Source organism: Xenopus laevis, chromosome 1S (genome assembly GCF_017654675.1).
Source record: "Xenopus laevis strain J_2021 chromosome 1S, Xenopus_laevis_v10.1, whole genome shotgun sequence".
Lineage (NCBI taxonomy): Eukaryota > Metazoa > Chordata > Amphibia > Anura > Pipidae > Xenopus > Xenopus laevis.
The window spans coordinates 76,195,634-76,339,812 of NC_054372.1; the positions used below are offsets into that span (position 1 = coordinate 76,195,634).

Below are 144,179 nucleotides of genomic sequence, written 5' to 3' on the forward strand. Positions count from 1 at the left end.
GTAAATTTGCCCCCACATGTCAGTTCATATGAGTCATTAAATGTTATATAGGGTAATGTCACACAATATAACATCTGAGCAATGCTCTGTATTCTCTGCAGTCTGCAAAGTCTACTTATCTTTGTTTTTTAAACAAGGAAACAAGGGTCCCTTATAAAGGAGACAATGTGGCACACACAAAATTGTCTGACATGGTTAACCATTTAACAAGGAATATATAAAATATGACTACCAACTGGTGGTTATACACCTTTTGTGCATAACCAATATTTTTCCTCATTACCTAAGCAAGTACATGCCAACACCATATCACACTCGGTAAATGACTTTAACAGAACTCCCTATATGCAAAAGTGCTTTTCAGTTGTCAGTTGTCAGCAACTATATTGCTTATTATTGTTCCTGGTCATGATCACCCTGCAATTTTGGGTCCTGCACAGGTTGCCTCTCATACTCAAAAAATATGTAAAAATAAATTACAATAACACAATAGTGACACCTTCTGGGGAAGCAATTGAACACATATTTTTGTTTCTGTAAATAAGTAATAGAGATTCTCTGGAGAGCTCTCATCTTACTTGTTAAACATCATATTTATTGGTAAACAATGTTCCCTCTAAGGAGTGCACTTGTGTAACACGCACACAATTTTTGAGGCCAGCTCACATAACTAATTGTGTGGAATTTTGTGTGGAAACACAACATTTTGTATTTATTCTGACCATAGCGCACAATGTTTTTTTTTTGCACATACAAATTTAAAATCTGGCAAATATTTATTTTCTGCACATATTTATTTTCCGCACATAGTTGAGAAAAAATTAGTGGGAACGTTGTTGGTAAATATATCTTACCATGTAAACACATTTCTCCATTATATTCTACTATATCATCAGCTGATTTTGTATTCACTTTTGTTCTTTAAGTACTAAAAGATATTATTGAAACTTGTAGCAGAAATTAAAACAGTTTTAAGATTAACACATGTTAACTAAACCATTGCATAAAACTTTAGACATTATCTAAACTGATGCAATGAATTCTCTCTACTCAGACACCTGCTTCAGCATTGAACAGACAAAACAAACAGGTTTCACAAATGCTGAAAACCCACTGTGTTTTTTACCAGGGTTCCCATCTGTTAAGGAATTATTGTCTGTTAAAATGTTACTCAAGGTAGTGCTTCTACAGACTGGACTGCCCCCTTTCCCTTATAAAAGTTCTCTTTAGCATTTTCTTTTTTCTTATTGGTTTTCATGCCCTGATTTATTCATTGGTTTCACCTCTGTTCTCCTCCCCTTTGGTTCATGAGGAGGGGCGCATTTTGTTTTTTGCCTTGGGGGTCATGTCTTTTCAGAGAAACAATATCAGCTTCTGGCATCTGCTTCCAGATCCAATCAGCCATATTGTGATCACATCCTGACAGTGAATTGTTCTTGCTTTTGTTTGGCTTTGTGGCCAATTTCATGCCATGTATTGCTCCATGTTTTGTGCTTCATGAACCTGTCAGGGGTATACAACTGGCCTGACCAGAGTTGTAGTAAAAGGGTTGGGAACAGAACAACCAAGAAAATACTGAGCAGGCCACCCACAGCACATGGTCACATCACAAATGCGAACATGGAAGTGCTCTACCACAGACATTATCTCCATATAATTTAAAGGTCTCCCTGCTGGTAATTTTATTTAGCTTCAGGGGTGTATTAGAAAAAGTAATTAGCTTAATTCACTAATAAAGAATCCAGACAATTTGTCTGTGATTTTCACCATATTTAAAGGAATGAGACACTAGTGTAGTCATATTATATGCATGATTTGCACAGCATGTCTGAACAGGGGATAATATTAATGATGTTAATAAAAATAATTTCAAGTGCAAATTAAATAACTGCATTACAGTGTATATATGCCACGTCATCAATTTGTGGCATATATATATATATACAATATATATATATATATATATATATATATATATATATATATATACTGTATATATATATATATATATATATATATATATATATATATATATATATATATATATATATATATATATATATATATATAATATCAAAACAGGGGGGTTGTGGGAGCACTCTAAAGGCTTTAAAGTATATATATAAGTATAATAAATGCTATTGCATATGTACCCAAAACAGGGGTTATTTTGTTACAAAGTTATGATCATAAAATTGATAAGCCACCATACCACGTCAAGGTAAACCCCGAATGGCGGTCCCTAACTTGTTTTATATTTTATGTGCATTTAGCATTACCCTGTTTATATATATATATATATATATATATATATAATGTTTTTATAATTACATAAAAGGGAAAATGCAAATGTTTTGCTCCTTATATCAGGTATTTTTTTGCTTATATTTTAATTTACTCAAAATTATAATCAGACCACTAGATCACTTTACCTAACCTATTAAAAAATGTAAAAACCCAGTAGTAATTGTTTGTCCACCAATATGGCTTTATGCAACTTAGATGCCATTAAATACAAGATACAGGTATGGGATCCGTTATCTGGAAACCCATTATCCAGAAATGTAATAATGTAAATATTGGTTTTGTGAAAAAGTTTTCTTGACTCATATAGTTTACTGATATTCTTTGCAGTGGTTGTTTTATAGCTTTCTTAATTACATTACGTTCACTGCTACCATACATAAGAACTATAGCTATTTATGCTGAAGTTGTTTTGTTCACATTTAATATAGCTTTTGAGAACCTGTGAAAGTATACCTATAAGCCACTGCAAATATACTCCACACTTATATTTTGCACCTGTGTTAAGAACAAATGTATGTAATAAAGGAAGTTGTTATTTTCTAACCAAAATAATGTGCTATCTTTAAAGGGATACTGTCATGGGAAAAATTTTTTTTTTTTCAAAATGCAGTTAGTGCTGCACAGAAATCAGTTTCTCAAAAGAGCTAACAGATTTTTTTTTTTTATATTTAATTTTGAAATCTGACATTGGGCTAGACATATTATCAGTTTTCCCTGAGCCCCCAGTCAAGTAACTTGTGCTTTGATAAACTTCAGTCATTCTTTACTGCTGTACTGCAAGTTGGAGTGATATCACCCCCCCCCCCCAGCAGTTTAACAACAGAACAATGGGTAGGTGACCAGATAGCAGCTCCCTAACACAAGGGTGTGTATGAGCTCCAGGCTGTGAGTTTTTCCCAGGCCCATTTTGGGTCTGGGGCAGGGCCAGAATGGAAGGAAAAAGCAGCCCTGGCAAAAGTATCACAGCAGCCCATGTATTCACGAGCATGCAACACATGATATATATTTCCAACCTCAAGATTAACTAGAATTTTTTGTTTATTCATAGATATTTTATTCATAGATATTTTAAGTGTCCATTACCATATAATCCTCAGCAATATTATACACCCTATGTGCTGGAACTGGCCCTTGCAACAAATATCTCACCCTAGTTTCTATCACAACTATTCTATCAGATGGATTAGTGGCCCTATACTTATAGTATAGTCTAAATTTTCCTTTGTGTGTCCCCAGCTAGACCATGCACCCTTTAATTACCATGTGTGTCATAGGGCCAAAGTGTGGCATACTTGAAGAGACTAAGCTGCCTCATGCAACAGCTCATTTACATTTCTAAAGTGATTGGCTCATTTACATATTAAATACAGGTGAGCGATCCATTTACATTTTAAAGCAAGCGGCCCAACGGGCATTTGCCCGAACCCACATATTGCCAGTCCGGGCCTGGTCTGGGGGGAGCGTTTTTTCTGCAAACCTTGCAGATTGTGAGGATTTCTGTCAGGAGAATCCTTTTTCCACCTGTTCCTGCTTTCCCACCACAAATGAGGAAGAAGACAGCAGCCATTGCTGGCCAAGGAGTGAGGACCCGCTTGGGAACTAAGAAAAAGACTACGGCTCCCGGTTTGGCAGCAGCAGTTGAGAACATTCAAGTGCGCAAGGAGGTTGTGTCATGGCTAAGAGTGACAGCAAAGAAAGAGAAGGTACCTCTACATGCAGTGTTTGGAGTCTCCCAAGCAAGTGAATACCCTGGTTGACCAAGCTGAATTTGTTGCAGAGAGCTGCAGTTCTGCTGTGGGAAGTGGCAGTTCTGCTGCGGAGAGTTGCAGTTCAGAGGCAAGCCAGGAAGATGCTGTAAGGCATGCTGGGAGCCCAAAAGGAAGTGCTGCAGGCTGTGAGGAAGCCATGGAGAGTGCTGAGACTGCATGCTGTGTGGCTATGGAGGTGGCTGAGGAGGTGCTGAGAGAGAAGCCCAACCCAATGGCCCAGGTAGGAGCAATACACCTGTGTGATCATGGGGGAGAGGAGGCTGCTGGAAATGGTGCTGGGAAGCCAGAGACTGTGGGCTCAGCTGGGCCCAACAGCCAAATAGACATTAAAGTATTGGCAGAGAAAAGGGACATTTTGGAGGGGAGTGTTAGTAACATGGTGGCTGGACTGAGTGCTCTTAGGGCAGTGATCCCCAACCAGTAGCTCGTGAGCAACATGTTGCTCACCAACCCCTTGGATGTTGCTCCCTGTGTCCTTAAAGCAGGTGCTTATTTTTTAATTCCAGGCTTGGAATCAACTTTTGATTGCATAAAAACCAGGTGTACTGCTAAATAGAGCCTCTGGGATTCTGCCACTACACATAGGGGACACCTAATAGCCAATCACAGCCTTTATGTGGCCCCCCAGTAACTTTTTGCATGCCCGTGTTGCTCCCCAACTTTCTTTATTTTTGAATGTGGCTCACGGGAAAAAAAAGGTTGGGGACCCCTGTCTTAGGGAGTGAGAGATCTAAAGCCGTAAGGAAAATTGTTTTCATGTCTAATGAATTGGAGGACATTGAGCATAACATTACCAGGGTTCTGGGAGTCATACAGCCCTGGAAAGAGGTTTGCGATAATCAAGAGAGATTCCAGCAAATGAAGGAAAATGAACTGAAAAAGTTACTTAAAGATTCTTCTTTTTCTAAAGAGACAGATTCCTGGGAGTGGCAATTACGGTTGCCACCTGGCCGATATTTTACCAGCCTGGCCAGTAAAAATGATGGATGATCACAATGTTATTAATAGGAAAAAAGCATAAATATATAGGAAGGCCGGTATTTTTTTCCAGAAAAGGTGGCAACCCTAGTGGCAATGTGGGGCCTTTGTGTGTGCGGATTCTCAGGTCCCAGAGACCGTTTCAGTGCCTGACACTAGTGGCCATACTAATGCCAATATAAAGGCTGCACCCCTGACTAATGAAACTGTGACGCTGCAGTAAGAGAGAACGTAGCTGGTGAAAGCTGTGTTATAGAGGGTGCAGGGAATCCTTGGGTAAATAATAGAAGTGAAGGACACAAGGGAGGAGAGGTGTTTGGGATGGAAAAAAACTGTTTTGGCAAATGTCTCTGAGGTGGGTGAGAGTCAGGCCAGTAGGAGGAAGAATGCAGTGAAAATCCAAGAATCTCATCAAAGTGTCATTGGGCTTTACCCCTCCACATGTGTTTGATCTGAGCTTTAAACTGTCTCAGAGGCTGGATGAGTTCTGGCACAAATATGAAGGTAAGAGAGAAGCCTCAGAGTCACAGATGCTGAGTTTGAGCTGAGCTTTAAACTGTATAAGGGGCTGGATGAGTTCTAGCACAAATATGATGGTAAGAGAGAAGCCCCAGAGTCACAGACACTGGGTTTGATCTAAGCTTTAACCTTTTCACTGCCAGCCAATTTGGCCAAGTTGGAACTTCTATTGCCAGACAGTTTTTGAACATTTTTTGCTCTTTCACTTTAGGGGACTTTCCTGAGGGGGTCTTTTAGTTTACCCACGAAAACAAGATATTGTTGTTTTTTTTCAGGACAACCTAAGCTTTCAAAATATGCTAGAATTTAGTTGTCATTCCAGTCCTGTAAAAAGATATGGGCTTCTAAGTGTATAAAAAAAACAGTTTCACATGATACACATATATCAGAAGCATAATTTATTTTATGCATGAGAACATGGCAGATTTGGAAAGTTCTGTGTCTCCTGAACGAGCCAATACCAAATATATATATAGTTTTATGGAGATTTCTCCATCTCTGTGGAGAGCAAAAACTCCGAAGCAGTAAACTACCAAATTTCCAAAGCGCCGCTCCACAAAACTGCATACATCTGATTTTAAGGCCAAACATTCCACTAACAGTAGGTTTACCCTAAAAAACTACCCCTTATTGGAAAGAACAGATTCTAACGAGTTCAAAATGGGTAAATATATATTTGTACTCCAAACTACCAAGTTGCAATTCTTTCCTTAAGTTAGCAGTTTTTTTAAAAATGTGTTACATTTTTGAAAAATTACCTCAAAGTGTCCAGTCTACAGCATTGTATCTCCCACATATCATTATATACCAAGATACAACACCTCAAATATGAAAGCCCAGGGTCCGTTGAACAGTTTGATGCCCAATATGCATAGGAACACCTAAGTATGTGGCGTATAGGGGCCCCAGAACGAAGACACGCCATACGAGTTATCAGTTCTGGAATTCCAAATACTACAAAATCAGCATATTTACAGCATTTTTCAAGGGGCAAAAGTACAAAAATGTATGTGCACCACAGAAAACCAAATGTTTTTGGAAAGTACACATTCTGACGAATCTAAAATGGGTATGCACGTCTTTCTACTCAAAAGTACCAAGCTGCAAAGCTTTCCTACATTTCGCAATTTTTATGATATTACCGAAAATCACCTCAATATTGCAACTCTAAGGCATCATATCTCCCACATATCATTATATACCAAGATAAAACACCCCAAATATGAAAGCCCAGGGCGCTCTGGACAGTTTGATGCCCAATATGCATAGGTGCACCTAAATATGTGGCATATAGGTGCCCCAGAATGAAGACACACCATATGAGTTATCAGTTCTGGAATTCCAAATACTGCAAAATAAGCACATTTACAGCATTTTTCAAGGGGCAAAAGTACATAAATGTATGTTCACCCCAGAAAACCATATGTTTTTCGAAAGTACATTCTGACGAATCTAATATGGGTATGCATGTCTTTCTACTCCAAATTACCAAGCCGTAAAGCTTTCCTACATTTTGCAATTTTTATGACATTGCCGAAAATCAACTTGATATTGCAACTCTGAAGAATCGTATCTCCCACATACCATTATATACCAAGATAAAATACCCTAAATATTAAAGCCCGGGGTCCGCTGAACAGTTTGATGCCCAAAATGCATAGGTACACCTAAGTATGTGGCGTATAGGGGCCACAGAACAAAGACACCCCATATGAGTTATCAGTTCTGGAATTCCAAATACTGCAGAAGCAAAAAAAAGAAATCTGTCTGTTTGATTTCAAATTAAGCAGAGAAATCCCTGTCTAAGGCAGGATTTTTTTGTTCTCATTTGGTGTGTGAAGCTGTTAGCTACTTGGTGTGTGAATTTTGGGGAGTTTTGAGTTGATTTACTGTATTTAAAATCTATTTTTATTTTGACCCAGAAGGTGAGTGATTGCTAGCCCAGTTCCCCTCCATTCCTGTGGGCTACAAACTCACTGACAGATCCTCTACCCCTCCCCCGCTCCTGGGTGTCAGTTTCACTTGTTTTTTGTATTTAGTTTCAGCTGAAATGTATCACTATTTGCACAGATTGTGTGTGTGCTTTTATTATATATCTTTGTTTTGCAAGGAGAGAAAGCTAAAGGGAGAAGGATTTAAGAAAATAAAACATTTTCTAGTAGCAGTGCTCGCATTAACCCTCTCCTTGCTAAAGCTTCTCATTGTTGCATTTACTTTTGATGATTAATACAATTAAGCTTACTTTTTTGTGGATTGTTTTGTAAAATAATGGGAATAAAAAACAAAATTATAAAAAAATACCTCAGGCCCCTAAAGGAAAAAATAGCTGAAAAACCCAGCTGAAGCTCTGCTAGAGCCTGCCTCAATAGCTCAGTCCGTAGAGCGCACGGCTTTGGTTTATAACCTGGTCCAAAAGGTTGTGGGTTCAATTCCCACCTCTGCCAAAAAAACGCAGCTCTGGTCCATCGTGCTTTGTTCAGCAAAAGAGAAGGGGGGAGGAATGTCAATGCATCCCTTAGTGCTGCAGTTGTTCTTGCCAAAAACCAACTTAACCCTGTTATGAGCAATCCTAAGGGTGTGGGGGTGCCGGTGGTTGTAACACCTGTCGTGGTGGGAGCAGAGAGTAGCATTTCCTCTTCAAATGACAAGAAAAAGAAGAGGAAATTTAAATCCAACAGGCTGATACCTGAGGAATGGGTTTCAGAGGTCAATGATGGAGCACCCCATCCAAGGGCAAAAAGGGCAGCAAAACATCTGCTCCTCATGTGGTGATATTGTCTGGTCCAACTGTTGGATGCAATCAACTGGTGCCAGACCATGCACCTATAGACTCAGTTGGGGAAGAGGAGATAAATGATCTGGAGAAATTTGAACAGGGGATTATGGGTCTCCCCACAGAGTCAGGGGTGCTGCATCTGTCTCCAACAGAGGATCTTCCCCTGGAGTATAAAGGGACACCTAATGAAACCCCTGCAGAGTGGGCCATAAGTGTTCCTGAGGTGTTAAGCTTTGGGAACTACAACCAGCCTCAGTATTTAGTGCCTCAGGGTATTTCACTCCAAGAAATGGAGAATATTGGGACAACCCCTATACAGGATCCTGCAGACAATGATGTGAGGGAGGATAATGAGGCTAGAGTTATAAATATGGAGGATAGTCAGACAGACTCTGTAAGGTCTACTGTGCATGTTAAGATCTCTGCTCCATTCTCTTCCACTGATCCCAATGTTATTGACATTCAGGAGGCACAGGAGGCAGTGGAAAGGGCAGAGGTTGCCCATCAAGCTTCTAAAGCTCCTGTTGTTAAGGAGCCAATTCCATCTGCTACCCCTGAGCCAAACACCTCCAAAGGTGTTCCAAGTAAAATCCAAGTATTATCTGAGCCGTTGCAGGGTATCCAGATAGCAGGTGTTTCTGATCCTTCTCCTGCAACTTCTTGTGTAGAAATTCTCAAAGCTCCAGTGGAGTGGAGAGGGGGAATGAGAAGTGACATGATTTGACTTTGGTGATCAGTTCTGTGAGACAATACATCAAGGTCATAAAAGAGGCCAAAAACTATGGAACTGCAGAATATCTCCGTATTGTTAAGTTCCACAAAAAGTGTTTGTCTCAGCAGACCTCTGTGAGGGCTAAAGCATTTACTAACACACAATAATGGCTCTAAGTATAAGCACTCTTAATACAAATGGCTGTCGGGAGCCTTTTCGAATGTTTCAAGTACTCTCCTTTCTTCGCCAGGGAGGGTACTCTGTGAGTCTCCTTCAAGAGACCCATATCACTCAGGAGCTTGAAGCAACCTGGCATCTGGAATGGAAGGGCAGAGTCTTTTTTAATCACCTCACTTGGACGTCATGTGGGGTGGTGACCTTGTTCTCAGAATCCTTCCAGCCAGAGGTACTGAGCGTTAATTCTGTCATCCCAGGCCGTCTGTTACATCTCCGGGTCCGGGAGTCTAGTGGAACATACAATCTGATAAACTTGTATATCCCAACTACTGGACCAGAGAGAAAGCATTTTTTTGAAAGTTTATCAGCCTATATGGAGACAATTGACTCAGATGAAGCCGTGATTATACTGGGTGATTTCAATTACACCCTTGAGGCTCGGGACCGAAATGTTCCCCAGAAAAGGGATGCATCTGAGTCAGCTTTGCGGGAACTCATTGCCCTTTTCTCCTTGGTAGACATCTGGAGAGAACAACACCCAGAAACAGATGCTTTCACCTATGTTAGGGTGAGGGATGTCCGTGTGTCTCAGTCCCGGATTGATAGGCTTTATATATCAAGCCATATTATGTCACAAGTTCGGTCCAGTAATATTAGCTTGGCACCTTTCTCGGACCACAATTGTGCTTCTTTGATAGTGGCAGTTGCACCATCTCTGCCCAAAGCAGCCTATTGGCACTTTAACAACAGCTTATTAAAGGATGAAGGGTTTGCAAAGGCAGTCCGGGAAATGTGGATAGACTGGAAGGGTTATCAGGATGAATTTGCCACACTAAGTCAATGGTGGGATGTAGGCAAGGTTCACCTAAAGCTCTTGTGTCAAGAGTATACAAAATGTTTGAGCAGACAAAAAAACACAGAGATTGAGGCTCTGAATAGGGAGGTGCTTGATCTTGAGCAAAGGCTGTCAGGCTCTGAAGACCGAGCCATACAGTGTGAATATATAAAAAAGAAAGAGACTCTGCGTAACATGGAACATCAACAGGCTCGTGGTGCTTATGTGCGAAGCCGCATGCAGTTACTCTGTGATATGGATCGTGGCTCGCAATTCTTCTATGTTCTGGAGAAGAAGAAGGGGAACTGAAAACAAATAACATGCCTTCTTGCGGAGGATGGCACCCCCCTTGAAGATCCGGAGGCTATCAGGAACAGAGCCCGGGCCTTCTATCAGAACTTTTTTTCTCCGGTTCCCATCTCTCCAGATGCCTGCAGGGAGCTATGGAATGGGCTTCCAATGGTCAGCGAGGGGAGAAGAGAGAGGTTGGAAAAACCAATCACTCTGAATGAACTCTCTCAAGCACTCCACTTAATGCCCCATAATAAATCTCTGGGGCTGGATGGATTGACTGTAGAGTTCTTCCAGTTCTTCTGGGATACTCTGGGACATGATTTCCATAGGGTTCTAAATGAGGCCCTCAAGACTGGTGAGATGCCACTTTCTTGTCGTCGAGCAGTTTTATCACTGCTACCTAAGAAGGGGGATCTCCACCTTATTATGAATTGGCGACCGGTCTTATTGCACAGCACAGACTATAAAATTATAGCCAAAGCTATATCACTCAGGCTCAAGTCTGTGCTGGCAGAGGTGGTTCATCCTGACCAGTCCTATACAGTCCCCGGCCGGACAATTTTTGACAATGTCTTTCTAGTTCGGGATTTACTACATTTTGCCCAGAAGGCTGGTCTATCTCTCGCTTTTCTCTCTCTGGATCAAGAGAAGGCATTTGACAGAGTAGATCACCAATATCTTTTAGGCACTCTGCAGGCCTATAGCGTTGGCCCACAGTTTGTGAGCTATCTGAAAACACTGTTCGCCTCTGCAGAGTGTTTAGTTAAAATCAACTGGTCTCTGACTGCACCTCTGGCCTTCAAACGAGGAGTTTGACAAGGATGTCCTTTGTCGGGACAGCTGTATGCACTGGCCATTGAGCCTTTCCTGTGTCTACTAAGGAAGAGGCTTGCAGGACTGGTGCTCAGAGAACCTGACATGAGGGTAGTTCTTTCAGCATATGGTGATGATGTCATCCATGTGGCCCAGGACCTAGTTGATCTTGAGTGAGCACAAGAATGCCAAGAGGTTTACACTGCTGCCTCATCAGCTCGGATCAACTGGACCAAGAGCTCAGGCTTTCTGGAAGGTCCTCTACATGTAGATTCTTTGACTTCTGCTTTTCGCAATATCTTGTGGGAGACTAAAGTCATCAAATATTTAGGTGTCTGTCAGCTCAAGAGTGTCCTGTTCCACAGAATTTCATTGAGCTTGAGGAGCATGTTCTTACCCGCCTGGGAAAGTGGAAGGGTCTAGCTAAAATGCTTTCTATGAGGGGGAGGGCTTTGGTGAATAACCAACTGGTGGCCTCTCAACTCTGGTATAGGCTGACATGTCTTAGCCCAACCCAAGAATTCATTGCTAAAATTTCCTGAGAAGGTTGCTGGACTTTCTTTAGATGGGAAAGCACTGGGTCTCTATGGGTGTTTCAAGCCTACCCTTGAGAGAGGGAGGACAAGGAGTTGTATGCATACGCTCTCAAGTACATACTTTCCGTCTCCAGCAGATACAGAGATACTTGTATGCAGATCCTTCTCCACAGTGGTGTACCCTAGCATCCAGCTTTTATCATCAGGTACGCAACATGGGGTATGCCCGGCAATTGTTTGTCATCGAACCTGAAGGATTCTTAAGAAGTCTCTCACCATTGCCGGCTTACTACCTAGAGACTCTAAAGACCTGGAACATGGTAACTGTGCTAAGGCAAGGAGGCATTCAGGGGGAGGACATTCTAACTGAGCCTCTACTTTACAATCCATCTTTAAAGACTAAGATGTTGGAGTCCACCAGCATCCGCCACCGCCTTTGCAGGGCTCAGATAACCAGAGTTGGGGATCTCCTGGATTTCGAGAGGTCAGATTGGGTGGAAGCTCGGGCAGTTATGCCAAGCATGGGGTACCTTACCATTAGAGTTCCACATTGTCTGCTCCAGGAGATCAAGAATATCCTCTCTCCTGACTCTCACACATTTATTGATGGGGTTTTTGTGGTGGAGAAAAACATCCACCTTGGAACTCTCCACCTCCAGCCATAAAAATAGCACCCAAGACCCGTCAATCTCCTGACACACCTCCTTCCCCCAACTTGAGCCAGTTGGAGAATTTTACCTCGACTAGCTTTTATGACATGACAAGAAAGCTATTGTACTTCCTCATGCTCCACACTGTACACTTTCTTGCTCTTGTCTCCCGCTATGATACCATCTGGAGGCGGGTGTTTAATGAGGGAGACAAATCCCAGTGGCGAGCCCTTTATTCCAGCCTGGTGCCCAGACCCACTGGAGACTTGAGTTGGAGAGTGCTCCATGGTGCTTTGAGCACAGGAGAGTACTTGGTCCATTTTACAGACTCCACAGCTGCTTGCCCATTCTGTGGCAAAAGGGAGTCCGTGTTTCATGCTTATTTTTCGTGTGCTAGACTGCAAACTCTTTTGGCTCTTTTGAGGAAATTTGACCTGCAGTTCTGGTAACATTTTTCCCCTCATGTTTTTATTTTTGGACGCCCAGTATCCAGGGACAATCGAGATAAAGACCTTCTCTTCAACTTACGCCTAGCTTTAGCCAAACTAGCCATTCATAAGTCTAGAATGCAATTGTTTGAAGGTGGGAATCCTCTACCGGTAGAGGATTTGTTCCGGGTGCTGGTGCATTTCACGAATCTGAGCAGAGTACACCCAGGCAGTGTTTACTGGGTGGTTGAATAAATTTGCTGACCAGTGGGCAATAGATGGGTTGCTTTGTTCAGTATCCCCAGATTTGGTTTCTGTTAAGATAACTCTCACACTTCATATTTAAGTGCACTTTAATTTAAGTGACAGATCTATTATATTCATCATCAACATCTCCTCTGAGGTGTAATTAATTTTGGTGAGCAATCACTCACCTGTAATTTGAATAATATTCCAAATACTGCAAAATCAGCACATTTACAACATTTTTCAAGGGGCAAAAGTACAAAAATGTATGTTCACCCCTGAAAACCATATGTTTTTGGAAAGTACACATCCTGACGAATCTAATATGGGTATGCACATCTGTCAACTCCAAAGTACCAAGCCGCAAAGCTTTCCTACATTTCGCAATTTTTATGACATTTCCCGAAAAATCACCTCAATATTGCGACTCTGAAGCATCGTATCTCCCACATATCATTATATACCAAGATAAAATACCCAAAATATGAAAGCCCAGGGTCTGCTGAACAGTTTGATGCCCAATATGCATAGGTGTGAGGATCCGCTTCCGCGTTCCTTCTGGCGCAGGCGCGCTCATCGGGGAACCGATGCGCGCCGGCGCGCGGTGTTGGACGCCGGCGACGGACGCCGGCGACGGACGCCGACGCGAAGGCGTTGGCGCCGGTCGCCGACGCAAGGGCGTCAGCGATGGACGGCCAATGACGGACGCACTGACGTCAGCTGTGCGACGCCAGCGTGAGGACGCCAGTTTGGCGCCAAATAGCTCTATTTAAACCTATCTGCTTCTGTGACTCATTGCCTGGTTATTAGGTTATCTGACTGAACCCCTAGCATTTGAATTCTACTTGATCTTCTGTGTTTGACCCTAGCTTGTTTCCGGATTGTCTTATTGCCGCCTGCCCTGATCTTCTTGCCTGACTACGTTTACGATTCTTCGCTGCCTGCCCCTGACTTCGGCCTGCCTGACTTCGCTTCTGCCTGAACCCTCTGTACTTCGCCTTGGTTAGTCTCATTGGCTACTCGCCACATCACTACTCCCTGTCCACTCCAGGTGGGTTAGTGTTGTGCGAGGCGCTTGTTGGTTCGTATTCTGCAAGTTCCTGTTCCTTCCTCGTTGGATCAGACGGTAAGCCTGACAGTATAACCAGGCCATGGATCCAACCGAAGGGGCTTCTGCATTCGCTGTCCTGACGCAACAGCTGTCGTCTTTGACTCAAGCCGTTCGGAAGCTACAGAGTGGTTACTCTCAGCTACAGGAGCATATCCGAGCACATCCCCCGGCTGTAACGCCCTCCTCTGCTACTGCATCTCCTTCCTCTGTTCCAGCTGAAGTGCAAGTAATTACTTCCGAGATTTCGGAGCCGAAAGTCGCCTTCCCAGAAAAATTTGCTGGTGACCGGAAGTTATTCCGCAACTTTAGAAGTAGCTGCAAGCTGCTATTTACCCTTAAGCCTCACACCTATCCGAACGAACAGACACGGGTTGGGGTTGTCATTTCCTTCTTGACTGGCGAACCCCAGACTTGGGCCTTCCGTCTTTTGGATCGGCAAAGTCCTGTTTTGGCTACGGTGGACTCTTTCTTCGATGCCATGGCAGTGGTCTACGATGACCCACACAGAACTTCCACTGCTGAGGCCGCCCTGCATGCCTTGAGGCAAGGTACCCGTCCTGTTGAGGATTATACTCTGGAGTTCCGTCAGTGGGCAGAGGATACTGAATGGAACCCTGCAGCACTGAAGAACCATTACCATTTGGGTCTTTCAGCTGAGCTGAAGAATGAGTTGGCCTGTACAGGCATTCCTGACACCTTGGAGGAGCTTATCCATATCTCCATTCAGTTGGATCAAAGACTGAGAGAACGTAGGGAGGAGGAAAAGGCTGAAAAAGCTGGCCTTTTATCTCCTACTTGGCTCTTACCTTCTGCTCCACCTCCTATCCGTATGCCTCCTATGATGACATCTACGGTTCCTACAGCCTCTATCAGTACAGCCCCAGAACCGATGCAAATTGGAGCCATTAAGTCCGCATTAACTCCTGAAGTGCGCCTCAGACGTCGCAGGCTTAATCTTTGCCTATTCTGTGGTCAAGCGGGCCATCTTCTTCGGAATTGTCCGACCCGTCCCTTGGGTAAGGAGGCTTGTGAAAGAGACTTTAATGGTTGTAACCCTTCTGTGTCCTTACTGACAATTTCTCTATCCTTGCAGTGGGGAGACAAGGTGGTGGAACTTCAAGCAATACTTGATTCCGGGGCAAGTGGGTGCTTCTTGGACAGTAAAATTGCTCTTCAGTTCCAAATTCCTCTCCAATCCAAGAAGAACCCTATAGCACTTTGTGTGGCGGATGGTTCGCTGATTACTTCAGGTCCTGTGGTTCAAGAGACTGCTGCACTTTTTGTTGTGATTAATAAAATTCACGCTGAAGTAATGAACTTTGATGTGGTTACGTCTCCATTAGTCCCTATCATCTTGGGGTTACCCTGGTTACAGAGACATAACCCAGCTATCACTTGGGCCACTGGTGGTGTAACATTTTCTTCAAATTTTTGCCTTTCTAGATGTAAATTAGAGAATTCGTCTTCTTCAATTAAAGTATGTTCCCTTTCTTCTTCTTCTGAAATCCATGATCTACTTCCCCTGGCTTATTGGGAATTCGCTGATGTTTTCAACAAGAGAGGGGCCGATAGGCTACCTCCCCATCGTATTTATGATTGTCCCATTAATCTTCTTCCGGGAGCTCAAATTCCTTTCGGACGTATTTATCCTTTAACTGAGCCTGAACTCCTGGAATTACGCACATATTTGGATGAAAATCTAGCCAAGGGATTTATCCGACAGTCTTCTTCTCCCGCCGGGGCTGGGATTTTCTTCGTCGAAAAAAAAGATCATTCGTTGAGACCTTGTATCGATTATAGAGACTTAAATAAGATCACGGTCAAGAATCGTTACCCTCTTCCTCTCATTCCGGAGCTATTCCAACGATTTAAGGAGGCCAAGATTTTCTCTAAACTTGATCTTCGAGGAGCACACAACTTAGTTAGAATTCGGGAAGGGGATGAATGGAAGACAGCGTTCCGCACCCGTTATGGTCATTTTGAATATCTGGTCATGCCGTTTGGACTTTGCAATGCCCCTGCTACATTTCAGAATTTCGCCAACTATGTTTTTCGAGACTTTCTTGATATTTTTGTCATCATTTATCTGGATGATATTCTAATTTTTTCTAGTTCTTTGGAGGAGCACAGAATGCATGTGAAGAAAGTTCTTGCCCGCCTTCGTACGCACCAGCTCTATGCCAAAGTCGAGAAGTGCTTATTTGAACAGACGGTCTATCTGTGGACTTTTTGGGGTTCTTTATTTCTCCTTTAGGAATTCAAATGGATTCCAAGAAAATCTCTGCAATCATTGATTGGCCTATCCCTTCTTCTAAGAAAGCTGTCCAACGCTTCATTGGATTCGCAAATTTCTATAGAAAATTCATAAAGAATTTTTCTCAAATTATTTTACCAATAACTGAACTCACACGCTGTAATCAAAAATTCTTTTGGTCACCACAGGCTCAGATGGCTTTTGAGAAGTTGAAAAGACTCTTTACGTCGGCTCCAATTCTTCGTCATCCAGACTTGGCTCTTCCATTTACGATAGAGGTCGACGCTTCGGAAACTGCTGTGGGCGCTGTCTTATCACAGAGGTCTGGGGTTCAAGAAGAACTCTTGCTTTTTTTTCACGTAAATTGGCCAAAAGCGAATGTAACTATGACGTGGCGGATCGTGAATTACTCGCTATTAAATTGGCATTAGAAGAATGGGGGTATCTCCTCGAAGGGTCCAAACACCCAATTCTCATTTTCACTGATCATAGGAATTTGGAGTACCTGCGGTCCGCCAAGAGATTAAGACCTAGACAAGCAAGGTGGGCTCTTTTCTTCATGCGATTTAATTTTCACCTTACTTACCGGCCCGGGTCAAAGAATGTCAAGGCGGATGCCCTATCTCGCATGTTCTCTTCTGAGGACGAGATTTCTCTTCTCCTGAGACAATTCTAAATTCAAAAAACTTTCTTTTGTTACAATCTGTTCTTGTAAACCAAATTAAGGATGCGTCTAAAACTGTCTGTGAACCTTCTTTAGTGCCCAAGGAAGGGTTTCTTCTTCATGAAGGGAAAATTTTTGTTCCAGAACTAATGCGTTTGGAGGTTCTTAAAAATATTCATGACTCTAAACTGGCGGGTCATCCAGGTATAAAGAAAACTATTATTTCTGCTAAAAGACTGTTTTGGTGGCCTGGGATGACTAAAGACTGTTCGGAGTTTGTTTCCTCTTGTGAAGTCTGTACCAGATCCAAGGACTCTCATGTTCGACCTATTGGCCTCCTCCAACCTCTTCCAGTTCCTTCTCGTCCTTGGGGATCAGTGTCAATGGACTTTATTTCTGATTTGCCACCCTCCTGTGATTGCTCCACTATTGTTGTTTTTATTGACCGCCTGACCAAGATGGCTCATTTTAAATCTTTGCCTGGACTTCCTTCTGCCTCTGAGACGGCTGATTGTTTCATCAAGGAAGTAGTAAGACTCCATGGTCTTCCAGATGAGGTAGTATCTGATCGTGGCCCACAGTTTACGTCTCAGTTCTGGAAAGCTTTATGTGGTGCTCTTAAGATTTCTGTGTCGCTTTCATCGGCTTTTCATCCTCAATCCAATGGCCAGACGGAGCGAACTAATCAGACTCTTGAGCAGTATTTGAGATGTTACTCATCGTATCTCCAGGATGATTGGGTTAATCTCCTTCCTCTGGCGGAATTTGCCTATAATAATGCCCAGCATTCTTCTATCAATCAGTCCCCCTTCTTTGCAAATTATGGTCTACATCCTGTAACCTTCCCTTCTTCCATTGTTTCTGATATTCTTGTTCCTGCAGTCAAGGACCGGTTAACCTTTTTGGCTGATAATTTCCTGAAGCTTCAAAGGAACATGAGGATTTACGCGGACAAGAAACGAAGAAGTGATCCAGAGTTTAAGGTGGGGGACTGTGTTTGGTTGTCTACTGTTAACCTCAAGTTGTCCTGCCCCAGTAAGAAGTTGGGTCAACGTTTCCTGGGGCCTTTTCCTATTATTCGCCAGATTAATCCTGTGGCTTTCCAATTTAGACTCCCGGCTACCTGGCGTATTCATCCAGTATTTCATGCTGCTCTACTTAAACCAGCCTCCACATTTCACTTTCCTGGCCGTACAGCTCCTCCTTCACCTCCTGTTGTAGTGGATGGTCAAGAGGAGTTCGAGGTTGAGAAGATACTGGATTCCCGTGTTAGGGGCAAGCATCTCCTGGGAGAATTCCTGGGAACCTGTTTCTAACATTCATGCTGCCGAGCTGTTGAAGAATTTTCACGAGAGCTACCCTGATAAACCTTCTGTCAGTCGCGTCCTGAGGCCGCTCCTTGATGGGGGGCAATGTGAGGATCCGCTTCCGCGTTCCTTCCGGCGCAGGCACGCTCATCGGGGAACCGATGCGCGCCGGCGCGCGGTGTTGGACGCCGGCGACGGACGCCGACGCGAAGGCGTTGGCGACGGTCGCCGACGCAAGGGCGTCAGCGATGGACGCCAATGACGGACGCACTGACGTCAGCTGTGCGACGCCAGCGTGAGGACGCCAGTTTGGCGCCAAATAGCTCTATTTAAACCTATCTGCTTCTGTGACTCATTGCCTGGTTATTAGGTTATCTGACTGAACCCCTAGCATTTGAATTCTACTTGATCTTCTGTGTTTGACCCTAGCTTGTTTCCGGATTGTCTTATTGCCGCCTGCCCTGATCTTCTTGCCTGACTACGTTTACGATTCTTCGCTGCCTGCCCCTGACTTCGGCCTGCCTGACTTCGCTTCTGCCTGAACCCTCTGTACTTCGCCTTGGTTAGTCTCATTGGCTACTCACCACATCACTACTCCCTGTCCACTCCAGGTGGGTTGTGCGAGGCGCTTGTGGGTTCGTATTCTGCAAGTTCCTGCTCCTTCCTCGTTGGATCAGATGGTAAGCCTGACACATAGGTGCACCTAAGTATGTGGCGTATAGGGGCCCCAGAACGAAGACACCCCATACAAGTTCTCAGTTCTGGAATTCCAAATCTAGCATTTTTTAAGGGGCAAAAGTACAAAAATGTATGTTCACCCCAGAAAACCATATTTTTGGAAAGTACACATTCTGACGAATCTAATATGGCTATGCACGTCTTTCTACTCCAAAATACCAAGCTGCAAAGCTTTCCTACATTTGGCAATTTATGACATTTCTGAAAATCACCTGAATTTTGCAACTCTGAAGCATTGTATCTCCCACATATCATTATATACCAAGAAAAAGCACCCTAAATAGGAAAGCCCAGGGTCCGCTGAACAGTTTGATGCCCAATATGCATAGTTACACATAAATATATATTGCGTATAGGGGCCATAGAACGAAGACAGTTCTGGAATTCCAAATACTGCAGAAGCCACAAAAAAGAAAGCTCTCTGTTTGATTTCAAATTAAGCAGAGAAATCCCTGTTTAAGGCAGGATTTTTTGTTCTCATTTGGTGTGTGAAGGTGTTAGCTACTTGGTGTGTGAATTTTGGGAAGTTTTGAGTTGATTTACTTTATTTAAAATCGATTTTTATTTTGACCCAGAAGGTGAGTGATTGCTAGCCCAGTTCCCTTCACTTCCTGTGGGCTACAAACTCACTGACAGATCCCCTACCCCTCCCCCACACCTGGGTGTCAGTTTCACTTGTTTTTTTGTATTTAGTTTCAGCTGAAATTTATCACTATTTGCACAGATTGTGTGTGTGCTTTTACTTTTATCCTTGTTTTGTAAGGAGAGAAAGCTAAAGGGAGAAGGATTTAAGAAAATAAAACATTTCCTAGTAGCAGTGCAACTCCCAGGCACCTGCTCTCGTTAACCCTCTCCCTGCTAAAGCTTCTCATTGTTGCATTTACTTTTGCTGATTCATAGAATTAAGCTTACTTTTTTGTGGATTGTTTTGTAAAATAATGGGAGGGAATAAAAAACAAAATTATAAAAAAATACCTCAAGCTCCTAAAGGAAAAGGAGCTGAAAAACCTGGCTGTAGCTATGCTAAAAAGCACCAGTCACAGCCTCTGTCAAAAAGCTCCACTGCTTCTGTTTCTGCTGCTGCAGCCAATGTGACCCCTGCTAAAAGTTTTGCACAGGCAGTGGCTATTGGCAACAACCCAAGCCAAGTCACTGCTGGGGTAGAGCAGCTTACAAGGAAGCATGGGGTTAGATGTCTAATGACAGGAGCTCATGGCATAGAGGCTTACATAAAAGCTGCAGCTGAAGTGGTGGGCCCATCTGTAATAGTGGCAGCAAGTAAAATGTATGGGAAAGCCATAATATTTGCCCGTACACTAACTGCAGTGCATACTCTAGTGCAGAGAGGCATCACAGTAGGGGGTGGTTATATCCCTGTAGAACCCCTAGAAGGATTAGGCATAAAGATAGTCTTATCTAATGTGCCCCCCTTCCTGCAAGACCACTTATTGCTACCCCACCTGCAAGCCCTCGGTGAAATAAAGTCAACTATTTCTAAACTTCCCTTGGGTTGCAAGGAGAGCAGATTGAGACATATCCTCTCTTTTAAAAGGCAGGTGCAATTACTTTTGCCTCGGGGTCAAGATACTATTGAGGGGTCCTTTGGTGTTCCATTTGAGGGGGTGCTCTATAAAATTTTTTACTGCACTGAAGAAGTGAGGTGCTTCCTTTGCAAGAACCTGGGGCACACTCGCCAGAGTTGCCCCAAAGGGCATATTAAGACCACAGTCCCTGTTCCTGCCCCCAGTACCTCTAATGCAACACCATACCCTGCCACATCTATTGCTACAGGCTCCTCAAAGGAGAAATCCCCTTCAGTAAAGAACCTCAAGGGGGTTGTTACACAACCCACCTCTGAAACCTCCAAACCTCCTCCTTCTTCACTCAAGTTATCTAAGGCTACAGCCTGCATTTCAAGTTCAGCAAAAGAGAAGGGGGGGAGGAATGTCAATGCATCCCTTAGTGCTGCAGTTGTTCTTGCCAAAAACCAACGTAACCCTGTTATTAACACTCCTAAGGGTGTGGGGGTGCCGGTGGTTGTAACACCTGTCGTGGTGGGAGCAGAGAGTAGCATTTCCTCTTCAAATGACAAGAAAAAGAAGAGGAAATTTAAATCCAACAGGCTGATACCTGAGGAATGGGTTTCAGTGGTCAATGATGGAGCACCCCCATCCAAGGGCAAAAAGGGCAGCAAAACATCTGTTCCTCATGTGGTGATATTGTCTAGTCCAACTGTTGGATGCAATAAACTGGTGCCAGACCATGCACCTATAGACCCAGTTGGGGAAGAGGAGGGGATTATGGGTCTCCCCACAGAGTCAGGGGTGCTGCATCTGTCTCCAACAGGGGATCTTCCCCTGGAGTATAACGGGACAGCTAATGAAACCCCTGCAGAGTGGGCCGTAAGTGTCCCTGAGGTGCTGAGCTTTGGGAACTACAACCAGCCTCAGTGTTTAGTGCCTCAGGGTATTTCACTCCAAGAAATGGAGAACATTGGGACAACCCCCATACAGGATCCTGCAGACAATGCTGCGAGGGAGGATAATGAGGCTAGAGTTGTAAATATGGAGGATAGCCAGACAGACTCTGTAAGGTCTACTGTGCATGTTAAGATCTCTCCTCCTTTCTCTTCCACTGACCCCAATGTTATTGCCATTCAGGAGGCACAGGAGGCAGTGGAAAGGGCAGAGGTTGCCCATCGAGCCTCTAAAGCTCCTGTTGTTAAGGAGCCAATTCCATCTGCTACCCCTGAGCCAAACACCTCCAGTGGTGTTCCAAGCAAAATCCAAGTATTATCTGAGCCGTTGCTGGGTCTCCAGATAGCAGGTGCTTCTGATCCTTCTCCTGCGACTTCATGTGTAGATATTATCAAAGCTCCAGTGGAGAGGGGAAATTATCAATCCCTTAGCCAAGAAGAGTTCATGGATGAGGGGGACATCGAAGAGGAGGTTGACACAGTTGTGACAAATCCTTCTACCCCAATCATCCCAGCTGAGGATCTCAAGATGTTTCTTGAGAGCACCCTTGGTGTTAAATTGGAGAAGAAGCTACATATGGCTCTAGAGAAGTGGCATGATTTGACTTTGGTGATCAGTTCTGTGAGACAATACATCAAGGTCATAAAAGAGGCCAAAAACTATGGAACTGCAGAATATCTCCGTAGTGTTAAGTTCCACAAAAAGTGTTTGTCTCACCAGGCCTCTGTGAGGGCTAAAGCATTTACTAACACACAATAATGGCTCTAAGTATAAGCACTCTTAATACAAATGGCTGTCGGGAGCCTTTTAGAATGTTTCAGGTACTCTCCTTTCTACGCCAAGGAGGGTACTCTGTGAGTTTCCTTCAAGAGACCCATATCACTCAGGAGCTTGAAGCGACCTGGCATCTGGAATGGAAGGGTAGAATCTTTTTTAATCACCTCACATGGACGTCATGTGGGGTGGTGACCTTGTTCTCAGAATCCTTCCAGCCAGAGGTACTGAGTGTTAATTCTGTCATCCCAGGCCGTCTGTTACATCTCTGGGTCCGGGAGTCTAGTGGAACATACAATCTGATAAACTTGTATGCCCCAACTACTGGACCAGAGAGAAAGTATTTTTTTGAAAGTTTATCAGCCTATATGGAGACAATTGACTCAGATGAAGCCGTGATTATAGGGGGTGATTTCAATTACACCCTTGAGGCTCGGGACCGGAATGTTCCCCAGAAAAGGGATTCATCTGAGTCAGCTTTGCGGGAACTCATTGCCCATTTCTCCTTGGTAGACATCTGGAGAGAACAACACCCAGAAACCGATGCTTTCACCTATGTTAGGGTGAGGGATGGCCGTGTGTCTCAGTCCCGGATTGATAGGCTTTATATATCTAGCCATATTATGTCACGAGTTCGGTCCAGTAATATTAGCTTGGCACCTTTCTCGGACCACAATTGTGCTTCTTTGATAGTGGCAGTTGCACCATCTCTGCCCAAAGCAGCCTATTGGCACTTTAATAACAGCTTATTAAAGGATGAAGGGTTTGCAAAGGCAGTCCGGGAAATGTGGACAGACTGGAAGGGTTATCAGGATGAATTTGCCACACTGAGTCAATGGTGGGATGTAGGCAAGGTTCACCTAAAGCTCTTGTGTCAAGAGTATACAAAATGTTTGAGCAGACAGAAAAATGCAGAGATTGAGGCTCTGAATAGGGAGGTGCTTGATCTTGAGCAAAGGCTGTCAGGCTCTGAAGACCAAGCCATACAGTGTGAATATGTAGAAAAGAAAGAGACTCTGCGTAACATGGAACATCGACAGGCTCGTGGTGCTTTTGTACGAAGCCGCATGCAGTTACTCTGCGATATGGATCGTGGCTCACGATTCTTCTATGCTCTGGAGAAGAAGAAGGGGAATCGAAAACAAATAACATGCCTTCTTGCGGAGGATGGCACCCCCCTTGAAGATCCGGAGGCTATCCGGGACAGAGCCCGGTCCTTCTATCAGAACCTTTTTTCTCCTGATCCCATCTCTCCAGATGCCTGCAGGGAGCTATGGAATGGGCTTCCAGAGGTCAGCGAGCGGAGAAGAGAGAGGTTGGAAAAACCAATCACTCTGAATGAACTCTCTCAAGCACTCCACTTAATGCCCCATAATAAATCTCCAGGGCTAGATGGATTGACTGTAGAGTTCTTCCAGTTCTTCTGGGATACTCTGGGACATGATTTCCATAGGGTTCTAAATGAGGCCCTCAAGACCGGTGAGATGCCACTTTCGTGTCGTCGAGCAGTGTTATCACTGCTACCTAAGAAGGGGGATCTCCGCCTTATTAAGAATTGGAGACCGGTCTCATTGCTCAGCACAGACTATAAAATTGTAGCCAAAGCTATATCACTCAGGCTCAAGTCTGTGCTGGCAGAGGTGGTTCATCCTGACCAGTCCTATACAGTCCCCGGCCGGACAATTTTTGACAATGTCTTTCTGGTTCGGGATTTACTACATTTTGCCCGGAAGGCTGGTCTATCTCTCGCTTTTCTCTCCCTGGATCAAGAGAAGGCATTTGACAGAGTAGATCACCAATATCTTTTAGGCACTCTGCAAGCCTATAGCTTTGGCCCACAGTTTGTGAGCTATCTAAAAACACTGTACACCTCTGCAGAGTGTCTTGTTAAAATCAACTGGTCTCTGACTGCACCTCTGGCCTTCAAACGAGGAGTTCGACAAGGATGCCCTTTGTCGGGACAGCTGTATGCACTGGCCATTGAGCCTTTCCTGTGTCTACTAAGGAAGAGGCTTACAGGACTGGTGCTCAGGGAACCTGACATGAGGGTAGTTCTTTCAGCATATGCTGATGATGTCATCCTTGTGGCCCAGGACCTAGTTGATCTTGAGCGAGCACAAGAATGCCAAGAGGTTTACGCTGCTGCCTCATCAGCTCGGATCAACTGGACCAAGAGCTCAGGCCTTCTGGAAGGTCCTCTACATGTAGATTCTTTGCCTTCTGCTTTTCGCGACATCTCGTGGGAGACTAAAGTCATCAAATATTTAGGTGTCTATCTGTCAGCTGAAGAGCGTCCTGTTCCACAGAATTTTATTGAACTTGAGGAGCATGTTCTTACCCGCCTGGGAAAGTGGAAGGGTCTTGCTAAAATGCTTTCTATGAGGGGGAGGGCTTTGGTGATTAACCAGCTGGTAGCCTCTCAACTCTGGTATAGGCTGACATGTCTTAGCCCAACCCAAGAATTCATTGCTAAAATCCAGAGAAGGTTGCTGGACTTTCTCTGGATGGGAAAGCACTGGGTCTCTGCAGGTGTTTCAAGCCTACCCTTGAGAGAGGGAGGACAGGGAGTTGTATGCATACGCTCTCAAGTACATACTTTCCGTCTCCAGCAGATACAGAGATACTTGTATGCAGATCCTTCTCCACAGTGGTGTAACCTAGCATCCAGCTTTTATCATCAGGTACGCAACATGGGGTATGACCGGCAATTATTTGTCATCGAACCTGAAGGATTCATAAGAAGCCTCTCACCATTGCCGGCTTATTACCAAGAGACTCTAAAGACCTGGAGCATGGTGACTGTGCTAAGGCAAGGAGGCATTCAGGGGGAGGACATTCTAACTGAGCCCATACTTTACAATCCATCTTTAAAGACTAGGATGTTGGAGTCCACCAGCATCCGTCACCGCCTTTGCAGGGCTCAGCTAACCAGAGTTGGGGATTTCCTGGATTTCGAGAGGTCAGATTGGGTGGAAGCTCGGGCAGTTATGCCACGCATGGGGTACCTTACCACTAGAGTTCCACATCGTCTGCTCCAGGAGATCAAGAATAACCTCTCTCCTGACTCTCACTCATTTATTGATGGGGTTTTATGTGGTGGAGAACCACATCCACCTTGGAACTCTCCACCTCCAGCCATAAAAATAGCACCCAAGACCCATCAATCCCCTGACACACCTCCTTCTCCCAACTTGAGCCAGTTGGAGAATTTTACCTCGACGTGCTTTTATGACATGACAAGAAAGCTATTGTACTCCCTCATGCTCCACACTGTACACTTTCTTGCTCTTGTCTCCCGCTATGATACCATCTGGAGGCGGGTGTTTAATGAGGGTGAGAAACCCCAGTGGCGAGCCCTTTATTCCAGCCTGGTGCCTAGACCCACTGGAGACTTGAGTTGGAGAGTGCTCCATGGTGCTTTGAGCACAGGAGAGTACCTGGTCCATTTTACAGACTCCACAGCTGCTTGCCCATTCTGTGGCAAAAGGGAGTCTGTGTTTCATGCTTATTTTTCGTGTGCTAGACTGCAACCTCTTTTGGCTCTTTTGAGGAAACTTCATCTGCAGTTCTGGTTACATTTTTCCCCTCACGTTTTTATTTTTGGACGCCCAGTATCCCGGGACAATCGAGAGAAAGACCTTCTCTTCAACTTGCTCCTAGCTTTAGCCAAACTAGCCATTCATAAGTCTAGAATGCAATGTTTGGAGGGTGGGAATCCTCTACCGGTAGAGGCTTTGTTCCGGGTGCTGGTGCGTTCCCGCATCCGAGCAGAGTACACCCAGGCAGTGTTCACTGGCCGGTTGAGTGAATTTGCTGACCAGTGGGCAATAGATGGGTTGCTTTGCTCAGTATCCCCAGATTTGGTTTCTGTTAAAACAACTCTCACACTTCATATTTAAGTGCACTTTAATTTAAGTGACAGATCTATTATATTCATCATCAACATCTCCTTTGAGGTGTAATTCATTTTGGTGAGCAATCACTCACCTGCAATTTGAATAATATTCCAAATGCGCGATTTTCTACTCCAAAGTACCAAGCTGCAAAGCTTTCCTACATTTCGCAATTTTTATGACATATACAAAAATCTCCTCAATACTCCAACTCTAAAGCATTGTATCTCCTACATATCCTTATATACCAAGATAAAACTCCCTAAACATGAAAGTCTGGGGTCCGCTGAACAGTTTGATACCCAATATGCATAGGTACCCCTAAGTATGTGGCGTATAGGGGCCCCAGAAAGAAGACACCCCATAAGAGTTCTGTAATTCCAGATACTGCATAATCAGCACATATACAGCATTTTGCGACAGGCAAAGGTACAAAAAACTACGTTCACCCCAGAAAACCATATAGTTTTAGAAACTACACATTCTACCGAATAAAAATTTGCTGTCTTTATACTACAGAAAAAAAAAACTGTCTTTCTACTCCAAAAAAAAAAAAAACTGTCTTTCGACTCCAAACTTACATACTGCAAAGCAACGCTAAAGGCAGCGGGTTTAATGATATTTCTGAAAATCTCCTAAAAATTTTGCAGTTGGTTGCACTTATCTTACCCAATTTCTTACATACAAATGGAAAACACCCTAAATATTGACATCAAGAGTCTACTGAACAGTTTGATGCATAGATATACCAAAGCAGGTGGGCATGTGTGGACCCCAAATGAAAATAGTGCATAAGAATTTTCTCAGCTGTCAATTCACCTTCTGTGAACATAGCACCCTGACTGCATATAATGTGCTGTAAGACCCCCTAACAGTACAAAAAAACCCCAAAACCATATATTTTTGGAAAGTACACATTCTGCCGAAAAAAAATATAAAACTGTCTTTCTACTCCAAACTTACATACTGCAAAGCAACGCTACAGGGAGCATTTTTTATGACATTTCTAAAAATAGCCTACAAATATTGCAGTTGGTTGCACTTATCTCACCAAATTTCTTACATAGAAATGGAAAACACCATAAATATTGATGCCAAGGGTCTACTGTCCAGTTTGATGCCCAATATGCATAGATATACCAAAGAAGGCAGGCACGTGCGGACCCCAAATAAAAACAGTGCATAAGAATTTTATCGGCTGTCAATTCACCTTCTGTGAACATAGCACTCTGACTGCATATAATGTGCCGTAAAAATTTGCTAAAACTGTCTTTCTACTCCAAACGTACATACTGTGAAGCAACACTAAATGCAGTGGTTTTTATGATATTTCTGAAAATCTCCTAAAAATATTGCAGTTGGTCCCATTTATCTCACCCAATTTCTTACATACAATTGGAAAATACCCTAAATATTGATGCCAAGGGTCTACTGAACAGTTTGATGCCCAATATGCATAGATAAACCAAAGCAGGTGGGCACCTGCGTACCCCAAATGAAAACAGTGCATAAGAATTTTCTCAGCTGTCAATTCGCCTTCTGTGAACATAGTGCCCTGACTGCATATAATGTGCCTTAAGACCCCCTAACAGTACAAAGACCCCCCAAAACCATATATTTTTGTAAAGTACACATTCTGCTGAATAAAAATTTGATATAACTGTTTTTCTACTCCAAACTTACATACTGCAATACTATGCTAAAGGCAGCGGTTTTTATGATATTTCTGAAAATCGCCTGAAAATATTGCAGTTGATCGCATTTATCTCACCCAATTTCTTACATACACTAAGGGTCTACTGAACAGTTGGATGCCCAATATGCATAGATAAACCAAAGCAGGTGGGCACCTGCGGACCCCAAATAAAAACAGTGCATAAGAATTTTCTTGGCTGTCAATTCACCTTCTGTGAACATAGCACTCTGACTGCATATAATGTGCCGTAAGACCACCTAACAGTACAAAGACCCCCCCAAAACCAAATATTTTTGGAAAGTACACCTTGTGCCGAATAAAAATTTGCTAAAACTGTCTTTCTACTCCAAATGTACATACTGCAAAACTACAATAAAGGCAGCGGTTTTTATGATATTTCTGAAAATCGCCTAAAAATATTGCAGTTGGTCGCATTTATCTCACCCAATTTCTTACATACACTAAGGGTCTACTGAACAGTTGGATGCCCAATATGCATAGATAAACCAAAGCAGGTGGGCACCTGCGGACCCCAAATAAAAACAGTGCATAAGAATTTTCTCGGCTGTCAAGTCACCTTCTGTGAACATAGCACTCTGACTGCATATAATGTGCCGTAAGACCACCTAACAGTACAAAGACCCCCCCAAAACCATATATTTTTGGAAAGTACACATTCTGCTGAATAAAAATTTGATATAACTGTTTTTCTACTCCAAACTTACATACTGCAATACTATGCTACAGGCAGCGGTTTTTATGATATTTCTGAAAATTGCCTGAAAATATTGCAGTTGGTCGCATTTATCTCACCCAATTTCTTATATACAATTAGAAAACACCATAAATATTGACACCAAGGGTCTACTGAACAGTTTGATGCCTAATATGCATAGATGTACCAAAGCAGGTGTGCACGTGTGGACCCCAAATGAAAATAGTGCATAAGAATTTTTTGGCTGTCAATTCGAAAAACAATGCAAGCATAAAACTGCAATAAAAATCACAAAAAATCAAATACAATTAGGAAAATCAACGAAATAACAAAATAACTGATCCAACAGCGTGGTTAGTGGTCAGAATGCTTAATCCAGTAGTCACGCTGTGAAATCTAAAGTTTTTAGGGAAATAACATAAGGGAAACTTAGAAAATGAAGAACTAAATAAAAAAAAAAGTAAAAAAAACCCCTATAAGTGTGTGTTTGTGTATGCGTGGATGTACAGCTCTAAAAAGTGTATGTGAGTGTGTAAATATGTGCAAAAGTGTGAAAAATCTAAAAATCAGAAAATCGAAAAAAACAAACTACTTTTACTAGTATGTGTACTGTGTACGTGTAAATGCCTGTAAATACCTGTAAATAAGTAAAAAAAAAAAAGGGCACTTACCAACTCTAGATGAAGAGGAGTCCTTTTCAGTGCTGTAGGGTTCAGGATCGCTGAATCACTGCAGCAGGAAGTACGTGGGCGGAGCTGGAACATGTGAGCTGCTGGTCCTGCGACAAGGAAGCTGTTGAAGCTGTTGCTGCATCTCTCTGCGACCGTGGAGTGGAGGATCGCCGATCTTTTTCAGGTAAGCTCGTTGCCTAGGGGGTTCTGCTGCTAACTGCTCCTCTCTGCACGTTGATTTTGCAGTGTGTGCAGAGAGAGCGCTGTTTTAGTAAACTCCTACGTTCTTGGCACTTAAAGCCTTTTTCAAAAGAACGTAGGAGCTACGTTCTTGGCAGTAAAAAGGTTAAACTGTCTCAGGGGCTGGATGAGTTCTGGCACAAATATGAGGTAAGAGAGAAGCCCCAGAGTGGGAGGGGTTTAGTGTGATCCCACTCTCCTGAGACCAAGACTGTCAGCATTATGTTTAAGACAGGTGTGGCTCAAACAGGCACTTTGCAGCTAAATGCCCAGTGGTGAAGTGCGCCCTCTGTGGTGAAACTGGACACCCCAGTAAAGAATGCCAAGAGATCCGCTGCAATTTCTGCTTAAGTTGGGACATGCCCACCGTTCTTGCTCTGATGCCTGGCACAATATTGTTAGAGATTGCCCTAATTTACAGGAGGAAATTGGCCAGAGAATGGAGATTCTGGAGGAGGGTGCCCCAACATCTGAAGTGGTGGGATCAAAGAGGGAGGTTGTAAAGCCAGAATCCAGTGCCCCGTGCAGTAAGGTGGTGGGTAGGGCAGCAGGGATGTTACCCAAAGAGAAGAGTGAGCAGAGTGCCAGTCAGCCTTGGAGAGGGGAGGAGTGGAGAGTGGTGGGAAAGAAAGCTTCAGTTAAAAAGAAAAACAACCCCCCAAAAATGGTGCTACAACAGGCAATAGGTTTGTTCAGGGCCGGAAATATGGGTAGGCAGAGTAGGCACGTGACTAGGGCGCAAAGCTGGGGGGCGCTAGGCACGTACCTCCTCTGTCGCCTACCCCAAGTCCGGTTCCCTTCTCTGCCCGACTCTCTGCTTATTATCGCATCTTTTCCGCTTCTGTGGATTCGCGCATGCACACGTGAGCGCAGATATACGCATGCGCACGCTAAGCAGGCGCCGCTACTGCCCGGCTTGCCTAGGGCGCCTGGCCAGAGTGGCCTGGCTCTGGGTTTGTTCTGCCAGAAGGTAAAAGCTGGGGAGATCTGGTTAAGGAAGAGGAGGAGAGACGAAGAGAGAGAGAGATGCGGAAGGCTGGGGCCTTGGGAAGAAGGAACAGAAAGAGGAAAGAGGGGCAGGAGGAGTTTTTGAGTCAGGAGGAGGAATGGGAGTCCCTAGACGAGGATATTGAGATTGACCTGGAGGGTGAGGAAAGTACTCCAAAATTGCAAGTGAAAAGGAGGGGTGAGGAAAGTGGTGGTGCCAGGCACAAGCTAAACAGTATTTAATGATAAGGGAACATACTTTCATTTAATTAATGTTTCATTAATTAATAATGTTATGCTTTTCTGTTTCTGAAATGTTTATATCATTTTCTGTAATGTGTTTACTTTCAATAAAATTCCCTAACATGGTAACAGTTGCCTGATAGATCTAAGAACAGCACTCAATAGTTAAATCCAGGTCCCACTGCAACACATTTAGTTACAATGAGTAAGAGAAACAACAGCCTGCCTGAAAGCAGTTCCATCCTAAAATGTTGGTCCCATCCTAAATAATAATTACAAATGATTTGATTTTTAATCATGTTAGTTGATCAAAATAAACTTTACCTAAGCTGTATAAATTATTTAAATCTTGTTTCCATCAGTGTTGAATTCACAATCACAACAAGCAGGCAGTCACCATTTGTTATTAAGGCGAGCTTTGTATCACCCCAAAATATTGTGTATGCACCAGAATGGGGGACCAATGGGGGACCAATGCCCATGCCTATTCACAGGCTACACAATTAAATAGTGTGCGGTGGAATGGGGAAGGAGAGCAGTGACATTTAGGAAGTGTGGAATGGAAAATGAAAGTGCCTGAGGCATAGAGGCAGGGCATGTGAAATTATCGACTGTTCAGATTTTTAAATACATTTGTAACAGATATGGATGTTTTAATAAAACATGAATTTTGTTTCATTTGCAAAGGACATTTATTATGCAGCTTTTTATGTCTGGGTCCCCTTTAAAATGGTTCAGATCTAAAATTATGTTTTATACAGAAAAATTATGCTTCTTATACTTTACTTAGGCTATTACCACATGTGGTGTTTTTATGCTGCAGTTTTTTAAAAATCCTTCAGCAGAGTAATTATGCCAATGCATAGTAACATAGTAAGTTAGGTTGAAAAAAAGACATGTTCATCAAGGTTAACCTTTTAAAGGAACAGTAACATGAAATGTTTTCTATAAAAAATGTATTTGCTCTTAACAAAAAAAAACACCAACACACATTTAACTTTGCATTCACAAAGACTTTATTAAGAAATATCTTAATAGAAATCGGTAAGATATTTCTAAATAAATTATTTGCGAATGTAAAGTTAAACGTGTGCTGGTGTTTTTTTTTTCGTTAAGGGCAAACGAATATTTTATAGAAAAAATGTCATGTTACTGTTCTTTTAAGTCTATAAATAACCTGCCTAACTGCTAGCTGATACAGAGGAAGGAAAAAACCCAATTTGAAGCCTCTCCAATTTGCCTCAGAAGCAGAGCCGGGCCAGGCTGGCCAGGAAGCCTAGGCAATCCACCGTGCGCATGCCCGACCGGGTGCAACGAGGGGGAGGAAGGGGTGAGCCCCGGTGAGGAGGGAAGAGACAGAGATGGATGGAGGGAGAAAGCGACGGAGGGGAGAGTAATGGAGGGAAGGGAGGAGTGAGTAATGGAGGGAGGGAACATCAGAGCCGGGCCACACTGGGCAGGCGCCCTAGGCAACCTGGGCCAACGCGGCGCCGGCTGAGTGTGCGCATGCGCAAGTTGACGCCAGTGCGCATGCGCAAGTTGACGCTGGCGCGTATGCGCGTGTTAACGCCGGCGCGCATGCGCAGAAAGTGCAGGAAGACGGGTGAGAGGACTGGACATGGGGTAGGCGACAGAGCAGGTACGTGCCTGGCGCCCCCCCAGCTTTGCGCCCTAGGCAGCTGCCTCTTCTGCCTACCCCTAGTTCCGGCCCTGCTCAGAAAGGGAAAAAATGTATTCCTGACCCCAAGATCTGACCAATCCCTGGATCAACTTGAACTATTAGCTATCTTCCAAAAGCCCGTATTCCCTCTCTTGCTAAAAAGCCATCCAACCCCTGGAACAGTAACACCAAAAAATTAAAGTGTTTTAAAAGACGTTATAATGTACTATTGCCCTGTACTGGCAAGACTGGTGTGTTTGTGTCAGAAAAAAAAATAGTTTATATAAAGAAGCTGCAGTGTAACCATAGGCGCAGCCATTCAAGCACAGGACACAGAGTAGCTAACAGATACGTTCTGAAGAATCCCATTGAATACTATAGCGCGTATCTGTTATCTGCTGTGTAACCTGTGCTTTTTCTCCTTTTTCAGCTTGGAATGGCTGCCCCACAGCTACACTGCTGCTTAATTATATAAACTTTAGTTGTGTTTCTGAAACCCCTTGACAAAGACCTTGGTGCCGAAATGTTGGGGCCATTCTCATTTTACTGGTAGGTGTATCCGCTCCTTGTTGATATCTTGCTTGCTATGTATAATCAATGGGTGGTTGATATTGTATGCTATTTTTAATATTGTATCAATTATGCCATGTGTATTATGGCATTGTTCATGTAAAATATTTTTCTCTGCATAAAAGTAAAAATCATTTTTTTGAACCACCTTTTCTCTTAATTGTGTCTGTTTTGAGTGTGCGAACATACGGATAAAATACATTGGTATAGGTTACCTTTAGTAGGGGTAAGATTTGTTCTTGCACCTCTAATTACTTTTTGAAAGTTTTGGTGTGCCCTCCATTCGCTATTAATTCTATGTGTTTCTGAACACACCAGTGCAGTTCAATAGCACATTATATTTTCATTACTTTAGGACACTTTAATTTTTAGTGTTACTGTTCCTTTAAAGCTATCTAATGTATAAACTAGTACAACTGATTCAGGGAGAGAAGTACACATTTTCACAGCACTCACTGTAAAAACCCCTTCCAAATGTTTAGACAGAACATCCTTTTTTCTAATCGGAATGGGTGTCCAATGCATAATACAAGATTCAAGGATATTTTGGCTAGGTGATTAGATTTATTTCCCATGCTCCATTACAATTATCAGTAACTTATTTTTCCCCATAACACATTCAAATGCGTAAGAACACCATGTAGTGTAACTGCCAAGATTACACAATGTGATATACGAATTCCTAAATGTGATTATATTGTTCTTTTAAAAATGGAATGTGAATCATTGTGGATGGGTATACAATAGTCCGCAGAGTCTAAAAAAAATAGGATAACTGTAATAGAATTTATACAGTTTACAGAATACAGACAATAGACCCCTTTTTCAATATGAGCTCAATAAACAGGGCTTTGGGTAAAAATAATTTTTGCCTAATCTTTTAATTAATAAATGTCTAGGGTGTTTGTCATATCTTGCATCAAACAAGAGAATTACAGAAGTTTCACTTTAGCACATTAATGATCCTGCTGAGTAGAGAAGAAGCCAATAAGAAGCCCTTACCCTTAACGAGCTACTGAAAAGCACAATCTACAGTAGGAAGAGGTTTAATTGTCCAACTGGAGATAAGGAGCTCTGAATTTATTGCCCTGTTTACAAGGGGAGGAGATCCCTGATAAAAAAAAGAGACACATTACAATTAGTCCTTTATAACGGCAAAAAAATAGGAAAGGGAGATTCTGTCTTATTTACAAGTAAAAGATAAACTATAATTTCTTCGGAAAGAATTTTCTGTAAACACAGTAAGTTATGCTATCATTTCTAAATTTGGTTAAATAATTTGGAGATAACTTCTTGCATACTCCAATGGATAAAACGTCTCTTAAAAAGTCTGCCTCTGTGAATAGTATGATGATTTGGTTTGTATAATACAAGCTCAAGACAGTAACACATTTGTTACATACAAAAATTTGGTTTTTGCTCACTTATTTTTTTTAATCTGATGGGTTTTTTCAGGTCCAGCTTTCAGTAATGATGATTAAACTAACAGCAAAACACAAACAACATTATTTGTTAACCAAGTATTAAATGATTACTATTGAGCTAAGTATTCAGTTGTCTTCCACTAGTGAATTGACCAAGCTGAGCTGAATTCAGTAAAACAATGGGATGATTTATCTGGGTGTTTTAAGTTTATTTACATATGCTAAAAATAGTAACAAGGGGCCAATAAGAGGCAACAGAGAACAGCTTTGTGTTTATGTGTGTGTGTGTTTCACGGACATCTGTCACACACAGTTAACTTTGCATTGCTGCATTTTAACCCTTTAAGTGCTACAGAACGTAGAATCTACGTTCTGTGGATCAAAGGACCAAAGTGCCACAGATTGTAGATTCTACGTTCTGCAGCACTTCCGGGTTTGCGAGCGGAGGAGCGGCTGTTAGAGCCGCTCGCTCCGCTCCTTCACGATCCCCTGCCCCTAGACAACGAGCAGAGCAGGGGATCGTGTGGCCCCTGGGGCGCGATCGCCCAGGGGCCCCAAAGCAGCAGCAGGGACGCGTTTCCTATGCGTCCTGCTGCTGCCTGCACTGCACTTCCGCCCAGCTCCGCCCCCCCATGGCTGCTGACCGTTGGAGCTGGAGATCTGCTGCGTGGGACCCTTTCTCATCGATCTGCAGCATCTACCCCAGGTAAGGGTAGGGGCACACAGCGCGATTTCGCCGCGATTCTGCGCTGGGCGAGTTGTCGCTGCGTTTTTAAGCGTTTTTTAAGCCGAAATAGCTTTGTTAACTTTGGCGCTGGCGTCAATGCAAATCGCGGCGAAATCGCTGCGCTAATTCACACTCGGCGATTCTTTTTCTATTGTCGCCCGAAGTTGCCTCGCTGGGCGTTTCCGGGCGACAGTAGAAAAAGAATCGCCGCGTGTGAATTAGCGCAGCGATTTCGCCGCGATTTGCATTGACGCCAGCGCCAAAGTTAGCAAAGCTATTTCGGCTTAAAAAACGCAGCGACAACTCGCCCAGCGCAGAATCGCGGCGAAATCGCGCCGTGTGCCCCTTCCCTAAGTGTAACATTTACACACACAAAAACACACAAACACACCAACACACACTTATTACAGTAATATACACTTACATTCACACTTACACACACTCACACATAGATTTTTGGGGATTGGGGGGGTCACACACACTCACAGCACCCATGCACACGCGCACACGTGCAAATAACATGCAATTTACCCGTTGTGCACACGCATATGTACATATATGGCTTTGTGGCTTTTTTTTTTTTTCTTATCGCATCGTCTCTTTTTGGGCTAAAAAAAATGTTTGATTGCCGTTCCGAATAGCGTATTCGCTAACCGTACTGTGCAATAGCTTTTGTATGTTATTTTGGTGGTTATATTGCAATTTTGGGTATTTTGGTGCATTTTTAGCCATTTTATTGAATTTTTAGCCATTTTATTGCATTTTCAGCTCTGCATTTGTGTTGTTCACTTGTTTCTGTCCGTATAATCGATTTGGCCCAGCTAAAATATTCAAACGGTAATTCTGGTGGCCGATTACACTAGTGTGAAAAAAAAAAGCATTGATTTTTGTGGTTTTATTAGTTTTTGGTGATTTATTTGCATTTCACACTGTTCTGTGTTAGTTTGTTTTGCCTATGTAAATTTTATCTACTATATATCCATTTGTGGGTCTCTGTGCGCCACATAGTTTGGTATATCTATGCATATTGGGCATCAAAGTGTTCAGTAGACCCCTGTCGTTCATATTTAGGATGTTTTATGCTGATACGTTACGAAATGTGGGGCATATAATGGGGTAAAATTCAAGCTTTGTGACGATTTTCAGAAATTTGATAAAAACCGTTATGTTCAGCATTGCTTTGCAGTTTGGCAGTTTGCAGTAGAAACACTTATTTACCCATTTTGGATTCGTCAGAATGTGTACTTTCTGAAAATATATGGTTTTCTGGGGTCTCTGTACTGTTAGGGGGGGTCTAATGTCGCATAATACACACACCAGGTGCTTATATTGCAGCAGCCAGCGCGTCAGCTGTGAAAATGTCTATACATATTGTCATTTGGGGGTCTCTGTGCGCCACATACTTTGGTATATCTATGCATATTGGGCATCAAAGTGTTCAGTAGACCCCTGGCGCACATATTTAGGATGTTTTATGCTGATAAGTTACGAAATGCGGGGCATATAATGGGGTAAAATTCAAGCTTTGTGACGATTTTCAGATATTTGATAAAAACCATTATGTTCAGCATTGTTTGCAGTTTGGCAGTTTGCAGTAGAAACACTTATTTACCCATATTGGATTCGTCAAAATGTGTACTTTCTGAAAATATATGGTTTTCTGGGGTCTCTGTACTGTTAGGTGGTCTAATGTCGCATAATACACACACCGGGTGGTTATATTGCAGCAGCCAGCGCGTCAGCCGTGAAAATGTCTATACATATTGTAATTTGGGGGTCTCTGTGCGCCACATAATTTGGTATATCTATGCATATTGGGCATCAAAGTGTTCAGTAGACCCCATGCACTCATATTTAGGATGTTTTATGCTGATAAGTTACGAAATGTGGGGCATATAATGGGGTAAAATTCAAGCTTTGTGACGATTTTCAGAAATTTGATAAAAACCATTACGTTCAGCATTGCTTTGCAGTTTGACAGTTTGCAGTAGGAACACATATTTACCCATATTGGATTCGTCAGAATGTGTACTTTCTGAAAATATATGGTTTTCTGGGGTCTCTGTACTGTTAGGGGGGTCTAATGTCGCATATTACACACACCAGGTGCTTATATTGCAGCAGCCAGCGCGCGTCAGCCGTGAAAATGTATATACACTATTGTCATTTGGGGGTCTCTGTGCGCCACATAGTTTGGTATATCTATGCATATTGGGCATCAAAGTGTTCAGTAGACCCCTGGCGTTCATATTCAGGATGTTTTATGCTGATAAGTTACGAAATGTGGGGCATATAATGGGGTAAAATTCAAGCTTTGTGACGATTTTCAGAAATTTGATAAAAACCGTTATGTTCAGCATTGCTTTGCAGTTTGGCAGTTTGCAGTAGAAACACTTATTTACCCATATTGGATTCGTCAGAATGTGTACTTTCTAAAAATATATGGTTTTCTGGGGTCTCTGTACTGTTAGGTGGTCTAATGTCGCATAATACACACACCGGGTGGTTATATTGCTGCAGCCAGCGCGTCAGCCGTGAAAATGTCTATACATATTGTCATTTGGGGGTCTCTGTGCGCCACATAGTTTGGTATATCTATGCATATTGGGCATCAAAGTGTTCAGTAGACCCCTGGCGCTCATATTTAGGATGTTTTATGCTGATAAGTTACGAAATGTGGGGCCTATAATGGGGTAAAATTCAAGCTTTGTGACAATTTTCAGAAATTTGATAAAAACCGTTACGTTCAGCATTGCTTTGCAGTTTGACAGTTTGCAGTAGGAACACATATTTACCCATATTGGATTCGTCAGAATGTGTACTTTCTGAAAATATATGGTTTTCTGGGGTCTCTGTACTGTTAGGGGGGTCTAATGTTGCATATTACACACACCGGGTGCTTATATTCCAGTAGCCAGCGCGCGTCAGCCGTGAAAATGTATATACACTATTGTCATTTGGGGGTCTCTGTGCGCCACATAGTTTGGTATATCTATGCATATTGGGCATCAAAGTGTTTAGTAGACCCCTGGCGTTCATATTCAGGATGTTTTATGCTGATAAGTTACGAAATGTGGGGCATATAATGGGGTAAAATTCAAGCTTTGTGACGATTTTCAGAAATTTGATAAAAGCCGTTATGTTCAGCATTGCTTTGCAGTTTGGCAGTTTGCAGTAGAAACACGTATTTACCCATATTGGATTCATCAGAATGTGTACTTTCTGAAAATATATGGTTTTCTGGGGTCTCTGTACTGTTAGGGGGGTCTAATGTCGCATATTACACACACCGGGTGCTTATATTGCAGCAGCCAGCGCGCGTCAGCCGTGAAAATGTATATACACTATTGTCATTTGGGGGTCTCTGTGCGCCACATAGTTTGGTATATCTATGTATATTGGGCATCAAAGTGTTTAGTAGACCCCTGGCGTTCATATTTAGGATGTTTTATGCTGATAAGTTATGAAATGTGGGGCATATAATGGGGTAAAATTCAAGCTTTGTGACGATTTTCAGAAATTTGATAAAAACCGTTATGTTCAGCATTGCTTTGCAGTTTGGCAGTTTGCAGTAGAAAGACTTATTTACCCATATTGGATTCATCAGAATGTGTACTTTCTGAAAATATATGGTTTTCTGGGGTCTCTGTACTGTTAGGTGGTCTAATGTCGCATAATACACACACCGGGTGGTTATATTGCAGCAGCCAGCACGTCAGCCGTGAAAATGTCTATACATATTGTCATTTGGGGGTCTCTGTGCGCCACATAGTTTGGTATATCTATGCACATTGGGCATCAAACTGTTTAGTAGACCCCTATGTTTATATTTAGGATGCTTTATGCTGGTAATGATACATGGACAATACGATGCTGGAAAGTTGAAGCTTTGAGGCAATTTTCAGAATATTTTACCAAAATATGTATGCGCTAACTTCATTTTGGGGCCTCTAAATGCCATATACTTTGGTAAACCTATGCACAGTGGGCACCAAACTGTTTGGAGGACCCCTGGCAATCACAATTTGGGTGATTTTTTGTGATACGTAATGATACATGGGCGATATGATGCTGGAAAGTTGAAGCATTGAGGCAATTTTCAGATATTTCACAAAAACCATCAATTTTGGGAAAGCCTTGCGACTCAGTAGTTTGGAGCAATAAGGCATGGGTACCCATTTTAGATTCTGTAGAATGTGTACTTTCCAAAAATGTATGGGTTTGGGGGGTAAACATATATTTCTGTGTTTTTACCCCACAAAAATGCAGTCAATGTGTTGATTTTTCATTAGATGAAGTTACCCACAGGATTATTTGTATGCGCTAACTTCATTTTGAGGCCTCTAAATGCCAGATACTTTGGTAAACCTATGAACAATGGCCACCAAACTGTTTGGAGGAACCCTGGCAATCATATTTAGGGTGCTTTTTCTTGGTGCGTAACGATTCATGGGTGATATGGTGCTGAGAAGTTGAAGCTTGGAGGCAATTTTCAGATATTTCACCAAAACCGACAATTGTGGGAAAGCCTTGCGACTCAGTAGTTTGGAGCAGAAAGGCATGGGTACCCATTTTAGATCCGGTAGAATGTGTACTTTCCAAAAATATATGGGTTTTGGGGGGTAAACATATATTTCTGTGTTTTTACCCCACAAAAATGCAGTCAATGTGTTGATTTTTCATTAGATGGTTACCCACAGGATTATTTGTATGCGCTAACTTCATTTTGAGGCCTCTAAATGCCAGATACTTTGGTAAACCTATGAACAATGGCCACCAAACTGTTTGGAGGAACCCTGGCAATCATATTTAGGGTGCTTTTTCTTGGTGCGTAACGATTCATGGGTGATATGGTGCTGAGAAGTTGAAGCTTGGAGGCAATTTTCAGATATTTCACCAAAACCGACAATTGTGGGAAAGCCTTGCGACTCAGTAGTTTGGAGCAGAAAGGCATGGGTACCCATTTTAGATCCGGTAGAATGTGTACTTTCCAAAAATATATGGGTTTTGGGGGGTAAACATATATTTCTGTGTTTTTACCCCACAAAAATGCAGTCAATGTGTTGATTTTTCATTAGCTGAAGTTACCCACTGGACTGTTTGTATGTGCTAACTTCATTTTGGGGCCTCTAAATGCCAGATACTTTGGTAAACCTATGAACAATGGCCACCAAACTGTTCAGAGGAACCCTGGCAATCATATTTAGGGTGCTTTTTCTTGGTGCATAACGATACATGGGTGATATGGTGCTGAGAAGTTGAAGCTTTGAGGCAATTTTCAGATATTTCACCAAAACCGACAATTGTGGGAAAGCCTTGCGACTCAGTAGTTTGGAGCAGAAAGGTATGGGTACCCATTTTAGATTCAGTAGAATGTGTACTTTCCAAAAATGTATGGGTTTGGGGGGTAAACATATATTTCTGTGTTTTTACCCCACAAAAATGCAGTCAATGTGTTGATTTCTCATTAGATGAAGTTACCCACAGGACTATTTGTATGCGCTAACTTCATTTTGAGGCCTCTAACTGCCAGATACTTTGGTAAACCTATGAACAATGGCCACCAAACTGTTTGGAGGAACCCTGGCAATCATATTTAGGGTGTTTTTCTTGGTGCGTAACGATACATGGGTGATATGGTGCTGAGAAGTTGAAGCTTTGAGGAAATTTTCAGATATTTCACCAAAACCGACAATTGTGGGAAAGCCTTGCGACTCAGTAGTTTGGACCAGAAAGGCATGGGTACCCATTTTAGATTCGGTAGAATGTGTACTTCCCAAAAATATATGGGTTTTGGGGGGTAAACATATATTTCTGTGTTTTTACCCCACAAAAATGCAGTCAATGTGTTGATTTTTCATTAGCTGAAGTTACCCACGGGACTGTTTGTATGCGCTAACTTCATTTTGGGGCCTCTAAATGCCAGATACTTTGGTAAACTTATGAACAATGGCCACCAAAATGTTCAGAGGAACCCTGGCAATCATATTTAGGGTGCTTTTTCTTAGTACGTAATGATACATGGGTGATATGGTGCTGGGAAGTTGAAGGTTTGAGGCAATTTTCAGATATTTCACCAAAACCGACAATTTTGGGAAAGCCTTGCGACTCAGTAGTTTGGAGCAGAAAGGCATGGGTACCCATTTTAGATTCTGTAGAATGTGTACTTTCCAAAAATATATGGGTTTGGGGGGTAAATATATATTTCTGTGTTTTTACCCCACAAAAAATGCAGTCAATGTGTTGATTTCTCAGTAGCTGAAGTAAAGTCCTGAACAATTTGGATGTGCTAACTTCATATTGGTGTCTCTAAATGCCAGATACTTTGGTAAACCTATGCATAATGGGTATCAAACTGTTCAGTGGACCCCTGGCAATCATATTGCAGGTGCTTTTTCTTGGTACCTAATATAGTTTGGGATATGCGGAGCAGCAAAATAAAACCTTTGAAATGATTTTTCAAAATTTTGAATTTTATTTTGAAAAACCGCTATGTTCAGACAAGCTTTTCTGTTTGGTAGTTGGGAGTAGAGAGACATAGTTACCCATTTTGTAATCGGCAGAATGTGTACTTTTCAAAAATGTATGGTTTTCTGGGTTAAACCTATGGTTTCAGGATTTTTTGCCTTGGAATCTAAAGCATGCCGTTTTCTGCCTTAGTGCTTTCAAAATTCAGTAATATACTGCCGGGAGTTTTTGCTGTACAGAAGTCCTAAATCTCCCTAAAACTATACATATCTGGTATTGGCACGTTCGAGAGACATAAGGCTTTCCAAATCAGTTGGATTTTCATCTGTAAAATGAAATATTTTTCTGGTATAAATTGATATACGATGAAAAATGGTAATTTTTCATTTTTTTTTGGTATTTAGCACTATAAATTTTTTTGCACAGGTGGAAATACATGAAAACTCAGGCAGATTAAGAAAGCTCAGTTTCTACCGAAAAAAAACAATGTATAGTTTTCCTAGGTAAACTGTAGGTTTCCCCTCAGAAAATGCCCCTAAAGTGAGAGAGCACAAAATGCTTAAAAACGGCCGGCATTTCGCGTAACCAAAATGTGAAATTCTGCTGGCACTTAAAGGGTTAAGGAACAGTAACACCAAAAACTGAAAGTGTTTTAAAGTAATGAAAATATCATGTAGTGTTGCCCTGCACTGGTAAAACTGATCTGTTTGCTTCAGAAACACTACTATTGTTCATATAAACAAGCTGCTGTGGAGCAATGGCGGAAATTGAAAAACGGCTATATGGCACAGGAAAACTAATGGATAAAAGATAACACCATTAGTCAGACAGAGCTTATCTGCTATCTGCTGTGTAACTTGAGCTTTTTCTCCTTTGAATGGCTGCCCCCATTGCTACACAACAGCTTATTTATATAAACAATAGTAGTGTTTCTGAAGCAAACACACCAGTTTTACCAGTGCAGGGCAACAGTACATGATATTTTCGTTACTTTAAAACACTTTTATTTTTTGATGTTACTGTTCCTTTAAGCGGTGGGCCCTGTTGTGGCCAGCAGTGATAAAGTAGCTGGCACTTTTTGCAAAGTCACTGGATAACAGAGCATGAATCATAAAACACTACTGTGTAGCAATACCAAGCCCATTCAATGCAGAGGAACCATGCAGAGGATCTTTATTCTTAGCTAATTATGTGGAAACGTCTCAGACAATAAAACATCTGGTGGTCTTTCTTCCCCATTCCAATTTTTCTCAATATTGTGACAGGAGAAAACATTGTGTCTTTCCCAGGGTAGTTGCTATGAAGAGGAGCAAAAATGAGTGTCAGAGAAGAGCAAATAGATGAATATATAACCGTTTTTCATTAGTTCCATTTTTTAGTATTGGAGTCAGGGCTCTCCAGATCCCTTTGCTTCAGAACTGAAGACCACCATACTTTCTTCATTCAGGCTGAAATGGCATTGTTCCTTATGAAGTTATACCAGCCAAAATGCCTGGTTGCATTTTAGCATACATTAAATGTCTACACCAGACATCAAGTTACATGGCAGCTGCATGCACGATGCGATGTGTCTAAAGCAACTGTATCTTTCATTTTCATTTTACATTTAGATTTTATTATTCATTATTTTAATTTGGTATATTGCCACACTCCTCTTTCACACAGTACACTCAAGGAGCAGCATCTCTCTTCTCAGACATTAGCAGTCCAAGAAGAAGCCCAAGCATTTGGTAGCACCCCCTTTAACAACATGTAAGGCCCGAGGGCCCTGAGGTAGTAAGGACCAAGGAGGAGGTAGCAAAAGTCCGAGTTCGCAGTACAAAGGGAGTAGGCAATAGAATAGTCGTAAACAGGCAGTAGAATCAGTTCAGGCAGACGAGGTTCAAATACGAGGGTTCAAGCAAGGTCGGTACACAAGATATTCAACAGGAAGCACACCCAGGAATCAGCAAGTGAAAACCTATAATTGGGCATTGAGGACAGTCTGAAGTTGCTTTAAATAGACCCGGGTATGGCGCCAAATTTGGACGCCCTGACGTCATGACGCGGACGCCGACGCACTGACGCCGACGTCCTGACGCCGGCGCACATTCTGATGCCGGCGTCCGTTCCGACACCGGCGACCAATCCGGGAGCGGGAAGACGCTGACGTCATAATGTTGTGCCCAGCAGGATCCAGGCGGTCACCATCTTGGACGCCATCTTGGGAAGAATCACCGATTTCCATTACAGTACCCCCCTCCTTAGGGGGGGCCTCAGGACCACCTGGGTTGGAAGGGTATAGTCGATGGAATTTTTGGACCAAGCGAGGAGCATGGACATCGGAACCTTTTACCCATGAGCACTCTTCAGGACCGAATCCCTTCCATTCAATGAGGTACTGCAGGTTGCCTCTAGAAATCCGAGAGTCCAAAATCTTTTTTACTTCAAACTCACGATGCCCATCCACGATGACAGGAGCTGGGGAAGAAGAAGAAGAAGAAGAAACTGCAGGTTTGAGCAAAGAAACATGAAAGGCATTAGGGATCCGCATCTCAGGAGGAAGTTGCAACCGCACCGCCACAGGATTGATGATCTCGGTGATAGGGAAGGGACCAATAAACTTAGGACCAAGTTTAGGTGAAGGAACTTTGAGGCGAATATTGCGAGTGGAAAGCCAGACCTTGTCACCGGGAACATACAGAGGGGAAGAAACTCTTCTCTTGTCAGCAAACCTCTTCTGTGTAAGGGAACTCTTCTCTAAGTTGACAGCAGTAGCCTGCCAGATGGCCAACATGTGGGCAGCTTGATCGTTGGCGGCAGGAACATTAGTGAGTAGAAGATCCTGCGGAAAAGCCAAGGGATTAAGACCATAAACACAAAAAAAAGGAGACTTTTCAGAAGAAGAGTGCAGGGCATTATTATGTGCAAACTCGGCCCAAGGAAGAAGGTCAGCCCAATCATCCTGACACAGGGATACATGACACCGGAGGAATTGTTCAAGGGCCTGGTTAACTCTTTCTGCTGCTCCATTAGACTGGGGATGGTAAGAAGAAGAAAACTGAAGAGAGATATTAAGGGCTTTACAAAGGGACCTCCAAAACTTCGAAACAAATTGGGATCCATGGTCAGAGACAATCTCAGCAGGAAAACCATGAAGACGAAAAATATGTTTAATAAATAATGAAGAAAGTTCTGGAGCTGAAGGAAGTTTCCAAGAGGGATGAAATGTGCCATCTTACTAAATCTGTCAATCACCACCCATATGACAGTGTAGCCAGAGGAAGGAGGAAGATCCACAATGAAATCCATTGCCAAATGGGTCCAAGGGCGGGAGGGAACAGGCAAAGGTAAAAGTAGGCCTTTAGGAGGAGAATGTCCAGACTTGGATACAGCACAAGTGGAGCAAGAAGAAACAAAGTCTTTAACATCTTTTCTTAACGAAGGCCACCAGACAAGACGAGATAAAAGTTCAATTGTTTTCTTTACTCCAGGATGACCGGCCTGCTTTGAATTGTGGGATTGGACCAGAATGGATTGACGAAGCTCAGGAGGAACAAAGGCTACGCCTACAGGAGTTTCCACAGGAGCAGAAGATTGACTAGACAAAAGATGAGAAGCAATGGAAGGAAACAGGGCGGCAATGATCTTTGTGGGAGGCACAATGGGTTCAGAGTCTTCAGAGATGGGATCTTCAGGTAAAAAACTTCTGGAAAGGGCATCCGCTTTCTTGTTCCTTGAACCAGGGCGAAAAGTTAAGATGAAGTTAAAACGTGAGAAGAACAGTGCCCATCTGGCTTGTCGGGGATTGAGGCGCTTAAGGGTCTGGATATATTCTAGGTTTTTGTGGTCGGTGAAGATAGTTACAGGGACCGATGACCCTTCAAGTAAATGTCTCCACTCTTCTAGAGCAAGTTTGACAGCCAGTAACTCACGGTTCCCTACGTCATAATTTCTTTCAGAGGAGGAAAACTTTTTGGAAAAGAAGGCACACGGATGAAGTTTCCCATCAGAAGAGGATCTTTGGGATAATATTGCTCCGATATCCGAGGCATCTACTTCGATGAAGAAAGGTTGGAGATGTTCGGGGTGCCTAAGGATTGGGGCAGACGAAAAGGATTCCTTAAGAGTCTTGAAGGCTTCTAAGGCTAGGGGAGACCAATGTTGAGGTTTACCCCCTTTACGTATGAGAGCAAGAATTGGAGCAATCTTGGAAGAAAAACCTTTAATGAACTGTCTATAATAGTTCGCAAAGCCGATGAATCTTTGAATAGCCTTGACACTGGTGGGAAGAGGCCAGTCTTGAATTGCCGAAACCTTGGTTGGATCCATCTTAAAGCCTTGTTGGGAAATGATGTATCCAAGGAAGGAAATGGATGATACTTCAAAGGAACATTTCTCCAACTTGGCAAACAGATTGTTGTTTCGTAGCCGAGAAAGGACTTCTAGAACCTGAAGACGATGTTCTTGGAGGTTTTTGGAAAAAATAAGAATATCGTCCAAATAAACTACTACAAATCGCCCCAGCAGATCCCGGAAGATATCATTAACGAATTCTTGAAAGACCGCAGGAGCATTGCAAAGGCCGAAGGGCATAACCAAATACTCATTATGCCCGTCACGAGTATTGAATGCGGTCTTCCATTCGTCTCCTTCTCTGATCCGGATAAGATTGTAGGCCCCACGCAGGTCTAATTTGGTGAAGAGACTTGCACCCTTGAGCTGGTCAAACAATTCAGAGATGAGAGGAAGAGGGTAACGGTTTTTCACCGTGATTTTGTTCAGACCCCTGTAGTCAATGCAGGGCCGCAAACCGCCGTCCTTCTTTTCCACAAAGAAGAATCCAGCCCCGGCCGGAGAGGAGGAAGGACGAATAAAACCCCTTTGAAGAGGTTTCGGAAGGCGAAAACGGGTAGGTGCGGCCCCTAGGAGGCATGGACCCAGGAAGCAGTTCAACAGGACAATCATAGGGACGATGAGGGGGTAAGGTTTCAGCAGACTTTTTATTGAAAACGTCAGAGAAGGCTTGGTAAACTGGAGGTAAAGAAGAATTCGGGGTTACAGAAGAAACTTTGATAATAGATTTGACAGGCAGACAGTTCTGTTGGCAAAAAGAACTCCATCGGGAGATCTGAGCTGAGGACCAATCAATGACTGGATTGTGAACACTCAGCCAGGGTAGACCAAGCACAATGGGAGTTGAAGGGCAGTCAATTAAGAGGAAGGACAGTCTTTCAAGATGCATCGTTCCCACAGTGAAAGAAAGTTCCAGGGTTGACTGTGAAATAACAGCAGAGGATAATGGACGATCATCTATGGCTAGGACTCGAAGGGGAACAGCCAAGGGTTGAAGAGGGATGGAATGTCTTCCAGCAAACTCTCTGTCCATAAAATTCCCTGCTGCGCCAGAATCGAGAAAAGCTTGAGAGGAAATCTTTTGGGTTCCAAACTGGATCTGTACAGGAAGAAGAAAACGTAGTGTAGAAGAATGGGGAGAAGGACCAATTCCACCCAGGTAGGTCTCCCCAAACCTACCTAGGTGTTGGCGTTTCCCGGCTTCACAGGGCATTCATAGGCGAAGTGGGCCTTGCCCCCACAATAAAGGCAAAGACCAGCAGCCCTTCTCCGAAGCTTCTCCTGTTCGGAAAGGCGAGCCCGTCCTATCTGCATCGGCTCTTCAGCTGGAGAAGAAGAACTTGCAGGAGCCGCAGGAGAAGAAGGAGGAGTAGGATGCGAAGCCAAACTGGGAAGAAATGGTCTCTGGAAGCGGGGAGCCAGTACTGGTTGAAATCTCTGGAATTTCCTTGCCCGTTCACGATCAACTTGATGCTCCCTTTGCCGGGTATCCACTTTCACTGCCAGGGCAACAAGGTCTTCCCAGCGTGGAGGCATTTCACGGGACACCAGATCGTCCTTTATGCGCATTGCCAGACCATTATAGAAGGCAGCATGATAGCTATCGTTGTTCCACGAAGTTTCAGCCACCAGGGTACGAAATTCAATAGCATACTCAGGGACTGTACGAGTGCCTTGCTGTAACTGGAACAAGCGAGCAGAAGCAGAAGTGGAACGACCAGGGGCGTCGAACACCGTGCGAAGATCACGGATGAAGGCCTTGGCATCGTCAATGACCGGATCCTCCTTCTCCCAGAGAGGAGAAGCCCACTCCAGAGCTTTCCCTTGCAGGCGGGTGATGATATAGCCCACCTTTGCTCGCTCCGAGACAAACTGACCAGGAAGCAGGGTGAACTGGATCTCACACTGATTAATGAAACCACGGCATGATTCCGGATCACCACTGTACAGAGGAGGTGCAGGGATGCGAGGTTCGGAAATCTGGAGCGGGGTAGCTGGAACAGGTGGACGAGCCGAAACCGCTGGAGACAAGGCAGACAATTTTTCCAGGATTGCTTCTAGTGCCTGGCCGAAGTGGGTTTGTTGGGCTTCGTAGGTCTGCATTCGGGAAGCCAAACCACAAACGGCTCTGCTGACATCCGTAGGAACTTGAGGCTCCTCAGAAGGGTCCATGGCCCAATTATAATGTAAGGCCCGAGGGCCCTGAGGTAGTAAGGACCAAGGAGGAGGTAGCAAAAGTCCGAGTTCGCAGTACAAAGGGAGTAGGCAATAGAATAGTCGTAAACAGGCAGTAGAATCAGTTCAGGCAGACGAGGTTCAAATACGAGGGTTCAAGCAAGGTCGGTACACAAGATATTCAACAGGAAGCACACCCAGGAATCAGCAAGTGAAAACCTATAATTGGGCATTGAGGACAGTCTGAAGTTGCTTTAAATAGACCTGGGTTTGGCGCCAAATTTGGACGCCCTGACGTCATGACGCGGACGCCGACGCACTGACGCCGACGTCCTGACGCCGGCGCACATTCTGACGCGACCAATCCGGGAGCGGGAAGACGCTGACGTCATGACGTCATAATGTTGTGCCCAGCAGGATCCAGGCGGTCACCATCTTGGACGCCATCTTGGGAAGAATCACCGATTTCCATTACACAACATAATTGTGTGAAGGTTGACTGCTTCACTGTCAGGTAACATTGCACACACACCATAATACGATATGCTTTTTATACTTTTTCTCTGGACAGACTATTGCCTTAAAAAATATTATTATTATTATTATTATTATTATTATTATTATTATTATTAATATTTTTAAAATAATGCTCTGGGGGATCATTTGGGGGGGGATCAATTTGACTAATCACCACCTAAAACCTGCCGAATTGCTGTTTAAGTCAATGGGAGACATCAAGGAATCAGCCTTCCTGAGTTTTTTTTCAGAGAGAGTTACTGAAAGATATTCACTGAGTTTTTTTCTTTAATGTTACCACTGATTAAAAGGAATGTACATGACAAAAAAAAAAAACAATCTTTGAGGCCCCTAGTAGAGTAGAAAGTTCTATGGGAAGCATTGCCTATAGATATAGTCCCATGCACAAATACCCTAGAGTGAAAAATACCCTTTTCTCACTTAACCATTGTCTTTATTCCCTTTCTTTAGATAAAAAAATGAATTTAAGTTATATGGATTTGTAACTAGAATTACTAATGGTATACATAGTTCTCTTTATTCTTCTTCTTCTTTAATCACAAATTAATTTCCTGTTAGTTTGAAATTAGGCACTCCTTAATTTACTTTCACAACTTCAGAACTAAGTTACTATTTTACAACAAAAGTTCTTCCAATACTATTAACTTTTTGGCAGCTTTCTTATTAAAGGTAGAGATCCAGAACCTGGGTCGGGGGTGTCAGGTAAGTTCTTCCACTGTATGGAGCACTGGTAAGGCCCCATCCAGAATATGCCATACAGTTTTGGTCCCCAGTGCTCAGACAGGACATTATTGAGTCAGGTAGCATAAAAGCATATTGTTTTATCGGTATAGCGAAGGCCAACTAAGCTGGTAAAAAGTATGAAAATTCTTAGCTATGAGGAAAGACAGGCCAGATTGGGGTTGTTCATGCTGGAGAAGAGGCACTTAAGGGGTGATATGATAACTATCTATAAATATATAAGGGGATCATATAATAATCTCTCTAATGCTTTATTTACCAGTTGGTCTTTCTAGCTGACACAAGGTTTTGGAAGATAGCCCATAGATCCAGGGACTAGTCAGATTGCCATGTTGGAGTCAGGAATACATTTTCCCCCTCTGAGGCAAATTGGAAAGGCTTCAAATGGGGGTTTTTTTTGCCTTCCTCTGGTTCAACTAGCAGTTAGGCAAGTTAAAATAGAATTAAAAGGTTTAACTTGATGGACATGTGTCTATGTCTTGGCACCTCCAAGTTAAAGGAGAAGGAAAGGTTAAAACTAAGTAAGCCTTATCAGAAAGGTCCATCTAAATATACCAGTAAACCCCCCAAGTAATGTTGCTCTGAGTCCCCTGTCAAAAGAAATACTGCATTTCTTTCCTTCTATTGTGTACACATGGGCTTCTGTATCAGACTTCCTACCTTCAGCTTAAACCTCATTGCCCTGGGCAAGAACATGCTCAGTTTGCTCCTCTCCCCCACCCCTCCCTTCTCTACTGTAATCTGAGCCCAGAGCAGGGAGAGACTCAGGCAGGAAGTGATGTCACACCATGTTAATATTGCAGCTCCTATCCTAAACAAACAGAGTTTCTAGAGCTTTTTACTCAGGTATGGTAAAACATTCTACAGAATAAATATAGCTTGTACTATTGCAGCTAATCTATTGCCAATAAAATGCCTCCGTAGCTTTCCTTCTCCTTTAAAATGACTTTTCTTCTCCTTTAAAAACGGTGTTAAAAATATTGTAAAATTTTTAAGCATTTTTTTTCTTAGAGTGGCTTCTACTGAAAGCAATGGAAGATAACGGTGGCAAATCCCGTGGCTAAAACACACTTTTTTTACATTGTTTTTCGAAGAATTTCATTATACACAGCATAATATGTAACTCTTGTAAAAGTGAAGTTAACTTAATTTATTAATTTAAAAGCATGTATGCTTAAAGGGATACTGTCATGGGAAAAAAATTTTTTTTTCAAAATGAATCAGTTAATAGTGCTGCTCCAGCAGAATTCTGCACTGAAATCCGTTTCTCAAAAGAGCAAACAGATTTTGTTATATTCAATTTTGAAATCTGATATGGGGCTAGACATATTGTCAATTTCCCAGCTGCCCCAAGTCATGTGACTTGTGCTCTGATAAACTTCAATCACTCTTTACTGCTATACTGCAAGTTGGAGTGATATCACCCCCCTCCCTTTCCCCCCCAGCAGCCAAACAAAAGAACAATGGGAAGGTAACCAGATAGCAGCTCCCTAACACAAGATAACAGCTGCCTGGTAGATCTAAGAACAGCACTCAATAGTAAAAACCCATGTCCCACTGAGACACATTCAGTTACATTGAGAAGGAAAAACAGCAGCCTGCCAGAAAGCATTTCTCTCCTAAAGTGCAGAAAAGTCACATGACCAGGGGCAGCTGGGAAATTGACAAAATGTCTAGCCCCATGTCAGATTTCAAAATTGAATATAAAAAAATCTGTTTGCTCTTTTGAGAAATGGATTTCACTGCAGAATTCTGCTGGAGTAGCACTATTAACTGACATGTTTTCCGATGACAGGATCCCTTTAAACAGGCAGGGGACCTTCGCCTCTCTTCACCTCTCATCACTTCAGCCCATTCTCGTCTACAAGACTTCTCTTGGGCTTCTGACTTTCTCTGGAACTTCTTCTCCTTCTTTCCAAACTTTCAAACTCTCCTTAAAGACCCACCTGTTTAGGGAAGTTTATTCAATGTACCTTAATTAATCAGTCACTGCTGTATTATTAATCAAAAATGTGTTTCTAAAATCCTTGTGTCTCAGTAGTTGAAAACTTTTGCGAGTAGGGCCCTCTACCCTATGGTACTCTGTAAACCCTTGTTTGTTATTCATAGGGATGCACCAAATCCACTATTTAGGATTCGGCCAAACCCCCCAATTCTTTGCGAAAGATTTGGCTGAATACCGAATTGAATCCGAACCCTAATTTGCATATGCAAATGAGGGCAAGAAGGGGGGAAAAAGGGCTCAAAAATGTTTACTTCCTTGTTTTGTGATAAAAAATCACATGATTTTAAGGATTCTGGTTTGTTTCGGCCAGGCACGAATACCAAACCAAATCCTGGATAGGGTGCATCCCTAATTATTCACCATTTGTTACCTGTTCATTATAGACTAAGGTAAAGCACTGCATAACTTGTCGGCAATACATAAATAAATAAATGATGAAGAACTTATCCTGGTGGTCGCAGGGACGCCCACAGACTTGCACCATGGGAGCCGATGCAAGCTGTTCTTCTGTTCTTCTTAGGCGCGCACTGGCCTCTTCCAAGTTTATCATGCCGGCGCTGTGACGTCATCGCGAAATTCGAATATTTAAAGGCACAGATGTCAATTGTACAATGCCCAACGTTAGATCTATTTTATAGTTCCTGGGTGCTTTCTTTTGTGTTCTTGGTCTGTTTCTGACCCTGCCTGACCCTGTTTAAGTATTTTTTGCTGCCTGTCCTGATTATTGCCTGGTTTTGACTACTCTCTCGGATCCTGACTGTATACTTCTATTTTGGTGTGTTTGACCCGGCCTGTGATCCTGACTATTCCTATGTCCTGAGTCTGTACCGTATTAACTGATTTTTGCTGACCTGACCTGACCTGGCTTTTGACTACTTTACTTGTTTACCATTCTACAACCCCACGCTCAGTTCCCTTGCTTGCTCAGAACTCTTTTCTTGGTTCTCCCACAATAAGACCTGGTGGAATCTGAGTAGCGGAGGGCTCCACCCAAAGCCAAAGGTGGCTGCTTAAAAGAGGAAAAATGGGCCGTGACTGGAACATAGGAGTTAGTTCTGAGCTTGGGATTAGTGTTGGTGAATCTGTGGCATTTCGCTTTGCTTAATAATTCGTAATTTCCGACAAAATTAGAGAAACGGCAAAAAATTCGCGTTTTAGTCGCGCGTCAAAATAATGCGTTGTGGTCTTGTTGCACATCAAAATAATTAATAAATAAGTCGCGAACGAGTATTTGTGTTTTGCTGCGAGATGTTATTTTTTTTACGCGCAATGCAATTTGATGAAACCCATCTTCTATGAGTGTTTTGTTTGTGTCACCTTTTTTCATCTTTGGGGCTACCAATAAAACATTTTCCATTACTTTCAAGCTTTGTGTAGACTGTGATGATAAATTAATATGTCATCTTTTGCTTTGTGTCTGAATGTGCTGAATTGCATTGGAGTCAATGAGAAGACCAATTCACACGCGCGTAGTATACTGCTACACAAATGCCCTGCATTGTTAGAGGACTCCTATCTTTTCAAAAGAAAAAAAGGGCTCTCATTTTCCCAGTTTCTTAAAACCATCTGTGATGATTTAAAATATCAGTGAAAATTGAAAAAGGCGTATTTTTCATTCATTTATTTTTAACGCTATTTTTCACTGCACAGATTGGGCTATTTTGAACTTTTGAAGTTCCTCTTGGCTAGTTTTGGGCTGGTTTTGTAACTGACTTTGGCTGGTTTTAAAAATTACAATGGCAACCCTGTTGTCACCCTTTTTCAGATTTGGGCAGGCCCGGACTGGCAATCTGTAGGTTCTGGCAAGTGCCAGAGGGGCTGCTATCAGGTGCCATAGAAAGTCACTATTTAGTGGGCTGATGGGGCCTGTTTGGGAGTCTGTGTACTTTGAATGCCAGGGCCTATTTTGACTCCCAGACCAAAAATGGCTTTGGGGCTACCATTAAAAAAATTCCCTTACTTTTAAGCTTTGTACATTGTGGTAAATGAATATATGGCATGGGACATGGGAAGAGCAATTCACACTTATGTTTCACTCAGTAACTGCTAGACACACATGCCCTCCCTGTATACATTGTTAGAGCACTCCTATCATTCCAAAAGAAAAAAAGTGTTCATATTTTGCCAGTTTCTTAAAAACATCTGTACTTTTTTCCATTAGCTCTGGTTGACTGGTATTGGTATTTACTACTACTCTCAGTCTATATTGCTTTTGAACCAAAAAGTACCATCTATAGTTTATTATTAATAGCTTACTAACACAGGCTCAACTATTAATAATTAATCTGAACACATAATATCTGGGTGCTTTGTATCCCACATTAAGATCAATAAACCATATATTTATGAACCATATATTTATGTGTAAATGTAAGTAGTCATAATTGTGTTATATTATCCAAACAACTTCAAGTACCATATGAGTAGTAGTTAAATGAAAAATAAACTCCAAATATACAGTTTTGAACAAAATTTTTATATAAATACAAGAAAAGCACAACAGTGCTGCATTAAAAAAATAAAATTATATTAGAGGAGGAGGAGGAAGAGGGTTATCCCTCAAGCTGTGCAGCAGGTCCCTCACTTCCCGGATCTCCCTCCTCATCTCGGTGACCTGCTGCACCAGGCCAGGTAGGAGGTCGTGGTGGTGGTGGTAGTCAGTCACTGTCTGTATAGCAGCATCCGCTGCTGCTACACCTATGCCCCCTTCCTCTTCAGCCTCTGATGGAGACTGTGGTGGAGGTGCTGGAGGACTCACAGCAGGTTCTGCTGCCTCCTCCTCTCTGCCTCTTCCTCAGCCTCTCCTTCAGCTGGATCTTCTTGGATCCCCTCCGCTGGCAAAGAATTTCAGTTTGAGTAATACAGCACTTGCATTTGTACAGCACTTGCATTTGTACAGTACAAATTATACAGGCTGAGGTGTTGTGTAAGTACAAGAAAACCATCATCAATAAGGATGGCAAGTATGGGGCGGGCAAAACCATTAAAGGGGTTGTTCACCTTCCAAACACTTTTTTCAATTCAGTTTTTAGATTGTTCCCCAGAAATAAAGACTTTTTAAAATTACTTTCCATTATTTATTTTTTAAGTTTTTTCCAAAATCTAAGTTTAGAGGTGAATTTTTGTGTCTCTGGTGTTTGAGTCTGGCAGCTCAGTAATTCAAGCACAGACAATTTTGCAACATTGAGTTGATCCATTTCTCAACAGCATCTCTGGAGTATTAGCAACAATTGTATCAAGTCTAACAGCTGCCTGTAATGAAACCCAGAGATTATGTTCAGCAAGGACAAAGATAAGAAATGTATCAACTAAATGTATCCATTTAGAACAGTTTACAGGATCGACGACCCCCCCTCGCAGAGCTGCTTCAGAAGGAGAAGCAGAGCTGCCTCATTTGCTGCCACTGCTCTGAAGTACCCTAAATCTGCCCCCTGAGTACCCCTGGCACTGTGCTCCAGCAGGTAATTGCTGACCATCCAGCGCTGCTCTACGAGGCACTCAACCATGTGCAGGGTGGAATTCCAGCGCGTCAGCAGGTCACAGATGAGCTGGTGGGGTGGCAGATTATGCTGCCACTGCATTGATGGCAGAGACGCGCTGGCGGTGGGGGCGGTGGCGGTGAAAATGGGCGCATACCCTATGTACCATCTCCAGCATGTCACCCAACCATTGGTAGGCCTTGTGGAAGCGCTGCACCACAAGGTTGAGGACATGTGCAAAGCAAGGCGTCTTGCAGGTGAGGAACTGGGGGAGGGAAACCTGCCGGGACAGAGGCCGCATTGAGGAGGAGGCTGCAGAAGAGGCTGAGCTACACAGTGGCTGCCTCCGACTGTGAGCCCCAGAATCCTCTTCCCTTGCTGCAGGGTCTGGGGAGCTAACACCTCTTCCCTGAGGAATGGTAGGAGGTGGACAGGAAGCACCACTGCCCCCGGTGCACTGCCAAGTTGGTGCTGCTCCCACATCATCCTGTGATGACGTTTCATATGGGAACTTAAAGCTGACGTTCCCATATGTGACCCTGCCTGCCCCCTTCGAACCTTCAGCCGGCAGAGCTGGCACGCTGCTAACATCTGGTCCTCTGCCTGGCACATGAAAAATGCCCACACTGCTGAAGTGCCACTGCCTTGCCTGCTGTGGAGGGTTGGGGATGGTCCCCAACCATACGCCCATAAGCTTTGGACCAAGGTGCAGTGCTGCCCTGTTGCCTGCCCAGTGCCCCCCCTAGCAGTGGTTGGTGGAGCCGGCTCTTCATCCTCATCAGTACCGCTAAGGGCCCCAGTACAGAAATTTACAACTGGGCCCCCCTAAAGGGATTGTTCACCTATGAGTTAACTTTTAGTATGATGTAGAGAGTGATATTCTAAAACAATTTGCAATTGGTTATCATTTTTTATTGTGATTTTTGTGTTATTTAGCTTTTTATTCAGCAGCTCTTCAGTTTGCAATTTCAGCACTCTGGTTGCTAGGGTCCTAATTACCCTAGCAGCCATACAATGATTTTAATAAGAGACTGAAATATGAATAGAAGAGGGTCTAAATACACAAATGAGTTATTATGCCTTCCTTGAAAAGAAGGCTTAACCCCATCTGTACCTTCTTAGCTATTCTGCTTCACTAACCTCCATGATTTTAATCGACACATGACTGCAGACACCAGACAGATTACAAATAAAACTTTTAGCATGGCAGATAAGTTGATCTGTTTCCTTTATGATTGTGAATCCATGTAAACAGTTCTACTAGGCCTTTCCTTATGAACAACTGGGAGGTTTGCTGTCTTGCACAGGGTTACAGGGCTGGGTGGGCAAAAAGTGACTGCCTTTTACCCTCTATACCTGCTGCCAATTGGTGTTGGGGGCACGCTAGGAATGATGTCCTACACTGCAAAATATTTTGTGCAACTTTGGTGACCAGTGTACAAATGTGTGCACAGTATTATGGATAATTATATATAAGAAATAAATACATTTCTCAGAATGCTCTGTTATAAAGATAGCTAGAATCTCAGCTACCATAAAGCAGGGCAGGACTGCTGCTTACAATGGGGATCAGATAGGGATTTTTATTAAAATTGAAAAACTTTTAAAAACAAAAACAAAATCATGACATATCAGAAGAATACAATAAGACAATATTTACATTATTTACAAAGAAAACGTAGAAGGATGAATCCAAGAGAAATCCAAGTGTATCCAATATTTCTCATTTACACTTTTCTTTTGTATCTCATTAATCTTAATAAAACTAATTTCCCTTAAGATTTTGTTTACTGTAAGGTCTATTGACTCATTCTCTCTCCAGATAGTTTTCCTGCATCTCATACACCAGAGGTGATACCGAATCACAGACAAAATAATATATATAGTCTCTCTGTTATAGTGATGCTTCCTGTGAACAAGTCCATAGGCTCTCTCAGCGTAATCATTGGCACATATGTTATAAATACCCAACACCTTCAGCACACCCTCATATAAACCACATGAAACAGAACAATCCACCAAAAAGTGTTCTTGACTCTCCTCCACCCCACACCCCCAGGGACACTCTTTATTTACATGGCTCAGGTATTTTACATTGCCCCGTACATACAGTTTGCCCTGCAGTGACAGCCAGGCATTATCAAACAGCTTTGCGGGAAGTCTCACACTGTTTAAATATTTCAATGTCTCCTCCAGGCTCCTACTGGTACAGTCCCTTATGGCCAACGGGACACAGAAGTAGCTTCATAGTACCCTGGCATAAATTTGTTTCCTCGGGGTCGATGTGATCTCTGCCACCCCAATGCCCCACCTCTTTATCAGTTTAAGGGCATGGGCAATGTGTGGTGGGAAATAGCTACACGGACCTCTTTCGCCCTACCGCCCTGCAGCCAGTCCATGATAAAAGACGATGCCCAAGACCTGATACAACTTTCCTTGAGTCAGACCCCCAAAGTTAAACTTTAGGAACATGACACCAAAGAAGGCCACAGGACAGACCATCCCCAAACCTCCCTCCTTCCTCTGCAGGAACGTTACCCCTCTTTTGACTGGGTTTAGCTTACTCCCCCAGATCATCTGGAAGAATAATCTATAGACTCGAACATATAAAGATTCTGGCAAAAGGAACACACAGAACACGTACAAAAACAACTGGATCAGAAAAGTCTTGATAAGGTTAACTCTTTCCCTATAGGTCAGCTTCCACCCTTTCCAACGCTGAACTTTTGCCAAACCGGTATCCAACTTCTCTTCCCAATTTGGCATTATCTTCCCTCCCAAATTTAACCCCTAGTATTTTAACTTGAGAGGAGGCAACAGGGAAGGTTCTTAACTCAAAACTGGGGTCATCCTCCAAAATCCACAAAGCTTCCGACTTTTCACTATTGACCAGAGACCCTGAGGCCTCTGCGTAGCTTCTGATGCAACAGGAGACTATCTCCACCTCTTCAGGCTTTGAGATAACCACCGTCACATCATCCACTTAGGCCACCAGCCTCAGGTGCTGACCACTGGGTGCACAGATACCCTCTAAGTTACCTCCCTGCAGCGACCTAAGAAAGGGATCTAATGCAAACGCATACAGCAAAGGACTCAGAGGGCACCCCTGTCTTACTCCTGCCCCAACCTGGAAGTCTTTACCCTGCCAACCGTTAATTAGTGGGAAGCTTCTTGCCCCTTTGTACAAAACTTTTATCCAACTAATAAATTGACCCGGCATACCGTATTTAGACAAAACAGCCCATAGGTACTGGTGATTCATCCTATCAAAGGCTTTTGACTGATCTAAACACAGAAAGTATTTCCCCCAACTATGAGCTTTGCATAATTCCAGAGCCTCTCTGATGGTAAAGACAGCTCCAAAAATGCTCTGCCCCTTCACCGTGCAGAACTGACAGTCAGACAATAAAGTACTTGAAAATAAACTTAAACGAAAGAAAATAACCTTTGTGAGAATCTTTCTATCTGTATTGAGCAGAGCAATTGGCCTCCAGTTCTCAATATGCTTCTCGTTCTTACCTTTTGACAGCAAAATCAAAGAGGAAAACTGCATAGATGGCGGGAGGTCTTCTTACTCTAAGCAACAGTTAAACACCTCAACAAGTGCCGGGGCCAACAGATCTTTAAAGGCCTTATAGAATTCTGATGTTAAACCATCTGGACCTGGAGCTTTCTTATTCTGCAGACTCTCTATTGCCAACTTTACTTCCTCCTCCGTGATTTTAGCTGTCAAGGGGAAAAAAATCAAAATTATTTGTGTCAGGTCCTGGGGTCATCTATAAGAAAGCAGTCATCCTTTCCCTCTCCAAAGTTCTCTCCGCAAACAAAGCATTATAGTAGGATCTCACGACTTCCAGTCAGTGGCAGAACTACCGGGGGAGCAGGGGGTGCGAGTGGGCCAGGGCCCGCACCCCCTCAGGGCCCCCGGGCAGTCCGCTCGCCGCTGAAAATACGGGCAAATGCAGCCGTACGGAGGGGGCGGGGCCCGGCTGTGCGTCACGCACCAGGGCCCGCCCCCCTCAACGATCGCTACTGCTTCCAGTATTCCCTCCCTTGTCTTTTGTTCCTTACCCTGGAAGTCAATGAGACCCCTCACCTGTTTCCTTTTAACTGACTCTTTACAGTTCCTAAAAGAATCTTGGGAAATTTTCATCCCAGAATCCCTCTCAAGAACCAGAGACCTCTGGCAGCTGTACTGATACTGCTTCATTTGGTTCTTTAACTGGGTCCTCCTTTCCCACACATTCACAAATGCTTGACTTTTCTTCTGCCCAACCTCTGGAGCAGCCTTACTGCCCCCCACAGTCCCCTCTCCCATCCCTCCCACACCAGCATTCTCACCCCCCTGTATCCCCTCACTCACAGCCTCTCTCTCTCTCACCACTTGCCCCACTCACACCTGCACTCATACCTGCACTCACACTCACACATTCTGGCTGCACAACAACATTAGCAGGGATATTAGAAGAAACAGAATAATTTGTGTTCCCTTTTTTCATCTGCTCAAACCTTTCCCGGTTCTTATAAATCTCTTCCCATGGTTTAATTATAAGGAAAGTCTTTTTAATTTCTTCCTCCGGTTCCTCCAACTCTTTATTATACATAGCAGTCTTTCTTATTGTCTGCCCTCTTAACTCTCCAGTCGCTTTGGCAGCCAAACTAAGTTCTTTTGCAATCACATTAAAGGGGTTGTTCACCTTCCAAACACTTTTTTCAATTTAGTTGTTTTTAGATTGTTCCCTAGAAATAATGACTTTTTCCAATTACTTTCCATTATTTATTTTTTACGTTTTTTCCAAAATCTAAGTTTAAAGTTGAATGTTCGTGTCTGTGGTGTTTCAGTCTGACAGCTCAGTAATCCAGGTGCAGACTCTAAACTGTTACAATTTTGCAACATTTAGTTGATCCATTTCTCAGCAGCATCTCTGGAGTATTAGCAACAATTGTATCAAGTCTAACAGCTGCCTGTAATGAAACCCAGAGATTCTGCTCAGCAGGGACAAAGATAAGAAATGTATCAACTCAATGTATCAATTTAGAACAGTTTACAGGATCGGCGACCCCCCCTCCCAGAGCTGCTTCAGAAGGAGAGAAATGACACTTTATACTTCAATATTAGAAAAACCGTGACACATAGAAAATACAAAGTCATTGGAAAAAGTCGTTATTTCTGGTGATCTATCTGATAACAACTAGTTGTTTGAAGGTGAACAACCCCTTTAATCAGTTATTTTTTCTCTGCTGCAATTACTCCATAGTCTTTAAAGCTTTGACAATTTCTCACTGATTTACAGAGTCTTTAGAGGTGGAGACCACAGAAAAGTCTTTAGAGACACAGTCTGTAACAGTCTCATTAGTGGAAACCCCCTCCCCGACACAGGCAATTAAGGAAAAGACAGTTTGTTTGTTACCTGCAGATTTCTCCTCCAGCACCTGTAAAGCCACAGTCTCTGCCAGGTAGCCACAGTCCATGCTTGCCTCCATTCCTCCCTCTGGTGAAGCAGCAGCACTTGGTGCCATTTGTGGGGGGGTTCCCTGATTCTTTGCTGGAATCTTTCCCTTCTCACTGTCTCTGCTGGACTCTCTATAGCTTTCACTGGGTGGGCGGAGTGGGTGGGCGGAGCTTCCCCTTTGCTGTGCTTCCCCTTTGCTGTGCACAAGCTTGTCTCTGCTTCCAAAATGGCGTCCTCCTTCCCAAACACATGGCTGGCCTCCATTACAGCAGTGCAGCTGGTACCTGCTTTCTCCCTCACCTGGGGGTCACTGTCCATAGCAGCAGCTGCTTGTGTGTCAATACAGCCACTTTTACCTTCCTTTTCCCCCAGCAAAGCACCGCTCCCCTCTGCTCTCTGACTGATGCAAGTACCAGACCAGGGGCTCCAGTCTGCGCTGGCCACAGGTCTTTCCTCCTCCATAGCTATGGGGGACCTGCTTGTTCCTTAGGGGGTGCTCTCTGGGACACAGGTAGCTTGGGATTCACCAACCTTTGCTGAAACTCCAGATGCAGGACTTGTAGTTACGCAACACATTGCACAGGGGGCTCAGATGCCGCAAACCAAGACAGACTTGACTCAGGGACCTCATCCAGCTTTTCTTCCTCCTCACTCTCCACATACACCTCTTCCACCTCCTCCTCCTTTAGCAAAACTTTCCCTTTCTTGTTTACTTTCTTTACAGTAGCAGCCATTTTCTTTTCTGCACCAGCCACAGCTTTCTGGCTCACAGGATCCCAGCCTTGCTCGGGTATTCATTGCCCCTGCTTCCTCTGTTGGGGGCAACTTCTTACCCATTTCCAAAAAAATAAATAAATAATCAAAAACAAAAATGAAAAGTAAAAGCTATAAAGCCACAAAAACAGCTGAGAAATCAACCTCCCCAGACCCAGAAGGGCCTGGGTAAGTCAAAATCACCAGCTCTCTCCAAACACATCTGCTCCCTACGGGGATCAGATAGGATCTGTGCAGCCACTGGGACAGAATGCTCTGTTATACAGACAGCTATAAAGCAGGGCAGAACTGCTGCTTACAATGGGGATCAGATAGGAATTTTTTTTATTTAGATTTTTTATTTACATAAATTATAAAAACCCTTTTACAAAATAATGCACACCTTCAAATTACTAGCATGAGGCACACACTAATTAATGAGAGTCCATTTGTGGCAGTTCATGTAGTATGTGACACCAAACCACCCAATCCACCCTCCAGAGGATTTAGATTCAGATTGTCCAAACTCTGTCCATACTGACATCCTCCCCTCCCTATAATAAAGGACATTCATATTCAAGTCAAGAGTCTGCTTGAAATGTTCTCGTTACACACTCCCTCCACCCTAACCCCACCCCCTACCCAAAACAAAGGACCCCCAAGGACAAAACAAAGCAGGCAGTAATTTTCCTCCAAGGTGTACATAGAAAAATAATAAACATTGAACAAAACATCAGGCTCAAACTAAACATTAGAATATGAAATCCCTCCATGAAGAAATATTAGATGAGGATTTTGATCTTTCCATCTGCCTTATAAAACATAACTCTCTGAGTATGAAGGACACTATCCTCTCTGCACTCATATCCATACCAAAAGTGTATTTGCAACGACCCTGCCAAAGATGATATTTGTAAGCAGTAATAATGAGGTACACTGTCTCGGTTTGATATGAATGGTCTCTTGACAAAACACCATATGCAAGTTCAGCATAGTTAAGGGAATTTAAAGATGGGGCGCATATGGCCTGGGAAACTTGATGAAGGATGTTGCTTGCCATGGGACACTGCAAAAGAAAATGCTCCTATGTCTCCTTTACACCACACCCCCAGGGACAATTTTTATCTACTGCAGACAGGTATTTCACATTCCCCCTAACAAAGAGCCTGCCCTGAAGAGAGAGCCATGCCAGATCAAAAAACTTTGGGGGTAATCTCTTACCGTTTAGGTAACACAGGCTCTCCACAAGAGTTCCCCCTACACAGTCCTTCAAGGCCATTGGAACAGCAAAATAGACACTCAACACCCTCTTATAAAGATCACGTCTGTAGGCTGTGCCAAGTTCGCCTATCCTTATGTCCCAAACTCTTAAAAGCTTCAGTGCGGCACCAAAGTGCAGTGGGAGATGACCATGTAGCACCGGCACCAACTTCACCCTATCACCTTGTAACCATTGCCCTATAAAAGGGGATGCCCGGGCCCTGACACTGTTTTCCCACGGAACATCCGTTCTTTGGCCCAGATTCCCAAAATTAAATTTCAAGAAAATTGTGCCAAAGAAGGCCACAGGACATAACATGCCCAGCCCACCCTCTTTAGTCCGCAGGTAAGTGATCCCTCTTTTGACATGATTCAGCTTGTTACCCCAAAGGAACTGAAAGAACAAGCTGTGGATCCTTACATAGAAAGCTTTTGGCAAGGGGTAAACATAAGACACATACAGGAGGATAGGAACCAGGTAAGCTTTGATGAGCTTCACTCTTTCTCTATAGGACAGCTTCCAGTTTTTCCATTGCTGTATCCTTAAGTCTTGTAAAGTATGGGAAGCACTCACGACAGCAGATTAACTGCAATTATGCTGTTTATTGTGTGGTGACACAATAAACAGCATAATTGCAGTTAATCTGCTGTCGTGAGTGCTTCCCATACTTTACAAAACTTTGGATATCTACAGGGTGCCAGAGACGGAGCATCCAGGGAACCATCACAAGAAGTAAGGCACAAACACTAATCAGTGTAAAACTCTCTGCTATATGTATCCTTAAGTCGACAGCATCCAGTTTTGACTCCCAATTTAACCTGGCATTATCACCCCTCCCGAATTTGACCCCTAGAATCTTTATCTCACTGGAGGCATGCTAGAAATCAGGGAGCAGAAAATCCGCCTCACCATCCAAGGTCCAGAAAGCTTCTGACTTATCAGCGTTGACCAGAGAGCCTGAGGCCTCTGAGTAACTTTCGATAACCCCGGTCAACATCCCAACTTCTTCAGGACGGGAGATGACAACCGAGACATCGTCCGCATAGACTACCAACTTCAGGGGCAGGTAACAGGGGACCTGGAAGCCCTCTAAATCCAAAGCCTGAACTCCACGAAGAAATGGGTCAATCGCAAAGACATATAGCAGTGGACTAAGAGGGCAACCTTGGTGTACCCCAGCCTCAACCCCGAAGGTTTCACCACACCACCCATTGACAAGTGGGAAGCTTTCCCCCTCCTTATACAAAACAGAAAGCCAATCAACAAATTGGTCTGGGTTGCCATACTTACGCAAAGTCGCCCACAGATAATCGTGATCTACCTACCACATACTTCCCCTTATTTTGGGCTTTACATGTTTCAAGCACTTCTCGTACAGACAAGACTGCCCCAAAGATGCTCTGCCCTTTCACCGTGCAGAACTGCTCATGGGACAATAACGTGCCTGAAAATAAAACAAGTCTAGAAAAAAAAACCTTTGCCAAAAGCTTCCTATCTGTGTTCAAGAGGGCAATTGGCCTCCAGTTCTTGACATCTGTAGGATCCCTGCCCTTGGATAATAACACCAAAGAGGAGATTTTCATGGAAGGAGGCAAAATGCCTCTTCCCATGCAGTCTTTAAAGAATCGGGGTCAAAAGGTTCTTAAAAGTTCTATAGAATTCGGCTGTTAGGCCAACTGGACCTGGGGCTTTCTTTAATTTTAGCTGCTCAATTTTTCAGGTCTGGACCTGGGGTTCCCTCCAGAAAAGCTTTCATCCTTCCCCTATCCAAAACCTTACTTCCGAACAAACTAGCATAGTAGGTTTGAACAACTCGCAGGATCCCACCCTTAGATTTCTGAACTATACCCTGAGAGTCCTTCAAACCAACAATCAACTTCCTCGTCACAGCTTCCCTGCAATTCTGAAAGGGATCCGGGCAATGGAATCCCCCATAATCCCTCTCCAGAACTAAGGACCTGTAACGACTATACTGATGGCGTTAGATCTGAAGCTTTAGTCTGGAAACTTTCTCCCCAACCACCCTGTCCGAAATTAAGGGTTCAAGCTTTCTTCGTAGGGCAAGGTACTTTTTATACTTGTTTCCCTCCCTTATAACAGATAGTCTGCGGAAGAAGGTGCGGAATGACTTGAAAAACACAATCTTTGTCAACTCACACTGAAGGAGTGCCTCAAAGGAGTGCTGCACTAACTCACTCTCCAGGGTATCTGAACTCAATCTCCATAACCCCCTACCTTTTGTTGGAACCGAGGAGACACCCAGCAAAAAAGATAAGGCAAGGTGGTCAGAGTAATCAACCAAGATTTCCTCAGTCTGTGTAAAGATCTCCTCCCTCCGAACAAAAGCCATGTCAATCCTGCTGCTTCGACCTGCACAATGGTAAGTATTCTTTGACATCCGACCACCATGGGTAAAGACATCAACCAAGTCTCCTTGCTCAAGTATGTTTTTAAGAAAATTACTTTCATATTTGTCAAAGGAAAGCCTTGATCTATCTTCTGCTCTAAGGACCTGGTTGAAGTCACCAGCCATGATGACTGAAGTGGAGGTATGGAGATATGGCTGAATTTCCCTCAAAAGGTTTTTTCTCCCATGCCCAGACTGAGGCCCATAAACATTAATAAGTCTCAGTCTGCGTCCTGCAACAGAGACGTCTAATAGAAGACACCTGCCTACTTCCACCTCTATAAGGCGGTGCACAAATATTCCAGAAAAGCCTTTAAACAAAATGTACCAACACCCAGGTTCTGCAGCAATTGAAAAAAATGCTGGACCCCAAAGCCAATTTTTTGATGCTTTCTTGATATCTGCAGTGGTGGTCAGTCTGGTCTCTTGCAAGAAGATGATGTCAGCTGAAGTGTGGCTTAAGGCTTCAAAGGCTTGATATCTTGTACTGGCCACTTTAATGCTTGTAACATTTGTTGAAATAAACCTGAGGGGGCAAGAAGCCATAGTTAAGTGTTATTAATTTTCTTGTGCCTCCTCCTCCTTCTACTCCTTCTATTATCCTGACTATCATCTTGATCACCAAATCTTTTAATCTGTGTACCAGATGGGATTGGATCATCATTTCCTAACGATATCATCTCACTTGCATCATCAGATAAAGCCTTATCACCTTCCCTGAACTCAACTAAGACAATTTTCCTGCGGACTTGCAATTTGTTGCATTTCATTTCAGACACTGAAACAACTTCCTCCTTTCCCTTACTGTCAGTATCGCCTTCAGCACCACTATCTGTACCCACAACAGCCTGAACATGACACTGTTTCACACTTTGTTTGTCTTCCATATCTATCCTTTCCAATTCATCTTGCTCTTCCATAGCATCTGCCCAAGATCTTTTCTCTGCCAAAAGTTCAAATTTGTTTTCTAGGCTGATTTGCATAGGTGGAATGTATTTTGGAGGGGACTGCTTTCCTGAAAGGACTTTGTTCTTTATTATTGTCCAATCTTGTGAGGAAGGGGACTTACTTAGTCTTACTGGTGGAATTGCCTTATCTGCTGGTTCACAATTTCCCTTTCCAGACTGTGCAAGAGGTTTCTGTCTCTGGGGAAGAGGCTGTATTCCTAAAGGCTGAATGATGGGGGCCTCTGTTATAGAAACTGGCAACTCATTATTTGCTACCTGAGACAAAGAGGAAACAGTCAGGGGAACAGAATCTCTTGCATCTCTTGCCACAGCTGACTGGTCTTTTACTGTATCATGAGGCTGAGAAGGGGGAATGACCGATGGTTGTGAATCAGACTGGAAATAATCCATCTCATCCCTTATCTCTTCCAACATATCTTTTGCCATCTCTTCCTCTAACTGAGGGCAACTCTCCATTATGTTATGAAGAGCCTCTGGACAAGCCCTATGTGAGTGGCCATAGCTTCCACACAAGTTACACTTTACATCATTGCAATCTTTCCCGGTGTGTCCTACATCACCACATAGTGAACACTTGATCACTGCACAGGCACTTGCCGATGTCAGTAAGAACCACATTTGAAACAGGCCCTTGGCTGACCCGGATAAAAAACCACCCCTCGCTCACTACCAATGAAGACAGAGTTTGGAAGATGCTGCGGCACATTATACCTCATGTACAATTCCACATTAGTACACCACCCACCTGACCAATACCCATTATTATCAATGTCCTTCTTCAAAGGGGTAAGCACCTTACAATGACGTCTAAGCCATATTAGAATATCCTCGCGAGGGACACAATCATTCTTAAACAAAATGGTGACTTTCTTTGTCTCAGGTTTAGTTATTGAGATGACTCTAAAACTTTCCCACAGGCCTGCATGTTTAAAGCTGTCATAATCCTGCCAAAAAAATTCCAGGGCTTGTGATGTTTTGAACACAATGTCATATTCGGTGTCAGAAAACTTTATATAAGCCCTGACGCCTGCCGGTGTTAAAGTACTTTGCTTAAGCAGCATCTCCTTGGCTATCACATCCCTAGAAGGCATTTGTTCCTTATCACCCTGCCACCTGAGCTTAATCACATTCTTTTGCTTGAAAACCGGCCCAGGTGCAGAGACAGAACTTGGCTGTGCGAAGGGCACTGTAGGCAGAGGATTCTGAGAAACAGCTGGAGTAGTTAAAGGGGAAGTTGTTATTGGAAAAACTGTAAGGGCTGGGGAAAAGGTTGAGGCCATAGAAGAAGTGGTGAGTACAGCAGAAAAAGATGAAATAGAAATTAAAGCAGCAGTACTTAAAGGGGTGGTACAAGGAACAGGTTGTATCACATCGGCCAAAGAATTAGCATCTTTGTTGACTTCATTAACATCACCAAGCACAGATTCCACACACTGCTTTGCAACACTTTCACTGATGTCTCCACCTCCACACTCCATAACATCACTTGCATTCACACAGTCTGCTCCAGCCTCCACTCCATCCACTCCATCCTTCCCAGACTCTCCCACACCAGCAGCTGCCATCAATTCCTGCTCACTCAGTTTCACATGCCCCAGTGCCAAGGACATTGGGGCACTCTGCACAACTGCAGAAGTCTCTGTTTTATTAGCTGATGGTTGAGTGAAGGTCTCCTTGGATGCTGAGGGCTGATGGACACAGTCAATCTGGGAAGTAGAGGGAAGGGAGGGAAAATACTGTTCTGAGAAAACAAAGCTTTCCTCTTCCTTATGAGCAGATTGGCTTCTCTTTCCCATTTTATCTTCTATATTATTTGCCTCATCCAAGCTGAAGATAAAATTGGGCGCATGTATCTGAGCAACAACTGATTTCGTTGTTTCAGCTGGCCAATCCTTCTAGTCTCCTTGTCACTATCAGAAGTAGATGAAGCAGATGCAATTTGCCTCATGGGCCTGTATTTAGCCGGCTGTTTAAGAGTTTGCCGAGAGTCCTCAAACCTTCTCCTGTTTGTATAGACTTCAGAAAGGGGAACAATTTTTTTATAATCCTGCAAAATCTGTTTTTCTAAGGTTCTGAACTCTTCATTTATTTTGTTAACTTTTGCTAAATAAAAGTCTTGCTTCTCCACATCAGCAGTTGAATAGTTATAAAATGCATTTTGCAACTCAACTTTAAATTTTTGCAGCTCTTGTTCATTTGCCAGTTGTATTAATTCAACCAGTTCATCAGTGGTAGGTGTTTGATCCTGGTTGTGACTTGAACCAGCATACTGTCCCTTTAAGAGGCTTTCTGCTTTGGGTTGTTCATTTATCAGAACAATTGTTTCCCTCTGATGTGGGAGTACCAAGATGGCTGTTCCCTGTGAGACTCTTATACATCTCTACAGAGGGAGTAGCAATATGGCTGCTGGAGTTTCTTCCCACTGCCTCCCCTGACTCCACACCAGCTCCAGACACCACCCGCACCCCTGCACATGAGGCAGTTTTTGTTACCAGAGCATGGGGTGCTTGATGCCTCTCAGGGGAAGTTTTAGAAGCAGCCATTCCTCCCCCACAATCAGCCACTGGAGACTGCATGTTGGCCGCATGGTGCAAAGCAGCTGCTGCATATTCAGCCCCTGATTGTTTGCTGGGTTTGCTCTGTGCTGCCTCTCCACCCACAAACTCACAGTCTTCCCCTGACACAGATTTCATAGAGGCAAAGAGATCAGGAGAAATAAAATGCTGACTGGTTTCCATTTTATCTTTATGTTTATCAACACGTATCTCAGAGCTTTTACTCTGCACACAACCCTCCATATTTGCAACAGATACAATTTCTGCTTTACTTTCCATTTGTCTTTCTTTTCCAACAAACTCCTTCCTTCCCTCCCTCTCACTCATCACACACTTTACTTCCCTAGACAAAAATCAGCAGCACACTGTTAAGTTGCAAAAGTGCTCAAGTGCATAATTTATTTAGCCCATAGCATACAAAGGCAACGTTTCGAGCCAACCAGGCCCTTTATCAAGCCCCGTGTTACACCATCAACAATCCTTTTAAAGTGAGGGGTTGGGGCGTGTACATGTGCTCCACCCCCATCCCACAATTAATCAATCAAATAGATTACATATTGAATAATGACCTTTCAACCCCAATAATTTAAAATCCATTTATGATAAACCAGTGTTAATAAAAAAGTGTTAATAAAAAGTTAAGAATGTTCCAAATGTAGAATAAAATGTCCAGCATGGATTCCAAAAACAGTAGGTTTCATCAATTGAGTCCGTTGGTTTTCAAAAAAGTCCATTAGTGATCGCAAAACCTCATACTTTGATGCTCAAATCAATTTAAAACATACAACAATTATTGCACATTGATAAGGTGATTTTGCATACCTGAGACGCCCATGACAAACATACTCAGCACTTCTCTGAGACACTCCAAGATATGCTCGATGTTATGCCGGCACTCGGGTGTTCTATGCAGGTCACCAAGTAATACTTCTAATACCCTTAAAGAAGGAAAAGAAAAATCATTAAAATCAAATCTCTGAAACATGGTATATGTAACATCTATGTATGCACCAAAAAGACTTATCTACCTAAAAAATAAATGAACCTGGAGTATACTCTCTATTCAGGCCTCTGGGCCAGATTGTATCTAGTTCATGGATCCACATCATTTCCAGTTTCTTTAGCATCAGTAGCCTATTGCCACCTCTCCTAGGCATCTCCACAGTGTCAATGACCTGAAATTTAAGCTGACTGATGGAGTATCGTGTATTATACTCTCCGTATTGTGGATTTATGCTTAGAGATACGATCCCGTATCTTCTGCGTGGTTTCTCCCACATAGAGTAACCCACAGGGACACTTAAGCAAATATATTACATATGATGAATCACAGGTAAAGTATTTGTTGATAGTATACTTATTTCCCCGATGTGGGTGATAGAAACAATCACCCTTTATCACCGAATTATACTGGGTACAGTGCAGACAAGGAAAAGTCCCGAATTTTGGATTCTGTAAGAAAAGTTGTTTAGTTCTAGTCTTGCCACCAATGTCAGCCTTAACCAATTTATCTTTCAGACTTTTCCCACGTTTATATGCTAATAGGGGCACCTGTTGGAAAGACGGTATGTCCAAATGGCAATATTGCAATATATGCCAATGTCGGCGGATGATGTTGCCCACATGTCTGCTAGCTGTTGTATATTTGCTCACAAATGCAAGTCTATCCCCCTTTTTGGAAGTCATTCTCATCACTGACTATACGTTTTAGCCTTGTATATTGGGTCAACGGTAGGGAATCCCTCAGTGTTTTAGGATGGAAGCTGGTATAATGTAGCAGACTATTTTTATCAGTCGTCTTCCTAAATAAGTCGGTCTTCAATTTAGTCCCCACCCTCGTCAGCTGAACATCAAGGAAACTTATGGTATTGGAATCATATGTATTTGTAAACTTTAGCGTCTCCTCCATACCATTGAGGAACGTATGAAATTCAATTAAAAAAAAACAACAGGTCATCAATATAGCGTACAAACAATATACAATGTTCCTGATATATCGGGTTTTCATATACCAATGTCTCCTCCAGAAATGCCATATAAAGGTTAGCATATGTAGGGGCCACATTACTGCCCATGGCGGTACCCCTTTGTTGGATATAATAGTGGTCCCCAAACAGAAAATAATTCTGATGCAACACTATCTCTAATAAGTCAATAATGAACTTTTTTGTGGTATAGTGTATTGGGTGAGGTCTAAATGCAGTGGCGTAACTACCGAGGAAGCAGACCCCTCTGTCGCGGGGGGGCCCGGGGGAACAGGGGGCCAGGTGGGGCCTGCTTCCTCGGTAATATGCACAACAGGCAGGGACTATTTCGGGACATTTGCGCTGGAAATCAGTGAGTTTTTGTACCACTTCCTGCCCCCACACTGGAAGTTCAAAGCAGAAGTCTCTCTGATGGGATCGGTGCCAGAGTATCATCATCAATCACTGTGTGCAGCGTGTTACGTGAGATAACGTTTTGTACCGCACAAAGTTTTTTTTATTTAAGAGCGTGCACAGTGATTTATGATGATAGTCTGGCACCGATCCTATTCCTCAGACTATACCTCGTCATGTTCCCCCTGTATGCTAGACACCATGGTAGCTTCTAGAAATTCCAACCTTAAACCTGGGATAGCAAGTTGCTGCAAAGGAATGTTCTGTGCACACAAGAAGGTATGGCCTTTTATTTCATTATTTAAATAAGCAGAAAGTAAGCACTTGTCTTTATCAGAATGGAACGTCCCTGTGCAGGCCCTGGTGTTTCCAGGGGTCAGTAATGCACACACTATTATTAGTAACCCGACAGATAAGTGGGAAATAGAATCCTGTGTTGGATGTGGGGTGTAATAGAGTCCCTGAGACTGTGGTGACCAGAAGTGAATAGGGGTTAATTCAGTTTATGTTTGCACATTTATGATTCAACGGCCAGTTTGAGTACAAATTACAGTCAAAGTGATGTAACCAGTGAATAAAAGGGGGAACAGAATACTAAATCATTTGTAAACATTACGTAAAATAAAAGCATTACAAAATTACATTTTCAAATAGTCTTTGAATACAACCCTCTCCAAGTCTCAATAATAGTAGCTAAATGGCCCCTTTAAAACCAGCATTTCTGTAAAATAAACAACAGCAATCAGTGGCGTAACTTCTAAGGAAGCAGACCCGGCAGTTGTGGGGGGGTACAGGGGGCCCAGTGGGGCCTGGTTCCTCGGTAATATGCACAACAGGCAGGGACTATTTCGGGACATTTGCACTGGCAATCAGTGCCGGACTTAGGCCAATTTCGTCCAATCAGGCCCGTGCCCCCTGGGGCCCCACACCATGAAGGTAGCCACTACAAGCTGAGTTTTTGTACCACTTCCTCCCCCCACACCGGAAGTTCAAAAGCAGGTGACTCTCTGACTGAAGATGTGATTGGTGCCAGACAATGATCATCAATCACAGATGCAAGGGTCTCACCTTCCTTCATGGAAGGAGCGTCCCTGATTAGTAGTATCAGGGTGCACATCACAGGGATGACGCAAAAATTGCAGTCAGGGACAAGTTAGAAGCAGCCTGGACTGGAATTCACAATAGGCCCTGGCATTCCAAGTACACGGAGGCCCAATCACCCCCCTCCAGCCAGTGTCGGACTGGCCCACCAGGAAAACTCCTGGTGGGCCCAGGTGTCAGTGGGCCTCTTGCTTCTAATCATTTGGCCTATTTCATCTCAGTCCCTATGAAAACAAATAATAGAAGAAAATTGAAATTAGATATAAAAGACTAGGAAAATAAAAAGGTTGACTGAGGATAGGAGGAATAATAGTTTGGAAAGGGGGCCCACGGTCTAAGGTTTTATGGACCATGGGTTAAGGTTTTCTGGTGGGCCAATGGTCTAAGGTTTTCTGGTGGGCCCCTAGCACCCCAGTCTGACACAGCCTCCAGCCCAATAAATAGTGACTGTCTGTGGCAACGTACAGCAGCCCCTCTGGCCTGGTTAGAAGCCAGGGCAGGTGGCAGGAACCAAAGTCAAACAAGCAGAGGTAAAAAACCAAGAGACTACACAATAACAAAAGGGCTTGAGCAGGATCTGAAACATAAGCCAGCTTGGGGAAAAATTAAAAGAGGAAGTAACATTTTTTTTCCCCTCCAAAAGGATGATGTTTTGACAGTAATAGGGGGACCTGTTGTACCAAGTAAATTGACCCTTCATGTGACCCCTGCTGTTAGTTTCATTTCACTCTTAGTAAGCACTAAAATGGAATTTAAAATAGTTTCTTCATTACACAATCCTAAAATACTTTGTTAGGGCATGTAAAGGCAAACATATAAAATCCCATTTTTACATTCTTTAATGAAATTCTCCCACTATTTCCTGCAGAGGGGGCCCTGAATATTTTTTTGCAGGGGGGCCCTGGCATCCGAAGTTACGCCACTGTCTAAATGGTAACGTATGGCGTGGAGACCAGACTCATGTGCGATGGATGTATATAGACTACTCACATCGAAACTTGTCAATATTATATCATGTTCAGGGAGATGGATTGTTTCAAGTATATTAAGCAAATGTGTAGTATCTTTTACAAAGGATTTGGTATTGACCACCAATGGCTGTAGGAGTTTATCCAGAAATATAGCCAGGGGACTAAGAACTGAATCAGTTCCTGCCACTATGGGTCGTCCCGGTGGTATTTCAAGATCTTTGTGAACCTTTGGCCATGTATACAATACTGGTGTTATAGGATTCTCCTTGATGAGAAATTTCTTTAAATCCCCATCAATTATACCGTCCCTCTCGGCACTAAGTACCTTGTAATTAATAACAGGGGGTACATTATAGGCACACTAAATAATAAATGCTGAACTTAAAAAGGGAAGTTCCTACATTTCAATGGGGAGAGACAGTATCCACACAGGGCCCTTTTTAACTCTTTCCTCTAACCATTTGCTTCCATATCTTTCCCTTCCTCTCTCTGCACCAGTCACAGTACCTTTAAACTGTAAGACAAAAGTTAGTTTTGCATCCGTTTTCTTTCCCCTGTTTCTTGCCTCCGTTTCTATCAAAGCCAATTTTCTGTCCACCTCTCCTCTCACAGCCCGACTTCTGAAAGTCCGTTCTCTCCACCTCTCCCACCCCTACTGTCACAGCCGTCTTTCTCTCTCCCCCTCCTCTCTGAATCATTTCACTCACAGCTCGATCTCTGAAAGCCGCTTCTCTCCACCTTCCCCTTTTTCTCACAGTTGCTGACAGGCTGACAGGCTGCTTTCTCCCTCTCTGCACTGCTGGATCTTGTTTCCTTTGCGGCAAGCGTGTTCGTCAAGCTCTGCACGTCACTTCCGCCTACTACACTGCCACAGGGTCCTAGCGCTGGGTCCCTTAGTCTTGAAACCCCTGTGCGCACCCATTGACTCGCGTATAAGCCGAGGTAGACTTTTTCAGCACATTTTAAGTGCTGAAAAACTCGGCTTATACACGAGTATATACGTGTACATCCATGTAAGAATCCTTATCCATAATAACAAGTGCACCACCCTTATCCACTGGTTTGATCACTATCTTGTCATTATGTAGCAATTCAGACAAACATGCCCTCTCCTTATGATTTAGATTCGACTCATGTCCAAACCATGGATTATGTATGGCCCTTTGTTTTAGTTTTTCAATATTACCCATCACCAGTTTTACATATGCCTCAACTACATTGTTGGTATAAAGGTACTCTTGTTACATAAACCCACATCCCTAACGGTAATACATGAGTTATCAGAGGCAACCACATTAATAATAGTTTGGTCTGGTATTTTAGCAAAATGGCTTTTCAACCTTAAATTGCGAAAAAATCTCTGTAATTCAATATCAAGATTGAAGGTGTCACATGCATAAGTGGGACAAAATGATAAACCCTTTTGTAGTATTAGCATTTGTTGTTCAGTAAGTACAGATTTGGAAATATTGTATACTAACGTCTCTTGTACTTGTCCTGTTTCGCCGATCTGTATGGGAGCTGTCTGCGTTCCTGTGGGTTGGGATTGTAGCGCACCTCCCTGTCCCGTGGTAGTCTGTCCCCTGTGGCCTCTCCGGGTCCCCCGCCTGGTCTTGCAGGTTCTGGGGTTCGCAAATCTAAAAAAAGAAGATGAGGAGGAGGTAGAAGCGGTATTGTCTGAGAAACTCTCCTCTGTAAATTTGACTCGTGGTTTCCGATAATTTCCAGCACGTGGCCATCTTTACTGTGTGAAACACTTTACTGTGTGAAACACTTTACTTCCCTGTCAGGCGTTTTCACAGCGCTGGCAGCTGCCTTTTCCAAATCCTCCATGTCTGTGGAAGAAATCCTTCCCAAGGAAACAGATCTTGATCTTCTTGCTGCTCCTTTCCTTTCACTCCCTGCTGTTTTACTCCTTGTCTGCACCGTCCTGGTGGATCTCACACCTTCCAGTGTAGGCCCCAAGGCCTGGGCCTCACGCTGGTGGTTTGCCCGCCCAGTAGGGTTGCCACCCGGCCGGTATTTTACCGGCCTAGCCGGTAAAATACCTGCCAAGGCCGGGGCTGGTATTACAAATTTACCGGCAATGTAGCTGCCGGTAAATTTGTAATACGATCAAAAGGAGCCCTCGGCCTGCCCCCAATCCCCTGCAACTTACCTTTTTCTTCTAGCGTCCGCGGGTCTCCGTCGCATGGCCCCACCCCTTTTGACGCCGTGCCCGCCCCTTTTGACGTCACACTCACCCCTTTTGAGGCCCCGTCCCCCAGCAGCTGGTAAAATTTTTTATAAAAGGTGGCAACCCTACCGCCCAGGCCTTGCATGGCCTGGGCTGACACTCTCCATCCCTCTGGTTCTCTAAGAGCTCAGTGACTGCTTTCACTGGGGATCAGAGAGGATCTGTGTAGCCCCTGGGACAGAATGCTCTGTTATACAGATAGCTAGAATCTCAGCTGCCATAAAGCAGGACAGGACTGCTGCTTACAATGGGGATCAGATAGGATCTGTGTAGCCCCTGGGACAGAATGCTCTGTTATACAGATATAGGCATAATGCAGGAAAGGCAGCTGCTTCCCATGGGGATTGGATAGGATCTGTGTATTACTTGTTAACAATTTCTTCCCTTTCATTTTTTTTGTTTTTATTCTCCTGTTTTCTCTGTCTGTAAATTAAATTTTTTACCAGCACCATTTATAATATGCTATATATAGACAGGGGCGATCTGCCAATGAGGTGAGCTGGGGCGCTCGCCTTAGGCAGCAGCGTCAGCTAGGTTTCCAGGGGTGGCAAAAAGCCACTCCTGGTGCCTTTAAGAGCCAAATTTCCAGTTTTTAATCCGGAAATCCGGCTTTACCAGGGCGAGAGAGCACAATTGCGCTCTCCACACTACTGTTGCTGCCTCCCCCTGGAAATGTAATCAGGCTGGGGGGGCGGCATTACTGGAGCCGCCTCGGGCTGCAATGTGAACAGAAACGGCACTGTATACAGAACCAGCACTACAATTGAACTGCTGTAAAATAATTATTACATCACTATACATTACCCATGGTGATATGATAAATCCTTCATGGCAATGCAGTTGGAATACCCATGTTTGATAATATTCCCCAATAACATTTAAAAACAGACACTGTGTGCATATCGGATATTTCCTGGTCCAGGAAATGACCTCATCAATAAAGATTCTCCTGCCCCTGATACGTCCTCTTAATTTTTTCCTGTCCTCATCGTGTGACTCACCCCGAAGCCGGTGGATCCTGGGCTCTATCCACTGAAGCTGCGGGACCATGCGTAATGCCTTTGTCGGTCCTTGCAGAGCCCCCCCTCTGGGGCCATGGCCTTTCGTTGCAGGCCGGCGCCATGCTCCGTATGGGGCGCATGCGCAGTAAAACACCGGGTTATTTGGAGCACAGTCAAAGGCGGATGTGCAGATTACGTCACCTCCGTGGGAAATTAAAAAAAACTGGCTTTGCTCTGCCAGTCTCCCCGCAAAAGGAACCTGTTACTACGGACAAAACGACAGGGAACAGCAGCAATAGCCTCCAGTCTGGGACTAAGCCACTGCAGTAAGTGCATCCCTAGGGAATTCATGCAGTGAGTGAGGGTTTTTTATACCTTACCAGCCTGAGGATAATTTTTACTTATTCCCTAAACAGCTACTAGCTCTGGCAGGCGATCGCATTCAAGTTCAAGGGGGTGAGTGAACAGCGAAAATGAGCCCGAAGAAAGTTGTCTTTTCAATATGCTACTAAAAATTTCAATTGGCACTGTTTTACAGGAATTCCCCTGAAACAGAAGGAGAAATGATCAGGGTAGAGAAAGAAGTGAAGGGAGAAGCAAATCCTCTAGGAAAGAGTGTCTCTCCTGCAATAAACCAGAAGTGTTAAACAAAAAATTTGCTTGATTGGATCAAGTAGCAGGTCCATCTAGCTCACAGGAGGTCTCATCTTTCATGGAATGGATGAAATCAACAGTAGATCAAACCATGCAAGACATGGTAAATAAAGTTACTAAGAACGTTTTGTCAAAAGTTTCCACACACGCATTGGAAAGAAGATCGATGGCTACAACAAGTCAGAATGTGTCCTTGTGGAATTCTCCTATCTCAAGTGATTCAGATTTTTCCAAAAATGAACCTCCAGAAGACAGGGAAGCTCTTTCCTTCAACATTTACCTTGTATAACCCCTAATCATAGCCATGAGGGAAACATTAAAGCTGGATACATCAACACAGATGGCTGAAGACAAAGATTTAATGTTTCATACAGCCTCAAAAAAATCGGTCATATTCCCAGTTCACAGTGATAGATGAAATGATAAAAGAAGAATGGAACTCTCCAGACAAAAAATTTTACCTTAACAAAAGGATAAAGAAAATGTACCCATTCAAAGATGAAGAAGTGAAAGACTGGAACACAGCCCCAAAAGTCGATGCAGCAATAACAAGCGTTGCTAGGAAAACCACTCTCCCGGTAGATGAAGGCGTATCACTACGTGACGCAATGGAAAGAAGACAGAATTACACTTTGAAAAAAGCTTACTTGGTTGCAGGCACGTCCTGTAAGCCTTCCATTGCTATTAAATCTCTGGCTAGAGCCAATAATATGTGAATTCGAGAGATAGAAGAAGCCTTAAAAGATTAAAGCAGCAGAGAAGAAATCTTAAAAATGTTGGACAAAGTCAAAGCAGTAAACGACTTTGTTTCCGAGGCCTCTTTAGATGGAGTTATGCTGGCAGCAAGGGGTATGAGCCTGGCAGTTGCTGCCAGAAGGTCCTTGTGGTTAAGACATTGGATGGCAGACACACAATCAAAACATAACCTTTACTCTCTCCCCTTTAAAGGAAATCTTTTGTTCAGACAAAAGCTAGACAGCATAATTTCAAAAGCCTCGGCAGGGAAATCCTCTTTCTTATCACAGGATAGAAGGGGACAGGGAGACAAAAGACAACCATCAAGGCCATCAAGAGGGACATTCAAACAAGCAAGAACATACCAGGAAGAAATTTCTCCGGGCAGAATTACTGGAAAGGGAAAAGTCAGTTTTTTCAGCGTAAAGAAGGAAAGCAGGAAAAAACAAAGAACTTATGATGGTTTGCGAGCCCTACAGTGCCAGGTTGGCGGAAGACTCCTCAACTTTCATACTGTCTGGGCTCACACAATTTCAGACGAATGGGTAATGCAAATCATTTTGAATGGTTACTGCCTAGAGTTCATAAATATCCCTCCTTCAAAATTCAAGAGAACCAAAAGATCAAGAGGCAAAAATAGCCCTGAAATCGAGCATTCTCCAATTACCGGAAGAAAAGGTAATTGTTCCAGTTCCAAGACAAGAAACATTTATTCACCAATTTTCCTCAGGAAAAAAACATCAGGAGACTTCAGAATCATACTGAATTTAAAAGAATTAAACAAATTCCTACAAGTAAAGAAATTCCGCATGGAGACAACTTCAATATCTCAGATGTTAAAACCAAAAGATTGGATGGTAAGGATAGACCTAAAGGATGCTTAAGGTGGCCATACACGGGCCGATAAAAGCTGCCGACAGACCGTGTCGGCAGCTTATTGGCCCGTGTATGGGGGCCCCCGACGGGCTTCCCCGATCGAGATCTGGCCGAAAGTCGGCCAGATCTCGATCGGATGGGATTAAAAATCCCGTCGGATCGCGGCCGCATCTGTTCGTTGATGCGGTCCCGCGATCCGACCGCCCGTTTGGCGAACGCTAGGATCCGATCGTTGGGCCCTAGGGCCCACGATCGGATCAGCCCGATATTGCCCACCTCAAGGTGGGCATATCGGAGGGAGATCCGCTCGTTTGGCGACATCGCCAAACGAGCGGATCTATCCGTGTATGGCCACCTTTACTTACACATACCAGTGTTTCCAGCTCATCAGAAATTCCTCAGGTTCTGTATACTGGGAAAACATTACCAATATGCAGCACTCCCATTCTGACTAGCCACCGCGCCAAGGACTTTTACAAAAATTCTTGCCCCACTATTGGCACACATCAGAACATTGGGAATAGAGATTTTCGCCTACTTAGACGACATCATGATCAAGGCTTCATGCCCTCAAATTCTAAGTCATCACACAAAAATCATAACAAAGATCCTTCAAGATCATGCAAGGATCCTGAACACTGCGAAATCCTGCCTAATCCCAATTTAAAAATTAAGATATCTAGGTTTTTATCTAGATACAGTAAACTTCAAGATTTTTCTTCCTGCAGAGAAAGCAGACGAAATTCATCATCTAGTAACCAAATTCACAAAGTCCCCTGTTTCTACAACCCTAATATGCCAACAACTCCTTGGAAAGTTAGTGGCTACAAAGGATGCTGTGAAATGGGCTCTATACCATATAAGACCCCTTCAATCAGAATTCTTGAGACAATGGAACAAAACTCAAAACTTCCAACTCATTCAAATCAGTCAGAAAGTCAGAATCAGTCTGAACTGGTGGAAAAAGCAGCAGAATTTGTTGAAAGGGAAATCCTTTCTGTCACCTCAGTGGTTACACCTGACCATAGATGCAAGCAAGATGGGATGGGGAGCTCACATAGAACACAAGTCGGTCTGGGGAAGATGGAAATCTTATCAAATAAAGTGTTCATCGAATTGGAAAGAGCTTATGGCAGTCCGACCAGCTCTCCAGAAGTTCAAAAAAGAAATCAAAGGCAAGGCGGTAATGGTGAATTCCGACAACATGACCACAGTAAGGTACCTGATGAAACAGGGAGGCCCAAGAAGCAGATCCTTACTTCAAATTGCACAATTGATCTTTCAGTGGGCAGAAGCACACATATCAGAATTGGCAGCCCTTCATGTACCAGGGAAAATGAATGTATGGGTGGATTGGCTCAGTTGGAATCCTCACCCAGGAGAATGGGAACTAGACCAAAAAACTTTCAACCAAATAGTGGAGGTTCTGGGATAGCCGGAAATCGACCTGATGACCACATCAAAGAACAAAAAGGTAACCCTTTTCTGTTCCAGATTCAAAGACAATCAAGCCTGGACCCAAGACTGCTTTAGAATCCCATGGAACTTCAAGATGGCTTATGCATTCCCTCTGATTCCCTTGATTCCCAAGTTCCTCAGGAAAATCATTGAGGAGAAAGCAGAAGTAATTGACATTTTACCTTGGTGGCACAGAAGGATCTGGTTCCCACAACTATTCAATATGGCTCAAGCTCCCCCATTCTATATCCCAGTTCATCAGAACCTGTTGAAACAAGGGCCTCTCCTTCATCCCAATCCGGGAAGTTGGAAATTGATGGAATGGCGACTGAAAGGTTAAATATGGAAAACCTAGGTCTGTCACATAGGACTATAAACACACTCCTAGCAGCCAGAAAGCCATCCACTTCCCAAAAATACTATAAAATATGGGAAGTATACATAAATTGGTGTGTCAAGAATAACAAATCCAGTGAATCTGTATCTCAAGAACACCACATTCTGTTCAGCTGAAATACATAATATGGAAGATGGCTTTTCTATTAGCAATCACGTCGGCTAGAAGAGTAGGAGAAATTCAGGGTCTGATAGCATCAGACAGCCACCTCAAATTCATGGATGATTGTGTAATCATGAAAACTCCAGAAAATTTTATCACAAAAGTTGTGTCAGAATTTAACATGAATCAAGACATTGTACTACCAGTATTTTTTCCTTCCCCCTTGACAGAGGAAGAAACTCGATGGCATAAATTGGATGTCGTTAGATGCCTGAAGATTTATCTTGACAGAATAAAAAATATTAGAAAGGACAATAATATCCTTCTCATCACTTCAGGCTCAAAGGCTGGCTGTAAAACTTCAAAATCTACAATAGCCAGATGGATAAAATTGTGCATCTCAGAAGCTTACAAAGCTAGTGCAGTGCAAGTCCCATAAAATCTAAAGGCTCATTCCACAAGAGCGGTTGCGCATCTTGGGCCTTCCATACCCAAGTTCCAGGGGAGGAATTGTGCAGAGCTGCAATATGGTCCAGTGTCAACACATTCATAAAATTTTACAAATTGGACATCTGGGCTGCAAGCCACACAAACTTCGGAAGATCCAATCTTCAGGCAGCTACTGTGAACGAATAAAATTATTTTTGCGTTATCCCGCCCAAGTGTTATCCTTTACTGCTTGGTAAGGTCCTGTTAGTGCCCACTGCCATGTGAAGGACCAGGAAATGGGAAAATCTTATCATATTTACCGTGATTTTCTTTTCCTGGACTGTAACATGGCAGTGGGCAACACTTCCTAGCCCTTGAGGGGAGATCATCGGAACAGAAAAAAATTGGAGGACGTATCAGGGGAGTCTTTCTTGATGAGATAATTTCCTGTCCTTCACATGACGAGGGGGTTAACCCATTAGTACTACTGCCATGTTACAGTCCAGGAAAAGAAAATCACGGTAAGTATGATAAGATTTTCCCATATAGATCCCAATGTATATACAGATCCAGAACTGCAAATGCCAACTAGATGTTACTGCCATGTCCCCAGATAAACATTCTCTGCCCCCTTTACTGTCGTACCTACCTCTTCCCTTTCTTCCTGAGCATTTGCCTTTTGCATTTCGTGTTGTCTTTCTCTTTATTTTTTGTACTTATTATTTTGCTATCACCCTTCCTAAACTTACAGTTTCTCTGCCCAGCTACCATTTTACTTATGTACTTGCCTAGAGCTGTCCCATATGCCAAATAGAGATAACAGGAGAGAGGGGGGCAAGTAAAATTAACAGGCAAAAGCAGGGTAGAAGGTATTATCAGATGCATTATCCCTGCTCCTGACCCCATGGTGGTAATTCATGTAAAACAGGGTTACATCAAGCACAGAATGAGAGAAAGTGGCTGATAAGAGGCAACTATGTTTTTTACCTTTCTCCAGTGTATGTACATTTTCCCTAGACGTACTCCATGTCAGTACGTTACGGGATAGCCCCTCCTCCCTGCTCCCATTAGAAGGAACCTCCCCAAGCCTTTAAAAGGCCAACCACACCCACCTACCGGCGTCTTTTTGTTCCTTCTCTTATGCTCTTGGCTTTGTTCTCTGAACAAATGCCTCAATCATTAGAAGCAAATTTTTGTTTTTCTCTTTTCATGCCTAGGAAAGCATTAGGCCTGCCCAAAAGGCGTCCTAGGGACAGGGGTTTTGGTCCATGGGACCTTTTTTCCCCCAAGCACACTACCTCAGACCTGGAGTCTTCTGAACTTCAGCTCCTGAATCAGGTAAGGCACTGAGGTGCAATGTTTGCTACTCCTTGTCTGCCTGTATTTCAGTTGCCTTCCTGTATTGCTCTCAAGAGCATTGGGTGGCAGGTGCTTGTCCCCCCATTCGTGTGCCCTCCCGACCTGCCCAGAGGGCGTCCGGCAGCAGTGGTGTATGTGGCCCCTACACCCCATTTTTACGGATGGGCGAGGGAGGTGGCAGTTAGTTTAGGCTAATTAGTTAGCGGCCTGAACCTTACTGCCCCCTGTTACCTTTGTTTTATTTTTGTTTTAATGGGGGCAGGTCATGGCCAACTGCCTTCCTCAACAGACTTTCCTAAGGTGGAGGTAGTTAAAATAATAATAAAAGAAAAAAAAAAAGTTGCGCTATAGGCTTCATATTATAGCAAACTTGGGCCTGTGCAGGAGGCACCAACACTAATTATCCACTTTGCCTCAGTATAACCTACGCAGTTGCTTTGGGTTCCCTGCCTATGCAGACATCAGCTGAGTATAATCAACCCCCCACTGAGTGCAGACACCAGCTGAGTATAATCAGGTCCAGCTAAAGCAAGTGGAGATGGCCCCGCCCACTCTCTAACTCAGCAAGCTAGGAAGCTGCAGCCTCAGGTAAGTCCTGCTGTTGTCAGTAAACTTGTGAGGCCTGTTTTCCTGTTAACAATAGTGTCCTGGAATTTGTGGCATTAAGGGGTCTGCTTCCAGCCTTGCATAATGAGTAGCAGGTAAGGAGTGTGTCCATATGCTGTTCTGCAGTGTACTAAAGTCTAACTAACTGCTTGCATGCTATATAATCATATGCTTATCTGCACTGTGCCTGGTTATGCTTGTTGCCTGCCTGAAACCAGTAGCCCTTATACAAATAGATAATTGGGCTAACATTCTCTTATGCTGACAAGTATTGTATACTGTCAGGCTGGGTGCTGAGGGGGCTGCTAGGCTCTGATATATACTTGCTCTAAACAGCAGATAATCCATAATATGTATTGCGCTATTTTTGTTCTGCATTCTATATTTTTACCTATTGCTCACATAGAACAGGTAGCCATAATGGAGGTCGAGCAAAGGTCTGGCTGAATGCTAGGGCCTGATATAAGCTTGCTCTATGCAGCAGCTAATCTAAATTATGGACCTCATGTTTCCGTGATTGTACCTGTGCTCCTATTTTGTTCTACAGCTTAAGCTCTGGCTATTGCTCACATGTTACACGTGGCCCTATGGGATGTAGAGCATAGGTCTGGCTGGCTGCTAGGCCCTGATACATGCTTGCTCGAAGCAGCAGCTAACCTAACTATGTATTTCATGTTGCTGTGATTGTACCTGTGCTCCTATTTTTTTCTACAGGTTATGCTCTGGCTATTGCTCACTAGAGATGTCGCGAACTGTTCGCCGGCGAACTTGTTCGCGCGAACATCGGGTGTTCGCGCTCGCCGGAAGTTCGCGAACGTCGCGCGACGTTGGCCATTTTGGGTTCGCCATTGTTGGCGCTTTTTTTTGCCCTCTCACCCCAGACCAGCAGGTACATGGCAGCCAATCAGGAAGCTCTCCCCTGGACCACTCCCCTTCCCTATAAAAACCGAAGCCCTGCAGCGTTTTTTCACTCTGCCTGTGTGTGCTGAAGAGATAGTGTAGGGAGAGAGCTGCTGCCTGTTAGTGATTTCAGGGACAGTTGAAAGTTTGCTGGCTAGTAATCGTTTTGATACTGCTCTGTTATTGGAGGGACAGAAGTCTGCAGGGGTTTGAGGGACATTTTAGCTTAGGTAGCTTTGCTGGCTAGTAATCTACCTTCTACTGCAGTGCTCTGTATGTAGCTGCAGTGGGCAGCTGTCCTGCTTCTGATCTCATCTGCTGACTGCTGCAATAACAGTAGTCCTTGTAAGGACTGCTTTTATTTATTTTTTTGTTGTTTTACTACTACTACTACTACTACTACTACTATAAGAGCCCAGTGCTATTAGTCTAGCAGTGTTGGGGAGTGGGACTGGTGTGCTAATCTGCTGCTCCTAGTAGTTCAGCAGCACCAACTTTAATTTTTTTTTTTTAATATTCATTTTTTTTTATTTTACTTTTTTTTATTTTACTACCGCTGTAGTAGTGTATAAGTTGACCTTTTAGGCATTATTTGCCCTGTAGGCATTATTTGCACACTGTTTTCTTCAACCCGCCATCGAGCTGTGTGACCTTGTTCACATTCTGTCTAAATATCCATAATATTACCGTCTCCAGAAAAAACACCGGAGTCACTTTTTTCAAGCAGCCATAATATATTTTACGTAATCCGTATCCACCGCTGTAGTAGTGTATACGTTGGCCTTGTAGGCATTATTTGCACACTGTTTTCTTCAACCCGCCATCGAGCTGTGTGACCTTGTTCCCATTCTGTCTAAATATCCATAATATTACCGTCTCCAGAAAAAACACCGGAGTCACTTTTTTCAAGCAGCATTCATATATTTTACGTAATCCGTATCCACCGCTGTAGTAGTGTATACGTTGGCCTTGTAGGCATTATTTGCACACTGTTTTCTTCAACCCGCCATCGAGCTGTGTGACCTTGTTCCCATTCTGTCTAAATATCCATAATATTACCGTCTCCAGAAAAAACACCGGAGTCACTTTTTTCAAGCAGCATTCATATATTTTACGTAATCCGTATCCACCGCTGTAGTAGTGTATACGTTGACCTTGTAGGCATTGTTTGCCCAGTTTTTTGGCCACAGCCACTGAAGCACAGAGCCAGAAAAAATATGCCATATAAATGCTGAAAATAGTCATTTTTTGCCATACGTTGACTCAACGTATATGGCAAAAAATGACTATTTTCAGCATTTATGTGGCATATTTTTTCTGGCAACTGTGCTTCAGTGGCTGCAACCAAAAAAACTGGGCAAACAATGTCTACAAGGTCAACGTATGGCGAAAAATGACTATTTTCAGCATTTATATGGCATATTTTTTCTGGCAACTGTGCTTCAGTGGCTGCGTCCAAAAAAACTGGGCAAACAATGTCTACAAGGTCAACGTATGGCGAAAAATGACTATTTTCAGCATTTATATGGCATATTTTTTCTGGCAACTGTGCTTCAGTGGCTGCGTCCAAAAAAACTGGGCAAACAATGCCTACAAGGTCAACGTATGGCAGTTGTTTAAAGAGAACAGTAGATTACTAGCCAGCAAAGCTACCTAAGCTAAAATGTCCCTCAAATCCCTGCAGACTTCTGTCCCTCCAATACAGAGCAGTATCAAGCAGATTACTAGCCAGCAAACTTACTATCATCTGTCCCTGAAATCACTAACAGCTCTCCCCCTACACTATCTCTTCCAAGCACACACAGGCAGATTTTTCAGATACATTTTTTGCCCTTGATCCCCCTCTGGCATGCCACTGTCCAGGTCGTTGCACCCTTTAAACAACTTTAAAATCATTTTTCTGGCCAGAAATGTCTTTTCTAGATGTTAAAGTTCGCCTTCCCATTGAAGTCTATGGGGTTCGCGAACCGTTCGCGAACCGCTCGCATTTTTGCGCAAGTTCGCGAATATGTTCGCAAACTTTTTTTCCGACGTTCGCTACATCCCTATTGCTCACAAGGAACACGTAGCCCTGCGAGATGTAGAGCACAGATCTGTCTTGCTGCTAGGCCCTGATACATGCTTGCTATGAGCAGCAGCTAACATAACTATGTATTACATGTTTTCTGCAGTATACAATTTGGCTATTGCTCTCGGGGAACAAGTAGCCCTAATGGATGTAGAGCACAGGCCTTTTCAGTTGCTAGGCCCTGATAGATGCTTGCCCTAAGCAGCAGCTAATAGAAACTATGTATTTCATGTTACTGTGATTGTATCTGTGCTTATATTTTCTTCTGCAGTATATACCCTGGCTATGGCTCACTTGGAATAGGTAGCCCTAAGGTATGTAAAGCACAGGCCTGGGAACGGCTAGGACCAGATATACGCTTGCCCTAAGCAGTAGCTAATATTTTATGTATTACATGTTGCTGTGATCATATCTGTATGCTCCTATTCTCTGCAGTATGATATGCTCTAATTATTGCTCACCTTGAACCAGTAGCTCTAATAGATGTAGATCACTGGACTGGGTGGCTATGAAGGTCTGATATAGGTTTGCTCTGACTGCAGCTAACCTAAACTATGCATTACAAGGGGTTGTAATTGTTTCTGGGGTACATTCAAGTTTAATCCAGATGAGTACTGATAGGAATACCTACATATGAATGTCTTTTTATTCCATGGCATTGTTCCTGGGATAAAATATGGCTTAATAAATTAAGCAGGGAATGTAATTTTATACTGCACTAGGCAATATTTTTTCCTGATGGCAGGTAAGCTTAATTTTTGTCTTGATAAACACTACAGGAGTTCTGAAGCCTGTCTGTCATAAGGATTGCTGGGTTAACAATAACCACAGGTATGTACTACTTTTGGGACCATTGAATGTAAATTTTTCCAGATTCAGCAGCCTTGTATCACTGATCACTGCCTGAACGAATGGAGGACCAGATAATTGCTTTGCCCAGTCAATTGTGCGGTTTATTACTACCCACTCAGCTCGAGCTCTGGGGTCGGGTACTGTGCTCGACCAGAACCAGGAGCTTAGGACTCTGACCGAGGTACATATTATCACACATTTTAATATATGCTCGCACCATGGCCCACATCCTGCTGGGGGATTCTACTGCCTTCAGAACAAATGCTCAATTAATGGATAAGCTCCATAATACAACTGGTCTACCAAGCAACATATATGTTTGCATCTATAAGAGGGCCATAGGCAGGTGCATATATTTTAATAGTAAGGCATGTATATGAATGTGTATATATGTTTGCACAGATATCTATATATGATTTGTGTCCTTGGGATGGGTTCTTTTTTGGAACCAGAAACGTTGGCTCAATAAACCTATATTTTTATACAACATATAGTATTTATGAAGATTCCTGGAACAATCAGTACTTGAACTCTTCATCCATAAATATCACTATAGCAGCCATGACATCTGGCTTGTTTCTAGGGGTGCAACCTGTCGAAATTCCATATTCATAGGTTTAAGGAAGAACAAGGTATACAGTTCTCTATGCTTGGCTGAAGGATCCCCAGATGTATCTCTACCATTTTCTAGGGTGACTCCTTGGCGCCTCCTACAAATAAGAGAGGGGAGCCACTACCCAGTGTTATTCCTATACTATTTCTACTGATATTCTTAATGTCAGGATAGATGGGACATTTTATCTGCCAATACAGGGTGTCTATACAGACGGGGTACACATACATATCAGGCCACTGGGAATTTGCATAAGGTATATATTTCAAACCAAGGGTTTTCAGGCTATAGGAGTCCTCAAGGTGTCTTGTTAGTCAATAGAGATGACCTCTGTTCAAGTCTGGCCCAGGATAGGGATATTCTGCTTATACTACCAGCAAAACAAAGCAGCTTTGTGACTTAAGGCCAAGTTTTCTGCTCCGTGTCCAGAAGGCACTTATTTTGGGCCCATTTATTTTTTTTCTTCAATTTCTCAATCCCCTAGTTAGTGGTTTTTTAGAATACAGGGCCGGCTGTTCTTCCACACCAGATAGGTAATTGATTGGACAGCAGATGGAGGCATCCTAGGAGTGTTAATTTTTTTTCCCTCTCTATGTCTGTGCCCTCTTGGAACACCAGCAGTTTTGGATCTTTCCTCCTCACAGTTACATACTGCAGTTGCTACCTGTCCTATTGCTTCGGCCGAGAATGTACTTGGCTCTCCTGAGCAGGATCATAGTCTTCCCTTAAGTGGGACGGTTGCAGTCATTACAGTAGAGTGTAATCTCTTACAACTTCCATTCATTAATTTCATTGAGAATGAATTAAGGATATTTTATGTATCTGTCCTACAGGTTTGTGTAGCTTCAAATGGGAGGTTGGAAGTGTTTTTTGTCTGTTTTGACCATGTCTGTCACATTGTTCCCTATACTAGGGGGATTTACATTTACACCTGCTGAAAATTGTGTCTGAAACATTCGCACAGAGCTCAATGTCCAGGTAGCTTCCAGATACAACACTCCTATTATCCTGGTTTGTTCTCGGATTCACATTCCTGTGCCACTCCTGATGCATATGACCCAGCATGACTCTAGTGGATCAGAAGCCCTTCTGACACTTACTAGAACATCCATAGGGTCCCTCCAGTTCTAGGGTCAGCCTCAAGGATTAAATATGTAGTATAGTTGATTCCACATATAAATGGGTCCCTTATGGGTAGAAAGAACACAGGTTTGTGGGTGACTATAAACATTTATCCATGGCATATAATCTGCCTCCATAAATCTTGGAATTAGTCCTTTAGTTGCACGGGGGTTATTGGGATCTGTAACCTTAGGGGTATTCAGTTATACCTCTCAGAGTACTAGAGTCAACCAACAGGGGCTCTTTCTTAGGTACTGTAGTTGCTCAGCTCTTTACAGTTAATTGAGTCTGCCTCATCACAGGACCTTACACAGTGTAAGGAATTCTAATCCCAATTATTTTCTCAGGTGCCCTTGTCTCCGATCTTTAGGATCTGTTTTCTAACATGCATTCTGATATGAAGATATTTATGGTACTGGCCTTGGGTACCTCAGGGTACATTGTATAACCTACATTTATGGATATATCCTAAACAGATCATTCCTATATTGGGTCTGTTTTGGGTTCTTACTCCTACCAAGTGTTTCTTACAGGTACCTTGCAATTTGCACTGAAATTAGGCATACATGTGATGAATGCTTTTTGGTGAGTAGGAGAGTAAGTATTTCAGCTTGCTGAATTCGCCTTGCACACTACTGTCTTCCTCTCTCTCTCTTCTGGAGGGTGAAGTGGTGGTTAGTGAGCTAACTTGTTCCTCACTCTCAGTGGGCTAACCTCTCTCTCGCTCTCTCTCTCTCTATAGTATAGGCTATACTATAGCGCTATTCTTAGCCTGGTGAACTTATTCTGGGGTTTTCACCTGGACTCTCTATATTAAAGTAAAGAGTTTGCATGATGGTGGACTATCTAGTCAGCGATACTCCTTTCCTTATTACAGTTTCTTCTTAAAGTATATTCCCTCCCATGGGATAATGTTAACTTGCTATGTCCCGTAACGTACTGACATGGAGTACGTCTAGGGAAAAAGGAAGATTATTTCATACTTACCGAGATCTTCCTTTCCTAGACGGACTCCATGTCAGTACACCCGCCCTTTCTTTTCCGGTAATTTAAGAGCTTGTTACAAAGACGCCGGTAGGTGGGTGTGGTTGGCCTTTTAAAGGCTTGGGGAGGTTCCTTCTAATGGGAGCAGGGAGGAGTGGCTATCCCGTAACGTACTGACATGGAGTCCGTCTAGGAAAGGAAGATCTCGGTAAGTATGAAATAATCTTCCTTTTTCCCTGGGAGCCTAGGTCACAATCAATGTTAATCACAGACTTGCATGCTTTGATTCGGTTCTCTAAAGATCTGACGAGAAAACTTGCTTGAACTGGCCGTGGTGGCTGGGCTGGGAGAAACTAATTGCGTGGGGAGAGCTTAGTGCAGTTATAGATGCCATGAAAGTTCTCACACCTCCATCTTTGCATATCTTGCCCCTTTTGTCCAGATACCAGCAACATCAGGTCAAAAATAGTAGCTAGCTAATTAAAACAAACACAATGGTTGTAGCATTATATGTTTTCCAAGCCCCCTTCCTGACCCTATACCAGCAACCTGCTGCCCTGCCATTAGGGGACCCTGCCCAATATCCCCTACTGATGTGGGCTGTGATATGACCTCCTCCTCATCAGACATGAATGCCCCCCCATTCCTGCCTGATCCTGGGTGTCTGGGCCCAAGTCCACCTCAGGATCAAATAAGAGGGATGGGCTGTCATCCAGCACTGAGCTAGCAGGTGATGCCACCTCCTGCCGCTCACTGGTGCCCACTGCAGACGAGGTAGCCTGGGTCAGTCAGTCTACCACCGCCTCTGCCTGCTGCGAGCGTATGGGTCGCGAAGCAGTCCTACGTGTGCCAGTTGCCCCACTGTGACCCAAAGCCACCTGCTGCTGTGGCACTTGCTGCTGCTGTTGTTGTTGCTGCTGCTGCAGTGATGGCAGCTGCTGTGATAGCAGCTTGTGCTGCGCTACAGTGCCCAGATTGAGCATGGCACGTGGGCTGGGCTGTTGTGGCGTTGGATGCCCACGGCTAGCACCATGCCCTCTTCCTCGGTCGCCCCTCCCGAACCCACCCTTCTTCCCACCACCACCCCTCTCCCACGGCCCGTCATAGTGGGCACAACTAAACTAAAAAAAATAAACAAATAAGGGTTTGGATATTTGGGGGAAGGGAAGGAAAGGAGAAAAAAATAAAACCCTCAACTAAATCCCCTCAGCAGAAGTGTGTACCCACAAGGAATACCCACACAAGCACAGATAAAGACAGTTAACCCTAAAAAGGGCTATTGGGTGGTGAGCAGGCAAGCAGAAGAGGGAAAACAGTAAACTGAAATCCACAACCTTCACTTGCACTCAGAAAAAAAAGCTCTCTACACAAACTCCTCCAGCTAAGTCAAACACAAATCTCTCACTATCCTGCTCTCTCTAACCTCTACCAAAAATGCCACAAGTAATGGGCGCCTCTGCACCTTCTTATATAGACAGTGGGATGGTTCACATCTAATGGGCTGCTGTGGCTAACGTTCAGTTTGCCGCGCGTCTAATTTTTCGCCGTGCGACGACGAGGCGTGACGCGGAGATCGCGCATAAAAAAAGGAAGCGCGACAAATGGAACGTCAGCCACAGCAGCCAATTAGATGTGTGCCATCCCCCAGCCATCCCACAATTCCCAAGGGAGTGGGTTAGAGGAATTATTAACCTTCCAAAACTTTTTTCAGTTCAGTTATTTTCAGACTGTTCACCAGAAGTAAAGACTTTTCTCATTTGTTTTCCATTTTTTGCCGGATTTCCAAAATTGAAGTTAATCTATACAGGCTGGAGTGAATGGATGTCTAACATACTGTCAGGGAGCCGGGAGCTCCCTCCAGGGAGGTAGTCAGGATCAAGGAGGAAGCCCTCTTGAGGGTGCAAGGTCGCGGTATCCAAGGGGTTAAGCAAAATACAAGGTCAAAGTCCAGGCAAGAGTTCAAAGGCAGGCAGATCAGGATCAAATAACAAGAGTCCAGGCAGGGGTTCAAAACCAAGGCAGGAGCAGGAATCAGGATACAGGAAACAGGATTCAGGAATACAGGAACCCAGGTTCAGGGTAGCAAAACCTATTCTTGGGCGCCCTTCTGGTGTCCTGGGCACCCTTTTATAGTTGAGTTTGGCGCCATAGTGACGTCACTGGCATCCTTACGACGGCGTGTTTGCGCATGCGTGTTTACGCATGCGTCGGCGTTGCGGCGCTGGCGTCCCAGCGTCCACGTGGGCCGACTGGCCGCCGCCATTTTCGATTCTTCACCGCCGGGAGCAGACGCGTCCCTTCATGCTCCCGGCGGCCTTGACAGTACCCCCCCTCACGGGGGGCCTCAGGACCACCAGGACTTGGTTTCTGGGGAAACTTGGAATGGAAATCCATTACCAGACAAGGAGCATGAACATCAGAGTGTCCTTCCCAGGAGCATTGTTCAGGGCCAAAGCCCTTCCACTTGATGAGATATTGAAGAGAGCCCCTGGAGATTCTGGAGTCAAGGATCCTTTCCACCTCATATTCTTGTTGACCATCCACAGAGATAGTAGGAGGGTGAGACTGGTCCATAGAAAAGCGGTTGGAAGTTGCGGGTTTCACCAAGGAGACATGAAACACGTTGGGAATTCGCATCTCAGGGGGAAGCTGAAGTCTGACAGCCACAGGATTGATCACTTCTGAGATGGAGAATGGACCCACAAACTTTGGACCCAACTTAGGAGATGGCACCTTCAATCGAATGTTCCTGGAAGACAACCAGACTTTATCACCAACCTTGTAGAGAGGAGAGGGTCTACGTCTTCGATCAGCGAAGGTCTTGTGCACAAGAGCACTTTTCTCCAAATTAGACTTGGTTGCAGCCCAAATAGCGGACATATGAGCCACATGGTCATCAGCGGCTGGGACATCAGACAAAACAAAGTCTTGCGGAAAGGCTTGAGGATGTTGGCCATACACAGACATGAATGGAGATCTTCCAGTGGATGAATGACAGGCGTTGTTATGGGCAAATTCCGCCCACGGGAGAAGGTCAGACCAATCATCTTGGCATAGGGAGACATGATTCCTCAGGAATTATTCTAAGGCTTGATTCACCCGTTCCGCTGCCCCATTAGTTTGGGGGTGATAGGCAGAAGAGAACTGGAGAGCAATACCCAAATCCTTGCATAAGGAATGCCAAAACTTAGCTGTGAACTGGGAACCTCTGCCAGAGACTATCTCCGCTGGGAATCCATGCAAACGGAAAATGAATTGAACAATTGAGACAATTCCACCGCAGATGGAAGCTTCCGTAACGAGATGAAGTGGGCCATCTTGCTAAAGCGATCAATGACGACCCAGATGACAGTGTTCCCACTGGAGGGAGGAAGTTCGACTATGAAGTCCATTGCCAAATGAGTCCATGGATGAGAGGGGACAGGCAATGGCTGTAGTAACCCGCTAGGGCGAGAATGGCTAGGCTTGGAAGTGGCACAAACAGTACAAGCAGCAACAAAGTCCTTGACATCTTTACGAATAGTCGGCCACCAGACTAGACGCCGTAAAAGTTCAAGAGTCTTAGCAGGACCAGGATGTCCAGCCTGCTTGAAGCAGTGGGTCTGTTGAAGAATAGGCAGACGTAGCTCGGAAGGAACAAACGCCATCCCAATGGGGGTATCAGGAGGGGCAGAAGATTGACCAGCCAGAATTAGATCAGCGATAAGGAAGCGATGATCTTGACAGGAGGAATAATTGGCTCTTGTCTTTCAGGAGAACAATCCACTGGAGTGAAACTTCGAGACAGAGCATCAGCCTTCCGGTTCTTGGAGCCTGGGCGATAAGTCAAGACAAAGTTAAATCGAGAGAAGAAGAGAGCCCACCTTGCTTGTCTGGGATTCAGCCTCTTGAGAGATTGAATGAACTCGAGATTCTTATGATCAGTGTATATTGAGACTGGAATCAAGGAACCCTCAAGAAGATGACGCCACTCTTCTAGAGCAAGCTTGACAGCCAGGAGTTCTCGATTACCTACATCATAATTCTGTTCGGCAGGAGAGAACTTCTTAGAGAAATAGGCACATGGATGCAATTTCCCATCAGCAGGATGTCTTTGGGATAAAATGGCTCCAGCTCAAACCTCAGAAGCGTCCACCTTGATGAAGAAGGGTAACTCTGGATCAGGATGGTGGAGAACCGAAGCCGAAGTGAAGGCATCCTTCAAGGATTGAAAGGCTTCAATAGCAGATAGGGGCCATGAGCTGGGTTTACCCCCTTTTCGGATGAGGGCGAAGATAGGAGCTATACGAGAAGAGAACCCCTTAATGAATTACCGGTAGTAATTGGCAAAACCAATGAATCTCTGGATCGCCTTGGTGCTCAGTGTAAGGGGCCACTCTTGGATTGCGGACACTTTAACGGGATCCATCTCGAAACCCTCTGGGGAGATGATATAGCCCAGAAAAGGAATCTTGGACACTTCAAATACATATTTCTCCAGCTTGGCAAAGAGAGGGTTCTTCCTCAAACGAGAGAGTACTTCCTTCACCTGGGAGCGATGGCTTGCAAGGTCCTTGGAGAAAATCAGGATGTCATCTAGGTACACGACCACAAACTTTCCCAAGAGATCCCGGAAAATGTCGTTCACGAATTCTTGAGACAGCAGGGCATTGCAGAGACCAAAGGGCATTACGAGGTACTCATAGTGCCCATCACGGGTGTTGAATGCTGTCTTCCATTCGTCACCTTCCCGGATGCGGATAAGGTTGTACGCCCCACGGAGATCCAACTTAGAGAAGATTTTAGCCCCCTTCAGTTGGTCAAAAATTTCTGCGATCAGAGTCAAGGGATACCGGTTCTTAACGGTGATTTTATTTAGACCCCGGTAGTCAATACAAGGACGTAGGCCTCCATCCTTCTTCTCCACGAAGAAGAATCCAGCCCCTGCAGGAGAAGTGGAAGGGCGAATAAACCCCCGCTGTAGATTTTCTTGGATATATTCTTTCATGGCAGCGGTCTCTGCTGGGGAGAGAGGATAAGTGCGACCTCTAGGAGGCATGGTTCCAGGCAGGAGATCAACTGGACAATCGTAGAGACGATGAGGAGGGAGAAATTCTGCAGACTTTTTACAGAAGACATCAGAGAATTCCTTGTAAAAGGAGGGAAGCGTCTTCAAATCAGATGTAGAAATATTTACCCTCTGGATGGGTTCAGCAGGAAGGCAATGCTGTTGGCAGTATGGACTCCAACGGGAAACCTGCCCCGAGGACCAATCAATGATAGGGTTATGCAGGCGTAACCAAGGAAGCCCCAAGACGACAGGAACAGAAGGACAGGAAATAATCAGGAACGATAACTTGTAAAGTCCCAACCTGCACAGGCAATTCCCCAGTCATCATAGAGATAAACTCGGATTCAAGGGGTCGGTCATCAATGGCGGTTACTCGAAGTGGAGGAGTCAATGGAAACAGGGGAACATTCATATGCTTGGCAAAGAGAGCATCCATGAAATTTCCGGCAGCTCCAGAGTCAATAATAGCTGAGCCAACAATGGTCTTAGAGGACAGACGGATCTGTAAAGGCAGAAGAAACCTGTGAGTTTTCTTGTGACTTCGGAGTAATACCCCCTACATGAGTCTTTCCAAGGTTACCTTGAATAGGGGAACTCTGAGGCTTCACTGGACAGGAGTTGGCAAAATGAGATTGACCACCACAGTAGAGACAAAGTCCAGCCGTACGTCTCCAGAGTTTCTCCTGTTCAGAGAGACGAGCTCTTCCGACTTGCATAGGTTCCTCCGGAGGAATAACAGAAGGCTGCTGGGGGGTAGGAGGTAATAGGGGTCTTTGAAAGCGAGGAGCCAGCTTGGGTTGAAACTTCTTGACTCGGTCCCTATCAGCTTGATGTTCTCTCTGACGGGTGTCCACCTTGACAGACAAAGCAATGAGGTCTTCAACCTGCGTGGGTAATTCACGGGAGACCAGGTCGTCTTTGAGGCGAAGAGAGAGACCATTGTAGAAGGCAGCATGATAGGCATCATTGTTCCAACGAGTCTCAGCAGCGAGAGTACGGAATTCAATGGCATATTCCGCTACACTACGATTCCCTTGGCGGATCTGGAACAGACGCGAAGCAGCGGTCGCCACTCGACCGGGGGCATCGAACACCCTCCGGAATTCTTTCAGGAAGGCTTTAGCATCATCAATTAGAGGAGACTCCTTCTCCCATTCAAGCGCTTTCCCCGCCAGACGAGTGATCACGAAACCAACCTTAGCTCGCTCAGAGATAAATTCAGCAGGTTGCAGGGCGAACCGAATCTGGCATTGATTCACAAAACCACGACAGGCTTGAGGGTCGCCACTGTAGAGAGGTGGTGCAGGAATACGTGGACCAGAAGTGACGGACTGTGTAGCCATGTCGGCAGCAACTGGCGTGGGCGTTGTCGGCGTTGGAAAAGTCGGTGTCAGCATGGATAATTTTTCTAGAATTGTCTCCAGCGTGTGTCCAACATCATTTTTCCGAGCTTCATACGCCTCCGTGCGAGTATACAGACCTCGAAAGGCCCTGCCGAAATCTGGCTGAGCTTCCTCAGTGGGATCCATGGCCCAAGAATAATGTCAGGGAGCTGGGAGCTCCCTCCAGGGAGGTAGTCAGGATCAAGGAGGAAGCCCTCTTGAGGGTGCAAGGTCGCGGTATCCAAGGGGTTAAGCAAAATACAAGGTCAAAGTCCAGGCAAGAGTTCAAAGGCAGGCAGATCAGGATCAAATAACAAGAGTCCAGACAGGGGGTCAAAACCAAGGCAGGAATCAGGATACAGGAAACAGGAATCATCAATACAGGAACCCAGGTTCAGGGTAGCAAAACCTATTCTTGGGCGCCCTTCTGGTGTCCTGGGCGCCCTTTTATAGTTGAGTTTGGCGCCATAGTGACGTCACTGGCGTCCTTACGCCGGCATGCTTGCGCCGGCGTGTTTGCGCATGCGTGTTTACGCATGCGTCGGCGGCGCTGGCGTCCCAGTGTCCACGTGGGCCGACTGGGCGCCGCCATTTTGGATTCTTCGCCGCCGGGAGCAGACACGTCCCTTCATGCTCCCGGCGGCCTTGACACATACTAGCCAGAACCCAACTTCCTGCATTACACCTCTCTTACTCATGGAGGCTTATTTATTATAGGTTCCAACAGACCTGTAGTTTTTAAATGCCCTTCTCTTGTTTTCTATTAACTTCTTTACTTCTATAGACAATAATAATAATTTGAAATGGTACCATTGGATCACACTGGTTGGCCAATACAATGTAAAAGTCATTAATAAAAGGCCAGCACAGCTGGAAACCTTAACCTTGTGATTTCAAAGCGAGTGTGGGAGCTGCTAAGCGAGTGTTGCATGTGATCTAAGTGTTGCATGTGAATTAAGCTCAGCAGCGTTAAAAATCTTAAGGCGTTGGTGTTTGCTGTGCATGCTGGGTGCAAGAAGGGAGTAAGTGCAAATAACTGACTGAGACAAACAGCTTTTTCTTTTCTCTGTTTGGGGTTAACTTGTAGATACATTAAGTGCATTTATTTTCTTTTTGTGTTTTAGCTTTAGAGTTTGTAAGGGGAGCATTTAAAAAAAAAAAGTTAAGGTGTTATTTTACTGCTGGTAGCAAATAGCATTTTTTTCCCCTCTTTCTTCTAATTAAGGGGGAGGGGTTAATCTGGTAAATTCTGATCAGGCTTTGTGTGCTCTGGTTGAAACTTTAACCTTGTGATTTCAAAGCGAGTGTGGGAGCTGCTAAGCGAGTGTTGCATGTGATCTAAGTGTTGCATGTGAATTAAGTGTTCAGCAGCGTTAAAAACCTTAAGGCATTTAAAACCGAAAAGGCGTTTGTGAGGAATTGCATTTGGGAGACTGTAAGTACCCAGTGTAAATATGAGTGCAAGTGGGATTGCTGGTATTACTCCGTGTGTGTCTTGTAACATGTATGTGGTGTTGGAGCAGCAGTTCCATGCAGTATTTACATGTGAGAGATGTCGGTGGGTTTTCATCTTGGAATCTGAACTGCAGAGTCTAAGAGGTGAACTTGCAGCACTGAGAGCAGCGGCAAATGAGGGGGAGGAAAGGAGGCTCGCAGAGCAACCACTGGCAGGGTCTAGTGGAGTGGGGGGGAGGAGAAGGGGCAGTGGAGGCTAATGAGGGAGGAAGGTTTGTGCAGGGGCGATCCTGGCCCCTCCGCTGCCTGAGGCAGCAGCAGTTGCTGCTGCCCCCCCTCCCCCGGAAATTCACTCTTAAAGTACCAGGAGCAGCCCCTGGTACCTAGTGGGGCGCTGCCGCCTGAGGCGACGGCCTCAACTTGCCTCATTGGCGAAGCACCCCTGGGTTTGTGACAGTCAGGAGGGGAAGTAGGGGACAGAAGGGTAGGGGGGCTGGTCCACAGCTTGTCCAAAACAGCAAATTTGCCATTTTGGCTGAAGATGCTGGGGAGGAAAAATCTGAACTGGCGTGTATGGAGCAGACTGACTCTCTAAGCACCCTGGGAGGCAGTGGCTCTAATACGGGTGGTGTGGGGAGTTCAAGGAAGGTGTGCTGTATTGCATCAGCTATGCGTGACGTTGTCTACTGTTCTGTCCTGCTCACTGTCTGAAGTAAGATTGACAGGCAGATAACCCTTCTTCAAAGCACCACACTGTGTAAGTTGTTAACTTGTTTAATGGGTATTTAAAGATGAAAGGGTAAAACTGAAATACATACAAATAAAGAGGTATAAGTGGCTGGACTGGTGAAACAATTTACATACAGTACACATGCATATACATTACACAGATGTAATAAATCTGCTACCAAACAGAAACAAACCTCTCTATCTAAGATGCAAAAGCTGAGTATATTAAACAAATAGAACTGTATACACTCACCAACAATGCTGCATAGGGCCTGTTTAGCATGGAGAAAGCTGAAAGCACATGAAATGAACTGCACAGGCTGGAAGCACCTACTTCCTGTGACCTGGAGTTATGACATCAGAGGTCAATAACTAACTTTATTAAACAAATAACTAACACCAGGAAATATCTACAAGTGTCCAGTAGATGGAGCTGGAGGACTGCTCATACCTGTAATCAAATGAAAAGACATATACCTGTCCTAACAGTACACTCCCCGCCTGGTGTCTGTAAGATCACCACAATTATTCTAGTCCAATCAGGGAGCAGGGTCTTCAGACTGAAGAAGAAGGATGAGCTCTGTCACTGGTCTGAAGAATAATGTAGAACTCCCATCTCTGGCAATCTTTATTTCCACTTTGCGAACTTTGCCATCTTTATCAGGGAAAGTCTTTGTTACACGACCCATAGGCCATTCATTCCTCTTGGTATGTTGATCTTTTAGAAGGACAAGATCTCCTGTGTTGATGTTAGGTCTATCTGATTGCCATTTCCTCCTTACCTGCAGGGTAGATAGATACTGTTTGCGCCACCGGTCCCAGAAGACCTTGGCTAGGCTTTGACCTGTCTCCATTGTCTTTTATAGAGATCTTTACCATCAAAGTTCCCAGAAGGTACAGGATGAGATGCAAACTTCTGAGTCAACAGTGTAGCTGGAGTAAGTATTTGTGGGTCCTCAGGATCTGATGAGACTGGGGTCAGAGGCCTTGAGTTCACTATTGCAGTCACTTCTGCCATTAGAGTAATGAGAACCTCATGAGAGAGTTTTGAAGGTAACTGTAGAAGCATGGAGTCTAATATTCTTCTTGCAACTCCTATCATTCTTTCCCACACACCTCCCATGTGGGAGGCATGAGGAGGATTAAAGATCCAACACACCTCTTGTTTGGAAAGGAAACTTTCTATCTCTTCATAGTTAAGGTTGGAAGAGATTCCAAGTTCACGGCATGCTCCAACGAAGTTGGTACCACGATCAGATCTGATAGTTTTGACTTGACCACGTATAGCAAAAAACCTTCTGAAAGAATTTATAAAGCTTGAAGTGTCCATGGATTCTATCACTTCAATATGAATGGCTCTGATATTTAGACAAGTAAAAAGAACTGCCCATCTTTTGCTGTCGGCAGAGCCTCCTCGTGTACGTCTTGAGCAGACTGTCCATGGTCCAAATACATCAAGCCCAATGTGAGTGAATGGTGGATCTGTTCTCAGTCTATCAGGTGGCAAATCTGCCATTTTTTGTGTTTCGCAAGTATTTCTGAGCTTCTTGCATATGACACATTTAAAGATGAGACTACTCACACATCTCTTTCCTCCTGTTATCCAGTATCCTGCTGAGCGGACGGCTCCTTCTGTAATGTGGCGCCCTTGGTGTTGCGACTGGATGTGATAGTGACGAACAATGAGGGTAGCAATGTAGTGATGACCAGGCACAATAATTGGATTCCTTTCTTCTGGTCCTAGGTCTGCATTTCTCAAGCGACCACCTACTCTCAGTAGTCCATTTTCATCTATGAAAGGGTCCAATGCTCTGAGAGGACTATCATTTGGCATGCCTTCCTTTTCTAAAATGCTGTATTTCTTTTGCAAAAGTCTCTTTTTGAACATTCTGTATGATGACTGTTCTAGCTTTCTTAAAGTCATGCACCAAGTTTAGTTCTTTGCAAAGGTGCCAGCCCTTACAATGATCAAGTTGGCTGTCTCTTTTTTGTTTGAACAGATGCGCTACATGAATGAGGCGTGCTAATGCTCTCGTCAAAGTATTCCAGCTAGAGAACCTGCAAAAACGTTCAGACCCTAGTTCTTTACCTTTGGATGTTGTACTCAAGGTTGTAACTTGTGGACGAATCTCTGTATCTTGAGCCGGATCCACTAATGTAAAGGTTTCAGTCTCTAGTTTCAAGTGGTGAGAATGACTCAAGAAGGGTGGACCTGTGAACCACATAGTATCTTTCAGGTGTGCTGCTGATACAGATCTTGTGGCCAGATCAGCTGGATTGCTCTCTGTTGACACATAGTGCCATTGTTCAGGGAGAGAGGATCTTCTTATTTGCTGAACTCTGTTGCTAACAAAGACATAAAATCTTCTTTTCTCATTGCAAATGTAGCCTAAAACTATTCTGCTGTCTGTGAAGTAGCTGACAGTCTATATTGGTGTCAATTTCTTTTGTTATGAATGCAGCTATATCCACTGCGAGGACTGCTGCACAGAGTTCAAGTCGTGGGACTGTAAGTTCTGGACATGGGGCTAACTTAGCTTTTCCTAGCACAAACCCTATGTGGACCTGACTTTCAGAATCTATCACCTTTAAGTAGGCCACTGCTGCAATTGCTTGCGTGGAAGCATCTGAAAACACACAAAGTTCTTTGTATTTAGCATTAGAACAAGAAACAGATACATAGGGTCTAGTTACCTGTATGTGCTTCAACTGGTGAAGGGACTCTTTCCAATCTTCCCATGACAGTCTCTTACCTTCAGGCAGGGGTGCATCCCAATCTTGAGTCTCAGAGGTGAGATCACGAAGAAGAACTTTCCCTTGAATGGTTACTGGTGCAGCTATCCCCAAAGGATCATACAAACTGTTTATTGTAGAGAGGACTCCTCTTCGTGTGAAGGGTCTTTTCTCTGATGACACTTGGAAGGTCAGGGAATCGCTTTTAAGATCCCAGCAGATGCCTAAGCTTCTTTGCATGGGTAAATCATCATCATTGAAATTGAGATCTTTTAAGTCTGTTGCATGATCTTCAGAAGGAAAGGCAGTCATTACATCACTGCTATTGGATGCTATCTTATGTAAGCAGAGATTTGAACATGCTAGCATTTTTCTTGTCCTGTTCAAGAGGTCAATGGCTTCAGCTGCAGTGGGTACTGACTTCAGACCATCATCCACATAAAAGTCTCTTTTCACAAATCTTTTAGCGTCTGCACCAAACTCCTTTTCTTCCTGACAAGCTGCTTGTCTAAGACCATATATGGCCACTGCTGGAGAAGGGCTGTTACCAAAGATATGTACTTTCATTCTCCATTCTATGATGTCTTGTGTAGGGTCATTGTCTTTGTGCCAGAAGAACCTTAAGTAGTTTCTGTCTTCAGGTCTAACTAGAAAACAATGGAACATCTGTTGGATATCAGCCATGAATGCAATGGTGTCCTTGCGAAAGCGTAACAACACACCAAGGAGGTTATTATTTAGGTCTGGGCCTTTCAACAGAATGTCATTCAGGGATACCCCACAACACTGTGCACTTGAATCAAAGACAACTCTAATCTGTTGGGGTTTCTTGGGGTGGTATACTCCAAAGAGAGGCAGATACCAACACTCTTCCCTTGGATTAAGAGGTGGCGCTATCTCTGCGTGGCCATTTTGGATTACCTTTCCCATAAATGCAAAGAAATGCTGTCTCATCTCAGGTTTTACTTTAAGAGACCTCTGTAGGGACCTGAAACGTTGCAAGACTTGTTCTTTGTTATTTGGTAGCTGCTTTCTTTGTGGTTTGAAGGGTAGAGGAGCTACCCAGCTACTGTCTTCTGCTCTGTAGAAACCCTCCTTCATTGTTTTCATAAAGGCAAGATCTTCCAGAGAAGGAGCAACTGTCTCATCTTCTGTAGTTCTCTGAAAGATACTGTGGCTTACATGATCCTCAAACTCTTTGCAAGAGGATTTGTACGTAGACACTGAGGATTGCATAGTTACCCATACATTCATGTCATAGTTTTCCCTCACATTGTAGAAATATGGACAAGGTGGAAAGAGGGATCTGCAGCTCTCTTCTGAGGTTCTGGTGTAAAGACAGTGTATTAAGTCTGGTCTATGGACTCCTTTCAGGCATACATTGCCCACTATGACCCATCCTGTGTCTAATCTGTGTGCATAGGGAGCGTTATGTGGCCCGTTGATCTGTTGCCTCACTTTATGGACCCTAATTATGTCTCTTCCTAACAGCATAAGAATAGATGCTGATGGATCAAGCTTGGGTATCTCACTAGCAAGTGACTTTAGATGTTTGTGATGAAGAGCCACCTCTGGGGTTGGGATCTCCATCCTGTCGTTTGGTATCTCATTACATTCAATGAGTGTGGGTAATGGGATTGTGACTTTGCCATCAAGAGACTGTAGTTCAAACCCTTGCGCTCTTCTTCCTGAAGTGTTAATCACCCCTGCACAGGTTCTGAGAGAATATGGAAACTGCTGGCCTTTTGAACCGAAGATTTCAAAGAACTCTGACCTGACCAGGGACCTATTACTTTGGTCATCTAGAATAGCATAAAGTTTGATTGCCCTGTCCTTTTGTCCGGTAGGATAGACACTGACTAAGCAGATTTTAGAGCATGATCTGTCTTGAAGATCTCCTCCACACACTTCAGTACATGTTGCAGTTACTGTAGCCTCTGCACTGTTGTCCTTTCCCTCCCCGCCATGATCACTCCTTTCTGGAGGCCTGACTGACCATGGTGCAGGACCAGGATGAAGAGCAGACACATGTCTGTCACTGTTGCACTCTGTGCAGCTAACTGATTTGTCACAGTCTTTCGCAAGGTGTGCATTGGAGGCACAGCAACGGTAACAAATATTGTTTTGTTTTAAGAAAGTCTTTCTTTCATCAAGGGACTTACCTCTGAAGCCTCGGCATTTGTACAGAGGATGAGGTTTGTGATGAATCGGACATCCTTTAGTTAAGTCCATGGTCTTGGCATCAGTGAAAGCAGAAGAGTTCTCTGTAGCTTGAGATACTTCAGTCTTGTGCACCCTGATGGAACTTCTCTGAGGGGTGTTGTGGTATCGGTATTTCTCTGGCTTGTTGTCACCAAAGGTCTGGAACGTCTGAGCAAACCCTGGGTCATTGTACATCTTTGCCTGTTGTGAGATAAATTGCACGAAATAAGAGAATGGTGGGAATAGTACATTATGTATTTCCTTGTACTTGGTCCCATGTGATGCCCATTTCCTTTTTAGAGAATCTGGCAGCTTTTTTACAAGGTCTTCTATTCCTCTAGTGGAATCAAGATTATCTAGTCCTAGAAAGCAACCTTCATTTTTTGCTGCCAACAGTTCTATTACCAGATCACTGAATTCTCTAAGTTTCTTGCTGCAATCTCTTTCAAAGATATTCCTAAAGTTGACAATCCTGTCCCACAGGGATTTTTCTATCTTCTCTGGAGCTCCATAATCTTCATTCAACCTTTGCCATGACATCTGTAGTCCTTTACAAGAATCATTGACATATACTGCCCGAATGCCTTTCACTTGTCTGCTGGACTCTGGACCTAGCCACTTCACTAGGAGATCTGTTTCTTCTTTGTATGAAAGGTGTAGATCCTCTATAGCATTTTTGAATGACGCCTTCCAAGCCCTGTAGTTTTCTGACTTCTCATCAAACTGAACAAGGCCTGATGTTATCATTTCTCTGCGTGCCATAAATCTCACTAAGTCTGACATCTGCCGATTGCCAGTAAGTTGGTCTGAATCAGGCTTAATAGGAAGCTCTGGCTTCACATCTGGTGTGTACTGGTATGCTCCCTCTGGAGAATGACTGCCTCTATCAGGAACCACTGGTTGTGTAACAGGAGGATAGCTGTATTTATTAGTAACAGGTAAAGTCCTCTGAATGTCATTATAGTCTCTGGCTGCAGGAGTTTTCACATCAACAGGATACAATTGTTTGAAATCCTTTTGTTCTTGTAACAGAGCACCATCTGGTGGTGGGGTAGAGGTAACTATGGGCACATTGTAGTCACATTGTAAAGGAATGTTCTGGAGATGTATACTATGATTTTGCTCAAATGATGGGATAACATCACTGTCTCTGTATTCACTAAGCTTTTCTAGGCTTGGCATTGATGGACTGTACTCTTGTGAATGTTTCAGTACATATTCTTTAGTACGTTGCATAGCAGTTTCTGGTTTTACATCAGGCTGCATAGTGAATTTCTGACTTGCTTGTTCTGTAGTGTCAAGAACTGCATCTAATGTATCTGACTTGGCATTCGCAATTGCCACCGTCTTGCGTAAATTAAGAATCTCTATTGAAGCTTCTAAGCGTGTCATTTGAAGCTTTGCCTCCACTTCTAACCTTGCCTTCTCTGCCTCCATCATAGCCTCTAAGCGTGTCTTCTCTAATTTTAGCTCTGTTTCCTTCCCAGTAAATGTGAGTTGAGCTAGTGCAGCGGCAGCTTCTGCACGGAAAAGCGCAGCGGTTTGAGAGCGGTTTGAGAGTCTGGATGAATGTGACACCCTAGATCTGGTCTTGATTGATCGTTCGGACATCTTGCCGTCTAATCTTGATAAGAGTTAGCACGTGGTACTATGTTAACTGAAGCTGTACTGTATCTCTGTGGTATTTGCTAATCCACTCTGCGTGTGGGCCTCTTGATACCAGCTGTTGTTTTACTGTGCTGTATTGCATCAGCTATGCGTGACGTTGTCTACTGTTCTGTCCTGCTCACTGTCTGAAGTAAGATTGACAGGCAGATAACCCTTCTTCAAAGCACCACACTGTGTCAGTTGTTTACTTGTTTAATGGGTATTTAAAGATGAAAGGGTAAAACTGAAATACATACAAATAAAGAGGTATAAGTGGCTGGACTGGTGAAACAATATACATACAGTACACATGCATATACATTACACAGATGTAATAAATCTGCTACCAAACAGAAACAAACCTCTCTATCTAAGATGCAAAAGCTGAGTATATTAAACAAATAGAACTGTATACACTCACCAACAATGCTGCATAGGGCCTGTTTAGCATGGAGAAAGCTGAAAGCACATGAAATGAACTGCACAGGCTGGAAGCACCTACTTCCTGTGACCTGGAGTTATGACATCAGAGGTCAATAACTAACTTTATTTAACAAATAACTAACACCAGGAAATATCTACAAGTGTCCAGTAGATGGAGCTGGAGGACTGCTCATACCTGTAATCAAATGAAAAGACATATACCTGTCCTAACAGTACAGAAGGAAAGGCAGGTTATAGTTAAAGGGGATTCAATTATTAGAAAGGTGGATAGGGTAATCTGTCGTAAGGCCCCTACATGCCGAACAGTCTGCTGCTTGCCTGGTGCTAGGGTTTGGCATGTGGTGGAACGAGTGGACAGATTATTGGGAGCTGCTGGGGAAGACCCAGCGGTCTTGGTACACATAGGTACCAATGAAAAAGTTAGAGGAGGTGGCGAAGTCCTCAAGAACAATTTTAAAAAAAACTAGGTGTAAAGTTGAGGGCGAGGACTTCCAAAGTAATTTTCTCAGCGATATTACCTGAGCCACGAGCAACGCTAAAGAGACAGTGGGAGCGTAGGGAGATTAATGCGTGGCTGAGAGATTGGTGTAGGGAGGAGGGTTTTGGGTTTTTGGAGAACTGGGCTGATTTCTCAGTCGGCTACAGGCTCTTTGCTAGGGATGGCCTGCACCTCAATGATGATGGTACAGCTGTTTTGGGAGAGAAGATGGCTAGAGGGTTGGAGGAGCTTTTAAACTAGGCGTGGGGGGGAGGGTTCAGTAAAAGATTCAATGGAAGACAGGTTAGATGAGATAGTGGGCAAAGAAAGGGAAAATGGGGAGGAGACTTGGCTGGGGATACTGTTAAGCATAGGGAGGACCACATGTCATATGTTCAATATGGTACCAGTAATTATTTACTGCCCAGTCGCATGACTGGGCAGTAAATATCAGTGGCTATACTTTGTTTCAGAGGGACAGAGGCAAAAGAAAAGGAGGAGGGGTATGTCTGTTTGTTAAGCAGGATTTAAAAGCTTATATAAAGGAGGAGGTTATGTTAGAAAATGAGGGGGCAGAAGTCTTATGGGTGGAGTTCTTCACCGATTGTAAGAGTCCAGCAAATTAATTGTAGGCGTATGCTATAGACCCCCTAATGTAAGTGAGGAGGAGGAGGCGAAGCTCCTCATGCAAATAGAAAAGGCTGCTAGTTTGGGTAAAGTAATGATAATGAGAGATTTTAATTACCCAGATATTGACTGGAGCAACAGTACTGCCAGATCAGTTAATGGGAACAAATTTATAAACTTGTTGCATGACAATTTTATGGCACAGGTTGTTGAGGAGCCTACCAGAAAAAATGCTATTCTGGATTTAGTGATCTCAAATGATCCAGAACTTATAGCAAATGTGCAAGTCATTGAACCCCTGGGTAATAGTGACCATAATGTTATATCATTAAATGTCTGGTGCAAAAAACAAATATATACTGGAGCAACAAAAACCATGAATTTTGCAAAAGCTAATTTTAGTGCCTTGAGGGCTGCCCTACAGAGTATTGATTGGGGCATTAAGTTTTCAGCTAAAACACAGAACAGAAATGGTTGTCATTTAAAATATTAAATAATTACTGTTCTCAATTTATTCCCTTAAGAAGTAAATGTAGAAGCCCTAGGAATCATCCTATACGGCTTAATACAGAAGTAAAGAAGTTAATAGGGAAGAAGAGAAAGGCATTTAAAAACTACAAATCTGCTGGGACAGAAGCTGTATTTAATGAATATAAACACTGTAATAAATCTTGTAAATCAGCAATCCGGAAGGCAAAGAAAGGAAATGAAGAGTTAATTGCAATGGAGGTGAAAACTAACCCTAAAAAAGTTTTTTAAATATATTAATACTAAAAAGATGCAGGTTGAGAGTGTTGCTCAATTAAATAATGGTACCAGCATGGTTGTAACAGATACAGAAAAGGCACTGTTAAATCAGTTCTTTTCTTCAGTGTATACAATAGAGGAGTCTGAGTTCCCAGGCTCACTTTATAGTTGCACTAATGGCTCAGATCTAGTCAGTGGCTGACTCAGGATATGATTCATAAAGCTTTAATAAAAATTAATGTAAACAAGGCTCCAGGGCCTGATGGCATACACCCCCGGGTTCTAAGAGAGCTTAGTTCAGTTTTTGACCAGCCCCTATTTCTGATTTTCTTAGATTCACTTTCATCTGGTATGGTGCCTATTGATTGGAGAAAAGCTGATGTTATTCCAATATTAAAAAGGGATTACGATCTCAGCCTGGCAATTAAAGGCCAGTAAGTTTGACATCTGTGGTGGGCAAATTATGTGAAGGCTTGTTAAGGGATCACATTCAAAATTTTGTCCTAGTGTATGGCATTATGAGCAGCAATCAGCATGGCTTTATGAAGGATAGGTCATGTCAAACAAATTTGATTGCTTTTTATGATGAAGTAAGTAAGATGCTGGACAGTGGGGGGGGCAGTAGATGTGACCTATTTGGATTTAGCCAAAGCGTTTGATACTGTGCCCCACAAACGACTGCTTTCTAAACTAAGGTCTGTTGGGCTTAATGAAGTAGTTTGCACATGGATAGGAAACTGGCTACAGGATCGGGTACAGAGGGTGGTTTTTAATGGTACATTCTCTACTTGGAGTAAGGTTCTTAGTGGGGTCCCCCAGGGCTTGGTATTAGGTCCACTTTTATTTAACTTGTTCGTTAATGACTTAGGGGAGGGTGTTGTAAGTAATGTATCAGTGTTTGCAAATGACACAAAACTATCCAGCCCAATTAATTCCATCCAGGATGTGGCATCCTTGTAACACGATCTTGACAAACTGGCAATCTAGGCAGCTAAGTGGCAAATGAGATTCAATGTTGATAAATGTAAAGTCATGCACCTGGGATGTAAAAATATCCAAGCCACTTATACCCTTAATGGGACTGCACTAGGCAAATCCATTATGGAAAAGGACATTGGAGTCCTTGTAGATGAGAAACTTGGCTGTAGCAAGCAATGCCAGTCAGCAGCATCAAGGGCAAATAAGGTCTTGAGCTGTATTAAAAGGGGCATAGAGTCACGGGAGGAGGGGGTCATTCTTCCACTGTATAGAGCACTTGTAAGGCCCCGATCTAGAATATGCCGTACAGTTTTGGTCTCCATCCCTCAAACAGGACATTATTGTATTAGAGAGGGTACATGTAACGTTCACAGTGGGACCGCTGCAACAGGAGTTAAATTCACACTTGGTAGTGCGTGTGGTGGAAGCCCAGGGAAAAAGCCACAAATACTTGAAATAGGCATGGTGAAATATACAGGATTTAATGGAACTGAAGCAAAACAGGAACAGGTCAAAAATAAAGTCTTTACCAGGCAGGCAATGAAAAGCTGGAACAGAAACACAGGAACAAGATTCAGGACTTGGAACTTGGAATATCCAGGAACAGATTCAGATTCAAACAGATTCAAGGTTTAGGTCAGGAACACACAGAATACATTCAATGACTCAGCCCTGAGCAAGGCTCAGGGCATGGTTTATAAAGGGCAACTGATTAGAAAACACAAAACACATGAGGGTAACAAGAAGGGAGGAGACAAACTGGAAACGTAACAAGATACAGGATCACTATAACAGGATCAGGACTAGCCCCAAGAGCATCCAGTGGCTCACTTGGTAAGTGCACCAACTGTGCACTTAAAGTCCAGCAACCCCAGTGTTCAAATCCCAGATGGTCCTTACAGTACAGAGAAGGGCAACTAAGCTGGTGAAAGGTATGGAAAATCTAAGCTATGAGGAAAGACTGGCCAAATTGGGGATGTTCACACTGGAGAAGAGGCGCTTAAGGGGTGATGTGATAACTATGTATAAATATAGAAGGGGATCATATAATAATCTCTCTAATGTTTTATTTACCAGTAGGTCTTTCCAGCTGACACAAGGTCACCCATTCCGATTAGAAGAAATGTGGAATTCTCTCCCTGAATCAGTTGTACAGGCTGATACATTAGATAGCTTTAAGTAGGGGTTGGATGGCTTTTTAGAAAGTGAGGGAATACAGGGTTATGGAAGGTAGCTCATAGTACAAGTTTATCCAGGGACTAGTCTAGCCATTTTGGAGTCAGGAAGGAATTTTTTCCCCCTCTGAGGCAAATTGGTAAGGCTTCAGATGTTTTTTTTTTGCCTTCCTCTGAATCAACTGGCATCTAGGCAGATATAATAATAATAAAAAAAAAGGTTGAACTTGATGGACGTGTGTCTTTTTTCAACCTTACTTACTATGTTACTAATTAAGCCACATAGGGTGATTCTTAGTGCTTCTATATTAATTCCTTAAAGGAATAAATGCAGAACAGTAACGATTTAATATCATTTTAAATGACAACCGTTTCTGTTTTGTATTTTTAGCTGAAAACACAATGCTCTAATCTATGCTCTGAAGGGCAGCCCTCAAGGCCCCATCATTAGCTTTTCTAATTCATGTTTTTTGGTGCCTAAGTGTATATTTGTTTTTTGCACCAGACATTAAATGATATAACATAATGGTCACTATTACCCAGGGGTTCAATTACTTGCACATTCACTATACATTCTGGTTCATTAGAGATCACTAGATCCAGAGTACCATTTTTTTCTGGTTGGCTTCTCAACAACCTGTGGCATAAAATTGTCATGCAACAAGTTTATAAACGTGTTTCCATTAACTGACAGTACTGTTGTTCGATGTATCGATTTAAAACAGAAAAACCTGAGAAGATACAAAATAAAACTTCACACTTTAATATTAGAAAAATGGTCACAAAAAGAAAATGGAAAGTAACAGAAAAAGTCTTTATTTCTGGTGAAAAACCCCTTTAAGGGGATTCTTTCACCTTACAACTGACTTTTGAAAAACCAGAGTGGCAGGTTTTTAAAGATTCAAAGACACTTTATACAGATTTAAAATGTTTGTGGGGTGTTTGTGTATCCTTTAATCTAACTTTCAACTTTTGCTTTATACTTGATGCTTAAATGCAAAATTGCAAAACTTAGTGGCTTGAACATATGTCACTGGCAAGTAAGGTTGATGCTGATGGGTCTGAGCATGAGCTCAACTTATAAAAATCAATGGGGGTGTTCAATTCCCATTTAATTAGAAGAGTATACAAATGGAAAATATATTTGGATGAAATATGCCTTTAAATAAATACTTAAACTCTCTAAAATACCTAAATTTAAATAATTTACTCATTAGTATCAGCAAGAGAGGTCAAAACATTCCAGAGGGAGACATTCATCATCTTATATCTTCTCATACTTCTCTGTGTGTCTACACTTATATAAAGTTTAAAGAAATATAATCAAACCTTAATTTTTAAATTTCAACATTTTAAGTTTCCCTGCATATGATACCATCTTTTGCAGACCCATCAATTCTGATGCATTCCATTGGATGCTTTTGTAGGGACCCATAGGTTTAATAGCCATCATCGCTTTCCACAGATCCTTATCCCTAGTTGCTGGGCAAAAGCCCCTACTGTATATCTAGTTTCTTATTTACATATTTTTGATCATTGGCCCATAGGTTCATGATCACTTCCTGCCACACTTAAATATAGTATTTGGTAAAGGCCGGTCCTGCCTCTTTGGCCTTCAGTGGCTGACACAGCTGGATGTGTTCCACTGAGCCTGGGATCAACAAGGACCCAGTAAAGCTGTGCTGGCCTATATGGACAACCCTTCTAGTGAAATCGTGCAGCAGGGACCCCACAAATGAGGTTTTAGTGAGTGGCAGGTCAATTATTGTGATAGCACTTTTTAAGAAAGTTAGATAGATCTACCTAGTAAGATCAGTTTGTGCTCCAACAAGGATTGATAGCAGGGCGCAGCTCTTCCATAGGCTCCGCTTGCCTAAGTGAATGGACCTCAGTACTGAAAAGGCAGTGTCAGAGTGGGGGGTCCGGGCCCACTGGGGCTACCACACCAGGGGCCCACTCGCACTCACCCCAGGTACCCTTGGTAAATTTTAGTTAAAAGTAAATAAATAAAGAGAAATAGGTAGGCTTTCAAGGCACCTGCTGTAAATATACATTAAAGCAGTGGTCCCCAACCAGTAGCTCGCGAGCAACATGTTGCTCACCAATCCCTTGGATGTTGCTCCCAGTGGCCTTAAAGCCGGTGCTTATTTTTTAATTCCTGGCTAAGAGGCAAGTTTTGGTTTCATAAAAACAGATGTACTGCCAAACAGAGCCTCATGTAGGCTGCCAGTCTATATAGGGGCTACTAAACAGCCTTATCTGTGATAAATTTGACTTACCTTGGTGGTCCAGTGGTGCGGCGGCACTTGACACGCCGCCCCGTGTCAAGTGCCATCTTGGATCCCTAAGAGTGTGTGCGCCTCCTTGCTATTTAAAGGCGCAGGCGCGCTGGTGTGATGATGCCAGGGCGCAATGGTGCCAAATTTGAAAGCTATAAAAGGCTTATTAAAGCCACAGGACCTTGCCCATGATAGGATCTTGTTCCTGGTGCTTTGTGAGCTTCTGTATTTAGTATTCTGATTCTGGTTTTGACCACTGCCTGGCTATCGACTATCCTGACCCCTATATTTGACCCTTGCCTGAATATCGACTACCCTTTCTGCTGAACCCTCCTGTCTGTTTAATTACCCGGTTTTGACCCTTGCCTGCTTCATTACGATTTACTTCTGCCTTCCTCGACCCGGCCTGTTCTGACGACGATTCTGGTTTCCTGTTTTGTACCGTGACCCTCGGCCTAAAGACTTTAGCTAGTAGCTGAGGGCTCCTCCCGAGGCCAAAGCCGGTCACACTACAGGTGAAGCATGAGCCGAGCCAAGGGTGCTTGGCATTTGTTCTGGTGTTGGGTGCAGACCATGACACAATCACAGCCCTTATTTGACATCCCTATGGACTTTCTCATGCTTGTGTTGCTCTCTAACTCATTTTATATTTAAATGTGGCTCACAAGTAAAAAAGGTTGGAGACCCCTGCATTAAAGGGATATGGTCACGTGAAAACATGTTTTCTTTTTTTAAAATGCATCAGTGCTGCTCCAGCAGAATTCTGCACTGAAATCCATTTTTTTAAACAGATTTTTTTATATTTAATTTTGAAATTTGGTTTGGAGCTAGACATATTGTCAGTTTCCCATGTGCCCTCAAGTCATGTGACATGCTTAAACTTCAATCACTCTTTACTGCTATACTGCAAGTAGGAATGATATCACCCTCCCTCTTCCCTCCCGAGAAGCCCATCAGCAGCCTATGAACAGAACACTAAGCAGCTAATCAGATGGATTTGAAGGATTTGCTTGCATTGCTAAAGGTGCTCCCTAGCCCCACTTACACTTAACATGAGAATAGCACCCGAACAGGAAAAACCCTGTTGTGGTAAAAACAATGGCATACCTCCCAACTGTCCCTTTTTCGGAGGGACAGTCCCTCTTTTGACAGCTCAACCCGCAGTCCTTCATTTCTACTGGAAAGTCCCTCTTTTCTCTGCACTGAACAGCCAGAAAAAGAAACAAAGTTTATCACTTAATTGGCTTTTAGCAGAGAGCCCATAACAGCCACAGGTGCAAATAAGATACTTTGTAACAATTTTGAGACACAAAAACACAGTTTAGATAAGAAATATTTCAAACTTTCATAACAAATTTTGTAAAACAAACATGGTAATTAGGGGGTGTGGCCACAGAAAGGGGTGTGATCAAAATTGCTGCGCTATATGCGGGAAAAAATTTTTTTGTCCCTCTTCTTACTTCCAAAATGTTGGGCAATGGGATGGGGAGAAACAATAGCTGTCTCAAAGCAGTTCTGAGCATTGAGAAGGTGGGCTAGCTCTTTCTTTTTTTTTTTTTTAAATATATTTTTATTGGTTTCTGACATAAAGAAAATAAAGGGGGATACAGAAATGAGAAAAAGGGAGGGAGGGGGGAGGTCTAAGCCAAAGTACAAAGTATCCAAACCTCACAGCACTTTTACATGTTAATACAGTGCATCATGTTAATACAGTACAACAACGTTCTCCAGCAGGGTATATCACCAGAAACATGCAACGGGAAATACGTAACAGTTCACCACAACTTTAATATTTTTACCTTGTACCTTAGTGCTCGGGGTATCAGAATTCCCGGGGGGGCCTAACTCTTGGGATGTCTATCAGGCCTAGAGTTGGGCCGAAAACTACCTTCTCAGGATGTCAATAGCTGTTTATAATTGTCTGTATCTCTAAATAGTAGCCATCTCAACCATATGTCTCTATATTTTGAGTGTTGCTTGCTAGAGAAGGTGGAACGCTTCTCAAATTTGACTATTTCATTAACTTTTATAGCCCATTCCTTAACAGATGGAGGGTTGGTAGATTTCCAAAGTCTAGGGATAAGTACCTTGGCGGCATTAAGTAGGTGCCACTCTAAGGTAGTATCTGGGGTTCCCTCTTCGTTCTCCACTTCCCAAAATAATAGTATTCGAGCGGGGGAATTAGGTAATTTCCTCCCTAAGATACTAGAACAAAGCTGTAGAATCGTAGCCCAATACTCGGGCTAGGCCAGGGCATTCCCAGAATATATGTAGAAGAGAACCTACATTAGCTTTACATCTCCAACATATGTTACTGACTGAGCTAGATGTGGTTCAACTTAATCAGTGTATAGTACCACCTGCACAAAATTTTATAGTTTAACTCTTGGATTTTACAGCATCTAGAGCTGAACATTAGGTTAGCTAAACCCCTTCTATGTAAATCTTCAGAGATTTCCAAGCCGAAATCTCTTTCCCAAGCCTTTATGAACGTCCGTTGTTCTTTTCCATTATAAGACCTAGAATGTCATAAATAAGCGGTATCGTATGATTTGGAGGGGACGTCATAATACATCGATGTTCGAACGGAGTAAGTTGCCTACCCATCATTTTATTGCCCCCCCAAGTTTATGGTATTTTTAGTAGCACCATTTTGACCTTGTGTAAGACAAAACTCAGTAAAGGAAAACCTTTAGTAATAGTCAGGCAATATATTCACACAGAATACAACATAACAGTTTTGTCTGGGTAAGCTGTTGGAGTAACACACAGAATGTCACCCAGGGACTCACCAAAGACACACCTCTTGGTCCAAGCATTATATAGCTTTCAGAAGGCATTTACAGTAATTGTGACAAGGGGTACAAGGAAATACCATACATGGTCTGGCGAGGAGACTTACTGGCATATACATTTATACATTCCTGTAAGATGTGCAGTTTTGCAACATAAGAGTTGTCTGGTTCCAACTGTCCACAGCCTCGTAAACATCTGTTGGCTAAACATAGCCATTGTGGTAAAGCCAGTAATTGAGCAACACTTCTGCAAAAGAGGCCCCAAGAGACATGCTGACACTATGCTGACACTCTGGAATCTAAATACCAGAGTGGAGATCATTTATTTGTATGGCCTAGTATAAGTTATATGAGTGACCATTGTCCACAGTTGACCATTAGCCCTTATAGTCCATCCTGCCTTGGGCCCTATAGTGTTATGGTGTCATAGAGGGTGGGGTAATAGATATCGATCCTCTGACACTAGCCATTCGTCCGTCATAGGAAATAGACCGTTCCAGATATAAACGTTTTAAAATATATAAACAAAGTAGGCATAGAAATGTTTGATTTGACAGTATTTATAGTCTTGGAGGATCTCATTGGGTGTGGCTTGCTTAAGAAGGTCTAGGCTAGCAAGTTGCCCTTTCTCTACCACATCTAGAAATTGTAGGTGGCCATCCACCAACCACTCACGAAAGGCGTTAGGCTGGAAATGCCGGGTTGTTTGTAATTGGCATTAGAAGCGAAGGGAAAAATTTTACTTGGTCACATGTCTTCAAGGTATTTCTGAGTAGTGGGTGCGAGGTATGCAATATCCTCTGGTGTATCTTATCTATCCAAGGCAGGTGTATAAGGTGTGTACCCGTAGATTGTTGTTTGATTTCAACCCAACCCTTGTTGTCCAAATGGTAAGACCAATCAAGTATCCTATTGAGTATAGCCGCTTTAAGGTAATGTGTGCAGTCTGGGGAGCTAGGCCACCTTCAATTTTTTTCCTGTGTAGGATAGCTGATTTCTTCCTTGGGGGTCTGTCATTCCATATAAATTTGATAATGGAGGATTTTAAAGGACCTCAGCCAATTACTAGGGCTGTAAAGTCGGACACATTGAAACATATAGAGCAAATGAGGCATAAGATTCATTTTAATGACATTAATTCGGCCCACCCAGGACATAGGTTGCTTAGACCAAGTTCGAAGATCTTTAGCTAAAGTGTTGTGTAATTTCTTACAATTGACTTCCACCCATTCGTCATAGTCTTTGGCAGGCCCGGACTGGCAATCTGTGGGTTCTGGCAAATGCCAGAGGGGCTGCTATAAGGTCCTATATAAAGTCAGTATTTAGTGGGCTGGTGGGGGCTGTTAGGGTCTCTATGTGGGCTGATTGGGCCTCTGTGTACCTCTGTGTACCTGAAATGCCAGGGCCTATTTTAATTCTCAGTCCGGACCTGGTCTTTGGTAATCGTAATGCCTAAGTAAATAAGCTGTTTATGTGTCCAACTATATGGGAAGTTCTGAGAAAGCCCCTGAATCGTGAGGGTGGATAGATACATTTAGTGCTGGGGATAGTTTATCTTAAAATTGCTTAACTTTCCAAATATTTCAAATAAGTTATTTAAATTGGGGATTGAGATTAGAGGATTCGTTATGAAAAGAAGTAGGTCGTCCACATAAGATGCTATTTCATGTTGTCTATCCCTAATCTCAATGCCAGAAATGTCTAAATGAGACCTGCTATGTATAAGAAGAGGTTCCAAGGCGAGGGCAAAGAAAGTGGGTGAGAGGGGGCATCCCTGCCTGGTGCCATTTTTGATGTTTATGTTATTTGAAAGCACCCTGTTTACCCTGACTCTAGCTACAGGTCCATCGTATAAAGACTGGATCCATTTACTAATAAGTTCACTCAAATTTGGTAAGACACCTGAACATGTATGTCCAGTTGACTCTATCAAAAGCCTTTTCGGCATCTGTAGACAGAAGCATGAGAGGGGTATTGGTATGCTTTGCATGATGAAGTATATTAATTAATTTATTAGTGTTGTCTCTGGATTCTCTACCAGTGATAAAGCCAGTTTGATCAAGACCAATCAAGGGGTTAAGTACTTTTTGTATTCTGAGAGCCACTATTTTTGCTAAAAGCTTTACGTCAACATTTATCAGGGAAATGGGTCTGTAGCTGCCAGGATCTTCTGGGTTTTTGTTAGATTTCAATAGTAGGGAAATGTGTGCTTCCAAAGAAGTATAAGAAAGGTGAGCGCCAGTTTGTAGAGCATTGAATGCTTTGGTCAAAAGAGGGATAAGGAGATCTGAGCATGTTTTGTAGTAGCCTATGGTGTATCCATCTGGACCTGGGCTTTTGCCTGTCGGAGATGATTTAATCACTTGGGAAACTTCATTAGCTGCAATGTCTGCATCTAGAGCTAGTTGCTGAGCCGAATTTAAGCAGGGGATAGTAACTGAGTTGAGAAATTTATCTATGGCTTCAGTATGAGGGATTCCATCAACTACTGTTGAGGATTTAAGCTGATATAATTCAGAGTAGTACCTATGAAATTCCTGTGCTATATGAGGGTGATGCAATGCACCACCTGTCTTAGATTGTATGCTATGGATATGGTTTCTGGAGACTTGCATAAGTAAGAGGCGTGCAAGCAATCTGCCACATTTGTCCCTGTGTTCATAAAAGCAATTCCTCATTCTCTATATGACTTTTTCCGTAAAGAGGTTATGATGGTTTGTCAATTCTGTGTGTAACTCAAGTAATTTCGATAGAGTTGCAGTTTCCAATTTTTGAATTTCAAGAAGCAGTTTCTCGTGTTTGGCCTTATGTGCCTGTTTCCTCCTAGAGCCTAGTTGGATGAGGATGCCCCTGATATAGCATTTATGGGCTTCCCATACTGTGATGGGGTTAACATCGTCTGTCACATTTTCCTTAAAATAATTCTTAAGAGCTAAGTTAAGTTAAGTTAAGTCATCCAGAAATGCCTTATCTTTCAGCCCTTCCTCGTTCAATCTCCAAGTGCCTTCCCTAGAGAAGTCTGTGTTCAAAGAAACTGTCATGGACAAAGGAGCATGGTCTGACCATGAGCGTGTGTAAATTTCAGCATTACCCAAAGCGCCAAGGTGGTGGTAAGATAGGAACAAATAATCAATTCTAGTATAAAGGTTATGTCTAGCAGAGTAAAAGGTATAGTCCTTTCCTCTGGGTTTGACAAGACGCCATGAGTCTACTACCTGTAGACGATGTAAGTCTTTAACGATATTACGAATCACACTCACAGGTACACTGGATTTGCCTAAAGAGCAATCAATGATTGGGTCAAGAGGAACATTCAAATCCCCCTCTGACTTAGCTACCTCGCAGCATATGGAGGGCCAGCCAGTGACGCCGCAAATTTTGGCGGACCAGTTGGCGCACCTACAATCTGCTTTGACCTCCACCATTACGCAAACTGTAGCTGCGGCTGTTAATTCGGCAATGAAGGAGGTTCGGAAGGTAATTACTGATCTTGGGGATCGTACTGATAAACTAGAAAATTACACTGATGATATAGCACAGCGCCTGATGTATGTAGAGGAGGATAATGCTGCTCTCAAAGATGAAGTTTTTCAGCTACGTGACATGTGCGAAGACCTGGAAAATAGGTCACGGAGACAAAATTTGAGGTTCAGGGGGATCCCTGAAGAAGTCTCCCCATCTGACATATCAAGCTACCTTAAGGACCTTTGCTCTCATATATGCCCGGATTCGCCGCCCGATCTCTGGCAATTTGACAGGGCGCACAGGTCGCTAGGCCCTAAACCTTTGGCGCCAAAGCCTCCACGCGATATCATCGCCTGCTTTCATTATTTCCAGGGCAAGGAAGCTATTTTGGCAAAGACGAGAGCTACACAGATTCTGGGGTTCCGCAACCATAAAATCCAGATCTTTACAGACCTTTCTCCAATCACTTTGGGCAAGCGGAGGGAACTCCGTCCTGTTACGCAAACACTGAAGGAGCATGGCATACTATACAGATGGGGCTTTCCATTTAAATTAGTTGTTACGCGAGCAGGCCAAACCTATACCCATACAGATGGGGCTTTCCATTTAAATTAGTTGTTACGCGAGCAGGCCAAACCTATACCCTGCACAATCCACGGAATGGATCTCGTTTTTTGAAGGCGCTTGGCCTATCGCTTCAAGAGGGGTTGTCCCCTCGCAAAGGATCCACGACAGAGGGGCCACCACCACCACTTGCCCCCCAGTGGTCCACAGTCCGACGACAGGATTCATCACCAAAACTGGCCTTAAGCCCTTCACCTCCTCGGGACACCTGATCACCCTACTTGATATGCTTTTCTTCACGTTCTCAAGAAAGTGGGCTTTCCCTGTCACGATTTCGCTACGAGACGATCCTTGGACATGGAGCCTCTTTTTTCTACCTGCTTGGCCTGCGGCGGACCCCGCTGGGTTACGGATCTTCACCCCTCATTGGAGGTACACGGTCTACCTCCTACAGGCACTAGGCTTAGTGTCGGTGCCTTATTTTCCCTGATTCTGTCAGTCGAGATTACTTTATTGGACTATCGTCACAAGAGTGAAAAGAGAATCACCCTTGAGTTGTTTAAATTGCTTTACTAAGTTTATATTTACTTGTCATTTTTACTTTTTATTGTGTGTTTGATTCATTTCAAATGTGTTCAGTACTGCAACTGTTTCTTAAGTGCTGGTTCCTGCACTTACTATTTAACCTTGTTTTGCTTGATATTTTGACTTGCATTATGGTTACCCACTTCCGATCTTTTGCTTATGGGGTACACGCTTGCCATTGTGGGGAGCCAAGGGCCTTTGGTCGACTATATGTCAGGTCCCTGAATTTGAAAAACTTCGAGACAGAAGGGCATATTTCACTCATAGATAACCATGGCTAAACTTGTGTCCATAAATGTAAAAGGCCTTAATAGCATTCATAAGAGATACTTGGCCTTGAAGGAGCTCAAACATTTGCGAGCCGACATTGCTTTCATTCAAGAAACCCATTTTTCGGAAAGACAGCCCCCATACCCTTACTTCTAAACTTTATCCCAGAGCCTACTACTCCTCGGGCCCCTATAAGAAAGCAGGGGTTGCTATCCTTATTCATAAAGATTGCCCTTTCCTGGTCGACCAAACTCTTGTTGACCCACATGGCCATTATTTGGTGTTGAAAGGAATGTATGCTAATGTGCCATTGTTATTGGTTAATGTGTACTCCCCTAACAAAAAACAGATTAGTTTTCTACGTAAAGTGATTTCTAAATCCCAACAATTCAGCTCCCCTTATGTGGTCATGGGGGGAGACTTTAATCTGACATTCTCTCAGGTGACGGACAGATCAGAGCCCTCCCCCGACCAGGCGGCCCATAACTTATCTACGTCTTTTAGACAACTTATCCGACAGTCCCAACTTTTTGACGCTTGGCGCACTAAACATCCGAAGGACAAACAGTACACATTCTACTCGCCTATTTATAAATCACACTCACGTATTGACTACTTTTTCATATCTTACCCTTGCCTACACCTACCATATGAGTCTGAAATTCTGCCGATTACCTGGTCGGACCACGCTCCGATACTCCTGGTTCTGGAATTATTTAAACCCCCACCCCGGGAAGCCCACTGGCGCCTTAATGAATCCATCCTAAATGACAAAGAAGTGTTCTCTCGAATAGAGGGTGATTTGAAGGAATACTTCCAAATTAATGAGGGCTCCGTTACCTCTCTGACAACTTTGTGGGAAGCTCATAAAGCCACAATTAGGGGACGTCTGATAGGTATAACGGCACATAGGAAGAAAGTGGCAAATGCCAGTTATCTTACACTTCATAGGCAGTTGAGGGATCTAGAAACACAACTCAATCTGGGCTGTACTGATTCCTTACTGAGGGAAATCAACAAAGTTCGTAAGGATTTGGCTGCCCTACGACAGCAACAAGCTGAAAAGGCTATAATATGGACGAGACAGCTATTTTATGAGAAGGCCGATAAACAGCATACCCTCCTGGCAAGAAAGCTTAGAGACCAGCAAGTTCGATCTAGAATTACTTCCCTTACACTGCCCACTGGGTCACTTACATATAACCCTGACCAAATAGGCGCTCAATTTTATGACTTTTACCACAAACTATATAACTTGACCCCTCCTACGGAGGACAAGAATTGCCACTCAAGCCTTATTGCTCAATTTTTTGCCACCCTTGACCTCCCGGGTCTTACGGAAGTTGATTTGGAAGTACTCAATAAGGACATCTCCATGGAGGAACTATCCACCACACTTAAACGCATGCCCGGTGGCAAAACTCCTGGCCCAGACGGTCTGACTTACAAATATTACAAGCTCTACCAACATGTTTTGCTGCCATACTTAGTGCGGCTTTTTAATCAATACCTCCATGGTGAACCTATTCCTCCTTCCAATTTGACTTCCTACCTGACCCTCATACCCAAAGAGGGGAAAGATCACACGAGGTGTACGAACTATCGGCCAATAGCACTTTTGAACTCCGATCTTAAGTTATTCACTAAAATTCTGGCAAATCGCTTAGCCCCACTACTGCCTAAACTTATCAACCGGGATCAGGTCGGTTTTATTTTGGGTCGACAAGCAGGGGACAACACGAGACGCACCATTGACCTGATTGAACTACTTCAGAGACGTAAGGAAAGCTCTTTAGTGCTTAGTTTAGACGCCGAAAAGGCATTCGATCGGCTGGACTGGTCGTACCTATTTGGCCTATTGAGACACTTGAATTTCTCGGGCCCTTACTTGGCTGCTCTACAGAGTCTTTACAGCTCCCCCTCTACTTATCTTAAACTCCCAGGGCAGTCTCGCAGACCCATCCCGATCCATAACGGTACTAGACAAGGTTGTCCCCTTTCCCCCTTGCTCTACGCCCTGAGCATAGAACCTTTGGCCGCAGCTATTCGCACTCATCCTGACATATGGGGGGTTTTAGTGGGCCCTACACAGTACAAAATTGCCCTTTTTGCAGACGATGTCCTACTCACATTGACCAATCCCCTTGTCTCCCTACCCAACTTGCATCGGGTCCTTGACACATACAGTAATATTTCAGGCTATAAACTAAACATCACCAAGACGGAGGCATTACCTCTTAACATGAATGTTGGGGTTTTGGAAGCTCTGAAACCTAAGTTTAGCTATAGGTGGAGGGTGGACTCCCTATCCTATTTGGGGACCCAAATTGCAGCCTCTCATACCCAACTTTTTAGTCTTAATTTTAAGCCGCTCATACAACAGCTGAGGACCTTCTTCCTGAAATGGACTAAATCTACTATTTCTTGGCTTGGGCGGATAGCAGTTATTAAGATGTCCATTCTACCGAAGTTCCTTTATTTGTTTGAGACTCTGCCCATTCATATTTCTCCCAAAGCTCTTAAGGACATTCAAACTTTATTCCATAACTTTGTGTGGTCCTACCGAAGTCACAGAGTCGCAAAATCGGTAATGATGACTGTACAATCGAGGGGTGGCCTTGGGGTCCCCAACCTTCTGAAGTATTACGAAGCTGCACAGCTGCGACACATTCTTGTGTGGTCGAGACACCTCCCGTCTACTTCTTGGGGCTGTATTGAAAATTTAGTGGCGGGCGAGTATCATCTCAATGCTCTTATATGGGACCCTGCCTCTCCTACTCGGATCTCCCCATCAGCCTCGTCAGCAACGAAATTGACTTATTCAGTATGGCTCAAGACTAGACACAAGCACAAGTTGATCTCGACTAGATCCCTGTTGGTTACTTATTTGAATAATCCGGCTTTTCGGCCGGGGACTGATCCTTCCTTTTGTGCTACTTGGTCTCAACTCCAGCTTTTCACGATCAAAGAACTTCTCGACCCTCAAACCCACCTGATTCTACCCTTCCAAGCACTCAGAGATAGACAGCCTCGGACTGACATAAAGTGGTTTGAGTACTTCCAGCTCTGCCATTTCCTCGCGCCATACATTTCATATGCCAAGGCTAACTCTCCCACGCCTTTCGAAATGCTTGCAGCTAATGGTCTACCCCAAAAAGGCCTCATCTCCAGAATTTACACCTTGCTGACAGTCTCCCCGGATGGTTCACAGCCCAGGCATAATTATATGGATAAATGGGACCAAGCTCTCCCACAACCGATACCGGCTGGAGACTGGCCTCTGATATGGGACAATGCGAAACGGGTGGTTGTCTGTGCTCGTCAAAAGGAACAGATATATAAAGTATTGACCTGCTGGTATTATACGCCTGTACGTCTGCACAAGTTATTCCAAAATTCCTCACCTCTATGCTGGAGGAACTGTGGTTCCCATGGGACCATGCTACATACTTTTTGGGACTGCCCGCTAATTCAACCACTTTGGACTGAGGTGGCGAATCTGTTAGGCCAATTGTTGAAGCGTCCCATTGCAATGGATCCAGTAACCCTGCTTCTGGGCAAACCTTTACCCGGGTTACGTAGATGTGGGCAGGCATTAGTCAATCAGATCTTGACGGCCACCCGTCTGGCGATTTCATCTAAATGGAAGAGCATCACTCCACCGAGTCTTACTGAGGTGCTTAACAGGGTGAATGCAAATCGTGCTTTTGAACTGGGTATAGCTCACATCAATGATACAGTGGATCGGTTCACGAAGATTTGGGACATATGGATACTGAGTGGCCTGGCTAATTCCAACCCACAGGGTTTCCACCCTCCACCTGCCCCTCCACCCGCCCCTTCATCAGGATAAGCTTAGGGTTTCGCATGTTGCCTTTGTCTGTTCACTATATAATCATTATGACATGCCTGTCTTTGTGTGTACTATTTCTCTGCTGTTGGTTGATTGGAAGTGACAAATGCTATATGGATGTATCATTTATGTGAAGCAAATAAAAATATAAGTTACAAAAAAAAAAAAAAAGAGGAACATTCAAATCCCCACCCAAGATTAAAAGGCCTTCTGCGAAGCTCAGCAGGACCTCTGAGATGTTGTGGAATGCTACATCTTGATGGTCATTGGGCAGGTAAACATTTGCAAAGGTGACTTTCTGAGTACCTAGGGTGCCTTTAACAAAGACAAACCTCCCATTAGGGTCTTTTTTTTGCAGATAGGACCTTAAAGTTGAAGTTCCTTCCAAAGAGAATGGCCACCCCCTTAGTCTTATTCCTTTGGGGAACGCTACTATACATCTCCGGAAAATATTTATTTGACCACCGGGGGGCCGAGGCCAATTTAAAATGAGTTTCTTGTACGAAAGCTACTTGAGCTTTTAAACGTCTTAATTCTGCACTAAGTAGAAAGCGTTTTTTAGGAGAATTGAGGCTGTTTGCATTTAGGCAGACTACATTCACCTGGGTATTACCCACTTTAGCCACTGACGGCTGTCGTGACTGCATTATGTTAAGTACTGTTGGTAGACCCAATAAGGATTACAGATGGAAGAAAAGAGAAGGAAGAGGGAAATTCGGGAACAGGAAAAAATTAAAAAAGGGGGGGAAGGCGGGTGGGAAAGGGGAGTGTAAAAGGTAGGAAGGAGAGAGTTTACAGTAAGGTGGGGAGAAAGATGTAGATGTAGAAGAAGTAGGGAAGAAAGCAAATGGAATAGACAAGTAAAAAAAAAAAGGAGAGGAGAGAGTCTCCCCCTTAAAGGATGATAAGCTCTTACTAGCAGGGGCACAACAAACTGTTACCTCCGGGTAGTTAAGGAAGCCTAGAGAGCGTGGGGGGAGGGTGAGTGTCCGAGAGCAAACCGACCAATGTGTTGCTCCAGCACAATACAAAAGTCAAATACCTATACCTTGTTTAAGTCTGGAGAAAAAAAAAACAGGTTTACGTGTAAGTGTTTACTAGGGCCCAGTCAGCCATGTTTTACCAGACACACAAGGTATCTCTAAACTGCCCGTAAAACTGGGCAAAATAAAGAGAAAGAACATTACATGAAAAGCATAACAAATGTTTGTACATATAGAGCATAGAAATAAAAAAGTATTACATGTGACCACATTTGTAATTATAGCAAGACTAATCTGGAGAATGAGAGCATTAATCATGACCGAATCCCTTTAACATTTTTATTTTATGGGAATGCTAATTATTGCATTCATTTTTACAGGTCCCAGGAACACATCACTGCATCAAATATATTTATATGTATTTTTACTGTGTGCTCATCCACCGATATTCTCATTCGCCAGCAATCTGGCTTTTTCTCTTGGGTAAACGCATTCTTACCTGCATTCAGTGTGTAAAACATTCACTGCAATCTGTTTGCCATCATCTAAGGGGTTTGTATTCATTCCCATTGTATATTCATTGTATTAGACTCCAAAAATCTACAGACCAAACAATGATTAATGAACCTCCTGCTCCACTCTCCATAGTAAAATCAAATCAATAATTATAACCATTATAACCAAAACACTTTTTTGATAGCAGAGACTAAGATATTCATTTAAATGATAAAAATGTGTAAGGGTGAGATTTATCAAAAATGCAAATATATAATTTGCGGTTACATAATAACATAGTAACATTATGATGTTTTACTCATTAATTCTATGTAACAGGATGTTGGCGAAAGAATTTTATTATTTGTGGTTTTCTTCGGCTATTACAGAAATGTGAAGAATTCTAGCCACCCGAACAAATTCAGAAAAAATACTCCCCTCCAACATGCATAACATGTACAAAAGAGGCAAAATACTGAAAAATTGTCCTTACCTGAAAATTTCCTATTCTTTAGTCCGTAAGGCAGCACACCATGGGTTAATCCAATGTCTGATCCAACCCTGGTAGGACAGAAGCATAATGACCAAAAACAGAGGCTATATTAGACCCCACCCCCCTGTTACTCCCTCCAGCAGTGTTAATTGACAAGCTAACTTTGAGGAAGAATAAAAACACAGAATCAATGCTGAATACTTTATTGGGAGGGCCACAACAAATGTGCTGCCTAAAGAAAAGGAAAATTTCAGGTAAGGACAAATTTTCCATTTTCTTGGCGTCCTACAGGCAGCAAACAATGAGATTTAGCAAGCTAACAGGGAGGGATTATAAGAAAAAACAAAAAAAAACAAGACTCCATTAAACCGCATGAAGGACTGCTTCAAGAATTCTGCTGCCAAAAGCTGCATCTTGAGAGGCTGCTAAATCCAACTTATAATGCTTTGCAAAGGTATGCACATTACTCGATGAGGCCGCTCTACAGATTTCTGTCATATCCACTGCTGATCTTTCTGCCCAGGAAGTAGCCATTGCTCTAGTGACTAGTCAAATGAGCTTGCAGAGGAAAAGGTGGTTCTATATCCAACTCGACTGGATAATGGCTTCACCCAGGAGGCAATTGTTGCTTTAGAGGCTCTCTCTCCCTTTCTTTTGCCAGCAAAGAGAATGAACAAACAGTCTGAAGACCTAAATTGATTTGATCTTTCAATATACATTGACAGACATCTGTGAAGATCCAGAAATTGTAACTTTTCCTCCACCAAATTAGTGGGTTGCTGGCAGAATGCAGGCAAAACTATGTGCGAGTTAACATTTGCCGCTGACAACACTTTAGGCATGAAATAAGGCAAGGTCCTCAATATCACCTTATTTGGATAAAACAGAGTATAAGGAGGTACTGCCGCCAAGGGTTGGAGTTCCCCAATTCTACTTGCAGACGTTATCGCCACCAGAAAAGCTGCTTTACATGAAAGATGTCTCAGACTGATCTCCTGTAAAAGCTCAAAGGGGGAAGCACACAATGCTGTCAGAACAGTATTTAAATCAAAAAGAGGTACAATGAAACTGAGTCTTGGCCTGATTCTTGACACTGCTTTAACAAACCTCCTTACTAGAGGTTCACTCGCCAGATTCTTGGAAAGGAAGATAGAAAGTGCATATATATGAAGTTTTAAAGTGTTTGGCTTTAGAAAACCCATCCTGCAGGAACTGGAGGACCTCTGGCAAGGGACATACATCCGGAGAAAAATTCTTTACTCTGCACCAGGAACAAAAGACCATTCATACCCTGGTATACACCTTGGATGTTGACTGTTTCTTGGCCAGCAACAAGGTACCTACCACCTCATGTGGGAGACCTTGAAGAACTAGTAATTGCCTCTCAGCCTCCAAGCCATTAGACTCCATCTGGCAGGATTTGGGTGCTTCAGGCATTTCTGAATGAGAAGATCTTCCCTGGTTGGAAGAACCCAATACTCCCCTTCGGACATCACCATCAGATCCGAAAGCCACGTTCTCCTGGGTCAAAAGGGAGCAATCAAGATCACTGAAGCCCGATCCTGCCTGATTTTCTGGAGCACCCTCTGAACCATTGGTAAAGGGGGAAAGATGTTTGCCATCCTGAAAGTCCATGGTTCCAACATTGCATCCACAAAGGTTGGATTGTCCTCTTTCGACAGAGAGCAGAAAAGGGACTGCTTCCTGTTCCGCTGTGTTGCCATCAGGTCTTGGGACACCCCCACCTGAGAGTGAGGTGATGAAAAACCCAGTATTGAGTTCCCACTCCCTTTGAATTCAGGGCCACTTTGCTCCAGGAATCTGTCACACAATTCTCCACACCTCTTATGTGAACTGCCTTGATAAATTGAAGATTGTTCTCCGCCCAAGACATTATCCTGTGGCACTCTTCTATCAAACGAGGAACCCTAGTCCCTCCTTGCTTGTTTAGGTAGGTCACTGTTACCATGTTGTCGGAGTGAACCAGAACTTGTCGATTCTTCACCAGCCTTTATCAGAGCCAGTCTGACCACTCTCAAGGACTGAGCCACCTCCCATGATGACCACCTGTTTTGGACCATGTGCCCTCCTAGGTGAGCTCCCCAACCTTACGCAGTGAAATAAACTCTGGCACTTTGAAGCATCTTCCACTGCCCAGAATCTGAGATTTGCTCCACCAGATCAGATCTCTCTTGAGACTGGCTGAAACAGAGAACTTCCTGTCTGGAGAGTTTGGTGACTGATTCCACTCTTGCAAGATTTGACGTTGGAGTGGATGGATATGAGCTTTCGCCCAAGGAACTGCCTCCAATGAAGCCATCATCAACCCCAAAACTTTCATGGCATACCGCAGAGGAACAAGATGGGAGTGTTTCAGAACTCACTGCAGACTGTAGAGCTAATATTTTGTCCTGAGGAAGCAAGACTTTCATCTCCCTTGTTTCTATCTGGAGCCCCAGAAACCTGATGGATGTCACCGGATCCAAATTCGACTTCTGCCTGTTATTGACTTCTCTAGAGCCTGTTGTCTTTCTTGATCCACTTTTATACCGTTGACACAGAACTTTTGCTTCGGGGGAGAGTGGAAATTTATGAAGTACCCCTCTTTTATCATATTGAGGACCCAGGAATCCGAAGTAGTCCCACTTCCTCCTGTACTCTGCCACCAGAAAGACCCTCCATTTCCTTGGTTGGGTTCCTTCTTCTGTTTGAGCTCCTTATCAGCCCATCTTGATTTGAAATTTCTCTGCCTGGATCTGAATCCTGCAGACCTGTCAAACTCCCTATCTGTTCTCCGTGCCGAGTTTGAGCGAGGGGATGACCTTCTTGATAAGGAACAAAAGGGCATCTTCCCTGAAAACTTTTGTCTGTCCTGTGGCAGAGACCAGATTGTCCAGTTGCTTGTCTAATGGGCTACCAAACAACTTCCCAGGCTAAAAAGGCAATCAATACCAGGCTATTCTTTGATGCCATATCTGCCAAACAGGCTTTAAGACAGAGAGCTCTTCTCTCTGCTGTTGACAACACCATTGTCCTTGCTCCCAACTTCAAAATTTCACTAGACACATCACATATATAATCCGATCCCAACTTGATTGTGTCCATCATGTCCAACAAGCTGTCTCTTGAGGTTCCTGCTTTAATCTCCTCCTCTAAGGAGTTGATCCAAAACGTTACCGCCCCAGACACTGACACAGCAGCAAGCACTAGTTTGCATGCATTTGAGCCTGCCATATAGGTTCTTCTTAATGAACACTCTGCTCATCGATCTATTTAGTCTTTGATCGCGGATTCCTCTACCGGAATAGTTGTCCTCCTTGACAACCTAGCAACCGGTATATCCACTTTTGGGGGACCCTCCCACTGCCCAATATCCTTCCCATCAAAGGGAAACATAAGCTTAAACCTCTGGCTTTTTTCCTGGATCTCTCCATTCCTGCTCAGTGATTTTTGAAATAGAAGGATGTACTGGAAAGGTACTAGACTTCTTCTCTGAAAAAAAGGGCAAATGTTGACTGCAACTGCAGGAGGTGAACTACTATGGCCCGTAACTTTTTTAACTTCTTTAATTTCGACACTTTCTCCACTAACATTGCCGCTTGGAGCTACTGCAGTTCCTGTGGTCATGCAGCCAGGCTGCTGAGATTGTATTACAGGCTGTGAAGATGTCTGACTCTGCCAGAGCATCTGGGAAAAGGAAGAGAAAATCCCGTAACTTTTTTAACTTCTTTAATTAATTTCGACACCTTCTCCACTGAAAAGAAAAATAACTCCTCTTTCCATTTATTCAATCTGCACTCTGAGGAAGATGAACATCAGAATGCACCGAGGCAGCCTCAGACTCAGACTGGCATGAACTTGGGGCACTAGGGGCATGCCGTTTTGAGGATCCTGATTTAAAGTCCTGAAAAGTTTCTTTAAACAAAGCCACAAACTGATCCACTTTACTTTCACTAGAAGTGGACCGGGAGCAACGGTCACAGTTATCCCAAGGCAGTTGTCAGGTAAAGGTTGTTCACAGCCCAAGCAGAAACAGTGTCTGGATTTTCTCTTCCTTTTCCCAGATGCTCTGGCAGAGTCAGACATCTTCTTCACAGCCTGTAATACAATCTCAGCAGCCTGGCTGCGTGACCACAGGAACTGCAGTAGCACCAAGCGGCAATGTCAAGGAGCAGGAGGGGCCCCTAAATAGCTCCCAGAAGCCAGCATAATTTACCCCAAAGAGCATAAAGGCATCTCCTACTCACAGCAGCACTTTCTCTCACTCGCTTTCCCACAGCACAGAAACAGCGTACACTGATGACATCATCGCACCTGCTCTCCCAGTGACTCACACCTGAAGCAGCAGCCGCAACCTGACAAGAGGCTTTTCTCCTCCACATGGCGCCACCAGAAACTCTGCCGCACCACCAATTTGCCAGGTACGCCTAAGAGCCTTGCGATCCTCCCCCTAGGTAATCCATCCTCAGGTAATTACCCATGCGCCCCTCAAACCCCTCAGGGCCCAGATCTTCAGACTATCTGGTCCCTCTGCTTCCTACCCTAGTTAGGACAGAAAAAACACTGCTAGAGGGAGTAATGGGGGGTCTAATATAGCCACTGTTTATTGGTCATTATGCTTCTGTCCTACCAGGGTTGGATTAGACCTTAACCCATTGTGTGCTGCCTGTAGGACACCATGAATTACAAGGAAGCCATATACAGCCTTTCATAAATAATCATCACCTTGAATTTTTCAACATTTTCCACACTGCCTGAAATTAAAATGGATTCATTTGAGATTTGATTTTTAAACAACGTATTTGAACTCTTAGAAATTGCAATTTTTTTTCATTTGACACAAAAGTAAACAAAGAAGCAAAAAATAATGAGTGTTTGTTGGTATTTACCCCCACTTGAAGCCATATCAATATTTTGTAGAATCACTGTTGGCTGCATTTGAACTTGTCATTTTTTGCCAAGCACGTACCTGCATGTAGCTTTGCTGGATCCTGCAAACAGTCATTCTTCTTGGTAAATTGCCCAAGCTTTGTCAGGTATGTTGTATTCAAATTTACGGGTAACATAATATATATATTTTAGGTATGCACCGAATCCACTATTTTGGTGAAGGATTCGGCCGAATACCGAACCGAATCCGAACCCTAATTTGCATATGTAAATTAGGGGTGGGAAGGGGAAAACATTTTTTACTTCCTTGTTTTGTGACAAAAAGTAACACTATTTCCCTCCCCGCCCCTAATTTGCATATGTAAATTAGGGTTCGGATTAGTTTTGGCCGGGCAGAAGGATTCGGCTGAATCCTGCTGAAAAAGGCCGAATATATATATATAGAACTTTGGGGGAGTCGGCACTCTCGTCACTAGGTTCAACTTGCCTGGGTGCAGTGTCCAAAATTTTTGAAATAATTATTCAGTAAAGAAGGTCCGCACTCTCAGGACTTAAAAATTAAATAATGTTTTATTAAAAAAAGACTAACGTTTAGGCCTCTCCGAGGCCTTTCTCAAAGTAAGTTAATTGGCTGACATGTCATCCTTGTCATCATCACAATGCATCCAATAGCATAACTCAAAATACATCAATACTAAGAAATACTAAGAAATACAGATAATCATATCCGTGTTAAAACACCCCTTGTTTAAGAGAGGAGAATACTTAAAATCAAACTATGTAACAGTTGTTAATCTCACTCGCAACTATTTAATTGTATCAAAATACTAGGAAATACTGGTAATGTTACAAAGTAACAAATATGAGTCTAGGTAGAAGGTCTGGTTTCATGCTCTCTCCATAGCGGTAGATAAAATGCTGTCTATATTGTATTGCAGAGCTCTAAATAGGACCACATAATCAAATAGCTATTGTTGCTATAATAGCTGTCTGCACACTCTGCCGCACCATCATTACAGCGATCCGCCGTGCACTCACTTGACCCTATCCGGGTTACCAATTCAGGGCCCTCATGGGGGTTACTCGCTGCTTCTGCCATCGTCCAGTAACCATCACGATCAGAGCCACCATTGTACTGCGGTGCTGCAAGATTGTGTAGCTGTACGTATCTACTGGATATATCTCCAAAGCGAGATCCTTACTTAGCGTGCTGAACGTGTTAGACTGGTGCTTCACTGGATGAGGCTTCTAGACATAGATAACCTCACTCTGAGGGAAGGTAACCGAAAAACAGCAGTTTAACAGAAATATCCAGCCTCCTGGCTAACACAAAATAAATGCTTTGCTTTCTCTCCTGAAGCTGAGAACACCAGCAGTTTGTCTCACGCACATTCAGCACTGCTGCTGAGCATCAGGTGTACTAAATAGGCCTAGAGCCTCTTGAAAACCTGGCCTACGGATTTGTGAATCCGCCCCACCTTACTCTTGCGGGTTCCCAGTAAGACCAGTCCCGGATCATCAATTACAAAAACCTTGCAGAGAGACATAGTGTTTCTCTGCTAAGAGCACTACTGGTCTCACCTCAGTAACAATATCTGAGAATCAGTGGCCCAACATACATTCCATCAATCACTTTTCCCCAGGAAACTGGGGACCTTTTTGTCACCATGCCACATAATATTTATGAAAACTGATGCATTTATTTTGGGATAATGTGTTAGTTTAATTACACACAGTTGTACTTTGTCTAGCTTATTATGTGACTTTTGACGGCAGTTGGTTGTACCAGATTCTTTAGGGGGTTCATAGCAATCACTCACTAACACACCAAACGAAAATAATGTGAAATACAAGGGATGTCAACACTTTTGTGAGTCACTCTGCCTCCAATAACTAGATCTACCAACGTGGCTACAAGTTTGATGGTAACTATATAACAAAACTTGTTTTTACAGTTAGGTTGCATATGTGAAACAGAATTAACTGATTATTTTGTTCTTTCTTTTGACTGAAGTCAAAGTGAACAAGGGTCAGGACTAGGGGTAAGTGATGGAAGAGGCACATACCGAGTACCTTCCCCACCTCTGTGCCATAGGAACTTGCCTCTTCTGCCTACCTCTAATTCTGCCCATTGCAATGCCCCACCACTTTCCTGTTCCACCTCAGCTTTGCTCTTCTCCACACAAATACAATAAGTCATCGTTGTCATATGTATGTGAACTTATTTGTTAAAGACATTCAAACTTGAAAGTTCGATTGAAAAAAAGCACAAAAAAATGGAAAGTAGCAAAATCATTTTCAATAATCTGCCAAATCTTAAATTTGCCTCTAAAACTCACATTTAAAATTTGTTTGAATTTTTTCAATTTGAGTTTTGTGCACTTAATACATTTAAACATTTGTCAGCCCCCAAGCATTTTATGATACACTGTGCCCCTCAAGTATTTCATAACACAGTAGTGGACCCCCAAGTGTCCCCAACTACTGTGTGAGTGATGAGTGATATCACAGTCTTATCTTGTTAGATTTGAAACAGAAAACGGCATAAAAAATGGTACTCTGGGACGGCAGGCTGGGTGACAAAAATAGTAAAGAGGGACAGTTGGGATGTATGTTACTGCAGAAAAGGATTTAGCATATTGCATTAACCCTAGACATGCCAGTCACTGCAGAACTGTATTCAAATTATTGCATTAAGCCCAGGCATAATGAACATATAGGTGCAATGAACTGCAACTCTCAGAACCCCTAAGAGATCCTGAGAGTTATATTTTAAGGGATGACATAGTTACATAGTTAAATTGGGTTGAAAAAAGACAAAGACCATCAAGTTCAACCCCTCCAAATGAAAACCCAGCATCCATACACACACCCCTCCCTACTTTTAATTAAATTCTATATACCCATACCTATACTAACTATAGAGCTTAGTATCACAATAGCCTTTGATATTATGTCTGTCCAAAAAAACATCCAAGCCATTCTTAAAGGCATTAACTGAATCAGCCATCACAACATCACCTGGCAGTGCATTCCACAACCTCACTGTCCTGACTATGAAGAACCCCCTACGTTGCTTCAAATGAAAGTTCTTTTCTTATAGTCTAAAGGGGTGGCCTCTGGTACGGTGATCCACTTTATGGGTAAAAAGGTCCCCTGCTTTTTGTCTATAATGTCCTCTAATGTACTTGTAAAGTGTAATCATGTCCCCTCGCAAGCGCCTTTTTTTCCAGAGAATACAACCCCAACCTTGACAGTCTCCCCTCATAATTTAAGTCTTACATCCCTCTAACCAATTTAGTTGCACGTCTCTGCACTCTCTCCAGCTCATTTATATCCCTCTTAAGGACTGGAGTCCAAAACTGCACTGCATACTGCAGATGAGGCCTTACCAGGGACCTATAAAGAGGCATAATTATGTTTTCATCCCTTGAGTTAATGCCCTTTTTTATGCAATTAAAAAGTTGCTTAGAATTAGCCTTTCTACAACATAGTAAAAGTTACCTTAAAGGTGAACACCCCCTTTAATGTCCTATATATATGGATAATTTGTGAGTGCAGAGGACCTCTTGTCTTTGTCTGGAAGATTCAATGACAAACAGGAGAGGTGGATTAGACACTCTCTGAAAAGTAACTAGAGTTCTTTTATTGAAAGAAAAACTTGGGCAGTTTTCCATAGTTCAACCCCAGGAGTTCCAAAAACTTTGCATTTGGTTTTCATTTTTTTGTATTTAGCAGCTCTCCAGTTTGCAGTTTCAGCAATCTGTTTGCTAGGATCCTAATTACCCTAACAACCATGCATTGATTTGAACAAGAGACTGGAATATGAATAGGAGAGGGCCAGCACAGAAAGATGTTTATTAAAAATTAGGTATAATGATACCCTTACAGAGCTTTTGTTTTTCAGATGGGGTCAGTGACCCCCATTTGAAAGTTAGAAAGAGTCACAAAAAGAAGGCAAATAATTCAAAAACTATAAGTAAGAAAAAACCAAAGCCAATTAAACACCTTTAATTTGCTACTAATGGCCACAGTCTTATCTTTACCTGTAAAACATTACACTACTCATGAAGTGACACATCTTTGCAGAGTAGCATATAAGAAAACACTATAATTGCCTAAAGAGAAACCATGTTTTACAAAATATTTTGAATAAGCTCCCTCAGCATTTAATTAAGATTTAAACATTTCCTGGTAATTGTTTTGTTTGGGACTCCTAGAGAAATCTAGCAAGGTTTTAGTTTTATCATATATACTCCACCATAATATTTTTTTTTATATCTGTGTTATCCACTTAGCCTACAACAGTACAGTGCAAATGCTATATATACAGCTGGAAGCCTATGGGGCAAATTCACTAACCTCCGGAAATTCGCCAGCGACGGCTTAGCTCAAATAGCCACACTTCGCCAGGTGAAAATTCGCCAGGACAACGCTAATTCACTAAAATGCGAAGTTGCGTCCAGGGCGCCGAAGGATGGTTAAGTTTCACTAGCATTAATTCAGCAAGCAAAGCAAAGTTGCGCTAGCGTTGGCTAATTTGCATATGGTGGGAATTTAAATTTCAATGGACGTATATATTACAGCAAATACATTACACTACACAAGCCCAGGGAACCGTGAAAAAAGAAAATAGAGTTGTTATAATGCCCTAAAAATGTGCCCAGTTTATAGTTTATGTGCCATATGTAAGGAAATGTAGTATCTTAGTGAATTTGTGTAGTTACGTCCATTCACCAGAGCAAATATTCGCCTGGCGTTAGAGTGCGAAGTAGCGCTAGAGTCTATCTGCTTCGCTAGTAAAGTTACGCCAGCACCCGTTAGTAAATCAGCGAAGTCCCGAAATGACGTCACACTGTCGAATTTTCGCCAGCGTTAGTCAATTTTCCCCTACTTTCCTCTTGGTGATCTACTATCCAGTTTTCCCAATAACCCATTGTCACTGTGCATGGAGCTCGCCAGACACAAAATTGTTAAGGAAGGGGGGGATCCTTGACCAGGTTAAGAAGGCATGGAGGGCACGGTTTAGGTTAGGCATATGGGGAAGGAAAGTAGGGATGGAGTATGGCCGGAGAGATAGTATAAGGAGTGATTACAGTGAGTTGTGCTTCCTCTTCCATTGTGGCTGCACCCTCCTGTCCCTAAATAGATTTGGGGTTTCGCTGGTTATGTCACAGTTGTGCTACAGTGATGTGTAGGAATACTTGCAATTCAGAACTTTACCTAATCTGACTTGGCCATCAAAGCATGGCTATACCTGGTGGCTGGCATGATGGGTGGCCAGTTCACTCCTGTGGAGTTTTTGTTGTCAAGCATGCCCATGGTGCTTGATACATGTTATTTACCATATGATTTGTTCATTGCTGTTGTTGTTGTGTAAATTAAGCTGTGACCGTTCATATCCATCCTGGACTGTGTGAATTTGTTCTGGAAGGTGAGAAGGGTGGTAAGTTGGGATAATTTCTAGTGGACAACCAGATTTCATGATGCTGCCTTGGTCGTGCAACGTGCTTGGGAGGTACCAGCCCAGCAAATGCCTAACATGGCTGCTGATGGATTTTTATAGATGAATTTTGTAGGATGATGTGATGTTTGTGTTAACTGGACTGCACTAGACACATTTGTAATAGAAAAGGAAATTGGAGTCCTTGTAGATAACAAACTTGCATGTAGCAAGCAATGCCAGTCAGCAGCTGCAAGGACAAACAAGGTTTAGAGCTTTATTAAAAAATAGATTGGTGGGTGGAGAGGATTATTTTTTTACTTTACAGAGAGTATGGTCTAGATTATGCAGTGCAGTTTTAGACTCCAGTGCTCAAAGGGGATATTAATGAATTAGAAAGAGTCCAAAGAAGGGCAACTAAGCTGGTAAAGGGTATGGAAAGTCTCGGTAATAAAGAAAGGCCAAGTTGGGGTTGTTTATACTGAAAAAAGGGCACTTAAGGGGGGATATGATAACTATTTATACAAATATAAAGGGATTCTATAATAATCTCTCGAATGCTTTATTTATCAGCAGACAAAAGGGCAACCAGTTGTACAGGCAGATACGTTAACATAGTAAAATAGGTCAAGTTCAACTTTTTAGTTTTTTTTTATCTGCCTAACTGCTAGTTGATCCAGAGGTAGGCAAAAAAAACCCACCTGCAGCCTCTCCGATTTGCCTCAGATGGGGAAAAATTCCTTCCTGATTCCAAAATGGCAATTGGACTAGTCCCTGGATCAACTTGTACTATGAGCTATTTCCCATAACCCTGTATTCCCTCACTTGATAAAAAGCAATCCAACCCCTTCTTAAAGCTATCTAATGTATTAGCCTGTACAACTGATTCAGGGAGAGAATTCCACAACTTCACAGCTCTCACTGTTAAAAACCCCTTCCAAATATTTAGGCGGAACCTCTTTTCTTCTAATCGGAATGGGTGACCTCGTGTCAGCTGGAAAGACCTACTGGTAAATAAAGCATTAGAGAGATTATTATACAATCCCCTTATATAGTAATACATAGTTATCATATCACCCCTTAAGCGCCTCTTCTCCAGCGTGAACATCCCCAATTTGGCCAGTCTTTCCTCATAGCTAAGATTTTCCATACCTTTTACCAGCTTAGTTGCCCTTCTCTGTACCCTCTCTAATACAATAATGTCCTGTTTTGAGTGATGGAGACCAAAACTGTACGGCATATTCTAGATGGGGCCTTACAAGTGCTCTATACAGTGGAAGAATGACCCCCTCCTCCCGTGACTCTATGCCCCTTTAAATACAGCTCAAGACCTTATTTGCCCTTGATGCTGCTGACTGGCATTGCTTGCTACAGCCAAGTTTATCATCTACAAGGACTCCAATGTCCTTTTCCATAATGGATTTGCCTAGTGCAGTCCCATTAAGGGTATAAGTGGCTTGGATATTCGTACATCCCAGGTGCATGACTTTCACATTTATCAACATTGAATCTCATTTGCCACTTAGCTGGCCAGATTGCCAGTTTGTCAAGATCGTGTTGCAAGTATGCCACATCCTGGATGGAATTAATTGGGCTGGATTGTTTTGTGTCATCAGCAAACACTGATACATTACTTACAATACCCTCCCCTAAGTCATTAATGAACAAGTTAAATAAAAGTGGACCCACTGAGGGACCCCACTAAGAACCTTACTCCAAGCAGAGAATGTTCCATTAACAACCACCCTCTGTACCCGATCCTGTAGCCAGTTTCCAGTTTCCAGTTTAGAAAGCAGTCGTTTGTGGGGCACAGTATCAAATGCTTTGGCAAAATCCAAATAGATCACATCTACTGCCCCCCCACTGTCCAGCATCTTACTAACCTCATCATAAAAAGCAATCAAATTTGTCTGAAATGACCTATCCTTCATAGATTTGTCCCCACATATAAATGTGATCCCTTCACTGTACAGATTGAAATGTTTACATTTTTGCGATCACTTAAGATTAAAATGCTGTATATGGATAAGAATACAGGGATATGGCCCAAGGGGAGGAGTGAGCTGGTGTCAAGCAAACTAAAAAAACATAGTACGTTTAATCCGGTCTTTTCTTGTGCCTCCATTGATATCTTTTCTAATATGATTCACACTGATTGTATGATTAATAAATCATACAACTCCAAATAGAAGTAACTTATCCTGTAAAGAAAGAAATGCTCTGATTAAGTGGATTACGTAAAGGAAGCCTACAGACAATTGTATAACACTGAACGTTACACTCCATTAAAGAAGGATCCAACTGAGAAATTAAAAAATGACTGCTGTTTTTTTAGAGGATGCTTGCCTAGCGGGAATCATTTCCCATGAAATACAGGAACTTCTACAGAAGGATAACCCTAGGGTCCCAATTTTCTATTTACTACCTAAAGTACACAAGACCCTCATAAATCCCCCCGGGAGACCCATAGTGTCTGGGGTGAACTCACTATTACAACCCTTAGCTATCTATATACAGTGGTGTGAAAAACTATTTGCCCCCTTCCTGATTTCTTATTCTTTTGCATGTTTGTCACACAAAATGTTTCTGATCATCAAACACATTTAACTATTAGTCAAAGATAACACAAGTAAACACAAAATGCAGTTTTTAAATGAGGGTTTTTATTATTTAGGGAGAAAAGAAATCCAAACCTGTGTGAAAAAGTAATTGCCCCCTGAACCTAATAACTGATTGGGCCACCCTTAGCAGCAATAACTGCAATCAAGCGTTTGCGATAACTTGCAACGAGTCTTTTACAGTGCTCTGGAGGAATTTTGGCCCACTCATCTTTGCAGAATTGTTGTAATTCAGCTTTATTTGAGGGTTTTCTAGCATGAACCGCCTTTTTAAGGTCATGCCACAACATCTCAATAGGATTCAGGTCAGGACTTTGACTAGGCCACTCCAAAGTCTTCATTTTGTTTTTCTTCAGCCATTCAGAGGTGGATTTGCTGGTGTGTTTTGGGTCATTGTCCTGCTGCAGCACCCAAGATCGCTTCAGCTTGAGTTGACGAACAGATGGCCGGACATTCTCCTTCAGGATTTTTTGGTAGACAGTAGAATTCATGGTTCCATCTATCACAGCAAGTCTTCCAGGTCCTGAAGCAGCAAAACAACCCCAGACCATCACACTACCACCACCATATTTTACTGTTGGTATGATGTTCTTTTTCTGAAATGCTGTTACTTTTACGCCAGATGTAACGGGACGCGCACCTTCCAAAAAGTTCAACTTTTGTCTCGTCGGTCCACAAGGTATTTTCCCAAAAGTCTTGGCAATCATTGAGATGTTTTTTAGCAAAATTGAGACGAGCCTTAATGTTCTTTTTGCTTAAAAGTGGTGGAAATGTGCCATGCAGGCCGTTTTTGCCCAGTCTCTTTCTTATGGTGGAGTCGTGAACACTGACCTTAATTGAGGCAAGTGAGGCCTGCAGTTCTTTAGATGTTGTCCTGGGGTCTTTTGTGGCCTCTCGGATGAGTTGTCTCTGCGCTCTTGGGGTCATTTTGGTCAGCCGGCCACTCCTGGGAAGGTTCACCACTGTTCCATGTTTTTGCCATTTGTGGATAATGGCTCTCACTGTGGTTCGCTGGAGTCCCAAAGCTTTAGAAATGGCTTTATAACCTTTACCAGACTGATAGATCTCAATTACTTTTACTAGTATATTTTTTAACAAGGGGGGCAATCACTTTTTCACATAGGCCCATGTAGATTTGGAGTTTTTTTTCTCCCTTAATAACGTAAACCTTCATTTAAAAACTGCATTTTGTGTTCAATTATGTTATCTTTGACTAATAGTTAACGGTTTTTGATGAGCAGAAACATTTAAGTGTGACAAACATGCAAAAGAATAAGAAATCAGGAAGGGGGCAAATAGTTTTTCACACCACTGTAGATGCATATTTACAGGAGATCCTTCCCAAACTGGATACTTGTCTGGGTGATACTACACATTTTTTTTAAAAAAAATTGAGGGGGCCATGTTTAAATCCCATTCTCCTATACTATATACCATAGATGTCAAAGATCTATATACCTCAATACCGCATGATGAAGGCATTGAATGTACCAGGGAGTATCTATCTAAGTAAAACTTACCCACACATGAGAATTTTTTTATGCGATTGCCTTGAGCTGGTTTTGAAGCGCAATTACTTCCGCTTTGATTCGGAATATTATCTGCAAATTCAAGGGACCAGTATGGGAACTAATATGGCTCCTGCCTACGCAAATATTTTTATGCACAAAATTGAGCATGAAAATATCCTGCTTCACCCAGAATTCAAAGAACACATTGCGCTATGGAAACGCTATGTGGATGACATGTTCTTAATTTGGACAGGTTCCCTTGAGATGCTAACAGAATTCTTCACATACTTGAACACCATACACAATACCATCAAATTCACAACATGTATTGGACCTAATAGTGTCGATTACCTGGATGTTCAGGTAACAATCTCAAATGGCGTGCTTATAACCGACTTATATAAAAAACCAAATGATAGAAACAATATGCTGAGAAAAGATAGTTTCCACCCAATACAATAGGGACCATCAAGGGACTCCCCAAAAGTCAATTTAAAAGAGCCAGGAGGATAACATCTTCAGACACATTGTATAGAAAGCAGTCTGAAGAAATGGTGACAAAATTCATGCAAAGAGGTTATGATAAAACTGATTTGGTGAGCATCACAAATGAGGTAGGAAAAACTAAAAGGGAAGAATTACTCCAAAAGAGAGCAGGACCACAGAAGAAATTGGGAATCCCTTATGTAACAACATATGGCCCCCACTCGACTTTCATTAAGAAGGTAATCAATAAACACTGGCCAATATTACAGAATGACAAAATATATGGCAAATTGTATTTAAAACCTGCTTTTCTCATAAGAAAAGGTAGGTGATCATCTTACTAAAACAGATGTGAGGATTAATAAACCCAAAAAAACTATTTCTGAAAGGGTGGGCACCTTCCCCTGCTATAACTGTGGACATTGTAGTGGAATTATAAAAGGTAACATGTGTACCCATCCAAGAAAGGGATTCCCCATTGAACTAAAAGATTTTGCTACCTGCAATACGGAAGGGGTAATTTACCTGTTAAAATGCTCATGTGGGCTTGGTTATGTGGGCCAAACCTCAAGGGCATGCAGGATTAGACTAAATGAGCACAAAAGCGTGATCAGAAATTTTAAACCTGAAATAAAAGAGAGTGACTCAAAAAAAAGTAAACAGAAAGAGAAAGTCAAAAAAGAAACGCTATTAGCAAAACACTTTTACACACAAAAGCATACAGTGTCGCAAATAAGGTGGCAAATTCTTGAGAAAATTGTGGTACTGCAAGGCAACGAAATGAAGCTGGCCCTTCTCAAAAGGGAAGCGTTCTGGATGTGGAAACTTGAGACCGTACAACCTAAGGGCCTAAATGAGAATTTTAGCTTGACTTGTTTTTTATAAATGCCTTTTCCACTTTGATTGACACTTTGTTTCTTTTTCACAGATAATCTTTGCCAGTGGGAATAATGAATGATAGAGGTAATGGTAAAACTCCCGCTGGTCGTAAGTAGTTAAACCTAATATTTGGTAACCAAGGGGCAAATTCACTAAGATTCGAAGTTGCGCCAGGCGCAACTTCGCCGCACTTCGCCAGGCGTATTTTCGCCAGCGCTCCGCAAATTCACTAAAATCCGAAGTTGCGCACAGGGGTAGCGTAAGTTTGCGAAGTTGCGCTAGTGTTAATTCGTCAAGCGAAGCGAAGTTTCGCTAGCGATGGTTCATTTGCATACGGCGCCAAATTCAAATTTCAATGGAGGAATACGTATCAGCACTACAAATGGCTAGAAAACCTTCAAAACATCAAATAAAATTTTTATTTTGCCCTACACATGTGCCCACTGTCTAGGTAAGTTGCCATGAGTCAGGAAATGTAGGGGGGAAGGAGGGGAGCCCCAAAAAAATTTCGATCTTTTTCAGGTTATCACCCATAATGTAGAAAACACGCCAGTGTTTTTTGGGACTTAGAAAAATGTTTGACTTTTTTTGAAGCAATCCCTATCTACTCTGCGCTTCGCCTGGTCTGAGGTGGCGAAGGAAGTCTAGCATAAAAGGTAGCGTTCAGTACACTGCGCGCGTTAGTGAATTTGCGTAGTTACGTCGCTAGCGAAAATTTGCCAGGCATAAGGGTGCGAAGTAACACTAGCAAAACTACGCCAGCGTTCGTTAGTGAATTTGCTCATTAACGAAAATGCCAAACGCTAGCGAATTAACGCTAGCGTTCGGCGCTTAGTGAATTTGCCCCCAAGTGTGTTAATATATAGTAACCAAATTGGGATAGAATGGTTCAAATATGCATTTATGCTTGTTTTTGTATGTGAAACTGGACTTTGGACAATAATACCAGGACATGGACTTTGAGTGTCAAGCCTCACTTTGGAACACCCTGGTGGACTATGGGAAATTGGGCGGGACTCTATGTATCCCTATGCTTTAAAAATGTTTGTAGCACAAATGTTTGAATCCTGACGAAGGGAGGGTTAATCCCCCCGAAACGTTGATGCACAGGTGGTCACTTTAAATAAAAGGGGTAAGCTCCCCACCTGCAACATACATGGTGTTGTGCTATTCTCTTAAATCTTCTACACTATCCTTCATAAAGCCATGCTGATTGCTACTCATAATGCCATTGACTAGGACAAAATTTTGAATGTGATCCCTTAACTTATAGGCCAGATGTCAAACTTACTGGCCTATAATTGCCAGGCTGAGATCGTAATCCCTTTTTAAATATTGGAATAACATCAGTTTTTCTCCAATCCATAGGCACCATACCGGATGAAAGTGAATCTAAGAAAATCAGAAACAGGGGCTGGTCTAAAACTGAACTAAGCTCTCTTAGAACCCGGGGGTGTATGCCATCAAGCCCTGGAGCCTTGTTTACATAGATTTTTATTAAAGCTTTATGAATCATATCCTGAGTCAGTCACTGGCTAGACTGAGCTGAGCCATTAGTGCAGCTATAAAGTGAGCTTGGGAACTCAGACTCCTCTATTGTATACACTGATGAAAAGAACTGATTTAGCACATTTGCCTTTTCTGTATCTGTTACACCCATATTGGTACTGTTATTTAATGGAGCAACACTCTCAACCTGCATCTTTTTACTATTAATATTGTAACAGAAATGCTGGGAAATTGGTTGAAGGGGTGTATGTATCATCCAGATTTCTGTCATACTGTTTTTAAGCAACCAAGTAAATGTACATTTTTTCACGGGTCTGTGGCTAGCTGTAATAGCCGGAAAAAGGACCCGGTTTACAAGAGTGTTGGGCGGGATCCGATTCCAGATGGACGGTCCGGGTTTTGCCCAACACCTGAGAGAGGAACAGGTGTTCTCTCTCCTTAAGTAGGGAAGGGATTGTGTGTGTCTCTCTCTCTCAATCCTGGGGAAAAGAGCAGGCAGTGCAGGCCTGTGAGAGAGCCTGATTCATGTGAGTACGTGCTGTGCCACAAATACTGTTTTCTGTTAGGTGCTGGATGTTAGATCCTCACCTAGTTAGTTAGGAGCTAATTGTTTAGTTAGTGCCAGACAGGCAAGGTTTTATTTTCATTTTTGTTTGTTTTGATTCCTGTCTTCCTGCCAACCAGACAAATAAAACTGGTTGCGGCCAGTTGCACGTTACCAACCAGTTTTGTGTTGTTTTGCGTGGACTCCAATACTGCTGTGCACCCGTCTACCCCCAGGAGACGACGACCCTGTGACCTCAAAACGGTTACAATTGGTGGAGGATGCTTTGGCACAAAAATTTCACAGCAGAAATTCTACGCTGGAAAATTTAAAGGGCCAGACCCTAATTTTTTTCACTTGTGTGAAAGACTGTTCCCAATACAATGGAGGAGATTATAAAGCAACTGGTGGTTGCAAATGCTACTCAGCAACAAACAAATGCCAGTTTGCAGCAGGGTACAACTGTCCAGCAGGAGGCAATCCGACACCAGCAGGAGGCAATCCGACAACAGCAGGAAGCAAACCGGTTGCTATCTGCACAGCTGAGTGTGTTGACAGAGGCCACCAATGCAGACCGAAAAGCATTAACTGAAGTTGTGCAACAGTTGGCAACGAGGTGTTTTGACCAACCTACGGTAGCTGTTTCTGGGGTGACCTCTGTGCGAGCAAGTTACTTTCTGCAAAAATTGACCCCAAACGACGATGTGGAGGCATACCTGACTGCCTTTGAAAGAACTGCTGAGAGAGATGGCCAAAGGAAAAATGGGCAGGACTAGTGGCCCCGTTTCTGTCTGGAGAGCCACAAAAAGCATATTTCGATCTGGATTCCCCAGATGCTGGGGACTATGATAAGTTGAAGGCTGAAATCCTCGCCCGGTTGGGGGTGACCCTTTCCGTCCGGGCCCAACGCGTGCACCGCTGGACCTACCATGTGGAAAAGCCTCCACGCTCCCAAATGCATGATCTTATACACCTAACTAAGAAGTGGTTGCAGCCTGAGATCCTTACTGGACCCCAAATTGTGGAGCGGGTAGTGATGGATCGTTACCTAAAAGCTCTCCCTGTTACTTTGCGGAAGTGGGTGAGTCATGCGGATCCCAAAACGGCTGACCAACTCATTGAGATGGTGGAGAGGTATACTGCAGCAGAGGAGCTGATAAGTCCAGTACATTGCCAGCGTCCCATAGTAAGGTAAGACTGTTCCGGGGGAAAGGGGGGCTGGAAAGTATCAAGGGACATATAAAGCGGGAGAGACTGTAAGCACTGGATCTAGAGACTGGCAAGCATTGTCAGGAAGGTCCCTGCCTAATAACAGACTGAACCAAGAGACTATAAGGTGTTTTCATTGTCAAATGTTGGGTCACATAGCTGCAAATTGTCCAGGGAGAGATGAACCCATGCAATGTGGTTTAGTTTATGGGAACAGACGACAGTCTGTTTGCACAATTAGTTTGTTCAAACTCAAACTGAAAAACAAATGTGCTCCCTTTCTGTGGAAGGCAAGCAAATAACCGCTTTGTTAGACTCAGGCAGTTTGGTCACTTTAGTAAAGTCGGACCTGGTTCAGCCCCAAAAAAGTCAGGGCAATATGATAGGGGTAATTTGTATTCATGGGGACACAAGGGACTACCCTACAGCGAAAGTAAAATTTGGTACCCCTGTTGGTTCTCTGACTTATCCTGTGGGTTTAGTACCTAGCT

At 43.2% G+C, this 144,179-nt stretch overlaps 1 protein-coding gene and 1 long non-coding RNA gene across 4 annotated transcripts; both read right to left on the bottom strand.

Moving 5' to 3' along the window:
• Window positions 1–55,920: 55,920 nt before the first annotated feature.
• LOC121399334 lies at window positions 55,921–73,643 on the bottom strand. 2 transcript variants are annotated; one of them, XR_005964928.1, is made up of 3 exons: window positions 73,286–73,643; window positions 69,151–69,266; window positions 55,921–58,657 (listed from the first exon to the last, which is right to left on the bottom strand). It is a non-coding gene; the product is annotated as an uncharacterized LOC121399334 (long non-coding RNA). The 2 variants fall into 2 exon arrangements; XR_005964927.1 differs by lacking the exon at window positions 55,921–58,657 and adding an exon at window positions 64,896–65,331 and having other exon boundaries at window positions 73,286–73,642.
• A 24,052-nt stretch (window positions 73,644–97,695) lies between these two features.
• On the bottom strand, window positions 97,696–104,908 carry LOC121399335. Of its 2 annotated transcripts, XM_041579754.1 has the most exons (3): window positions 99,494–104,908; window positions 98,040–99,273; window positions 97,696–97,862 (listed from the first exon to the last, which is right to left on the bottom strand). In XM_041579754.1, the coding sequence occupies exon 1, from the start codon at window positions 104,330–104,332 to the stop codon at window positions 100,160–100,162; it is 4,173 nt and encodes a 1,390-aa protein (XP_041435688.1). In that variant the 5' UTR covers window positions 104,333–104,908; the 3' UTR covers window positions 97,696–97,862; window positions 98,040–99,273; window positions 99,494–100,159. The 2 variants fall into 2 exon arrangements, with proteins under 2 accessions (XP_041435688.1, XP_041435687.1); XM_041579753.1 differs by having other exon boundaries at window positions 98,040–104,908.
• Window positions 104,909–144,179: the final 39,271 nt, after the last annotated feature.

Excerpts from the sequence above, each read along its gene's own strand:
- LOC121399335 (XM_041579754.1), bottom strand. The coding sequence starts at position 104,332 with ATGTCCGAACGATCAATCAAGACCAGATCTAGGGTGTCACATTCATCC.